The 121,896-nt window shown below is 39.1% G+C and overlaps 4 protein-coding genes and 3 long non-coding RNA genes across 10 annotated transcripts in view; 4 read left to right on the top strand and 3 right to left on the bottom strand.

Annotated features, from left to right (window-relative positions):
- Window positions 1-1,712: 1,712 nt before the first annotated feature.
- Window positions 1,713-4,055, top strand: LOC140691308 (uncharacterized). The gene is made up of 2 exons (XR_012066911.1): window positions 1,713-1,907; window positions 3,790-4,055. It is a non-coding gene; the product is annotated as an uncharacterized lncRNA (long non-coding RNA).
- Window positions 4,056-12,947: 8,892 nt separating this feature from the next.
- On the top strand, window positions 12,948-15,970 carry LOC140691307 (uncharacterized). Its single transcript, XR_012066910.1, has 3 exons — window positions 12,948-13,117; window positions 13,499-13,588; window positions 15,703-15,970. It is a non-coding gene; the product is annotated as an uncharacterized lncRNA (long non-coding RNA).
- A 9,426-nt stretch (window positions 15,971-25,396) lies between these two features.
- LOC102532087 (scavenger receptor cysteine-rich type 1 protein M130) lies at window positions 25,397-70,013 on the bottom strand. Of its 3 annotated transcripts, XM_072954625.1 has the most exons (19): window positions 68,443-70,013; window positions 55,526-55,575; window positions 48,690-48,776; window positions 47,575-47,607; window positions 47,287-47,471; window positions 44,386-44,706; window positions 42,412-42,732; window positions 41,580-41,900; window positions 34,652-34,966; window positions 34,239-34,553; window positions 33,776-33,868; window positions 33,380-33,694; window positions 31,925-32,245; window positions 30,911-31,219; window positions 30,516-30,551; window positions 30,205-30,312; window positions 28,891-28,983; window positions 27,937-27,989; window positions 25,397-25,601 (listed from the first exon to the last, which is right to left on the bottom strand). In XM_072954625.1, the coding sequence occupies exons 1-18, from the start codon at window positions 68,530-68,532 to the stop codon at window positions 27,967-27,969; spliced, it is 3,336 nt and encodes a 1,111-aa protein (XP_072810726.1). In that variant the 5' UTR covers window positions 68,533-70,013; the 3' UTR covers window positions 25,397-25,601; window positions 27,937-27,966. The 3 variants fall into 3 exon arrangements, with proteins under 3 accessions (XP_072810726.1, XP_072810727.1, XP_031526567.1); XM_072954626.1 differs by lacking the exons at window positions 55,526-55,575; window positions 68,443-70,013 and adding an exon at window positions 49,926-50,041; XM_031670707.2 differs by lacking the exons at window positions 55,526-55,575; window positions 68,443-70,013 and adding an exon at window positions 49,926-50,041 and having other exon boundaries at window positions 47,287-47,607.
- A 1,770-nt stretch (window positions 70,014-71,783) lies between these two features.
- On the top strand, window positions 71,784-73,116 carry LOC140691320 (uncharacterized). 2 transcript variants are annotated; one of them, XR_012066933.1, is made up of 2 exons: window positions 71,784-71,830; window positions 72,200-73,116. It is a non-coding gene; the product is annotated as an uncharacterized lncRNA (long non-coding RNA). The 2 variants fall into 2 exon arrangements; XR_012066932.1 differs by having other exon boundaries at window positions 71,797-71,830; window positions 72,048-73,116.
- Window positions 73,117-90,466: 17,350 nt separating this feature from the next.
- On the top strand, window positions 90,467-95,136 carry LOC102531850 (C-type lectin domain family 4 member E). The gene is made up of 6 exons (XM_006218400.4): window positions 90,467-90,637; window positions 91,469-91,561; window positions 92,170-92,259; window positions 93,247-93,398; window positions 94,016-94,131; window positions 94,937-95,136. Exons 1-6 carry the CDS (start codon window positions 90,601-90,603, stop codon window positions 95,085-95,087), a joined length of 639 nt encoding a protein of 212 aa, XP_006218462.2. The 5' UTR covers window positions 90,467-90,600; the 3' UTR covers window positions 95,088-95,136.
- Window positions 95,137-98,946: 3,810 nt separating this feature from the next.
- On the bottom strand, window positions 98,947-113,047 carry LOC102531595 (C-type lectin domain family 4 member D). Its single transcript, XM_072954778.1, has 7 exons — window positions 112,852-113,047; window positions 105,600-105,711; window positions 103,846-103,938; window positions 102,886-102,996; window positions 102,003-102,157; window positions 100,816-100,931; window positions 98,947-100,583 (listed from the first exon to the last, which is right to left on the bottom strand). Exons 2-7 carry the CDS (start codon window positions 105,625-105,627, stop codon window positions 100,427-100,429), a joined length of 660 nt encoding a protein of 219 aa, XP_072810879.1. The 5' UTR covers window positions 105,628-105,711; window positions 112,852-113,047; the 3' UTR covers window positions 98,947-100,426.
- Window positions 113,048-117,328: 4,281 nt separating this feature from the next.
- The window catches only part of NECAP1 (NECAP endocytosis associated 1), an 11,455-nt gene continuing 6,887 nt past the window's right edge, over window positions 117,329-121,896 (bottom strand). The window contains exons 5-8 of the mRNA XM_006218391.4: window positions 121,777-121,885; window positions 121,500-121,683; window positions 119,345-119,447; window positions 117,329-119,025 (exon numbers count right to left, since the gene is read on the bottom strand). Coding sequence (XP_006218453.1) covers window positions 118,977-119,025; window positions 119,345-119,447; window positions 121,500-121,683; window positions 121,777-121,885 — 445 coding nt within the window. The 3' untranslated portion in view covers window positions 117,329-118,976. The remainder of the gene's footprint in view (window positions 119,026-119,344; window positions 119,448-121,499; window positions 121,684-121,776; window positions 121,886-121,896) is intronic.

The raw sequence follows: 121,896 nt of genomic DNA, 5'->3' as shown, positions 1-121,896 counted from the left end.
AGTTCTTGGTCCTCACTTTGGCGCATCATAGGAAGATGAATTGGAGGGTTTGGTTCGGGGTTTGCTACTGTGTGCATTTCTGTAAGCTCTACAGAGTGATGCTGATACCTTGAAGTATGGGTCATCCAAAAAAGGACTGAACACAGTTCGTTTCGATTACACAGCCCATGCCACTTTCCAGGATGTGTTCATACAAATCAGTGGCTATCTGAAGGCATTGTTCGTCTTTTTTGTACTTTCTATCATGTCTCTGTTCTGGTTGCCTGGGGAGGCTGCCTTTGGCCTAGGACATGGGAGCACCTGGCTGGTCAAGGTGCAGAGCAGGTGCAGAGATGGTCCCCACCACAGGCCCAGAGCTTGCAGTCACTGCAAGAACACAAGGGAAAAGAGGATGCTGGAGTGAAGTGCCCTGGTGAGTAGAGAGGTCTGGGCTCTGGACTGAAACTCTGTAAAGGAGAATTTGTTTTGGGATCTTTGAGGATAAGCTATGTACTAGGTTGAATAGTGTCCCTCCCCCTAAGTTCATGTCCAGCCAGAGCTTCAGAATGTGACCTTATTTAGAAATAGTGTCTTTGTAGATGTAATCAGTTTAAGATGAGGTCTCACTGGATTAGGGTGGTCCTTAATACAAAGACTAGCATCCTTCTAAAAAAAGAGACATTTAAACGCAGACATAGAGAGAATATCATGTGAAAACAGGAGACACAAGGACAACACTTTGTGATGATGGAGGCAGAGACTGGAGTGATGTACCTACAAGCCAAGGAATGCCAAGGATTGCTGACAATCACCAGAGGCTGGGAAGAGGCAAGAAAAGATCCTCCCCAAAAGCCTCCAGAGGTAGCAGGGACCTGCTGACACCTTGACTTTGGATTTCTAGCCTCCAGAACTATGAGGGAATACATGTCTGTTTGAAGTTACTTAGTTTGTGTTAATTTGTTATGGTAGCCTTAGGAAACAGGGCAGCAATGCAAAAAAAAAAAAGTTTTTTCAAGAAGTGCTTCCACAGACCATACGTGTTCTCACACCAGGAGAGGCTCTGGCCGGAGTTGTTGGATTTCTCTAGACACTTTTGGGAGGGGCCCTAGGGCCTCCCAGGAATAAAGGGTGAGGGAGTCAGGGGGCATATCCTGGTGGTGTTCGGACAACCCTAGGTTCTTTCTTTGCTGTCCAGTTGATGGGGAAGTTTTGTGTCATATTTAAACAGGTATGGTGTTCCATTCCTTCTGTCTTATATGGCAGGAGAGATAGTCTTTCTGGTGCCCACCGTTCAGACAGGACTGGATGTGCACTGAGGGGATGTTCAGAAAAGGATCAGGAGCCTTTCTTGGGACATTTTTCTCCACTTCGGCTGACTTGGGGCAGAAGAGTTGGGGACACAGACCACTCTGCCATGCATGTAGGTACTTTTGCCTTTGGGGACAGTCTCATCCTGAACAGGATGCTCTGAGCCTTCTCTCTCCCTGCTCTAATGTGGGCCGGCTTATCCCTGCAAAGGGGGCTGGATGTGATGCTTCTGAACCATGATTCCATGACCGTTGTGAATCTCCCTGATATTCCCTAGTATTCTCCTCTGTAACTTCTCAGACTGGTATAAGATGGCACTGAGATCTCCAAAGGAAAGAGACCAGGTCAGTCCCTGCCAGGCTCTCACAATCTCCCATTCTGTCTTAAGCTGTGACCTCATCACTCTGGGCACTCAGCAGGTGACAGTAAGGGGCAGGATCCCCCCATGTCCTTTCCCACCCTGAGGATATGTTTTTTTTTAGGAGACCATTCAGGCTCCCACACTGGCCCTGGGATCATCTTTGTGACAGTCATCCTTGGTTGCACCCTGGCACTCTGCATCTTTCTTTTTTTCATTTTCCTGGCGATAAAGCAGTGCAGAAAGAAAACAAAGTGTGAAGGTAGGCTCCAAAATGGAGATGAGGATGAGGAGAGCTGTGGGCAATGGATGAGGAGGGACACACTGTGATGTGGGATACTGAATATGCACCTTGTCCTTATTACTTTTTTCTGGAAAATGATACCTGTGCTTCTTTGGATTCTTAAGTCTCTGTGATCTTGAACTAGGAGTGCTAAGGAAACATGGCATCATACAGAACAGCAGTAAGTTTAGCATCAGTTATAGAGACACAAGTTAGGACTGGGCCTGGAATTCTGGGTTGAAGGATAAGACATGAAGAAGTTAGTGGTTCTGATGAGCTGAGAGCAGCCCCAGACTTCAAAGGTGGCTCCATGTGCAGGTGTTTCAAGATGAGTTTCTGACTCAGAACCTTGGTATCAATCTTGTCCGCATGTAAATACTGTCTGTGTGAGGTTGTACACGAGGATATCGATGAGGAATGTGAGACTTGGGAGGAGAGACAGCTGGAGTCAGGTGGATGTCCCTCACCCTCCCAAGCGTGCTCTTTGGAACATACACTATCACCTGGAGTGATTCACAGCATCTGTGGGCACAGCGTCTACACATGGCTTCCCTGAGTCCCACCTCAGAACCTTTTGATAGTTTTGGAATAAGAGGGTCTGCATTTTATTTTGCACCAGGCCCCACCCCCTCACAACCCGCCGCCAAATTCTGTTGTCCAGAAAAGATTCCCTTAGGGACAAGTAAAAGGGAAGCCTGACATCTTACATAGTCTTACTTTCTCAGAAGATGCCTTTGAGCCCCTAACTGTCAATCTTTCCTGTAGAGACAAGATGTGGGTTGGCCCGTATTTCTTAATTATGACTAGAATTGGCTTCCCAAGTCATTTCAGTTATTTCCATATATCTTTAGGGAGGATGGGAATAGATCAGACTTCATAGCAGGTACCTTCCTGCCGTTACAGCCATGAGTGTATTGTTTGATGCTGTGACATATTTTCTCAATCACAACAATCACATAGATTATCTAAAGATTTCTTTCGGTTAATTCAAAATGCGACCAAGTGAGAGATACAGTTAAAATGGCAAAGCATAGATATTAAGACACATTGTGATACTCCATAGCTACTAAAATGTTAAGGTTACTCTAATAAGTGTGCTTTCATGGAGGCAAACTTTGGGTAAAAGGTGAGACTCACTCCATATTTCCTTAAGATCCATGGCAGGACTGATTTCATAACTTTCAGGGTCCAATGTAAAATGAGAATGTGGGATTCCTTGTTGAAAAATTATTTAGAGGTTGAAGATGGTGACAGCAGAACTTTAAACCAAGCACAGGGCTCTGCTGAGCGTAAGTTGCATGTTCACAAAGCTGGCTATGACCCACAGAATTTCAGAGCTGGAGGGCCCAATAAACCATCTTTATCATGGCTGTGGGAGGGCAGTGGGGTCCCTTGGGAGGAGAGAAACCAAAGCAGCTGAAGCCTTGGAGGACTTTGAGAAAAGGCCGGGATTATCCTTGCAGACATTTGGGAAATCAGGATCTGGTCCCTAAGTGTCCTTATGGAATAGATGGTAATGAAGTTGTACCTTCCTATCACCAAATTCCTCTGATTTAGTCCAGTCTTACTGGGAAAAGTCAGATGCTCACAATTCCTTTCTCTGGTTTCATGTACCTACTGTTTGTATAGATGTCATAGAAGTTTTTAGACTCTGTTACAGGTACTTCCTAGACGGTGATCTGAGATCAAAAGTTTGTATCTAATATGCTTTTCCTGGTGTGCTTTATTTCGGGCAGAAATGTTTTCAATCTGAGTCTCCAGGAATGCTGTTTTCACCTGGCCCATGACTCTGATGCCTCTAGAGGGCTCTGTTTAGTCTCCAAGTCATAATCATAATGAGGCCCTAAATTTGCTGTTGCAGGTTGGTTTTCACATTCCTCCAGGAAAGAAGATCTGGAAAAGGAGAAGCTCTTGACTGAAGAATATGAGCTTGGATGTGAGGATGCTGAGCTTGGAGGCAGTGGAATTTCAACTGAAGAAGAAATATGCGCCTATTGAAACTCCTATTGCATTTTAGTCCAGACTAGAGGCTCAGAAAATGTCGCTGTCTATGTCCAGAAAGAATAATGCTGATTTGTGTTCCATTTTCACATAGATTGTTCAATAATAAATATTTTGGTCCTTTCAGAGCAGTTCTGTGTTATTGAGAAAGTTTTATGAACATCTAGAGACTTTTGACACAAACTGCTTTTACAGTATTCATACCCTAGCCACTTAGATCCAAACATATATTTTCTTCTCCAGAGTGAAACCCTAGTTAAGTGATCAATGGTCAGACTGGGGAGAGAAGCTGAATCCAGATCCAGAGTTGAGGTCTGTCTTCTCCCAAGATGACCTCATAGTAAGAACACTTGAATATTCTAGGAATGTTCTATCCTAATTACATTGTCTTTTCTTGCATAATTTTGGCCCCTCCCCCTAGAGTCTGGGATTTGATTTCATGGAGGTAGATGTAGGTGCAGCAGAACTTTCCTAGCGAAAATCAATCTAAAAACTTCTCAGAGGCATAACTGGAATAGGAAAGTACAGAAGCAGAATGTTTTTTCTGTCAACTTTGTAACTTTGGTTGTGAAGATTCTTTACCTTCAACTTATTTTCAAACCCAGTTCTGTCTTCTCATGACTGAGCTACTGGGTATAGTGCGTAATGTGTGCTAGTGGTTAATTTAAATGAAGATTATTTCTTATATCTTCATGTGCAGTGACATTTTAAAAAGTAAATCAATTCAAGTTACCCCATAGTATCATCAGATTTTAGTTGGGAAAACAAATTTTGGTTCCCTGTTCTCACTTCCTGTGGTTATAGAAGGTCAGAAGCTATGTTGCCTCCTGGCAAACAAGAGGAGTGCTGGTTGCTGGGTGAGGGTCAAGGTTAGAGATGATTCACTAGGAGTTGGACCATTCTTGTTCCTCAGCATGCCATAGCCATGGTGAATGTGGACAGTCTTCTCAGCTCGCAGCCTACGAGATACTGGTGCATGGTATCTTGGAAAATAGTTCTATTATAAGCAGTTATACACTCTCTCTAAAATTATCCTCTAGTCTACTATCTCTGAATTACTTGTTTTGAAGAAATAAACCCCATAGATTCAAGCTAGGAGTCAAATGATAAACCCTTACAAGAAAAAAGTGCCTGCTTTCACCCCCAAATCCCATCCTAATGTGTACCTATTAGTAGAAAGGGAAGAGAATGAGGTCCTTAAGATCTTACCGATTGCGTTACAATCAATAGGGTTACATATTACACAGAGCAGGGTCACACTTGCTAATCTTCTGAGCTTCCTGGGAAAATCATTGGAGTACACACATCTGCTGGGGACACATACAACATCGACATATAACACGCCCAAGTTCTCAGATCCTTTGGCTAATAAGAAATGGAATGGTTTGAATCGTCAGCTTTGTATACTATCCCTGGTATATCTAATAGACCTTGGATGTGTTCGGGCCATCGTACTTCTAACTACTACTTCCTGAAAGAGTGTTTTGAATTCCCAAGCTCTTTTCTCCCCCGATGCCTCCTATTTTCTCTCCGCCCCATTTCGGCTAATGTGTGGACATTTTGCCACTGCTTCCTTTTTCAAAACATTCCCATCAAAAGCTTATTTTATGCAGCGAATATTTACTGAAGTTTAGTGTTAAAGTGGGGAGAAGAAGGGGTACAGCCTGGTGCAAGATGTAAGTAATTAGCAGACTTGACCTAATCTTTTATTTTTTTTTTCTTTTCAAATTTTAATTTATTTTTTTTGTTGAGTTATAGTCAGTTTACAATGTTGTGCAATTTCTGGTGTACAGCACAATTTTTCAGTCATGCATGAATATACATATATTCATTTTCATGTTCTTTTTCACCGTGAGCCACTACAAGATCTTGAATATACCTCCCCGTGCTCTACAGAATGAACTTGTTTGTCTAGATGTGACCTAATCTTAGGATCCCACTATTGTTCTCTCCCACCAGCTCTGCCCAAGAGAATTTCTGTTGGTTTCTCTTTTTGTTTTTCATCCTGTCAACAACACCTAGTACACGCTCTCCTGTCTCTCTACTGACCTTTCTTAATTTCTTTTTCTAACAAGTTTGCAATACCTCCCATAAATGCTCCTGAAATTGACCCTCTGCCTCCGGTATAGGGAGGGACTGGGAGGCAAAAACCAACAAAACATCCTTCCTCCAACAAAGACGAGGTAGAAGAATTTTGACCACTTCATATCACATGTTTGATTTGTCGTCAGGAAATCAGAGAGAAGGTCTATCTTTTTAGCAGCCCCTGCCTGGCCAGCTCTTTGTTCCCCGACTCTCACATTTGAGGTATCTTTGTGCACAAGCTGATCCCACTAAACAGAATTTGCACATTCTGCCTATTCGGCGATGAGGGCAGCCCTGTGCTTTGTTTCTGGCAGGGACTGCCTACATTTTTGTATAGGAACAGGGCAGAATTTCAGCATATACACGTTAGTCATTAGTAGGTACACACAGGAACCCCTTGTCCACACAACAGACATGCTATAAGGAATATAAAGTCAATGATAATACTTGGGCATTGGCCGACCTCCTGTAATAAAATACACACATAGAGTGTTAACTTTTGCTATTACCCACAGCCCTCCCCCTTCTCCTGAATGCACAAGCAACGGCTGCTATTTCTTTGATATGGCAGAATTTTCCTTCCTGTCACATACCACTGTGGTTATAATCGCAAATGGGCTTAATGATGAACAGGAAAACACCCTGCACCTTTAGTAATATCTGATTAACTGTAATGTAGGAGGCCTTGCTGATCTCTGCTCGGCAGAAATCTGTGGTGTACGTTGTCTATCTTAACACTGCTCTGCAAGATCCGTGGTATCTACAGACTCTCCTAAACTGACAGCTTCACCATTGATCAATCAGAGAGATAAAGGGGTGATTATAATTTTATAAATGTGAACTTCATGTATTACTGATCATGTGTTCTGTAGTTTGGCTCAGCAAAGACATACATTTGTATCGTGTTCTGAAAATATTTCTTCTTTAGTGGGATAATTGCTTTTGTATGCCATGAAACCCTACTCCTGCCAAAATGCTGAACAAACAGGGGCTGCCAATTCCTAGAATCAATTCTGGAAAAATAACAGAGATAAAAGGGAAATAAGTGTCCAGAGAATCAACCACGTCAGAGTGAGACCATCCCCTGCGTACGCGAAACCTGACTGAACTGGTGAGTAGAAAGAGGAGGACCCGGCAGAGGCTGGGGAGCGGCTGCGGCCTGGGAGGCGAGCTGCAGGGGAGAAAGCGAACGTGTGGCCCAGAGGCAAGCTCTGATCTTGCATTTCCCCCTATTCATTTTATCACTTGTTTTATAAACACAGAGACCTGGGGCAGCAGCCTAAGTTACTCACTGGGTCCATGACTAATATCAGGCAACTGCAAAAGTTCCACTAAGCTGGGAAGTTGAAGAAAACAATTAAGAAATCAACAGTCGGATGCATGTGGATGAAGAACAAGGCGAACTGGAACATCATTTTGAGGAATTTTCCACGAAGGCAAGAGAAAAGAATAAGAACGTGGAAAATACAAGCAACATGTAAGGGATCTAGAGGACAGGAGAGAAGCACCAGCACATGCTAAGCAGGGGTCTTAGAAGGAAAGGAACAGAAAACTAGAGAGAGGAAAGGAGTTGAAGAACAATAGATAAAATTTCACAGAATTAAAAACAAAAAACGTAAGGTCTCATATTGGAAGGATTTGCAGAATGTCAGTGAAGTAAGGAAAAACATTCACACCCAGATAAACGACAAAGAAATTTTAAAAATATCAAAGTAAAATCTCCAAGAAAAAAAGAGCACATGATATACCAAGAAACAAAAATGAAGTTGACTTTCAACTCATCGGGAGCAACACTACTTATAAGAAGACAATCAAATAGTGTCTTTAAAAGAACAAGAACATTGAACTTGGAATTTTGTGTATGGCAGAAGTATCATTCCTAAGTGAGAGAGAAATATGTAGGGCCCACAACTTTGTAAAATATATATATGTGTAATTCTGTTACTGACAGAAGAAGAAACAGTGAAATTGAATTTGACAATAAACGTGATGGAATTGAAGTGCTGTTCGAAGACAAATCTTCTCAGTAGAATTCAGGTGTAGATTTTATTGGTAAGTTTCATCAAACTCTCAAACAATAACTACTATTTAAATAAAAAAAAGCAGCAGAAAATAGAGGCAAAAACCCCAGATCATTTAACAAGCCTAGTATAATATTAATTTCACTTTTTTATGGAGTTACAACTTACATAGAGTAAATTTGACAAATATTGAGTGTACAAGTACAGAACGGATACACAACGGTATACCCATATATGTGTTTGCTAGGTAAAGGGTATTTTCTGTGTCAGAGAAGGCACTCTCAGGCCCGCCCTCCCTGCCCCCTGCTGTACTGACCTCTTATCATCACAGATTAGCTCTTCCTGTTTTTGAGCTGTTTGAACAGTGAGAATTCTTTTCTGCTCAGCTTCTTTTACAAAATAGTATGTCTGTGAAATTCCAATATGTTACTACATGTAGCAGTATTTTTTTAAATGCTGTCTAATATTCGAATGCAAGTCTGTATCACAGCTCATTTATTTGCTCTACTGCATTTTGGACATTAAATTATTTCTAGTTTTTGGCTATAATAAATAGAGCTGATGTGAGAGATGGACCATAGGAAAGAAAAAAAACTTTATCTACCAAAACAACTATATAACATATTCATATCAGCCAACTTTTACCCACAATTGATGAAAGCTTTTCTTAGGAATATACTCAGAAGAGGAGCAGCTGGGTTATAGGGGATATTATATGTATGTAGATCTTAACAAGCCATTTTTTAAGGTTTACGAATTTCTGCACCTACTGGCATGCTATTGTTCGGTCATTTATGGTCATTTATGTTCATTCTATTGGAAATATGTTCTCCTACAAGTGTCCAACTAATCTTCAATAAGGGTTCCATGAACAAGCCATTAGAAAACAATGGTCTCTTCAATAAATGGTAAAACATGATATTCACAAGCAAATGAATAAAACAGGACCCCATGACATACCCCTAGATTTAAATTAACTAGAAATGGATTAAAGGCTTAAAGGGAAGACCTGAAACTGTAAAAAATCCTTGAGGAAAACATACTAAAAATGCTCCTAGACATTGGTCTTGACACCAATTTTTGAATGTGAAACCAAAAACATAGACAATAAAAAGCAAAAATAAACAAGTAGACTACACAACACTAAAAGTGTCCCTGCACAGCAGAGGGAACAATCAACAAAATGCAAAGGCAGGGGAGGGTATAGCTCAAGCAGTAGAGCGCATGCTTAGCATGCACGGGGTCTTGGGTTCAATCCCCAGCGCTACCCCTAAAATTAAATGAATAAATGAACCTAATTATACCCCTCCCTCAAAAAAAACCTAAATAAATAAATAAGTTACTCTTTAAAAAAAATGCAAAGGCAACCTACGGAGTGGGAGAAAATATTTGCAAGCCATCTGTCTGATAAGGGGTTAATACCCGAATTCTATAAGGGAGCTCATACAATTTAATAGCAAAAAATATCCGATTAAGAAAATGGGCAAAGGATTTGAATGGTCATTTCTCCAAAGAAGACATACGATGGCCAAGAGGTACATGAAAAGATACTATCACTAGAATCATCAGGCAGATGCAAATCAAAACCACAATGAGATATCCTCTCACACCTGTTACAGTGGCTATTACCAAACAGACAAGAGGCAAGTTTTAGCAAGGCTGAGGAGAACAGGGGGCCCTTGTGCACTGTTGGTGGGAACGTTACATTGGTGTAGCCACTATGGAAACAGTGTGGAGGTTTGTGGGTTCTGCTCGTTGTGGGTTTTGTCCAGCAAAAGTCCCACCGCGGAAGAATGAAATTACTCAAGGCTTTATTAAGTCAAGAGAGTGAGGGGGAGCCGGAGACCACCCCCTCAACTCCTCCAAAGCTCTTGTATTTATTGAGAATAGTCAAACAAAGAATCAAAGTGAAATACATCATAGGAATGAGTAAGGGGCATGGTATACGTGCAGGGATGCAGGTCAGCAGTTTCAGTTCATGAAAAACAGAAACATTATAATCTTAATTTATACTTAGAGAGAAGGTTACAATACTGGTAGTACAAAAGGTTATTTTAAGCCCCAAATAATCATGAGCAAGGTTACAGTGTTCTGAACAATTGATAATGAAAACCCAGACCACCACAGAGTCTCCATACAATGATCAGAAATCATCTAAGCACGCGAAGCAGCCCCGCTGTTCCCAGCTAAGGGCTAAGCCACTGTCTTCTGTAAGCAGGAGCAGCCTACACTATGCACCTGCACCTGGTAAGCGAAGCATGTCCTGCCGGTTAGGGCGAGGGACGAGTCATGGTTTCCCATGAGCATAAGCAGCCCTGAATCTATGACTTCGAACTAAGCAAAGCAAGCAAAGCTTGTCTCTGCTTTTTACGGCAAGGAGACAGGTTGTAGCAGATTCCTGCTAGCAAAGCAGCTTCAACGCAATTAAGCTAAGTTCCGTAGAGAAGGTGGTGACTGGTAATGAGAGTTTAGTCTTTTGAGCTTTTGGACATTTTGCTTTGAAGTAGCAGTATAAAGACAAATATAGAAAGCATGGGTTTTGATTATACATTGTTTATATGTTTACATAAAGGTGAGAATATAATTTGGTAAAGCAATCATTACAATATCAAAATTTGTTAACCCAAGTGTGTGCTCCCATAGAGGTTCCTCGAAAAATTAAAAACAAAACCACCATATGATCCAGCAATTCAACTTCCAACCCAAAGGAAATGAAATCAGTATCTCAAAGAGATGTCTTCACTCTTATGTTCATTGCAGCAGTAGTCACAGTGGCCAAGAAATGGAATCTACAATTTAAGTGTTCATTGATAAATAAAATGTGGTTTGAATATATATATTATATATATATATATAATAGAATATTATTTAGCCATAAAAAATGGAATCTCTGCCATTTGTGACAACATGGATGGAACCTGAAGGCACTATGGTAAACGAAATAAGCCAGACAGCTAGCGGCAAATACCTTGTGATATTTTTTACGTGTGGGATCTAAAAAAAAATGGAACTCTTAAAAATAGAGTAAATGGTAGTTCTCAGGAGCTGGGACAGTGGAGGAATGGGGAAGTGTTGGTCAGAGGGCACGAACGCCCAGCTGCAAGATGAGTAAGTTCTGGGAATCTAATGCCAGCATGATGACTATAGTTACCAATACTATACTACGTGCTTGAAAACTGCCAACACAGCAGATCTTAAATGTTCTCAACACAAGGAGAAATAAGAGGTGATTATATGAGGTGATGGAGGTGTTTACTAATTTATTGTAATCATTTCACACTATATACTTGTATCAAATCATCATGTTGTATATCTTAAACTTACACAATGCTATATGTCAATCATATCTCAACAAATCTGGGGAAAATCTAAAGAAAGTAAAATTTAAAGAGACTCCAATGAACCATTTTTTAGTGCCATACTGTTTTCTTATACTACTTCAACATCTTTGTCCCCCAGTTTTTCTCCTTTGTTTACTTACATTAATTTTGAATCATTTAATGAACCATCAGATTTAAAACCCTCTGTTTGTTAAAAAAAAAATAAAGGTAAATACTATATGTTTTAAAACCTCCCCACTCATGATTATTTTAATTATATTTTCCTTATTTTTTCCTATACAAGGGGTTATAAACAGACTTTATATGAAAAAAAAGAATATAAAATTGAACGGATTTCTACATAAGAAGGAAAAAGCTTTATTGGGAGGAGAAAGGTGTGCCTGAGTTAATGAGTATTGTTTTGGCCTAAAACGTGAACCTTTCTGTGTGAAGATATCAACACAAAACAAAACAACACAACACAAAACAAAACAACAGTCATGATTTTATTCTGGTGTGGTTATTAGCAATGATAAAAGTGAAATAGCATGAACATTTTTGTTTGTTTGTTTCAGCTTTTAAACATTAATTCTTATCTTGGCAAGTTTAAAAAAATAGGTTGAAAAAGTTTAATATCTGAGACTCGATCAAAAATGAAGCTAATAAAGGCACTTAGACATCTGGGTTTCCTGTTTACATCCCTCAGAAACAGGAAGTCATCTTGACCTCAGTAGATAATTTTATTTCAGCTCCATTCGCTTATAATTTTTCCTCTCTAACGTTCCATAAGAACCCCCTGATTTTCACAATCCACAGTGACCCTGGCCTTTTCTGTCTGGAATTTAATTTCCGCAACTGGATGAGACGCTCCCACAGAGCAATATTTAAACCTCATATTTCTTGTCCAGCCGAGCACTGGACACATTTTTTCTCTTAGGCAGGGTCGTGGTGTCAGTGATTGCTCTGCGGTTTTGAGTGAGGAGTAGGGGGTTTGTGCACCTTGAGAGGAAACACACACTCATGGCAGATAGAGATGAAGTGCAAAGGATCATAAAGATGGTATGTAAAATGTTTTGGAAGCTGACAAAGACCACGGAACTACATTAGCATTTTGTCAATGGGTCTGCACTGGTCGGTCACCTCCTAGAAGGCTGAGCTCAGACCAGAAATTGAGATCATTATGTGCACTGGGGAGCGGTGCTGGGACAGAGTATTCCCTGTGGCAAAGAAAATCTGTCCTTTGTTTTGGGTCCTTCAACTTAGACAGCATTCTGTTGAAAACGGCTGGCTGCAGGGCTGTGAAGTCTAGAGAAATAGTTTCTTCATTATGTGAATGAATATGGTTCCAATGCAGTGAGATACACACTCTGAATACATGTAGTAAAATCCACCCCGTTGCCAGTCTGACCTGATCATCTAGTGTCTGGGCTCAATGGAGCTGTGGCAGAGGTGAAGCTCCCTGAGAGTACCTGTTTTCATCCAGCATTTATAGAACGAGCCTTGGCCAATCCCCATCCAGAGCTTCATCACTCCCATTGTGCCTGAAGCTGTGACTTCATCGCCCTGGTCACCTAGAAGGTGAGCGAGCTGGGGCAGAGAATTCCGTGTCCTCAGATCTCGATGGCGGAAGCTGACCTGGGGGCCAATCTGTTCCCAAACGTTGTTCCTTGGCTCTATGTCCTGTATGCTATGTTCTTTGTATTTTTTCTCTTTGTCATGTTTTCGCCCTTTCTATCTGACACAGACCAACATATAAAGAAATGTAAGTGCCATGGTGGGCTTTGGGGTGCGGGTGAACTATAATGAGGGAATGTGTGTATGGCGGGAGGAGAAAGTATACATCATAATGCGGGGAACATGAAGAAAAATGTCTACTCTTCTCTGATCTCCAAGATCTCAATGACCCAAGACTAAAAGTCTTAAAAATCATAATCTTAGACATGACAGAAGTACCTGGGGAGCACAGGTCAGGACTGGGCTAGGAAGTCCGTTCCTGGTATATCCGTGGAGTGCGAGGAAGTGTCTGGGGCCCTGCCGGAGCTTACATCATGCTGAGGCATCAGGGCATAAGGGATCTTGGGGAGCCTGCGGGAATGAAGGAGTTTCCAGATGATGGGCTCTGACCCAGGGTGTTTTGCCTTAGTCTTGCTCAGATGCTGGTACCCTCTGCATAATGCTGTCCGCAAGGATAAAGAAAACAGTGACATAAAGATGGGTCATCTAGGAAGGCCAGGTGAGTATTCTTTGCCCTTCACCTTTGGGTTCATGTGGCCATAAGCCAGTACCTCTAGTTACTCCCATGAGAACCCCAAAGTCAAATCTGTTCTCAGACAGCCCCCTCATGTTCCTTTAGCCTAAGGCCTCTGAGTCTTCCCTTCAGGGAAAACATTTTTTAAGCATCAGTTTGGCTCTCATTAACTCCTCACTAACTTCATAATGAGCACCAGTGTGCTGTCTAGGGCTACGTGTAGGTGGACAAGATTCTCTCTTCTCATCTGTGCTTGTGATGTTCCTCTCTTTATCGAGGCTCCCTCTCAAGTGACTCAGTGACTAAGCTACCTTTTTTTTTTTAATGCCAGACAATGAAACACAAAGTGCCCCTTCTCCAGGCACTTGCTGTAAGGTTGCCTCTGTGATAGGGCTAAGTGATGAGACCATTGTACAAACAGCCTGGGGAGACTGAAAGTCCTTTTTTTTAGGGAACATTCTGACCACCTGTTGACCGTAATTCCTACGGATTGTGTCTGTGAGGTGACTTGCCTCTCCAGGCAAGGGCAGCCCTTTTTTGTGTTGTTCTGTGGCAACCTTGTGACATCACAGGGAGGGGACACGCTGGATTCTTGGGTTCTCTGAGTGCATCACATCACTCCCTCAGTATGAACGTTACACGGTACTCTGACCAGGGTTCCCTCACACAAAACTGAAGAGCCTGGTCTGTAAAATGTTACTGAGTTGCTCTGAGGGAAAATAAAGTAGATCATGGTTTAATTGTAGACAACCACAAATGTCTAGCCCAACACTGCCACTATATACATAAGACTATATAATACTTTTATTAGTTGAAAAAGCTAAGTGAATTGCCCCAAATTTCACGTGAAGTCACTGTAACGCTCAGTCATCTGTACAGATGTCTCCACTTCCCTAGCGCATGCTCTGCTTCACCTCTGCCACTGCTCTAGAGTGAGGCAAATGCAGGCTGTAAAAATTTCTACAATCTGAGACCCTCGTTTGCCCTTAGGAGTCCAAAGTCAGAACGTGGTACCCCAAGTGACGATCTCAGAGGAGTCATATGAGTGGCCTTGTCTGCAGTCGTTCCTTTTCCAGCGATGAGTGAAGGGGTATCTCCTTCGTGGAGGGGTAAAGAGGCACAGGCTTGTCACCGGGAGTTCTCTAAGTGACCACGGGAAGTACAGCTGTCCTTTCTGAGACCTGAGAACCTAAGTGGGCCCCCCTCTCTCTCACACCCCCATCTTGCCCTTTGCACGGCAGTTCTGTCAGTTCTCCGTGTCCTCACAGAGGCTGGGTGAACCTCGGGGTTCTGTGGTCACACCGCCCTCCCGCCCCGGTTCTCAGTCGTGCTGTGCTACCATGACCGTGTTTCTCAGATGTGAGTGCTAGTCCCACGGGCCGTCAGGTTGTTTTCGCACTATCTCTGCAGGTAAACCAAAGTGTGGTGAGTCAGGTGAAAAGCCAAAATGTGAATATTTTTGTGACATTTCCTGCCTTGTGATGACCGTTGCCCCCAATACAGCAGATTGACCTTCCTTACAGATACATAAAGTCTTGGGTGAGATGAGGAGAGCATTTTCCCAGATTTCTTTAGAAACTCACAGAACCTTAGAGAGAGAAGCATTAGAGCTAATGTAGGAAGTATGAGCTATAATATCATTAATTAGCAGATGAGAAAGTTATCATTTTCTTTTTGCTGTGTAAGGTGAAAGTTATGGGCCTTTTGGAAAGGACTTTTTTATAACTCACGTAAGAACTCGCATTATATAAACAACTATTACAAAGTTTGGGATTCTCTGCATAGCTATTTGGGGAACCAGGACAACATCACAGAGAAGGTCAGTCTGTCACCGAGGAATGACGATTTTGGAGCTGTGATTTTCTTCCTTCCATGTCTTGTATATTCACCTTGAGAAGTAATAATCTCTTACGACAAGTATTTCCCAGACTATGGGACAAGACTCATATAGTCCTGTCCTAAAGGGATTGCTCTGAACGTTTTATGATGAACAGAAATTTTTATACCCTGCATCTCTTCCATTGTTTTTGCTCTCTAAAATGGGTGTTGTCATTCTTCTGGGTCACAGGTAGAACCAAGCAATTTTCTTCTTGTTTCAGAATGTCCCCTGGAGCCACCCAGGAGAGAAGTTCTCAGAGGAGACAGAGATGGGATGCGAAAAGATCCCCCACTATTCGTGAGGGTGGCAAGAGAGCCCGGGGAGTATGACGCTGAGATGTGTTCCCCTGGACCATCAGTTTGAGAGTGGCTGAGACTGCAATGAGCCCGTGACGTCACATCCCAAATGGGAGGGGGCTTCTAAGACTCTCATTATCTGTGTTTATACTGAAAAAAAAAGATAATAAATATTTTGAGACTCTCAGAAAAGTTCTGTCTACTAGGAATTTTTTGTTGAACTTGGAGTTTCTTACACTCAACTACTTTTAGTCAATCCAAATCTCAAGCAAATTTCCTATTTTCAGGTGGAATCCTAGGTGAGTGACTTATTCTCCTAAAGCAGCCTATGTAGTCGTTCTTACGGTGGGGGAGAAGCTCATGGTCCCTGTAAGACGAAGCAGTCACTTAATCCAGGATCACAGCTGAGACTTTCTCTCTCTCCCTAAGGTGATCACAGAGCAAACTCATCTGAAGACCTCAAAAATGTTCCGTCCAGATTGCATGGTTTTCTTACATCAGTTTCATCTCCTCTCCCACCTGAGAGTGGACTATGGAGATAAATGCGTAGAGACGCATGGGGAAGGAATTGCTATAGATTTTTTTTCTACCCAAAACTTCATGGCCCCCAAACATTTTTTATTATCAGGTGAAACTAATCTTTATCTCTCCACTCCCACATCAGGTTTTCTCTTCATGTAAATTCTTGTACCTTATTCTCTCTCATCTTTACCTGTCACATTTACCTGCTTACCCCTCTGTTCACCTCTCTTAACCAAGTGCAATATATTTGTCCTCACGGGTCACTAAGGCGTCTACCTGGAACCTCCTCCAGTTGGAGAAGTAGGTAAGGAACTGGAGGGGGGTTGGGAGGAGGGAGAGGAAGAGAGAGAAGGAGGAAGGGAAGGAGGAAGGGTAAGACTGGAGAAGGAGAAAGAAAAAGAGGAAGGAGTTGGGGGAAGGGAAGGAGGGGAGGACAGAGGAGGACGGGAAAAGAGGAGAAAGATACTTGGGCTGGAGACGTGGAATAAGTCGTTTTGAAATGAAAGAAACGATCAGTAGAAAATTCTGGTGCTACCTCTCAGAATAGTTAGGGGAGGAGTTTCTGCATTGGATGAAAAGTTAAAATGGTCTGGAAAAGTCTTTTTGTTGCCTAATAATGATAATAATTCGTGACAAAGAACTGTTGAAGTCCCGATTCATTTCGGTGCTTGTAAAACCATATGGACGTCTACTAAGAAGATACTCAAAATGTCCGCAGGATATCGGTCCTTTCTGTCTGCACCTGTTTCTTTGGGGGAGGGGGTGTCACTTTGGTGTTTGTATATAATTTTTCTCTTCATAGGCGCTCTTGCAGTTTCTGGGGACACACTTCTTCTTTTTTATTTTTATTCTCTTTTTCGTATGTTATTTATTACATCTTATTGATTCTTTTTTTTAATATCCTGATTGCTTTAAAATGTTTTAAATAATGTTGTTGTTTTCTTCATCTCTGAGCTTGTGCATGTCTCTTCTATTTCTGTTTCTGGTATTTCTTACCGAGTGTAATTTCTTTCACTTTCTTTGTTTCTTTGTTTCTTTCTTCCTTACACACCTGCCAAACAGATTTCTTACAAATGTTGCCTCATTCACTACTTTGGAATGAGAGGATACAACTCTAAAGCCCTGTTGCCCTGCTCCCCGAAACGTAATTCTTCTAAAGGTTAAGTTATTTCAAGGAGACCCAGGACTCTAAAATCAGACATCAGACAGAAAGCCCTGTAGGTATTTAAAGCAGGAAGCGGTTTACAACAGGAAATCATGTGCTTACAAAATCCTCATCAGGAAGTTTCAAAAACCCCAGGAAACCACTTCTAAAGGATGCTGCAACACCAAGGCTAACAATTTTCAGGCAAGTGCAGAGGCCCCTGCAAAACTCTATCTCCCTTAATAGGAGAACCTGTCGCTGGTGGAACTTAGCTCAGATTCCCCCGTAAGGGCTTGTGGGAAATGTAGTTCTCAGTCTCCCAGCCCCTACCATTCAGGAAGCGCGCACAAGGAGGCAGGAAGGATGAGGAACTGACAAGAGGAAATGCAGCTCAGTTGCCTCTCTAGTGCAAAGGGGAGCTCTCGGTTTACCTTCAGCAGAAAACCTGGCGACCCCAACCCAGGATTCCTTTAGCTACTTCTATTTCTTTTCTCCGCAGGTTTCTTCAGGGTGCTGGGTCAGCAGGGCCAAACCCTGGCCACGTACTATACTGAGAGTCCGTCCTTTAAGAAATGAATTCCAAGTATGGAAATCCTCTCCCTCATCTTTCCCCACTGTCTCCAGAGCCGCAGCTGAGGGCCGAGGGAGCACATTATGCTGATATTCACAGAAACTCCTCTGCCTAATAGTCTGTTTAGTTCAGAAAGCAGCATCATATTGCACTCAGAAAATAAGCCGCTCCCTCCCCTGACGAATGTGACTGGAGAGATACTCCCGCAGTCAGCGGGACACACATTCCCAAGACGAGTAAGTTCACCAAGACGCGGGATTCTGGAACTTCGACGGCAGGATCTGGACGTTCTGTTCAGGAACACTTGATCTTTCTTCATCTTCCAGCTAAATGTCTTTCTCTCTAAATAAAATTGGCTCTAAGTTTGCAGAGTCCAAGGAAACAGGCCATGGCCTTTGTCTGTGGATATGATTCCAAAGTGAAAACACACTCATTCTGGACACATGTGTGTGAGTCTTCCCTCTTCCTGGTCAAGGTTAGACAAGCTAGTGTTTCGGGGGTCCTGGAGGCTTTTGTAGGGAAGAAACTATCTGATTTTGGTCAGTGTTTCCTTTATGGCACACGTAAGGCTTGGCCAGCTCCCACTGAGATATTCGTCTCTCCCATTGTTTCTATGACTTCATCATCCTGATCGTGTAGAAGGTGACAGAGCTGGGACAGAGAATTCCTTTATCCTTATTGGCATCTTCATGTTTGAGTTTGAATCAGACACCAAGGTACACCCGAGTGTGGCTTTGGGGCTGTCTGTCCTACTTGCAATGACCATCCTTATCATTGCATTTTTCTCAGTCTGCCCCTTCTTCAGGGAGGTTGATGAACACATAAAGAAATATCTCAATGTGGAGCCTAGAAAATGTATATATGGAAGGAAGAGAAGGGATCTATTAATGTATAAGGTACTAGGAAAATATGTTCCTTGCTACCTGATCTGGGAAAACAATTCCTCTTCTCTGGGCTTTAAAGGACTTTAAATGACCCTGGGCCAAGAGTTTTTAAAAATTATATTTCCGGGTATGATGGAAATACCTGGGGAACACGGGTGAGGACAGGCCTGGGAAGTCTGTTCCTGGTATGCCTGTGAGCATGAGGAAGAATTCAGGGCCCTGCCTGAGCTGAGATTAATGCCCAGGCGCAGGGATATGGGAGACCCTGTAGATCCTGGGCACCTGGGAAAGGGTTTCCAAACATTTGTCTCTGACCCAGGGAACTTAGTCTTAGTCATTCTCAGATACAGATATGCCCTGCATAATGCTGTGGATAAGGGTAAAGATGACGATATTATAAAAAAACGGGCCATCTGGGAAGGCCAGCTGGTGTTCCTTGTCCTTCACCTCTGGTTAAAGCTGGCAGCTCTGTTGGGTCCACAGTCCGTGCCCCATATGATCTGAGACAACACGCACCAATGTGGTTTCAGTGAGGCAGCCCCACACGTTCTGCACATGATCTTCCCTTCCTCTCAGCTGAGCCTCTGAGCCTTCTCTCTGGGGAGAACATTTATCAAACTGAGTTTTCATTCTGGAAAATTTTCTCCTTTTTCTCTATTTCTGTGATGTTTCTGGTGGTTTTAATACTAAACCACCACGATGCCTAATCCAACACACCACTATATAAATGAGAATATATAATGTACTAAGTGAATTGCCCCAAATTTCACGTGAAGTCACTGTAACACTCAGTCATCTGTACAGATGTCTCCACTTCCCTAATCCATGTTCTGCTTCACCTCTGCCACTGTTCTTGAGTGAGGCAAATGCAGACGAAAAATTTCTACAATCTGAGACCCTCGTTTGCCCTTAGGAGTCCAAAGTCAGAACGCAGTACCCCAAGTGACGATCTCAAAGGAGTCAAATGAGTGTCCTTGTCTGCAGTCGTTCCTTTTCCAGCGATGAGTGAAGGGGTATCTCTTTCATGGAGGGGTAAAGAGACACAGGCTTGTCACCGGGGGTTCTCTAAGTGACCACGGAAAGTACAGCTGTCTTTTCTGAGACATGAGAACTTGAGTGGGCCACTATCTCTCTCACACACCCACTTTGCCCTTTTCAAGGCATTTCTGTCATTTCTCTGTGTCCTCACAGAGGCTGGGCAAATCTCGGGTTCTGTGGTTACACCACCCTCCCGCCCCGGTTCTCAGAAACTGCTGCACACTTGTTGTGCTACCATGACCATGTTTCTCAAATTTGAATGTCAGTTCCTCGGACTGACATGATTGTGTGTGTGTGTGTGTGCGGGCGCGCACGCTCCCTCTAGGTATGACGAAGTGCAGGGAATCAATTTAGAGGCTAAAATATTGGCACACTTGTGACATGTTGGGCTTACAGTGATCTTCGACACTATTAATTTAGTTGAAGACCTTCCTGACAAATAAGTAGTTTCAGTGAGTTAGGTATCACCTGTGAGGAGGCAGCTACTGCAAATTTTCTTGTTGATACATAGAAATTTAGAGCTGGAAGGAAATGTAGAAAATATACAATTTCAGTTACAGATTAGAATATTCTCTTTTCCTCTTAGCTGTGAGATGAGACGTGTGGTTTTGCCGACTTTAATTCTTGGAGCTCAATAATCGCTCTCATATGGGGATAAACTAATCACACTGGAATTACCTACATGGAAATTTTGGCAGATCAGGGCAGGGCCACAGAGAAAGGCTTCATCTGTCATTCTGGAATGAGGGACCTGGAGCTCTGCTTTTTTTAATTCCTTCCGTTCCTTGAGAAGCCTGATATATTTATGAAAACTCAGAAATTTGCATTGGTACAATACTATTAACTAAATTGCAGATCTGTTTTAGATTTTCTTTGTTTTTTCCACTAATATCTTTTTTTCTGTTCCGTAATCCAATCTAAGATGTCACATTGCATTTAGTCACCATATTTCCTTAGACTCCTCCAATCTGTGACAATTTCTAGATCTGTCATTATCTGTTATAACTTTATTTTGCAAAAAGCTCAGCAATTTGGGTTTCTTTGCTGTTTTCAAGTGAGGATGGGTTTTGAGGAAGAACACCACCGCTGAGGTGACGTTTTCCTTTCATTGAGTCACAGCAGTGGGCGCAGGATTTCAAAATGACGTTACTGGTTCTGCTGACTTTGAACAGTTGGTACAGATAGTGTTTGCCAGGTTTCTCCATGCTTTCCATTTTTTCCTTCATCGTTTTTTTCTTTTTTTTTTAACCCAAATAAGGACTTATTATGTTAATTTTTTAGAGGTGATTGCATTCTTCATTAATTAAAGGATAATCATTTTACAGATTGCATCTAGTTTTTTTTCATCTAATGAATATTCATTTCCTTGAATTCTTGAATGACCCCTGCTATGCCTGGATTCTTCGTCTCATCTCATTTTAATCCACCTTTTCCACATCTATAGATCTTTATCAAGTACATCTTAAAGGATGGAGCCAGGGCATGAATTAAATATTATAAATGTAATGCCAGTTAACTAAGAATGAATAGAGACTGAGAACAAATTACTTTCCTAGAAATGATAATAAACTGTTGACTCACTTAGCTTGTTGCCAACTAAACCACCCAAGTCATTTTCACGTACAATTTCAACGGTCCAGATTAAACGAAACCAAGATCTGCGGTTAACTGACGCTTTTAGGATCTCAGCTCTGTTACTTATTAGCTTTGTTCCTTAAGGATAGGGCTTCTCCCCCATAAAATGGGGCACATGGAAACTTTCATACAGTGTATTGACGAGACTGAATAAGACTGGCACAGTGTTAGCAGCAAATGGATAGTTAACTGAGTAACTAACCAGGTTTGACATTCATACTCTCAAAAGCTGACTGGACGTACAGCCACTTGCACATGTTATATTTTTTTCCTTCCTGGGCCCTGGGCCCTGGGCCCTAGATACACAGTTACAGGTAGGAAACGGGGTTGCTACCGGAATCAGTGATCTGACAGTAGACATCCATTTTCTTCCAGGAGTTGAGAAATTCCCTTCAAAGGGGCAAAATTATGGAAATCCCCATTATCCGCCCTAATCAGCCAGAGGAACAGCCCCCAGGGGCCCTCCCAGAGACCACCGCAAACCCCTGCAGAAAACATGCACCCATCTTGTACTCTCATGGGCCTCTCTCAACAACACAGAACTCTATAAGTAAATGGAATGAGTGGAAGGGGACAAAACTGCAAGAACATTTTCTCTATGATATTCATAATTTTGACATGAAATAATTTTTTTAGAAAACATGAAATATCTAGGAAAATGATAATTTGTGTCAGAAATATGAAATACAGTTTATCTACAATATTATTAACCTTAATTAATTAACTTTATTAAAACTTAATTAATTAACTGCAATGTACACTCATAAGGTTTCACTTAAATCTATTTGAGTATTTCTAGTTGAAGGAAATGTACGCAGATAAAATTTTGCATTACAAGTGAATATATGATGTAATAAAAATGTTAAAGGACTGTGTACATAATAACCTGTAGCATAGTATAAAACTAATTTTTAAAAAATATTTTGTATTCATATGATTATGTATCAGAAGTTGGTATTTTGAATTCTTAGGTATGTTTTCTCTGTGAGTTAATATTATGTATGTTTTCTTTATTTTGCTTAATTCTTTTTAATTTTCGCATTTTGCAAATTTTTAACTTTTTCTAATTGCAAAAGACACTATGTTTAAAAATCTGTAAGTTTTCTATGAGACTTCCAACATTACATTTACATGTTCTATTGAACTCAGAGTCGCTATCTTGGGTAGTGAGTGGGAGAAAGGAGGGGTGAGGGAGTGTAAGCCCCAAGCTAGTCATTCTGAAGAACTCACTGAAGCAGCTAGAGAAAAAAACCAGAAATTCAGGAGCAGGATGTAAATGACACAGTGGGTAAAAGATTCTAATAAGGGCAGCATCTTCCAAAATCTGTAGAAACAGAATATAACAAGATGGAATTCCATGCCCTTATGAGAAATGTTAGATGACGTCAGTGATTTAAACCTATAATAGTGCAGAAGCAAAGCAGTAAGAGAATTATTCCTCCATCTGTCAAGGAAAATGCACAAAACTTCTCTTATCCCAGGAAAATGTTACAGGATTAGATCCTGTTACATGTGAGAATTAAATTTAAATGATGTGAAACATTTACTATGCTACCTGGCATTTGGTAATAACAAAAGTGAGTTTCTCATTTATACCTTATTTTCATTTTCACAACTTCATGTCCTTGTACGACTTCTAATCTCCAGTCTTTACCATATATTTTTATTTTTATTAACGATTTTCCCTTTTTTGGGGGGGGGATTTGAATTCTGCCTCCAATATTGCTGGCACTCTAAGCTCCATGAAACTTCCAGTATTTTTTATATTTCTAATTTCCTCCCTGTTTCTGTCCCTGATGCATAATATTTATGTCTATCTGTTAACATACATACTCCTACCATGCCCGCTCTCTCTCGAATGACAGGGCAAAATAAAAACAAACCCTTACCCATATGCCAAGAGTTTTGATGTAACATTATCATGAGACTATCTCTTCCTGAATCTTAAGAAATAATTCCTGGGCCCTTTTCTATATGCCCCCAGAGATGTACTTATAATGTGGAAACAGGTTTGTTCCTTAGAAATAAGACCAGGAAACTGAGTTACTGGCACTTGAAAGCAGAAGTCATTATAAACGCTGAAGCTGTTTTTTCTTTGCTACTTCCTTATCATATTAGGATGCTGGACACCAGAGGAAGTTAAAGAATCTGCCTGAAAACTCCAGCCGAACAAGAGGAAGTCTAAACTGCCACCCCAAACTTTCCAAAAGGTTCACATCTTACATTAAGAGATGTATACGGATTTAACTCAAAAGGTAAAATAACGTCACCAGGTTTGTTTACTTTAGCACGTATATTACAACAGCCTATGTTAAAGGGATCAGAGGGAAATTACATTGCTCAAAGCTGGATTTTCTGTGAAAGTTTTGCTGGTGTCACCATGAGAACAGAAAAACACATGTTTGAAAATATTCTATAATCTGTGAAACTGTTTCAAATGGAGTCCTTGGAAAATTAATTTTTAAGGCTAATAATAATAAATAATAAAAATAAATAATAAAACATCTATTTAAAATGATATAAAAGATTTGGTGGAAAACCAGAAATGGCTTTTCAGCTCACAGTGACTGTCTTCTGTTCTAAGGCACCTGTACATCCGTCCTCCCCTGGTTCTTTGGGAAAGTTTCTTTCTCTCCTTCATGTTTGATATGTTAATGATTAGAGCTGGGGTCTTCTTACAAGCCCGCATCTCCCTGATTACAGTGACTGATCCAAGGAAAAGTCACCAAGCCCTTCAGACTGCTCATCAGGTTGTTTCAGACCACACTTCCACGCGGAGTAGGCTGATGAATAAAAATGAAGCTACATACAGAAATTAAAATAAGACATACTTTAGAATGTGTTCCTAACCAAGATTTTTACTTTCTTAAATCTGAGGACCATGATTCTAAGTGAAGTGGGCAGGAAAGAGAAAGAAAAATGCCATATGACATAATTTATATGAGGAATCTAAAAAAATAGTAACAATAATAATAAGGACATACATGAACTAATTATTATTTTGATTTCTTGAATATGTATGAGCACATGTGACTGTCCTTTATGGTTGGACTACCACATTCTGTTGATTCTTATTTTGTAGTTGGCTTTATTCCTATGTAAGTTTAAAAAGCTAAAGATCTATCTGTTCTTAGAAACAATAATTAGCCCATATATATAAACTAAAAAAAGTGCAGTATGCTGTATATATGCGTTTATATGCAATATAATGTGTATGTGCAGTCCAACTGTAATAATTCTACCTAATAAAACTGAAAAAGGAAAAAATTGAGATATAATTAACATATAACATTATATTAATTTCAGGTGTACAACATAATTATTCCATATTTGTAAACACTGAACAATATGAAAATGATCACTACAATAGTCCTTTATATAACATCCATCATAGTTACAAATTTTCTTTTCTTGTGATGAGAACTTTTAACATCCACTATTCTAGTAACTCTCAGATGTGCAGTACCTTATTATTAACCATAGTTATTAGATCCCCAAGTTTGCATCTTCTGATCTCCACCCATTTCACCAAACCCCCTCACTCCCCACCTCTGGCAACATCAATCGTCTGTATCTATGAGCTTGGTTTTTGCCTTGTTCTGTTTTATATGCTACATATACAGGATTATACGGAAAAAAACTAAAGGAAAAATAAATTTAATTTGATTATAAGAAAAAAATTATTATTACCAAACTAGAAAAAGATATATGCAAATGAAAACTCTGTCAAATGAAAAGACTTCATATTATATTTATGAAATCCTAAACAAGTCAGAAAACCCATTCAGAAATTCATAAAACCAAGAACAGGGAGTTAAGATAAATTCAAATCAGCAATATTCCTTTTTATTTAATACCCTTGAAAGTCATACACAACTTTTAGTAGTCACATTTACCAATTTAATTTTTAGAAATTCAGCAGCAGTCTTTGGAACACTAGGAGACAAAGGACTGTGTTGTAATCTTCAGTGTACGAGGTGGATTCTTGATCATTCAGTCGTTCAGGTCTTCCTCAAGGGAACGTCAAGGCTGAACGAAAGACGTAAACAGAAAAAATGTTATTTCCTCTTCATATGAACATACATAGAAGAATTACATGATAATGTGATACAATGTATTATATTACATTCTCTCTCTCACAGAAACACATATGCCCACACATACTCTCACTCACTCACATATATTAAAAAGCATACTACTGCTCCGAACAGAAAATTTAAATGCAACAATTTTCAGACCTCAGTGTACCTAAGAATTATTTCTATCCCAGAGAATTACAGTGCAGAAATGCCATTTTTAAAAGCACACCCATGTGATTCTGAAGCAGTGATTCAGTGGTGATTACTCTTTAAGGAAAAAGTAGTTTAATCAATATTTATTACATCAGAATAATATTTGTATGTTTGAGATTATCCATCAAAACTCATTCAAAGTCCTCAGTGTACAATGTTAGGATTTTCAAAATACTTCTTTACATGTATACATATGTGTAATTTTGTAGATGTAATCATTATGTTTACTTATATTCAGTAATGTAACACATAAATAGAATGTATTATTGCACTTTTGTGACTTTTCCTTTTTTAATTGGCTGCACCATAATCTTTCCAGCCACTACCCCACTGATTGGCATTCTCTTTGTTTCCAGCTTTGGGGCACTATTAACAAGGCTGCAAAAGGGAATCCTTGTATGTTTCTTCTTACATACTAATTTCTTTCTCTGTATGGAAGAAATTTTAAAGGGTAAGTAGAATTGTTGAGTCAAAGGATCCATGAGGCATTTTTTTAAAAAATTAATGGAAGTTTCCAGATTGCTTTCACCAAAGGCTACCACACCTCTCATTTCCAGCAGCAGTGTTTGAAATCACATTTTTCTCTGTGTCCCCACCAACAATAAATATTGGTGCTGTTTTAAATTTCTGTTGGTCTAATTTGTATAAAGCAATATCTCATTGTTAATCTCACTTTGAATTGCCCAGACATACTACTTGAGAATTTTAAAAATATTTATTAGTCATTTAAAATTCATTTTGTGTGGATTGGCTTTTTGTGACTTTGCCTAGTTATTTATTAGATGTTGTCTTTCTCTTAATAATTGGCTTATATATTAATATTGGTATATATATATATGTATACAACATGTATATATAATTTATATACACATATTAACACTTTTTTAGCTATATACAATTTACAACAGTTCTAAGTGTACATGTATATATATATATGATATTAACACTCTACATTTATATACTTTTAAGAATTCCAACTTTTATCCTTTGTCTCAATCTATATTTCTCATATAACATATACAATATTTCTACCAAAAAACATACTTTTGTCATATATCATTTCTAATGTATAGTCCTCCCAAAATTGTTTTTTAAAAGAACCAGGAAAATGTACCCACTAACTTGCTTCCCCTTCTTTTCTTTTTGGTGTATAACTTAACAAATTTCTTGCCTTATTCACTTTTTTTCTTTTGTTACACTTTCCTCATGAAAGCAAATTATAAAATGAAAATCTGATTGTGTCTTGTCCCAAATTAATCTTCTAAAGCATCCCCCCAACTGTCCCTAGAATACAATATGAACATGAGATACAGCAGATAAGACCACTCATTATTGGGCTCCACACCACCTTTTCAGCCTAGATTCTCACCATTTCTCTCTCTCTGCAGAGTCTCCATACTTCCCCCCCACAGGCTGTGAAATCTTCCAGTAAGCAATCATGCCTTTTCAACCTCTCTTATCTCTGTATCTTCAGTGCTCAAGTTGCCACTGGTTACCATAAATATTTTCAGTATATGTTTCTGAGGGAAGAACTTCTTACCGTTCCCCAAAGGTGTGGCTCTTTCCTGTGCCACATTTTGTATACGCCGCGTCCTTTCCTTACAATGATCTATCTCGCAGTCATCTGACGTTTAACTTGAACGTCACATTTTTTGCACAATCTCCCTGAAGTGTCTTAGGCCAGCTCTCCATATTCCTGCACTATTGCATTCTGTCTCTACCATAGCATGCATCACACAGCTGTGGGTGTGTCCTGCCTCTTTCCTGAAATGACTCCTACAGTGCTTTAGAAGATTTATTCATATTTATTTACCCATCTTCTCCTTAGCTCTATGAGGTAGCACTGTGATTGCTTAGAAAATACTTATGCAACTCAGAGATGGATAAGAAATATTTATAAAAAGTTATTGCATATTCTGAGTGTGGATATACATACACACACAAATATATACATATATGGAAATATATGTGCATGTACGTCCTTTCTTTTTTTTCTAATACCAGAGGAGTTCTCAATTTCCACAAGAACTGTAACTGTTTTGAGCAATGATGAATCAGTTCTCCTCACTCACCTCACTGCATTGTAGTTCCCATTTTCCTTTTCATTGTAACTCTGAATGGTCTCCTTTTTCATCCAGAAATAGGGAGAGATTTAGACACAGAAATTAGTCTGGCATCATTAAAACCACCTGACTCATCGGAATTTTCTAAAAGGAAGAAAATAATTACTGGGAAAGAAATCAGACCTTCCCTCAAATGCCTTCGAAGCGCTTTGAACATTCAGAAACACTGTTTGCAATCAGGAAGGCAAACAGTGTGGTTTAAGAGGCACAGAAAGTCTTTCCCATGCCTTATAAATGTTTTCCTGACTTCCTTTTGGCAAATACCAAATCCCTTGGCTTGAAGAAGTGAGGCAGGCCCCCCTCAGAAGGAACACTGAGAAGGCACTGAGCCTTCGTACAGGAAGTGGATATTGGGGTATTTTTTCCAACCCAGCAGAGTTATTCTGCCCAGAGGCAAAATTGGTGCTAAAAAGAAGTCAGTGGACAAAGAAAGAAACATTATATAAAGAGAAATCAGGCTAGTCCTTTGAGTAAGGATGGCTTCCGATGGGATAAAGACATAGAAAGTTTAAGCTTTTAGAAAAAAAATCAAATTAGAGAAAGGAAATTAGCAGGAAGTGGGAATGAAAGAAACTGTGAAAGAGATATGAAAAGTCAAATTACCTTTTAGAAGATTAATTTCTGTTTTAGTAAAATTAGGTCCAAGCCTTAATATTCTACTACATGGCTCCCCTGTCAGAAATAATCATGGGCGTCTTAGACAGAGGTCTCCCCGTGACTGCAGTTTTTATGTTCTCCAAGAATAATTTTTGGTTCATTCTTGCCTATCTTTCTTACATGCATCACAAGCCTCCTATTACGTTTGAGATTTCTTCCCACTGCTGTGCAAAGTCAAGTGTCTCAGCCTCACTTGCAGCACATGTCTGAACCCCAGGACTACAGACCCTCGAAGAATCCACAGACCTGGGGAACATAGGTCCAGATCATCTGCCTTCAGGCAAGAATTCATCTCCCGGTATTGAATCTGGTGGACAGAATTCTCTCCTCTTGCAGAAACTGCCAACAGAAGTCGTAGGTTAGGGGTCAGCCGATCATAATAAAACGTGCCCTCCTCATGTGCACTTCTTCCACACCTAGTCATGATTCATGCCTCTGTCTTGTTTCCATCCCACTCTGCTACCAAGCTTTTCCCTCAACACCACAAACTCAAGTGCAATGAGATGAGGCTAAAACTCTCCCATTGCTGTTGTCTAACAGCCCCGTTTCTTCCTCCAAGGCAGCCAGCAGTCCTTTGTACTTCACTAGAGATCTGTCTAAAATCTGTCCTTTCCCGTCCATTCTCACTATAAAGTCCTTTTCATCTTTCACCTCAGCTATTTCATAATGCTGTCCTTCTCAGTAATGTGGTTCTCTTCCAGCGGCTCAGACATCCTGTTGCCAAACAGAACTTTCTAAGAGACTGCCTGCCTGTTTCACCCCACTCCATCCTACCCTTTAAAGCCTGTCACCCTTCTTCCCATGCAATACAGAATTTCATTACTTGTTTCTTCCTCTTCTCCAGCCTTATCAGAAGCTTCTCTCCTTGAACTCAACTTTTACTCCCCTCTCAGAACAACATGTGTGCCCTCTTCGATGTGTCTCTACACTTGTACGTATTTGTCTCTTTCCCTGAAATGCACCTGACCCAGTTCTTTGAACTCTATCTTCAAAATGTGTCTCAAAACCTCCTGGAAGTTTCCAGTACACCCCTTCCCTTTCAATTAATTACTTTATTCTCTGTTCCCCTTTTGGTCCTTATTCATCTTAACGTATAATAATACGTTGAAATTTATTTGTTTATATGTATTCCACTAGACTTGAAATTCTACAAAAACAAAAACACTTGATCATCCACATCTGAAACATCTTCAGAACCTAGCACATTGCCTGACAGAACAGTAAAATTAGTAATAAGTATATAGTAAGAGAAAATAAATGTTTGGGCAATAAATGATTCATCCTGAACCATATAAGCATACTCATTCCACACTATTAATTCTATAATGTCCCAGGTAAACATGTAGATAGAATGTAGGAATTATCAATACAACCAGTGCCCCTTTTCTTCTCCGAATTCTTGTTCCCTCTTTTGGGGAACCTGCTTAAACCCCCTCTGGGTTCCCTTTTTCTGTCCAATTGGTACTTGGATCTAATAAATTTTTTTGTTTTTTTGTTTTATTAACCCAAGAAACTTCTTATCCCCTGGGAACATTCGAGGGATCGTAACGTGGCTCAGACCTGTAAGCCGCTGTCTCTGTCTTCGCTTCTGAGTCCACAAGAGGAGTGCGATGAGAAAGGCCACCAGAATGACCCCGAGGATCCCAAGTGCAACAAAGGATGAGTGACCTGAGCACAGGTAAACATCACAAGAGGTGATAATGTCTTAGCTGAAAGGCCTGGTTCCCCAGTTACTATCCCTCTTTTAGGTCAGATACAGGATCGTTGAAGAAATTTCAAATTATCAGAAATTCTGACCCAAAGTGTCTTAACAAGAGAGATTCTAAATAATGCAGACAACTGGTTCCATGCTCACAGCCCCCTTGATATACCTGTGGCTTTTAGGGGTCCTTTGTTCTCTGCAACTTCTGTAGGAGAAAAGAAGAGGAGAGACTCAGTTCTGGGTGTAACATATGGAACAAATATCTCTATTTCCTGTCTGAGCCTCTAACACTTCTCAACCAAGTGAACTACTTCCCACCCAAAACTGGAGGCCCCTAGTTCTTCCTCCCTCTGCACAAGGATACGTGTGAGTTACATGCTCTTCCTCGGTGAAGGCCAATGTGCAATAAGACGAGTTTTCATCACTCCTTGGACGGAAACATCATGATTCTCTCTCCACCAAATCCCTGGGTTGGTACTTCCAGTCCTTCCACAGTGCACTTCAGCACCCACCCTCTCTTTGCTGTCAGAGATAAAAGGCTCCGTCCACACTCCGGGCACTCACCTGAGCACCTCACAGAAGCATCCTCCTTGTGCCCGCAGTCACTGTGCCCCCAGGATCTGGCAGGACAGTCCCACAAGGAGGACTCGTTTCCCTTGCACTCCACTTCGTTGAGCCATATGGGCCCGGTCCCCTGGCCAAACGCCGCCTCTTTTCCGGCCTCCAAAGCTAAGCCACAGCCCAGCTGGCGACACACCACTTGAGCATCTTCAAGGTCCCAGGAGTCATCACACACCGTCCCCCAGGAGCCTCCGTGCCAGATCTCCACACGTCCAGAACAGTTAGTGCTTCCTTCTTGAAGTCTTATTTTGTCTGAAAAATCAGAGACAGTGAGAAGATAAAACTTCCCAAGAGGTCACAGGGGAAAAGAGAGAATGGAAACTCTTTTTTAAAACCTCTATTTTAAAACTTTGCTATTTAAGGCACATTTTAAAATGTTACATTTTTACAAAATTCGGCTTTTATGATAGCACATGTCCTTCCAGCAAACTGGATGCATTTCACCCTGGACATAAGAAAGTTAGTGTGACTTAGGAAATGTCAAGCGGAGAAAGTTAATGTTGTAAATGTATAATGTTAAATTCTTTCAAACATAAAAAAGCTTGGGAGATTGCCAGGTAGACAGAAATCTTCTCCCAGTTTAAGAAGGTGTAGATTGGGGAAAATAATTCAGGATTGATCTTTCTGACTGCTTCACTCCTTATATTAATGTAACGAGATAGCATTTGAAAGAAAAATGGGACAATTCAACAGGCAAATACTGAGTTACGTAATTCTCTGCTCCTCATCTGTTCACAGAGAAGGCAACTGAATTGAAAACTCTCCAGAGGACCATCGGAGTCTGATAGCCTTTGGGAAGATGATCAATGAACCTGAATACCTACAGGCCAAATTAAATAAAACCATTTACACCATCCAGGTAGAACAGAGATTAACCAGAGGCTACTCATTCTTGCTTAGTTAGATCAGGAGACAAGCTACAGAATGGAATTCTCATCTATAGCAACAAATACTCACTGGCGCATGTGATCCAGGTCTCCTCTGAGGGGCTGGCCAGTCTCCGCTGCCATGGAGATGACGGGCACTGCCATAATGTGTCAGGTCCTTTCGGGCACTGAACATTGTCCACCCACATGTGCCTGGTCGTCCTCTTGTCTAAAGATGCAGGGCTGATGTTCCCTTTGTCCGCACAGCCCAGCTGCCTGCATACCACCCCCACCGTGGTCGCAGACATGTTACTCTTGCCAACGCTGCCCCAAGCTCCATTGTAAAAGACTTCCAGGCGCCCTGCACAGGTCTCTCTGCTGGTTTCGCTGATCAGCCTCAGAGACATGAACTCTGGGGTGAAACAGAGAGTTAGCAATTTCACATCTTCTCTGAAGATTCAGAGGACTCTCTCCCTTTACTCTGATGTGAGAATAGCTTTTAAAATAGGTACAATATGTCGATTATTAGTAATTCTTTAGTAACTTCTGGATGACTCGGTAGATTCTATCAAAATGTAGTATTTGCTCTATAAATACTTTCTGGTTTTCTAGTTTTGGGTTTTGTCCTTGAGGACTTTTTAAAAATGCCACCAGTGATTCTAAGTTGACTTCTGAATCTCAAAGGATCAGCGCCTTTTATCAATTACATGGTTTGGATTTTTCTCTCTAAATTACTGTAATTTTAGGCTCAAAACCCTAGTCTGTTCTCTTTGGGGGGCAATTTTCCCTGATAGTTAAAATTTAATGAGATAGACAAGAAAGCCAACGTTTGGTGTGCATCCCCATAACGTGAAATACTGCCCTTTCTGACACTTCAGTTTTGATGCGTATGTCCTCAACCAGGTTTATGTCATTAAATGTGAGTAATATGAAAATCACTTCTGGCATAGAGATTTTCTCACTTCCCTAAGTCATAGAGCTGTTTTTCTCAATATATTACAACTGAGTACATTTTTTTATGTCATAATACTTTCTAAAATTTACCACGTTTACAACACAAGAGCAGTGTCCTGTTATGGTAATTGTTGCTCCTATAACAAGTCAGTCAGTCTCATTTGTCTGTCACAAAATATGACCTGGCGTGCTGACTATCTTTTTCTCTGTAGAATATAGCACCAAGTGTATTTCTTCTTGTCTTTTTTTAACTCACTTCGTTATTAATACAGTGATCACCGAGTGGTGCACTGAATCCTTACCCAGTGTCCAGCCCCATACATATTTATAAAGAAACTTCACATTGCCAGCTTTGCTGTCATTTTCATGACATGCAGACTGACTTATGAATTCTTCTCTTGCTGGCATTATACTACCTTGCATATGAGGTAGCGCTAATTCATCAGACCTACACCTTCTGGGAGCCTGAATCTCACAGCAGTTCCCTCTGGACCTGTACTTCAGGGAAGCTGCTCAGAGTGATAGCCCTCACTTTGCCCCACCTCAGTTCCTTCTTGCATAATTGTAACCTGAGGTTACGTGCAGGACTTACCCGAGCAGATAACGCCCGCATCCTCCTTGTGCCTGCAGTTGTGCCGCCCCCAGCCATGTGAATGGCATTGCCATATATGAGATTCTTTTCCATTGCAGGTCATCTCATCCAGCCAGATAGGCCCAGTTCCTTCCCCAAAATGGGCAGAACCAGTGGCATTAATGGCCACTCCACAGCCCAGCTGTCTGCACACCACGTGGGCATCACTCAGGTCCCAGCTGTCATCACAGATGGTGCCCCAGGAGCCCTCATGATAGACCTCTACTCTCCCTGCACAACGGCCACCTCCGTTTACCAGGCGAAGCTGACCGCTCACTGCAAAGAGAAAAGAAAATATTAGTAAAATGCACTTCTGAGGATTGAGATCATTTTCATAGGTTGGTCACTGATTCTTACCGATGCAGGCAACACCTCTCTCTTCTGAAACAGGAGAGCTTGTTGGACTCGAGGATGATGAATTGCATGGGGATAGTGTCTGACTCTGGTTTCCTGCAACATCAAACCACTTAGTCGCAGAAGGTACAAATAGCTGGAGTGAGGAGGGGAGGTCAGTTACAGTGTTAGATAGATGAGCTCAGGACAATCATAGCTTTAGAGAAAGGTGGATGCGTCAGCCAAGCTGGGAATGAATCAGGAACTCTGAGAAGGCACATGGTAAGCACTAAATAACCACCAGGTCTGTGAAAATTAAGTTTACTTTCCCTCTAAAAAGACAAATGAAGTTTAACTCTGGCACACTTCTCATGATCCCTCACAGTGGGTCATTCCCTTTTAGTTCTGTTCTTTGCTAGAAGTCCACCCACTCGTAGGGCACACCACCAGGGGGGATGTTCATCGAGGCTGCCCTTTATTCTCTCACCTGAACAGATTACAGAAGCTACTTGCTCTGCAGAACATAACGATGCACCAAGAGCAGTTATGGGACAGTCTCCTAAGTGCTGCTCAGTCCCAGTGCAGTGAAACTTGTGCCTCCACACCTGCCCACTTCCTTTCCCGAAAGCTGCTCCTCCTGGGGTAGAAAGGGCAACTCCACATTTAAGCTGCTGGCACAAAACGTGGGCATCTTCCATGTCCCAGTGAGAGTTGCACAGGGAGCCCCAGGTCCCAAGAAAGTTGAGCTCCACTCTTCCTTCACATAAGGACTTGCCATTCACCAAGCGGACTTCTGTGTATCCTAAAAGGAGACAGGAACTTTAAAAAGATGTCTGTGACTACCTAACCCTACCCTCTTCACAGGACGGGAACAAGCTGAACACGTTCTCCAGGTCTCACTTGAGCAGACCACTCCAACGTCCCTGCTGTGGCTGCAAGTGCCATCTGGGCGGGGTGCTACCGGGCACAGTGAAAGATGGGACTCCTGTCCCTCACACTGGAATTCTTCAGCCCAGATCTGTCCACTTCCTTCTCCAAAGTGAGCTCCCCCCAGGATGGAGACGACCGTGCCGCACTGTAATTCCCTGCACAGCACGCTGGCCGCTTCCAGAGAGAAGTCGGAATCACAGACGGAGCCCCAGGTGTCGCCATGTTTCACTTCCACACGACCAGAGCAGGGAATGTCCCCTCCAACCAGTCTGGGTTCCCTGTGGGCTGAAAAATAACATTTCAGTGAGAGAGAACATGATTCCAAGATTTTCCTTCAAGAAGGGAGTGAGGAAGGAAGTGGAAAGCGAGAAAGGGAGGCTATCCATTCCTCTTGGCTGTTCTGCCTAGAGTTGGGCATGGCGAATTCTAGACACACACCCCTCCCCCTCACTGGCCCACTCCACCTGAGAGAATTCTGGAAATCTGCCTCCTGGAACCAATGATTCCTACAGCACGATTACTCTTTCCTTTCAGTATTGTGCCTGCATTATTCACCACTTTAGAGACCACAGAAAACATGTGTCCATTCTCTCGACCTTTCAGCCCTATACTCAGAACTCCACCCACTGCAGTCCGGGGTCTGCCTCAATCATTTCAAATGGTTTTTCATAAAAAAAATGTAATATGCTTTCTGTTTCCAAAATGAATGGGAGACCTCTTCTTTCCCTTGGTATCTGTCACACTTGATACATGAGACATTCCTTTCTTCTGTTTTCACCTCCTTCCTACAGTGCTTTATCAAAACCTTTCATGTATTCCTTGACCAAGGTTCTATTCTCAACTTTCTTGTCTTCTGAAAGACATTTTCTCTTAACTGCCATAATACATTTCGTCTACACATTTCTCTTTAGACCTATATTCAAAAACAGATCAACTTTGACATCTAGAACTTAATGTGTTCAAAACTGAATGACAAGCCACTGAATCCTTTACTCAATTAATGATATCCAGGGCCAAATTAGAATTGCCTAAAACTTGAACCATAAATAATGGTAATAATAATGATAGTAGTGAATATTGAGTATCTACTATATGTATATATATATACACACACACATATATATTTGGCATTTTAGTAAGTATTTAACAAACATTATTTCATCTTTACAATTGCTATATGGTATAATTATTAATAACATCACAAATTTACAGACAAGGAAACTAAAACACAGAGAGGTGTAGTAATTTGCTAAGGTCACACAGAGATTAGTGAAGGGCCAGAATTTGAAGCCAGACTATATGCTACAGAGCCTATAATCTTGACCCTCACAATATACTACATGTGTGGCAGTCACCAATATCTGTCAGCCTTCCAACATATTTTTTCTCCATGTTTATTGCCTCAGCCTTTATTTCATGAATCTGCTCATGACACATTAGTTTGTACCACAGACTGGCTTCCTTAAACCATTTAAGTTTAGGTATGTGGTTAGAATGTTGGAAATTTACCACTTTAAGAGATTTTTTTTCCTGCTAAACTAATGAGTGCATTTTAACATAAAAGCCATTAATTGAATTTTTGTGCCTAAATTAACTCCTTTAATCAATAACTTAAGCTTTCCCCTGGGGTCAGTAACTGAATCTGTATTCATTTCTTTCTGTAGAAGTGGAGAAATGAAGAACAAATATCAGAAGTAATTAATTAAAGTGACTTCCTTTTGTTTAATAATAGATAAAATATACAGTATAGTTTAAAGAAGCATTAATACATCTTCATCATTTATTCCTTTCCAGACTCTGAAAAAGGATAGATCATTCTAGTCTCAAAATTATTTCTCAGACTTTTGTAAAATACAGCACAACTCAAATGAAGCATTTCTTAGGTTCAGATGTCCCCTCCAGCATGGACACACTTAGCACAAACAAAATGTCTGGGATTCAAAGCAATTTTGTGACCAAAGCTTGTTAGACCTCTTTGTGGCTGGTTTGTCTAAACTACGCATCAGAGATAAATTGCTGCTTTATCTTTCTAGTCTTTCTGCTTTACCGAGTCCTTCTGGCCCTTTTCAGCCATAAAAACTCATGCTGTATCAGAGTCTAAGAATTTAAACAGATTATGGAATTTGTAGTTTCAATTTTGCAGGCAGAAAGATAGTATTTCCATAATCTGTTTTCTTGGAAATCTTCCAAAAGTATCAAGTTTATCAAGAAATAAAATTATAAACGGTTCTAGAAAAATAAGGAGAGAGCTAAAATCAAGGCCCCACAATAGGTAGAAGAGTTTCCAAAAGCTATAGAAACATAACAGGGGAGTTTACAAAAGGAAGCAAAGTGCATGTATAGCAAAAACAAACACAAATATAATTTTGTAAAGAAAGGGGCTCATCTTAAGTTGTAAACTTACATGCAGCTTAATAGAATCCTAAATAATTCAGCGTGAGTTACCATAAATGAAACACTCTGGTAATAAAACCTAAATTTTGAATGTAGTTAATGAGAATTCATGAGCAGCCTACACTAATCACTCAGGTATTGTAGGCTGGAAAGCTAATGAGTCTTGTGATCCGTGGTAAGATATTTAGAGAAATGCCACCTTGAAAAGAAAAGCATGCACTCACTAAAGTTGAAACTTGGAGAACATATTGGGAAAAATATTTTTTTTGAAGTATGCTTTTATAAAAGTAAAAAAAGAAGAAAAATCAGAATGTTGACATGGCATGAATCCTCCTTGTCACTTTTAACACTTATCAAGAGAGAAATGAACTGACTAGAAATAGCCAGACTGCAAGAAGAAATGGGAGGGAAAATACCACTTGTGAGGGAGGCATCCTCTGCCTGCAGCTACTATATGTGGTTAATTGACAGTCCTGTAATTTGGAACTTGCAAGATTGGAAAAACAAACCCCTAAATATCCTGCCCTTTAAACTGAGGTGGTGATGAAACTGTGGACTTAGCAGAAAATAAAGCTGATGCTCTGCATGCAAAGACAATGAGCCTTCTAGCAAAGACAGGATGTAAGTTTTGCCCTTCCTCCCAAACCCAAGGTTTCAAATGACCTGAGGGCTGTGGTCAATAAATTAAGAGGAAGGCCCTCGTCCCATGGATAAATCAAAGTGTCTTTTATTTGACTGTGGTTACTTTCACATGGCATTGGCTTCCTAAATTTGGAGAGAATTGTTTTGCTGAATTTGTGAGGCCGACTGACATCAGTGATTACTCAACTTTAAAGCAATCTGAGGATCCCTAAATCAGTATCAGCAGAAAGTGGGTTGTGAAAGGTGTGCAGCCCTCAAATAAACATACTTTCCAAATCGAACTCAGAATCGACTATGAGAACAACGCACGAGGAATACTGCCCCGAGAACCGCGCTGGGCCCGTGAAGGGCAGCACACAGAGGCCACCTTCTCAGAGGACAGAACCTGGCCTATGAGGTTGCCTCCCCACACACTCCCTCACTTACAGGGGGGATAGGATTTCTTGTCCAGTAGGATTTGATCACTGCTAGAGAAGAAAAACTCTAGGTGTTTCTTGGTGACCACAGAGTGACCAAAACAGCCTTAAACTGCTTAGCTATTCGACTTATTTTAAAAGAGAAAAAAGTAAACTTTTTCTTTAGTCACCCACCCATTTGGTTTTCTTTTAGATGCAGCTGAACTTCATACTAACTAATATAAAATACAATTAATAGGAAAATTTACAAAACTTTCTAAATTTAGAAGGGAATTATCAGACATACAAATATGCTTACACATTCCAAAACACACACAAAGTCCCCATAAAGGTCATATAGTGAAATATGGTTTTAGTCATAGCATATTACATAATGACAATAAGTATTATGTATGTATATAATATGATAACATAACAATGTATAATATGACCAAGTTAAGGCCAAATACATCTGTCACCTCAAAAATGTAACTTAATCAGAGTTCTTTTAATAATAAATCCCAGTTCTATTATGAGTAAAAGTGTGCACCTAGAACAAAATTATTCACAAGGGTTGAAAGTAAGAAAATAGAAAATAAATAAAGCAACACATGTGATATTAACATCAGACAAACTTGATTCCAAAATCATTCAACCATAAAAAGATGGAAATTTTGTAATACTAAAAAGAACAATTCACAATGACAATCTAACAGTCATAGGAAGATTCTACGCCCAGATTCACAGAGTATCAATTCATCCATTATGTGATATAGCTACTGAGACACTCAGTGGGAAACCTATAAACTCAAATATTTATATTAATAAAGAGGAATAAATCAAGATTAAACATGTAGAGACCTAGTTATAGGGTAGAATCTTTTATGTGCTGCATATCCACTTACCAATGGCTTCACCCCAGACACATACTAAACTACGTATGCTCCTAGGTGGATTCCCTTAAGCATCCAACTCAAAAAGTTAAGAGAGAAAGAGAAACCAAACTTCAGGAAATCCGAAGTGAATTAATAGAAAGAAAAACAAATTTAATGAATTAGAAAACAAAGGTAGCATTTTGGGCCAGGTAGGTAATTAGGTATTTATTTATTTGTTTGTTTGTTTATTTTAATGGAGGCACTGGGGTTTGAACCCAGGACCTGGTGCATGCTAAGCACATGCTCTACCACTGAGTTATATCCTCCCCCCAAGAAAACAAAGGTACTATTAATTTTTAAAACCCAGCTGTGAGGTCTTTAAAAAAAAGCTAAGGCAGTAGATAATTCTATCTAATACAATAAATTTAAAGCATAAATAAATGCACATAATAATATATGAAGAGAAAAGAAAAGTCATGGATAAGAAGACATTTATCTGTCTGTCTATCTATATAACTTTTCATCCAAAAGCAGAATAATTAACATTCTTTTCACATACACATGGAATGTTCTCCAGGATAGGTCACATGCTAGGCTCCAAAACAAGCCTTGGTAGATTTAATAAAACTGAAATCATATCAAGCATCTTTTCTCACAACACCATGAGACTAGAAGTCAACTGCAAGAAAAAAACTACAAAAAAAACCCCACGAACATGGAGAAGCTAAACAACATGCTCTTAAAGAATCAATGGATCACTGAAGAAGTCAAAGAGGAAATTTGAAAACATCTAGAAACAAATGAAAACAAAAACATAACAACCCAAAATCTGTGGGATACAGTTCTAAGAGGGAAGTTTATAGAAATACAAGCCTACCTCAGGAAGCAAGAATAAACAACCTAACTTACACTTAAAGGAACTGGAAAAAGAACAAACAAATCCCAAAGTTACTGGGAAGAAAGAAATCATAGAAATCCGAGCAGAAGTAAATGAAATACTGACTTAAAAATAGAAAAGTTGAATGAGACTAAAAGCTGGTTCTTTCAAAATATAAACAAAATTGACAAACCTTTAGACAGACTCATCAAGGAAAAATAACAGAGGACCTAAAGTAATAAAATCAGAAATGAAAAAGGAGATGTTACAATTGCTACCACAGAAATAGAAAGATGCATAAAAGATTACTATGAACAATTACATACAAAAAAAATGAACCTAGAAGAAATGGACAAATTCCTAAAACATACAATCTTCCAAGACTGAACCAGAAAGAAAGAGAAAATATGAACAGATCAATTACAAGGAATGGAATTGAATCAATAATAATAAATAGAAAACTCCCAAGGAACAGAAGTCCAAGACCAGCCAGCATTATTCATAACAGCCAAGAAATGGAAGCAACGTAAGTGCCCATCGACTGATAAATGGATAAAGAAGGTGTGGTATATACATGGGCTATTACTCAGCCATTAAAAAAATGAAGTCTTGTCATTTGTGACAACATGGATGGATCTAGAGGCTATTGTGCTGAGTAAAATAAGTCAGGCAAAGAAGGTAAATATTATGTGATTTCACTTATATGTGGAATCAAAAAACCAAAGCAAATGAGCAAACATGAAACAGAAACGGAGTTATAAACACCAAGAACAAAGAGGAGTTTGCCAGAGGGGAGGGGGTTGGGGGAGGAAATAAATAAGTGAAGGAATTAAACTTCCCACTGCAAAATAAACGAGTCACAGGTATGAAAGGTACAGTGTGGAGAATATAGCCAATAACTGTGTGATATCTCTACATACTGTAACTAGACTTACCGTGGTGATCAGTTTGAAATATGCAGAAATAGTGAAACACTATGTTGTGTAACAGAAACTAACATAGTATTTTAGGTCAACTATACTTTAAAGACAAACAAACAAGATCATAGGAAAAGACCAGATCTGTGGGTATCAGAGACCAGGAGGCAGAGGAGGAATTGGATGAAGGCAGTCAAAAGGCAATAACTTCCAGTTATAAGATGAATATGTATGTACCAGGGGTGTAATGTACAAGATGATAAATATAATTAACACTGCTAAATGTTATATATGAAAGCTGTTGAGAGAGTAGATCAGAGTTCTCATCACAAGAAAGAAATTTTTTGTTTTCTATCTCTTAAATTTTTTACCTATATGAGATGATAGGGGGAAAATGTTTAGAAAAAAGAAAATTATTTCATAGTAAGATAGAGGGAGTCTAAGTTTCAATCATGCTAGTTTATCCAACATAGTTATGTTTTAAAATCATTTGATGACATTCTGATGAAAGACATATTTAAGTTCTACCTTAAAATTTTTAATCCTCCTTAATCTTTGACACATTTATGGATTTAAAAATTACTCAAACGCTAAAGTGAGCAAACAATAAACAATTGGGTCTAAGATTCAAAATGAATTATACATTTCTCTGAGACACTCACAATGGAATAGATATTTTCTGGCTTCTTGGGAGAGATCTAGTCATAGTGACCAATGAATCTTGTCAGTCTCAAGGATGTTACTGGAAATTTACACGCCTGGAATTCAACTTCTTAACACATTGACTGCAAGTCTTACCTGAGCAGGTAACTTTGGCTTCTTCATAGTGTTCACAACTAAGTCCACCCCACTGCCAGTTCTTGCAGTCCCAAAGAGAAGTTTCGTTTCCATTACAGCTGCTTAAAAACAGCCACGTGTTTGTTTCCTTAATTTTGGAATAAGCTTGATAGGATGTTTTGAGTGCAGATCCACATCCCAGCTGCCTACAAACCACATCAGCCTCTTTCAGTCCCCAGGTTCTGTCACACACTTTCCCTATCAGTTTCTGAATTTCCACCTCCACTGTCCCAGCACAGCGGCTGCCTCCACCTGTGAGTCTCAGTTCCAGATCTGACCCATCTGCAAAAGAAACATAGACTCAGGCCATAGATACACAGGCAGGTTAGCCCAGAGGGTACTTTCTTGATCTTGCTCCTTCTCAGATACTGAGACATTGGAAATTACGGCTTACCCATCTCTGCTTTTTTTAAGAGCCAGTAGAGACCATGAATTTGCTTAGAAATGGGATTTTAGTTTCAGGAGTTAATGAAAATTGTCAAAGGTGGAAAAATATGAGCAAATCAGATATAAAGTAAAGACATGTAACATTTTGTCTTTTGGAGCTCCAGGTAGATTTAGAATTCAAAGTGTGATCCCTAACAGTAACCTGAAAAATTATTACAGAAAATAGAGTCAGACAACCCTTCCAACTAGTCAAATAAAGAATGTGTTAGAGATTTCTCACAAGTGTAAAAGAGTTCCCAACAAGGAACTGATTAGTTGTTTCTCCCTCACACATCTCACACCTATTTCTCTTCCTAAACAACATAGGCCCTTCCTTCTCTTTTTGTTGTGTGTTGTTTTAACTTACCAGAACAAGTCACACCAGCATCTTCATTATGATTGCAATAATGCTTCCCCCATTCGTGGTGTTTGCAGTGCCAGAGAGCAGACTCATGTCCTTCGCAGGAAACACTGTCAAGCCAAATGTGTCCAGTTCCCTCACTGGCGTTAACTCGACCAATGGCAGTGATGGCAGTCGGACATCCCAGTTGCTTACATGCCACAGCAGCATCGTCACTATCCCAGCCATCATCACACACTGTCCCCCATTCTCCTTGGAATCTCACTTCCAATCTTCCTGAACATTTGTTGACTCCATCTGTCACTCTCAGGTTCAGGTCTGCTCCCTCTGTAAGAGGGACACAAAACAAGTCAGCGATAAAGAAACAAGAATAAGATCAATCGTTAAAGCCGGAGGGAGGAGTGGATTCAGGCAAGAAGACAGGACTTTTCAGTATGAAAAGCATGCATTATAGGAAGAGATCCTAACAGGATCTCCAGGGACTGAAATTTATCTGGAGATTTGCTTGTTGGACCTCGAAAAGATTTTTTTTGTTGAAATTGTTTGGTTTTACTCCTGTTGAATATGTATTTGCATGTGTTTAGGTGCATGTGGTTAGCTACACAGTCCAGTTTGCCTCAACCCTCACTTTTCTCTGGGACTGCATTACCTATTAGACTAGCTGGTTTTTATTATATGCCTGTGTTATCTGCCTTTCTGACCACATCTGTAGTTTAAAAGTAAAGCAAAGAGAGAAGGGACCTCACCATTACTACTCTCACCTTCCCCCCAGTCAATACTCCTCAAAGAACAGAACTTGATTGTGGGTAATATCCTGTAACAAATAAACTGCTTTTTTGCCTCTGGCGATTTTAGTGTTTGTGGTCACAATACTGTTTACTGTGATTCCTCAGCACATATAAAACACACTGAGAAGAAATGCGCTGATTGGGGACCTAGAAAGATTCTGATGGGTAAAAGAAAATGAAGGGGACATACTGTGTTTTTCCTGCCCCTAATCCCTTTCACTTTCTTCAGCTAATGAAATCCATCTTTTCTGTAGGAATCCCATTCTTTGTGGTTCAGACTATAGATGGTCATGTTGGTCAACAAGAAAAAAGCCAGTCCGAGAAATAGGAAAAGAGCCTGAACCCTGATGACATGAACTGATGAATCCAATCATGCACAAAGCCAACCATACTGCCTGGATTTCCCAGTTTTGGGTCAGCATTCTCTTATTTTAAATTTCATTTGAATTGAGTTTTTTTTTTTTCATTGGAAAAAAAAAAAGATACCTAGTGAATACAGGGATGTTTTTACTCTAGTTACAGTTTCCTTAATGTTCCCTGGGGCTCAGGACTTACTAGGTCTTCTTCAAACCGGGAACTCAAGTGAGAAAAGGGGAGTGACATCCCTGCACACACAAAGCCACGTCCCTGTCCCATAATCAACCATGGAACATGAAACTCTCTAGGCAGACACAGTATCTGCTCATAACATAGGACGAGCATAAATGAAATTTTAAGAGGAAACCAATTTTCTACATCATTTGATTCTGTGAATTTGAACCAATAGTTTGGGAAAGAGTGGGTCAATGTGACTAAAGAGGAGACTTTTGTAGGGTAGACAATGCTAAGGAGGATGATTTGCTTCTGAAACACCCAGAAAGCAGAATTTGCTAGTTAAGCTATTTTTTTCTTTTCCTTTCTGTGTTTTGGAGGGCTGGGGGAAGTGGATGCACTCTGAACACTTCCTTCTATCCTCATGACTTGGCTCTCAGTTTCACTCCTCATCCTCCCCTCCTAAACTATTCATTCCAATTTCAGTTCAGGTGAAAATGCCACAGGTGTCAGAGCCGCAACTTGAAGTTAGGGAATAATCAGGTGATAAAAGAAGCAGAGTTTGTTATGTTTTAAATCTAAGAGTTCAGGCTCTTAAGTTTTTTACCGCTTTTCTTTTGTCCTCTCATGGAGAGGAGAACAACCCAGGACCCGTCCTTACCTAAGCAAATCACTCCAACGTCCTCAGCATGATCGCAGTTATGCTTTCCCCATCCTGAATGTTTGCAGTTCCAGAGAGCTGACTCATTTCCATTGCATACAAGATCATCAAACCAGATTGGTCCAGAACCTTCTCCAAAATTAGCTGAACCAGAGAAACTGACAGCACCTCCACACTGAAGCTGTTTACAAACCACAGCAGCATGATTCACGCTGAAGTCATCATCGCACACTGTTCCCCACTGTCCTTGGAATTTGACCTCTAGTCTTCCTAAACACCGGTTTCCTGCGTTCACCAGCCTCATCTCCAAGTCAGATCCATCTAGAGCAAAGACCAGAATTCAGAAGTGATTTTAGAAAGTAAGAGTCCTCTAAACACTTGAGATTTGAAGCTGTCCTTCAAAATGACGCCCATGTTCACATAATGGAGAATTTATTTTAATCTTTTAAAAACTAGCTAATGATTAGGACTTTCATCTATTTCTACTTACCAAAAAAAAAATCTTTCACAGATTAAAATTTACTTTGTGTTTTGTTTTGTTTCCTTCTATTATTAAGACATAATAAACACGTTTATGTAGAAACAGATAAATATGACTCAAAGTATTTGCTTTAAAAACTAGAAAAAAATAAAATGTGTTTTTACAACAAAGTAGTAAAAATGACAAGCCAGTCATTTGTTGAACAGTTAAAATTTTTATTTTAGTCTTTATTACAAACAGCTTACAGAATAATTGTCTGAAGTTGAATTTGAAATGAAAAAACAAGAAAAAGCAAAAAGTAAAAATGCATAAGCATGCATAATAGTTTGCACAAGCACCTTATCTGTGGTATACCAAGACATTAAAAGCTGAGGAAAAATTAATCAAAATAATTCATTTCTTACCAAAATTCCTTTCTGAATCAAAGCATTTTTTTTTTCTATTCCCAAAGCAGCTGCTCCCATTTTTAGCAAAGAACAGCTTTTTCATAAAGAAAATTCTCTGTATACACTATCCTTAGATTTTCTATAAGGACTAGAATATCTGAGAAAAAGAGATTTGGGGTGAAATGTTGGGACTTATGAAAAACAAAAACTGTGGCTGACCAAAATTTTGCAAAGTTCTTTTTTGAAGAAGTAATTCAATTTTAAAAGCTCTGAGCTCCAGGCAAAGACCTCCACTCCAGATTTTTGATTATGGGCAATTAATAACAGTAATAGTAAAAGCTCATGATCATAATGTGCATATGCTGTTCCATTTTCTTTAGACTTCACAATGACATTAAGCATTGTATGTTATTACCACTACCCCTATTTCACAGATAAGCAAACTGAGGTTAAATAATTGGCCCAGGGTCAAACACCTAGAAATTAGAAGAGAAAGAATGTAAACCAAACCAAAACCAAAACCAAACAGCCCTAGCACCAGAGTCTAGCCCCTTTACTATTATGGATATGATAACAGTATAATTTCCCAAGAGGTAGGTGCTCTGAGGATACAGCTTTGATCGGGGTGAAGAATCTCAGAAATTCGGACTCTGAAACCTCATGAAACTCGTGAGTCCTTGAGCGATTGCACCCCTTTCTATTATTAGGCATCAGCTGGAGTTTTAAGTGTGTAAACTTCAAAAACCAAGTTTGATTCACTTCTTTCTTATTTAAAGGATCCTTATGTAAAGGTAAGAAAAACCAAACACAAGAGTTAAAAGTACTACACTGATGTCTTAGCTTAAACAGTCAACTCTATAGACAGCAATAATTATAGCACAGTAAATAATTATAGGCAAGATTTATTGTGATTTTTAACTTTGCTGTAGATGCTTGATGTAGATGGTACGTTGTTACTTCTTATCTTTCCCTACAACATGATTAACAATAAAAGAGAAGAGAAAGAAGGAGGAACAGACAGGAGGAAGAGAAGGAAGAAGAAAGAGAAATGAGCTGACTAAGTAATGAGAAGCTGTGAGCCATGAGGAAACTACCATTCAATTTTTAACACCTGTTACACGCCGGACAGGGTACCAGTCGCTTTTCATGTGTTATATTGTTGAGCTGTCAGAAAGTGAAGTTTAGAAAGATTTAACAACTTGCTCCAAATAATAACATTAATGAGCAGCTGAGCTGGAATTCAATTTATCATTGTTCTAGATACCAGCCTGTGTTGCTCCTGTTACACCACAACGCCTGGGTGGAGACTAGTCTTTGTAAAATCAGTCCTATGGAGGAGACAGATGGTCTCTAACAGAAAGGCTGGGAGGTGAGAGGGTTGTGTAACATTCAATGACATGAAGAAAGAGTTCTGAATTGGGATCAGAAACATGACCTTGGGATTTGTCAGCAGAAAGGTCTGACACATAACTTTATGAGTGATTGTACGGTCAAGTGAGGCGAAACTTATGAAATGTTTTAAAAATTAAAACTACCATGTAAATGAAACGAATAGCATTGTACAACAGAGAAAGCAGTTATACTGTGCAAAACATCCTTCCTCCAACAAAGAAGGATGAGTGCCAGGAATATTTATTTCTTGATTTAGTAATCTGATTAACAGTTAATGGGCAAAAGAGTCATGATTTATGAGCCAATCCATGAAAGCAGCATATTACTGGGAAAGGGGACAAGGAACTAACTTAAATACCATGATTTTTTTCATGTAAAAGTTGAAGGTTATAGTAGGATTATTTACTGTAAAATTGAAGCAAGTCACTTCCTCATTGGTTGTAGTATTGAGAATCTCTTGATTTTTTTTTTTTCAAATACAGGCTTTATCATGTGTTTTCTGATCTTTTAGCAATGGATTGGGTAATTTTATACATGGACTAGCTTGCTTACAGAAAACTGGCTTCTCTTCAGTTTTAACCCATCTACATATTTTTTCCCACAGAGCATTGCATCTGCAGCTTTAACTCATGCAAGTCTTACCTGAGCAGGTGACTCCAGCATCCTGTTGGTGAGTACAGTTATGCTTTCCCCATCCACCGTGTTTGCAGTCCCAGATCGCTGACTCATTCCCTCGACAGGAAACATGATCCATCCAAATGCGTCCAGAGCCCGCACTGGAATTAGTCCATCCAGCAGCTTTGATAGCAGTAGGACATCCCAGCTGCCTACAAATAACGGAGACCGCAGCCATGTCCCAGCCGTTGTTACACACCGTCCCCCACTCCTCCTGGACTTTCACCTCCACTCTCCCCGAGCAGTTGTTCTCACCAGCCGTTAGCCTCAGCTCTTTGTCTGTTCCTCCTGCAGCAACAGGTAAAGAGAGCAGGTGGTCAAGACCCAAAAAGCAGGTAGAGAATTATTATCCTTTAGACCGCTCATCTCTTTTTTCAAAGCTGGATTTGAGAAACTTTTCTGGACCAATTCATGGTACGATAGGAGAATGCTATTTCACAGGGATTCAAAACCAAATGTCAGTGTCACAGCCTTCAAATCAAGCAACGACATGAAACCAGCAAAAGCTAAGTAATCCAACACTATGTGATATCTTTATTTTATGACTGATATCCTTTATAATGTCTACATATATAATCCCCATGGACAGTTCACTATAAAAATAAGATGTTACAAAATTGTATAGGGGTGAGCTATGTAAGTTTCTCCAAAATCCTAAAATCAGTAGAAATAAGGCTGATGGCGAGGATGAAAAGACCAGTTATAAGGACTTTAACACCTACTTCACACATATATGCATGAAAAATACCATCTATTTACACATATACGTGTAGATACCATAAATTTTTAAAATACTAGTTGAAATCTGACTGAAACTTATCTACTCAAATAAAATTGAAATGGAGATATTTTCCTATTATTTTCTACCATAAAATAATCCCATCCTCCTCACCCCAACTCCTCCCAACAGTGTCGGCTCCTGCCTTGTGATTATTTTAGGCAACACAGGAATCTGTGGTCCCTCTGCTATTTACCTGGCCTCCCTGAATACATTTTTAGATAGATTTTGGGCATTTGAATTTTTAAAGTGTTCCTAAAATTCCCTCACCCCAGCAATTCTGAGGTTTCTTCCCCTTTGTACTCCTTTACTTCCCTATTTTTCAGTTAGACATTATTTCAAATCTTTAGTAAAATGCGGGGGTTTTTTCCTGTGAGAGTTTATTTTATTTTTTTTGAAACCTGTGCTAATATTTTGTTCACGTTGAGGGGGTCACATAGTTAGGCTCCTATCACGTGCTTTTAATATCTGATCTGTTGAAACCACAAAGCATGTTTTTAGAAGCTGTTCAGCCTTCAGGAGAATTATTTGCTTTTCAGGGGTTCTTGTCACATTGGGCTAAGGTTGCAAGTAAATTTGACAAAGTACTCACCAAGGGAACTGCTGATCAAGCAGGCACTGAGAACTGAGACCACAGCAACAGTGAAGGGACCTAAGTGGACAGAGCATCTTCTTAAGTCTGTGAAAAGAAGAAAGAGGGCCAAAATATAGTCTTCCCAAAAAACAGGCTTTCAGAGGTTGGAGATGACCAAAGAAGTTCAAACCAGGACCGAAAACTCTTCCTTCTAAACGGCAAGGCAGGTGGGAAAAAGTTGCACCCAGGATCATATAGCCTCAGGGAAACAGCTTTGAAAATGTTCATGTTTATAGGCAACCTAGGAGTGAGGAATTAGAAGAAAACTGGGGATGGAAGAAGAATTGCAAGATGAGACCTTAAAATCTGGAAAATTGAAAGACACCAATGAAACTTAGAAGCAGGCAGTCCTCCCTTCAGGCACAGGGTGATATTTAACCATTGATACCCTTATCTCCAAGACTGCCTGATCCACATTGTTGGATGGCAAGTTTCACAGGGAGTGAATCATATCTATCATGTTCACCCTGGTTTCACCAGTACCTGGCACCACCAATACCTGGCTCAGAGCCTGCTGAATAGTAGTTGAACAACACATTGGAGGAATAAATGACAAAGTTTGTATTTGAAAACTCCAAATTTTGGAACTTATCTCCAAATAGAGCATGAAATGCTAAGGCTATCACTCTCATTTCTCCTTCTTCCTATAACCCAACAGTAATTTAAAGATAAAAACGCCACAGTAGTCACTCCTTTGGGATAAGTCACTGAACTGTGCACTTATGACCTATACTTTCATGTGATAGGTTCTACTTCAGTTTAAAGGCTTGGGGAAAAAAATAAGAATGCTAAATGAGTTTAACACATCCATATAAATCATGAAGCAGATTCTGACACTCAAAGAGTTACACTAAATTTCCTCCAGGGAATCAATTTTCAAGCAATATTCATTCCTACATGTTCCATCTATTCTAACGACTATTAGTTTCATACCCAATACAGTTCACTTAGTTTTAGTTCTTTACTTAATTTCACCTCTGCAGTTTTACAAAATTGATGCCAAATCTAGTCCTTATCTCACGTCTTCCATTTTGAATCTACGCAGATAAAAGGTATCAATTGCCCTAGTCTTATTGCCTTTTTCCCATTCCTCGCTTTCCTGATCCCAGTGACTACTATATCAGATTCACTGACTGTCAGAACATTTCTTTAGTCCATTAAAGGATAAATGTAGAATAAATGAGAAGCTTTTACCAGCAGATCCAGAGTTTTCATGTAGCATCATTCTGAGTTTGTTCATTCCAAGGATTTGTGCCTCTTAAATCTTCTTGTACTAGTCCCTGGAAATGCTCTCCTTAAGAAGAGGATCACTAAGAAAAATCATTTCACTTCCACAAAAAAAAAAAACAAAAAAAAAAAAACAGAAAGGCTACATAAAGGAGGTGGAGTTAACCAAAAAAGGGAAGTAATTAAAAGAGTGAGATTCCCTTTCATGCTCATGTCTTCTTCAATATGAGACAACCAAAGAAAATTGAGAAACATTCAATACAGATTTACAAAAATTAAGGGGAAGTATTAACTTATATACTGTTGTTGAGTTAAATATTTTAAATTTCTGCACTTTGTTTTGGAGTAATATATTAGAAGCAAAAAATAGAAACTGTTATGTAGTTAAATTATGTCAAAAAATAAAGGTAAAATAGGCAAAACATAATTAAATCATTAATGCTTGATGGTCATAGCCACTTTAAATATTATTTCCATCATCAAATGCACCTAATGAATAATTTTGTGCAGATTGTCTATAGACAGCACTTGCATTTCTTTTCTAATGGGATGAAGAGCAGCAATGAAATTAGCCATGATTATTACAAATTCTACAAATGGTGAAATACAAATTTACAACACAAAATTTTGACTCGAGTTAACTTAAGTTCAAGTAAGAGAAACACATATAATAGCAATAATGAACACAGGTTCAAAGCACAGTGTGAAAAATGAAGAAAAAAAAGTAGTCATGTTGACTAGAAGTCAGAAATGAACAGTCCAAAACCTCTTTTCTGTGAGAAGATGCTTAAATTGTGTCCTAAATTACAAGAAGGATTTTGCTAAAAAGAAAAAAGAGGAAGGGATTTAAGGTATAAGAAACCAAAAAATTGAAATGAAAAGAAATAAAGACATTGTTCACTTTTAAAAGCTGAAATAATTTATCACCAGTAGACCGACACTGTAAGAAATGTTAATGGAAGTCTCAGGCAGAAGAAAAATGGTACTAGATAAAAAAATATGGCTCAACATAAGGAATGCAGAGCAGCAGAAATGGTAACTACATAGGTAAATATGTGATTTTTATCATTATTTAAGTATTTTTAAAATAATTGTTTAAACAAGAATAATAGCTACGCAGTGTGACGTTTATAACACGTAAAAGGAAAATGTATGACAATAATAACACAGAAGATGAGAAGACAAATGGAAGAATATTATTATAAATTTCACATACTATATGTAAAGTGGTAAAATATTATTTGAAGGTAGACTATGATGAGCTAAAGTTGTATACAATAAACCTAAAGCAGTCACTAAGGTAACAAAACAGAGAGTTATAGCTAATAAGCCAATAAAACAGGTAAAGTGGAATCATAAAATATTCAATTAATCCAAAAGAAGCCATAAAAGAGAGGGAAAATGAATAAAAGTAGATGGGACAAATAGAAAACAAAATGCAAGTTAACAGACCCAACTGTACTTTTGATCACAGTAAATGTAAATCATCTGAGCACACCCACTTAAGAGACAGAAATTGGCAAAATGGATTAAAAAGCAAAATTCAACTAAATGATGCCTAAATAATCTAAATACAAAAAATACAGGATAAAAGCAAAAGGTTAGAAAAAAGAAAACAAGCAAAAGGTTAGAAAAAGACATGCCACGCTAGCACCAATTAAAGCAAACCCAGGATAGCTATGTTAAAATCATCAAAAGTAGATTTCAGAGCTAAAAAAAGATCTAGAAATAAAGAATCGATTCCTAATGGTAAATGGTACATTTGTCAATCCCAAATGTGTGTGAAATTAACACCAGAGCTTCGAAAACCATGAAGCAGAAATTTATAAAACTGCAGGGAGAAATAGCAAATCCACAGTTATAATAGAAGACTTCAGTCTCTCTCTTGATAATTGGTAAAACAAATAAGCAGAAAATCATTAAGAATGTAGTAGAATTGAACAACACGATCAATCAACTTAACCTGATCAACATTTACAGAACACTTCATCCTGTGGCAACAGAACATGCATTCTCTTCAAGTGCACACAGAGCGTTTCCTAAGATGGGTAATATTTTTGAACATATATAAATTCTCAACAAATTAAAGTAATTCAAATCGTATAAAATATCTTCTCTGATCACAATGGAATGAAATTAGAAATCAATAACAGTATCTCTAGAAAACCTCAAATATTTGGAAACTAAAACAGCTTACTTTCAATAATTCAATGGTCAAAGAACTGGGAATGTTAAGGATCTAACACTCTCATGCAGCCTTATGGGAATATAAATGATGTGACTCCTCGCAAAAACAACTTGGCAATTTTTTTAAACATTAGACAAACTTCTAAGGTTTTACATAAGAAAAATGGTAATGTAGGTCCATTTAGTGACTTGTGCATGAATGTTTATGCCAGTTATATTTGTAATGGGCAGAAACTAGAAACAAACCAAACGTCCTTCAACTGGCAAATGGGTGAAGAAGCAGTGGGACTACTTCCCAGCATTTCAAAGGAATGGACAGTTGACACATGTTACAAGAAGAATGAATCTTATACTTTACGGTGCTATTTATAGAAAATTCTGGAAAATACAAACTAATCTATTATGACTGGAAAGAGTGCTCGCTTAGGGATAGATTAGGAAGGGTAGAAAGGAAGGATTACAGCAGGGGATAAAAATGATGAAACTTTTGGAGGGCAATTGATATGTTCACTGTCTTGATTGTGTTGGTGGTTTCACAGGTAAACACATATATCAAAACTAAAAAATTAAACACTTTACGTATGTGCAGCTTAGTGTATATCAATTATACTTCAGTAAAGCTGTTTAGAAAATCTTAGTGAGCAAATATTGATGGAGAATAGAGGAAAGGAAGGCCTTTAGCATTAGCCCCACCTTTCAAGTTTACAGCAATACACGGTGCAGAGCAAATCCTCCAATGCAAGTCAGGTTTAGGGAAAACTGAAAATGTGAAAAAATTTGAGTGGACCTGGGATTTAGAAGATAATTTGGTAGGAATCTGTGATATTTTTATATGTGCCTGGCAAATGGAAGAAGGAAGAGGAACAGAGAAGGAGGTGGCATCAGATTTTGGAACTCATTCTGGATTTTGGAACAGATGTTGAGTTTGTTAACAAAGTCACTTTTATCCATATTCTCATTGTATTCCTTCTGTAAATGAAGTCATTAGCTTTGTTAGAATCATCTAGTGTATTTATAATGAAATTAATTTCTTTATTGCGATTTTTAAAATCTCTGCATATGAATCTCAGATTTATAGTATTTTTATACAAATCATGGAACAAACCAATGCCTTACTCAGCCTTCCACCACCCAACTATTGAGAATATCCGTGTTCCAAATTTGCCTACCCTACAGTCTCTTTGTAATGCTGAGCAAGCTCACGTTCAACTTTTTCTTTTTTTTAGGTTCTGCCAATCACTGAATAAATGATTCATTAACTGTCTAGTCTTATGTTGCAGTTTATGGAGAATGACCATTTGGACCTAATTAGCCTTTATAATAGAGTGCCAGGACTCCTTTGGCCTCAAACTCTTCCACTATTATTTTTCATCTTCTCTGGAAAGTTCTTTGGCCCTTGTATTTGTTTTTTTCCTCAAAACCCCAGAGTGCGGTGTCTTCTGACTCCTTTATGCTCTTCACCTTAATTAACTCAATATTGTCCTTTTTCTCAGATTATTTTCCCAAATATTCTAGCATGTTGAGTATAAACTGAAGCTACACATTTGCAAACACATCATTTACAATGAACATACAAAATGTGGATGTTGGCATAACGTGACACACACTTGTTGCATATATATGGTTTCTTGCAAGCTGCTTATTGACTAATAGTTGGCTTTGATTCCAGCATACCCCGATTTCCCCCCCAATTCTAGTAATTGGACTTCTGCTTTGTCTGTGCCATATGTTAGTCTCTGTCACGTACCAATTTCAGTAATTTGTTCCATAAGATCTACTTATGCTTCTCTTTCTTGATTTCCTCTCCAAACCTGTGAGTGCTTCAAGACTGGGGGTCTTGCCTTCTAACCGATATTTATGAGATAGAAGCAAGAGATTGTCTTCATACTGTTTCATCACCAGTGAGAGACTGGATATTCCACTTGCTATGGCCAACCTACCTAATATCACAATTTTATGGTTTACCACTGGCCTAGATTATTCCCATATTGAGTATAAATTGTTTTTCTCTACTGAGTAACATTATGGATGTCCCTACATGTTTATGGTCCCCCTGGGAATTATCATTTGCTTAGCCTTCCATTTGCTCTTGAGTTAGTCAAACACAACTGCCCTCCACATACACAACAGCTATTGAATAAATGTCATCGATAATCCCACACTGACCTTTCTCCTTGTTCTCAAGCTTTTCTTGCTCCTTCTCCATATTTCCTGTAATTTAAGATGTGGAGTCTAAATCTGGACTCTGATTTATTCCTGGTAGCTGAGATTTCATGTTAGTAGTTGACATCCTCAGCATTTGCTATTTGAGTTTCCCAATGTTCTTTAGGATAGGCTCGCAACTCCAGCTTTTACCTTTTAAGAGTTCTTTGTGAGATGTAAGTTTGGGAGTATGTAGAGGGCTATTGAAGACATAGGAATCAAAGAGATCACTTACCATGAGAGCTTGGTTAATGAGAAGCATTCCAAGAAACTCCAGTATGGAATGGTTCAGTAGAGTGGGGAAAGTTTTCAAAAAGAAAGACAGGAGAAATGCTCAGATATATATGAGAAAATCTTGGCGAGTAAAACACTATATTCAAGAGAATAAAATATTAGAAACAAATCAAGAGAATAGTCCTTATGTCGAATAATGTTAGAATGTCAAATAAAATGAGGGCTGGAAAGAGGTTTTTTCATTTGTGATATAGAGGTTAATAATGAATTTAGTGAGAAGAGTTTCAGTGAAATGATTTGCGTGTGTGAAATATGAAAAAGTGACATAACACGAATTGTGGTAGCATGAGTCAAATGACAGAACTGAGGCCCCAGGTGAGGATTGAGATCATTTAAAATGGTTTCTGTCTTCTCAGTTGTGACTTTTTTTTTTCCAACACTAATCACAACCAGGGGAGATAAATGAGAGCAGAACAAAATCCAAACACAAGGTGTCTCTGGGTCACCCACTCAGCACTTCCCTATCATTGTGTAACAATTCATCGTTCTTACTAATTTCAAAAGCAGTTACACTGCAATCCCACCAAGAAAGGGCTACTTCCCATTCTTGCCATTCCACTTTGTTTTTTGGGTTTTTTTGTAACCAGACCATTGTGTAAATGACTTCTTCCAGCCCCTGTAAAAACGTTCTAAAGAAATGTTCTAGGACACATGTTCTCTTACTGTTAATCGGCCACTGCAATTTCCAGGAACAGAGGCAGTAACAGTTTGACGGAAAGGAGGGTTAAGGTTTAGTGGCTTTAGAAAAAGGAATAATGTGTATCTTGAAAAACTGTCAAAACGTTCAACTTGTGTTGTCTTAGAAATTAAAGACAGGAGAGATAACTTCTAACTTAGGTTGACACCAGACAAGCGGAGAAAAAACAGCAATGTAGAGCCCCTACCTGGTTGTAGTTATTTCAGTCATCTGTTGCCATAGCTCCAAGGGGACCATCTGGAAACAAGAAAGGAGATATGGATTTAACCAGTGCCCTTTTCTAAGAAGTAAACGGAGTCACCATGGACTTGAGTTTGAATTCTGGACCTTCTAGGCTAAGCTGATAAGAGGAGGAAGGAGAGTATTGCTATTCCGCTATAGTACTTGAAAGATCATTCAAGTTACTTGCGTCCTGAAAGAAAACAAAAACAACAAACAAAAAACAAACCAACAACAACAAACCCTCCTTTTAAATCTACATGCAGATCTGAGGTTTACAGCTAGCTCCTCATCAGCCTCGATCTTAGTTCTCAGCATGTGAGAGACACTGTATTTTAGAATCTTTTGCCTGTTTACTTTTATTTTTCCTTTAGAAAAACAGTTCCACAGATTTTTACTTGCTTTTTTTCTTATTTCACTCCTTTTCAAAAGTGGTCAAATGAAACATGAATGTTTACCTTCTAGTCACTTTTTATAAAGCGTTTCCTACAAATTACTTTATGACTATGTAAAAATAAATTTCAACACTTTTTACTAGAATTACTTTCAGATGTTGAAAATTTCAGCTTTGGGTGAGAAAATAGCTATGAAATGTAATCATCTGATTAAATGACTAGTTGAAATATGTATCAAATTTTACCTTGTCCTACATAAGAGTAAAAAAAATATATACGTATAGAAAGGAACTTGACCTAAGGAAAAACCGTACTTGAATTATGAACTATTATGGTGAAAAAACTTAATGAGATGATTCTTAGGTGAAAATGCAAATATAATATCACAGAGTAATAACATATGAGCTTGTTAGTATCTGTTAATAATCTAGCAGTAATTTCTTTACCAAATAAATAGGTAATAGCATGAGGAACTCCCAGGGACGATAAAGAAAAGCATAGTTCTAAAAAAGGCAATATTTGGGAATGAAATACGAGGTAAAACTGTGTTCTTAAAGTTCATAAGGAAAATTGCAAACGATAGAAAAATATCAGTAGACGGGTAGAATATGAACCCCCAAATAAAATGATCAAAACCAAAATTTAATTTTACAAAACAATTCACAGAATAAAGCTAAAAACCACTCCAATGCAAGTGGTGGTTCTGAGCCTGGCACCTACTACTAGGCACTGAATGAAAATACGTTTACTGAGTAAGTAAATAAAAGAATACACTGTAGTTTCAAAATAATTTTTTGAAGATTTTTTTATACCGTCTCTCATTTGAGTCTTGTTTTAAGACAATGTCTGAATACATCATGGAGAAAATTTTCATTTGATGGATCTGTTAGTCCGTTCGTTATGTAATTTAGTGAGTGCAACTCAGTGTATGCCAGAATCTGTCATACGTGCAGGAAATAAAGTAAGTATGGTCCTTGTCCTCAAAGAACTTAGTATCTAATTTGGGGCTTGGACAATGACAAAGAAAAAGTCATAAGAAACCATTAAAAAAAAGAGAGAGAGAGACTCTATTAACTCTGCTCTTGGTGCCCTACTTGGAAGTTCAAAACAAATTCCAGCCCAACAATGTAAGATAACCCTATTTTAAATAATTACCTGAGTACATAAGTAATAAAATGAAAGAAAAATGGAAAGAATAAGTTTAGTTTGCTCTAGATGTGTTGGCTGTCTCAGCTGGATCATTTCATGGCCAACATTGTGATGCACACAATAATAAATTCAATTTTTAATCCCTTTTAAATCCAGGCATATATGATTTAAAGTTCAAAGAATAGAAAGGCAGGATATAAAAGCAGGTCATTTAAAAATTAGATCCAATAAAGAGCAAAAGAATCAGAATGATTGATGGGGCGGGGAGTGGGGAATGGCAGGCAGACCGAATAAGACAGACTTGGGACATAGGACAGAGCAAGTGTTCCCTTGAGTATCAAAAACAGAAACATAGGCTATAGGGCAGGAATAGAACTTATTCTTCCTATTTAATCCCAAAAGTGGTGTGTGGCCTTTGTGATCGTCCTTGTAAAATTGCTTTATATTTTGTCAGCATAGAGATGAATGTTTTCACAAATTGATTCTTCTAGGAGGAGTGTAATGTTCTTCCCTTTTTGAAAGCAGCTGCTTGCAAAAACCAGGAACATCATACCCAGTTACTTACTGAAAACCTCAGCCTTTTACATCCAGAAGAAGGGTACAAAATGTGCACAGCACACACTTCCCCCCGTGTTTACTCTTAAACCCGTAAGCCCAAGATATTTAAGAATTCACTCATAGGCACAGATCCTAAGGAAACAAGTGGACAAGTATGTAAATATAAATATGCAGTTATTTAGACTGATGATAATTTTGAAACAAGCATGTGTCTAGCAAAAGGAGACAACTGTCCACAAAATTTAGAGAATCCATTAATGGAATAAGATGTAGCTGTTAAAAATAATAATGTCACTTTCTATGGACTGACTGGGAAAATCTATGCTATTTTATAAGTGAGAGAGCAGGATACAGAATATTATAACACAACATGATTACATTTTACAAATATCTGTAAATATTTGTATTTGTACACATACATCTATAAATATATTTAAAATTCTGAGGTGATCAATCAAAAATTGAATTGCATTTATTTTATAACTGATCTATGCTATTTATTTTATTTTTATCATAAAAGTAAAGGAGTATTTTTAATTACATCATGTGGTTCCCTGACTACTGTAACGTATTTATGTGATTATTTAGGGAATAATTATTTAACACCCAGTAGATGCTAGTATCTGGGATAGACGGTGTGAACTCATAGATAAATAAGCATCACAAACAAGAAAATCAACAGCTATAGCAGAGAGTGACATAGGTTTTGATGACAGTGTACACGGATACTTTGAGAGCATGGATAAGCGTCTTGCAGCTGGACATAAAGGGGGTCCAGAAAGCTCTGCCCTGGGCTAAATCTGAAACTACATCAATAGTAGTCATTCAGATGAATGAGGAACTATTTCCATCGTAGACATAATTTGTGCAAAATCTTTGAGGCATGTGAAGGAGTTTAGTCAGGGCAAAACTTATATACAGAAGACAGAATGATAACTCAGAGAGAGCACGAAGATCAGTATGGAAAGCAGGCTGTGTACCCCAGGTAGGCACAAAATCTCCACATCTCTAAAGTCAACTTTCCTCTTAATACTCAAACATCTACAATTTGAGCATTTCCCTGGTGGTCTGCAAAGAATTCAGTCCCTGTACTTAAGATTTCTGAAGCTCTCTGAAAACTTAAAATTGAATATCAGATAGTGCCTGCCCCTGTATCCATGAACCTTGCCCTGTCGCCAGGGTTCCTCTGACGTTCTGTCGTGTTTCTGGAACTTGTTTCTATTCAAATCAAAGAACTCTCTCTAACATTACTTCTTTACTGGGTCCCGGGTCTTCTAAGTGAAAGAAAAATAAAAATAGTAATAATCCATCATCATTTAGCCAAATGATAATCTTAACACCCAATGAAGGTAATTATTTTGCTTTATTTGCAGAGATTTTCCTCCTAGTTTTAGCTGTCTTTAGCTTTCACAATCAGAGGATAATTTAAAAAATTTTTTTGAAGATTTAATTTTTTTGGAGGGGGGGTAAGTAGGTTTATTTATTTATGTTTAGAGGAGGTACTGGGAATTGAACCTGGGACCTTGGGAATGCTAAGCATGCACTCTACCACTTGAGCTATACCTTCCTCCCAGAGGATAATTAATGGATTTTTCTAAATAAATGAGCTCCTAAAGATGACTTCTGCAATTCCTAGAATATGGAAGTAACTGTAAACAGCTTTTAAATCAGCAATTTTTGCTGTATTTACTGTACAAGTTATTCAAGAAAGAAATATTAAGGGTGAGTTAAAGCAGGGGCAGTGCACACTGAGAGGAGACTGTTGCTAACAGATATTAGAATAAAGAAGACAGCAGAGTTGGTTTATGGGTGAGGTGGCGTGGATGACTTCTAGGTTTTCTGCTGAGCAACTGGGTCAGAGGGGAAGAAAGTTCGAGGGATCTTCGATACGACTGTAATTATTCGTGCATGAATATCTTCAGAGTATGAATAGAAAAGAGAAGAATCATTCGTATAGGTCATGGCCTGTCAGTCAACGCAATTTACAAATACACAGAGAAACAAGTGCCTAAATGGTAACACCAAAGGTCAGTTGATAAGAAGTGAAAATGTGATGAGTAGGTTAAAAAGACTTTTTATTGATCAAAAATAATTTATTGTAATTATTTGGTGACAGTTTTTATGATCAAGATAAATGACATCCGTTATGTGGACCATCAAATCAGGAACCTGACTTAGATGCTAGGGAAGAAATTGTTAGAGAACCAGTATTAACAGCCGCTTAAGAAACGTGCCAAGAGGGACTGAATGGAGTATTTCTGGGGACTGATTCTAATTCAGATTCAAACACAGCTCTAATTCTTTATGCACAGCCAACTCCAAAAAGAAAATAAAGATGGCAATCTGAAGTAGCCATTAAAATTTTTAAATGGAATTTTTCCTAACCAAAGTATTACATTCAAGAGGTAAATAGGGAAAATCCATGGATTACCAATACTTTTTCTAGGTTTTCACTGTCACATTAAAGGCATTTGATGGCAACACCACCAACTTTCAGTTCTTCTGACCAAAACTCTTGGAGTCATCATTGATTCCTCTATTTCTCCCACATCTTATATCCAATTCTTTAGAAAATCCTATTTGCCTCACTTGCAATGCAAGTAATCAGATTCATAACCACCTAATGCCTAGAATCCTGCCTTAGCCCCCTAATTTTCTTTACCCCTCCAAAGTATCTGTTCTTAGCAAGATAACTAGCGTAAATCTTTTAAGTTTGAACTCAGATTGTGTCATAAATTCATTCAAAAATCTCCAGAGGCTCTCCATCTCACTCAGAGTAAAAGCTGAACTACTTAAAACGGTCTAAAGGGAAGTAACCAGCTCCCACCACCGCCGCTCTCCTTCCCTCTCTGCGTCTACTTTGACTCTTTCCCTACTCATTAATCTTCACCCGTACTGGCCATCCTGCTCTTCCTCAAGCACGCTGAGCATAGTCCTGCCTTGGGACCATTGTACCAGCTGTTTCCTTTGTCTTGAACACTAATTCCCTCCTGCTCTTCAAACCTCCACCCAGTCAGCTTCTCAGCGACTCTCCATAATTATTTTTAAAATAATTTCCTATCCTTATATTTCTACTTTTACATTCACTTTTCTTTTTGTCTATATAATTTTCGCCTTCCGACATACGGTATAATTTACTTACTTATTTGTTTGGCCTGCTTTTTCCTGGGTGACAGTATCTCCTCGTCCCCACTTGCTGCATCTGAATATTGCCCCGTAACGGGGACGGAATTTGTCCTCTGATACATGCCAAGCACCTAGAAAACTACTTGGTACATTTTCTGAGCAGACTAATAAGATTCAATTTAACTTTTTCGACAAGTGCCATATATTCTAATTAGTATAGTTCATAATGGTCTGGTCATTTACTGAACAACTGATGCTGTTCATCGTCATGAACACTCAGTTAGGGGGTGATGGGGAGAGCCATGCAACACTACACCTTACCCCACTTTTTGGAACATCATTGGTTTATTCGCATCATTAGTACTACCCCTCGGGACCTTCTTTCAAAAGTATTCATCTAGAGACATCATCACTAGTTGAGATATTTTAAGCCCTGCTCCCTTACAGGAATTATACTCTACATAGTTAAACATTTCACTAATGGATAAAATGTGAATTAAATAAAGAATTATTTCTATTAGGATGGAGCATCTTGGAGAAATAAATGAATAAAAGATTATTATTGGATTAAATGTGAATAAGAATTGAAACAGATTAACAAAACAAAAAAAAAGCCTAAAAATCTATAGAGACCCCATATACAGATTGTTTGAAAAATGTGTTTAAGCTCCGACTCTATTTGAAAGAATCTAAAGCTGGTAATTTTAGACAATGCTTTATAGATATAAGATTATTCAGGAATAAAGGGGCATTTGCAGCCACATGGATGCTCCTGGAGAATGTCATTCTAAGTGAAGTAAGCCAGAAAGAGAAAGAAAAATACCATATGAGTTCACTCATACATGGAATCTAAAAAAGAACAAAAACAAAAACAAACAAAGCATAAATACAAAACAGAAATAGACTCACAGACATAGAATAGAAACTTGTGGTTGCCAAGGGGGCGGGGAGTGGGAAGAGATAGACTGGGATTTCAAAATTGTAGAATAGATAAACAAGATTATACTGTATAGCACAAGGAAATAAATACAAGATCTTATGGGAGCTCACAGAGAAAAAAAATGTGACAATGAATATATATATGTTCATGTATAACTGAAAAATTGTGCTCTACACTGGAATTTGACACAACATTGTAAAATGATTATAAATCAATAAAAAATGTTAAAAAAAAAAAAAAAAAGAATAAAGGGGCAGAACTCTAGTCAGTGAAATCAATCAAAAAGGAATAGCCTTGGCCCTATGTCCAAAAAAAAAACAGTGGAGAATGAATGTACATTTACACGTTTTTAAGTAGGTCTATATGTTCTCACACATTTTATTTTCTCAATCATCTGAAAGTTGAGTTGAAAACACGATGTTCATTTTCTCCTAAATAGCTCTGTAGAACAGAGAAGTGTTTCCCACTTTTTGTGTGTTTTCTAAAAAAATGCCATTCTCTTTCACAATCACAGCAAGATTGTGAAAACCAGGAGAGATTTACAAAATCGGGAGGTTAACATGAGTACGATACTCACTGAACCTGCAAACCTTAATCATCTTTTGCTGATTTCCTCAGTAATACCTTCTGTATTGAGAGAAAATCCTAGAACATGGGCTGCTTTGATCCCTTGGTGAAGTGATGTCTACCAGGTCTCTCCACTGTAAGATTTTTCCTTTTGTACTTAAGTAATTTGTAAAAAGATACTTTGAGAATGTGTAAATATTCCCTTCTCCCCCTCCAGCTATCACCTGGTCTACTATCCAATATTTTAATTACTTGCCATGTCATTTTAGCCTGCTTTAATCTGAAATAGCTCCTCCGTCTTCTTTTGCCTTTGAATGTATTATTTTTGACTAGTGTATGACAGTTATTTTGTAAAAGTTTTTTCTGATTTTATAATAATTAACATTCAATTATGATTCATGCTACCTTTTTAAAAAGTTCAATCCATTTAATTGGCTTTTTTGATAAAATTGTACCTTTTGTGTTTAATAATTATTTACCAACATTTCATTGTGATTATGATCATTTTATTACGATTGACTGTGCACCAATAAAATTTTTAATAATAACAAATCTAGAAGAATTAGAGTTAGGCATTTAAAAAATTCTTCTCCACGTATTATACCAGGGACAAAGGATGTCAATTTGTTCCACTGTTGATAAGGTTAACATTGATCCTTTGGTTAAAGTGTCTGTGTATTCTGGGATTGAATACTATTCTGGAAGGTAGATTTCTCACTATGGGAGAAGAGAGTTACAAATATGGAATGAGAGCAATTAAAGTGAACCGTGGAATATTGTGTTGGATTTGGAGGTATCAGTATGTATTCATAGTTTTTGATAGATAGAGACATTGAGACATAGATGTGTGTATGAGAACATATGTGTGTGAATGTGTGTTTGTGTGTAAGTAGCTTCTACTGATTTGAGAGCCTAAAAGCGATGACACCCCAGAAGCAGTAAACTCATTTAGTGCTGAGATCTTGGTTTCTAAATAACTTTCTCCACAGAAAGAATTAATAATAGCAATCATAAATTTTTGGATAGTTGTAAAATATATATTATGTTAGGTGAATAAGAAATACGTACCTTTACTAAGAAAATACAACCTTTGTCAGAATTTATTTGCAGGCATATGTAAGATAATACTAGTAGTGAATTAGACTGAGCTCACATTTATTGCCTAACTATTGCAGTTTATGGAGAATGACCATGTAGACCTAATTAGCCTTCATGATAAAGTGCCAGGACTCCTTTGGTTTTAAATTCTTCAACTATTATTTTTCACCTTCTCTGGAAAGTTCTTTGGCCCTTATATCTGGTTTTTCCCTCAAAACCCCAGAGTGCAATGTCTTCTGACTCCTTTATGCTCTTCACCTTAATTAACTCAATATTGTCCTTTTTCTCAGATTATTTTCCCAAATATTCTAGCACATTGAGTATTAATTGAAGCTACACATTTGCAAACTCATCATTTACAATGAATAAAGTGTGAATGTTGGCATAACGTGACACACACTTGTTGCGTACACGTGGTTTCTTGCAAGCTGCTTATTGACTAATAGTTGGCTTTGATTCCAGCATACCCCGATTTCCCCCCCAATTCTAGTAATTGGACTTCTGCTTTGTCTGTGCTGTGTGATAGTCTCTGTCATGTACAAATTTCAGTCATTTTTTTCCATAAGATCTACTTATGCTTCTCCTACTCTCTCAATTTCCTCTTCAAACCTATGAGTGCTTCAAGACTGGGGCTCTTGCCTTCCATGGATATTTATGAGACAGGAGCAAGAGATTGTCTTTGTACTGTTACATCACCAGTGAGAGACTGGATATCTTTCGTCTCTCCTCCAACAACTGCTATGGCCAACCTACCTAATATCACAATTTTATGGTTTACCACTGGCCTAGATTACTCCCATACTGAGTATAAATTGTTTTTCTCTACCGAGTAACATTATGGATGTCCCTACATGTTTATGGTCCCCCTAGGAATTATCGTTTGCTTAGCCTTCCATTTGCTCTTGAGTTAGTCAAACACAACTGCCCTCCACATACACAACAGCTATTGAACAAATGTCATCGATAATCCCACGCTGACCTTTCTCCTTGTTCTCAGGCTTTTCTTGCTCCTTCTCCACATTTCCTGTAACTTAAGATGTGGAGTCTAAATCTGGACTCTGATCTATTCCTGGTAGCTGAGACTTCATGTTAGAAGTTGACATCCTCAGCCTTTGCTATTTTGAGTTTCCCAATGTTCTTTAGGATAGGCTCGCAACTCCAGCTTTTACCCTTTAAGAGTTCTATGTGAGAAAGCAGTTTGTGTTCCTTTCACCCAACTGAACTCAATATAATATGGTTTCTACTCCATATATTATATTTTTGCATTTAATTAACAATGACACCTGGTGGTGTCTGAGAGACCTAGAAAACACATGCATAAACACCACACCTCCTTGGTCTCAGGGTGTTAGGACTGCCCAGATCTATCCAGAGCTTATAAGTACATTTCCAGTTTCACAAGTTACCAAGAACCTATTAGAATAAAATAAGAGTCTTAAACAATGTGTCTAAGATCAAACACCTTGATTTATATTAGGATGACATAATCAGCCCCCTTTTCTCCTAATAATGTTTCTGTTATTTGTCTGGTGATGGGAGGTGAAATGAACTAGGAATAGAGAGAGGATTTAATAAAATGTGGATAATGGCCGAAGGGTTTTACTTGCATGAACATTTGCCAAGATCCACTGTTCAGATCTGAACTTCAGCTGAAATGAAGTTAGTTGCATCAGGAACCATCTTTCTTAGTACTTTGATGCTTATAACAACTGACCAGCAGTAGAAAATGAATTGGGATGTGGCTGCATCCCTGTGGATGATGAGAATGCATCGTAGTTTTCTAAGTATCCTATAAGCTGAATACGTCAAAAAGCAGACAGATGCTTAGGGTGGCCTTCAATTCTGAGGGAGAAAAGAGGTAACCTACACGCTAAAGGAATAAAAATGACCTTGGCCTCAAACTGACTTTCTGCCACAGGTGGCAATGGATACAGAATAATGGATTGTTGAAAGAAAATGTTATGTCCCCCTAATTCTACTCCATCAGCTCATCAACTGTCTTTCTGTCACATGCGAGGACAGCAGAATGTTTTAGAACAAGTACATTCACACACAATGTCCAAAGTTATTTCAGAAAGAAGAAATGTAAGTGACTAATCAAGAAAGATACGGGAAAGCAGAACAAGGAACAGAGCAAGGGAAGAGAGAAGAAAATGTGTGTCAGCAGCACTGTTGGGTAAGCCGGTCTGGAATCAGCAAAACCAAGCGTGGGAGGAAATGCTGAGTTTATTATCTGTGGTTGAATTTTTTACCTCTTGCCATGCTCCTCTTCCTTCCCCAGTCCTCCTTCCCCGGCTACTGTCTCTAGGGTTAGCAAGGGAAGGAGAAAGTAAGCGTGAAGAGGAAGTAAACGTGGAAGGATTGAGGAAATGTAGTCAATGCGAGGGCTATGACCTCTTCCTAAAGAGGGAAAGGAGGCAAAAACATGCAGCTCTGAACTACTGCGATTAAAATGAGGGTTGTTACGTGTTCAGGGAGGCTCTGTGATTCGAAGGTCTACGGCTTGGGATTAAAGGATGTCAGTTTTTGCTTTTAAGATTATATTATGGAATACTATTTAGCTGACGTGATTTAAAAGTTACAGGTCTTTAGACATGGGAGATAGAAAAGGGATGATAGCAAGGGCTGTGTGGGGACATAGGGCCAGACAGGACCTTCAGGTTGTCCCAAGATCTGAAGACAGTTTGGTGCTCTTCCATGTACATAATTCAAAGTAAAAATATATTAGACTTTCAAACACGAGTAAGGAAGTTCAACAAAATTCTGGGTAATTTCCCAACAATTCCTCTTTCAGTGGTTTGTTTTTACTTAAAATATGGAAGAGTTCCCTTCAATTGCATTTGAATGCAATAATTTGATGGCACCCTAAGTGCAGGCTTAGTCTCTCTGTTACCTAAACATTTCCTGGGATTGTAATCTAAAAACGTGTGCGGGTGTGTGTGGTGTGTGTGGTGTGTGTGTGGTGTGTGTGGGTGTGTGCGCATCTGTATGACTCGTCCTTGATTTCTATCAGTGAAATTCACACATCCCTTTTTAGCAACCTCTGTGGCTTCACAACTTTTCTTTCTTCAGGATTTCCTTGTCCATTTCCCCAGGCACTCCCTTATGTTTCCCTTTTGTGTTCCCATTTGACTCACCCTGTCCCCTTACAGGTCTCCCATCTGCTCTCTTTCAAATAAGTCACACTCCTATTAGTCTATGACACATTTTGAATTTATTCTTTACATCTTGTTTACCTCTTTCTTCACTGTTCTAGACCTACAAAATCCTGATTTACTGGTGAAGGTAACTTGTTTCCTGTCATCTTTTGAGACACAGACTGTTCCATATCTGTGTCTCAATGAGAGAGGTGACAACGAGTTGTCCTCGTCCTATGTTTGTGCTCCTTCAAATTATCCCTGGCTTCTAGAAATGCTCTTTAGGTTAAATGAGGTCATGATTATAAAATGCCTGCTACACTGTCTGAGACAGATTAGACCAGCATTAAAATGTGACTTCTGGTTTTTTGCCATGGGAGCAAGCTGGCAGAGACGGAGCTGAATATGAGTGTTTTATACCATTAATCCTCACCCCAATTTTGTTTTATTCCAGCTCCACACATTGGGTTTGAGGATCTATGTTCACACCATAAGAAAGAAAGAATGCTAATTGCCTAAGGGAACTGTTCAAATATAACTTTTGCAACATCAATAATGAATAAAATATATACTCTGAAAATTTAAGAAATTTGAGTATTTGTTTCTTCTCTTTCCTCCCACTTTGTTGCATATTTGGTTTCTGAAATAAAGAATTTAGAATCATGCTATTATTATTGCTATAATAAGCACTAATTTTTCTTTAGGTTTTCCACTTCTCTTTCAAGAACTCCTTTTCTATACTCCTTTAGTTTTATAGCTGTGGTTAAAACACTTAGCCTTAATTCCCATGTTTAATTGGTTTTATTGCTCATCATCTCTTTAATATTTTTTTTATATTCTTATAATTTTTTTCCTTTTTCTTTTGTTGTGATAAAATATGCATAACACAAGGTTTACCATTTTAATGATTCTTTTGTTGGAGTGGGGGAGTTAATTAGGTTTATTTATTTATTTTTAGGGGATTGAACATGGGGATTGAACCCAGGACCCCTCCTGCATGCTAAGCATGTGCTCTACCACTTGATCTGTATCCTTCTCCCTCAATGATTTTTAAAGTGTACAATTTGCTGGCATTAAGTACATTCACAGTGTTATGTAACAATCACTACTACCTATTTCAAAAATTTATTCATCTTTCCAGACAGAAACTCTGTACTCTTTAGCAATGGCTCCCCAGTACCCCCTGGCTCCAGCCCCTTATAATCTTTATTCTACTTCCATATCTATAGATTTGCCTAGTCTAGGTACCTCATATAAGTGGTCCATTTATGTCTAGCTTATTTCTCTTAGCATGATGTTTTCAAGGTTCATCCATGTTATAGCATGTATCACAACTTCATTCATTTTTATGGCTGAATAATATTCCATTATATTTATATGCTACTTATTTGGAAATACTGCTTTTTTTTTTACTTTAGTATTTGGTAGAACAAAGTATGTATTCGACTTTATTTTTATTTTCTTAATTTTTAAATTTATTTGATTTATGTTTGTATTGAGGTAATGCTGGTTTATAACATTATAAATTTCATGTGTACAATATTATAATTCAACTTCTGTGTACACTACAGTGTGCTCACCACCAAGTTTAATTTCCCTACATCACTATGCAGTTGATTCCCTTACCCATTTTGCCCTCACCTTATTCCCTTTTCCTCTGGTAACAATCTGTTCTCTGTGTCTATGTGTTTCTTTTTGTTTTGTTTGTTTTGTTTTGTTTTTATATTCCACATATGAGTGAAATCATGTGGTATTTGTTTTTCTCCATCTGACTTACTTTACTTCGTATAATATCCTCAGGGTCCATCCATGTTGTCACAAATGGAAAGATTTCATCTTTTTTAAGCCTGCATAGTATTCCATTGTGTGTATATATCACATCTTCTTTATCCATTCATGCATCTTTGTCTCTTACCTTTTTGGCTTGAAGATTGTTTTGTCCAATGTAAGTATGGCTACACCCACTTTCTTTTGCTTGCCACTTTTTTGGGGTGTTATCTTCCATCTCTTCACTTTGAGCTTTTGTTAATCTTTAGAGCTGAGATGAGTCTCCTGGGGGCAGCATATAGTTGCATCTTGTTTTTTAATCTACCTCACTACTCGGTGTCTTTCAGTTGGTGAACTCAGTCCATTTAGAGACTGATTATTGATAAATGAGGACTTAGCACTGCCGTTTTACCTTTTGTCTCTGTTGCTCTATGTGTCTATTGTTTCTTTTTCCTTGTGCTTCTGTCTGCCTTTTCATTTTGGTGGTTTTCTATGATGTGTTTCTCCACTTCCTCTTTTTTTATGTTTTATGTTTCTCCTCCAGATTTTTTTTTGTGGTTATCATGTGGTTTATTTAAATGTCTCATAGATAAAATAGTCCTTTTTCTGCCGATAGCATCTTATCTTCATTTGCCTATACAGGTTCCATCCTTTTATTCTCCCCCTTCTATGTTTTTGTTGCCACGAATTATCTGATTTATGTTGAGTTTGCTATGATATTAAAGTAGCTACATTTACGTTCGATGCTCTTTTTCCTTTAACCTTTATGATAAATTATTTAACAATGTATTCTGATATAGAATTGCCATTTTTGGATTCTGTCTGTCTCTTTATTACCTTACTCAAAGTTTTATGTACTTTTTCTTTCAGGTGGAAGATCTCCTTTCAACTCTTCTTGTAAGGCAGGTCTAGTGGTGTTGAACTCCCTCAGCTTTTGTTTGCGTGGGAAAGTCTTTATTTCTGCTTCATATGTAAATGATAATTGCTGGATAGGGTACTCTTGGCTGACAGTTTTTATCTTTCAATATTTTGAGTAGCCACTCCACTCTTTTCTGGTCTGTAGAGTTTCTGCTGAGAAAACTACTGATAGCTTGATAGGGATATCTTCACAAGTCACTGTCTTTTTTCCCCCCAGTTGTCTTTTAAATTTTTTCTGTATTGTTGACTTTTGACAGTTTTAACATAATGGCGGAGGTCTTTCTGCATAGAGATGATTAGGCGGTGTATTAACTTTGTCAACTTGTGTATCTAGTTCTCTCCTCAGCTTTGGGAAGTTCTGAGCTATTCTTTAAATAAAGTCTGTATTCCCTTCTCCCTCTCTTCTCCTTCTGGGATACCCATTATCAACACGTTGCCTTTTGTAATGCAGGTGGATAGATCTGATAGACTTCCTTCATTTTATAGTTCTCTCTCTACTTCTGTCTGAATCATTTCTAGATTTCCATCTTCAAGCTCACTAATTCTCTCTTCCATTAGGTCTGCTCAATGTCCAGTGCTCTCTAACGCATTCTTCGCCTCATTCATTGAGTTCTTTAGCTCCAGAATTTGTTTGGTTCTTTTTTTAGTTTCAATCCCTTTGACAAAGTATTCTCCCTGTTTACTAATTTTATTCCTGAGTTCATTGAGCTGCCTTTTTGGGCTTTCCTGTAACTCACTGAATTTCTTCACAATTTTGAATTCTCTATCAGTTACATTACAATATTCCATGACTTTAAGTTTGGTTTCTGGAGAACTGTCATTTTCTTTTTGTGATACTGTGCTACCACGGTTTTTCATGGTGCTTGGTACTATTTCTCTGATGGAGCATTTGAAGTAGCAAACATCTTTCTTATTTACGTAAAGTTTTATTTATTTTGTTTCTAACAATTCAGCGGGCTGGTAACTAGAGGCTTTTGTTCTGTTCTTCAGTAGGTGGCGCTATAGCACAAGGTTTTGGTTTTCTTTTACCTGGGCTGCCATTATTTGAGAATTGGCAGTTTTTAACCTCCACTGCCTCTGCCAGAGATCTCTCCAGCACCCTCTTCGTCACTACTTGTGCCTCTGGGGTTGCTGATGCCTTTCTGCTGCCAGTGTCACTGCTCTGGCATCACCTCCAAGAGCACCAGAATGGTGGGAGCCTTTGCGACATCCAGGGTCACCTGGGTTGCTGCATCACCTCCATTGTGGAGGAGGCAGAGAGTAGTGGGGGGAGCCAGCGTTTTGGGTGCCTCTTCTGTATCCAGGGTTGTTGGGTTCACAGGCATTGCCATCACAGGCAGGGAAGCCAGAGTTGTGGATGCCACTCCGGCTAGAAGGACTGTGATTTTAGGGGGTTTTTTGTTTGTTTGTTTTTAGTTTTTAATTATCAGCTTTGACATAACTTTATCTAAACTTAATATAAAGCCATCATATCCTCTCATTCATATTTTACTTCAGTAAAAAATAAGAATAATAAAAAAAGAAAAAAAGAAACACAACCAATATTTTGTAACATAGTTGACAAAAATACATGAATCAACCCTTCTTGTGTGTGCCTGTGACTCTCCTTTTACAAACAAACAAAACCCTCTTCAGACTCTGTTGGAATCTTCATAGAGAAAGTTGATGCAAGTCTGCCACTTCTCTGTGTTAAATGAGAGGGTATTTTCAGAGCGCTCCAAGGCAAAGATTAAGCATAATGTATTCTAGAGGCTTGGCTTTCCAGTAACTGTGATCCCAAGGGTGAAGGGGGCAACTTTCTGTCTGTGTGGCTTGTCTCTCAGATTCCAAAGATCTGAAGAGGAGTGTTTATGGTTGTCTTTCCCAGAAGCAGATGTTGAGACAGAGTTGGGGGTACAAAATATTTCTTAGAGATTAATACTTTTGAAAGGCAGCAGCAGGGCAGGGCTGTGGGAGAACAGGATAGAATAAAGGAAGAGGTTGAACTATGATGCAGGTCACCAAAAGTCTCGGCCATCTTGGTAGGAAAGGCTGGAGCAAATGCTGACTGTCAGAGCAGTGTAATAATAAGACGTTCTGACAATGTCATTGCAATTCATAGGAGGGAAAGTGAATTACGGAAATGACAGAGGTCATAAAAAATTTATTTTAATAAGTACTCTTCACACCATCAGATCTGTAATTAGAAGCAAGAACTGCCTCATTCATTTTTCTAAACACAGAGCTGTGTTTGATGCTCAAAATAGCTGTGAATCAGTGAAAATTTCAAATTAGCAGGAGAATGTGATGGAAATAAGAGATTTAAGCTGTTGTCCCAATAGAAGACAATTATATACTCATCCATCCGTCTTGACTGATTAATCAGAAACAGGTTTTTGTTTTTTTAATTAATTTTTTTTTTTAAGAAACAGGTTTTGAAACCGATGATGGGCCTTGGAAAAGCTGGCTTCAAGAAGGGCCTAAAATGACACTCGTCAGTTCAGTTAACCCATCTCAAACAGATACATCTCAGGGAAAAGTGGTGAAGACTTACCTTTAAGCACTCATATCCCCATTCCTGTGGGAGTTCTATGACAGTTGGAACTGTACTGTTGGCTGGAGTGGGCTGATTTACACAGGTTGGTATATAGATCATAAAACAAAGCAAATGACACAAGAGTTTGTGATGAGAGCAAACAGGATAAAGAACTACGCAGAGGGCTCGATAAACTGGGGGAAGCGGTTGGGGAGCCAAATAGGGTGAGGGAGAGAGACTGATAACGAAAAATTAGAAGAAGGAGTTAGTAAATGAAAGAGTAACAAATAGTATTAAGTGGGTGTATTTCTTTTGCACAGTCTCCTAAATTTCTTCGGAGTTCCCTTCTCACCTAAGACGACTGAGTTCCTTCCCAGCAAGCACCTGTTAGAAGAACAGCAGAGACTGTGTAAATGGGATAAAATATTGTCCATTCTTTCCTCCCGATGCTACCTTGCTTTTGTCTTCCTAGATTTCAAGATGTCTAACAATAAAGTATTTGCTGCTGTGACACCCACCATACTGCTGCTGAGCAAAGACCCCACAGACTTCTACATAGGGCGACCTCTGTGGTTCAGCGTTAGCTTCGTTTATATTTCAGTTGTGTACATAGTGCAAATGACTTGGCTTGATCTGGCGAAAGACTTCCAGTGCCATGGGAATATCTCTAAATCCTGTGTAGCCGAGTGCTATGAGAGCCACTTCACTAAGCCTGTCCTAGGCGTTTGGTACTTGGTTGGCTTTGCCTTTTCCTCCGTCTTCTTTGTGATGGAGTTTTTTGTTTCGCAGAGTGTGCATAAGCAAATCAAGATGCTAAAGAAGCAACCTTTACAAGAGAACTCCAGTGACACAGACAAAAATGCAGACCATGTTAAAATAAAAGAAGATGAGATTTTTTACTTATCCAAGGAAAAACATCTGTTGGCAATGTATCTTGTCTACTTTTTCGTACAGTTGTCTATACAGGTGATCTTCTTAGTCATTCTTATTCACTGTCACCTACCACTCATTAAAAAATCCATTTGGTGCAGTACCCACCTGTGTCACGGACCTTATACATGCGTGGTTATGGGGACGCAGGAAAAGATAATGTCCATCATACTTCTGGCTACAGTCTCAGTGGTTATCATGACTTTCTGTCTTATGTTCTTCATGTACACCATTAATGCATATGTAACTCTGTCTAAGACATACAGAGTCTGCATAAAATTCTGATAGTAGCCCTGATGATCAACACTGGTTATGAGATAAGGAATGGAGGCCATAGAAGCCTAGAGTGGTCTTGTATTGAAGCAGTACACATTTTAGCCTTATGTTATGTTCCCAGAACATGGGGACATAGATAACCTATATCTTAGAAAAATAAAATTTGGAAGTGTGACAAGCCTGCTTTTTTCTCATATGGGTAATCATTTTATTTTCCTAAAGAAAAAAAAAAAAGAAGCAGTTTTCAGAATATGTCTAAGTAAGGAATCTGAGGGCACTACACCCTCCAGTTTTGATATCCCATCATAATGAAATTTTAAGAACTATTATTTTCCATTTACTTGATTCATAACTTAGGATTAAAGTTAAGAGAATTTACATAATGAGAATTTTAGAGGGAGGGACACAGTGGGAAATAACAGTTGATCAAACATTATAGCTTCTTTAATGTATTCGTATAGTAGCTGCTACAACTTACAATGTTCTTAAAATAATCTCTTCTAAAGTTTCCTTAATACTTAAGTGAACCTCAATGCAGATGTTTCAAAGAAAGCAAATGTCAAATACTTAGTATAAGTAGAGAAGATAAATGAATTAGAAAAACTGGAAATAGTATGTTCTTAGAGCTTCAGAGGAAATGACTGAGTTTCAGATACGCATTGAGAACGGGGAAAGGAAGAAAACAAAAGTAGCAAATACATTTCTGTAACTGAACTATATTTCCCTTGACACTTTATTTCGTTATTAGCAACTTCTATCTTAGTTTCAGCAGGCTGACATCATACATGTGCAGGTGATTAAAATTTGAGAAGCAAATTCTTCATAAAACAATTGAAGATTCTTACACTGGTGGAAGACTTGAACTGTAAATCCAGTCTCAGCTGTGATCAGTGGGGTATGAATATATCTGGGGACCAGGGAATTATCATATGGATTTTCAAAGAGCAAGAGAAGGGGTTCCTTATGAATAAAGGTGGCTCGTCGTAGAATAAACAGCAACTGAGAACATGAGATCAGAGAGTATTGTACGGACATGTATTCACAGAGTCAGGCATTGACAGGGAGTACTTGAATGGCAGCCTGAGACTCCTTGGTAACGTATGGAGTTGTTTTGAACTCTGTCCAGAGTCAACAAAGTGAACTGGCAGGATTCCCTTCTGGTGATGGGTCCGCTCTCCCCGCAAGCTCCTCCTCTCATGGCAGCTATGGATTATGCTTCAGATGATCCCAAGTGCCTCTAACTAGGGACACAGCAATAGAAGATGCAGACTCAATGATCTCCATGGTCTGTTTCAGAAATATCTAAATCATATCTTCTCAGTTGAAATTAAATATCTATCATGTTATGAACTTGCCATATGTAGGTAAATTCTCCTCAGGTCTAACATCTGCGAAATGTTCCCCATCACCACTCTCACTCCTTATTATCACACAATTATATCTCACTTAGATGTCAATGGCTGTTGCCTAACACTGACTTACCCACCCCCCCCCAATCCTCCACACTGTTGCCACAGGTTTTCTGTGGCAAACCTTGTTTCGCCACGTCCGGGCTTTGGTTCCTCATTTTTCCAAGAAACTGTTTTAGTGTTATGTACAAAACCCTACTAACCTAAGTCCCTGTTTAGCAATCCAGTCTCATTTTTGACCATGATCTCTCAGTACATCACACTTCATGCTCCACCCAACTGCTAGACTTTTTTTTTAATGAAGTATAGTTGATTTACAATATATTAGCTTTAGGTGTACAGCATAGTGATTCAGTATTTTTATAGATTATAGATTATACCCCATTTACTCCAAATACTCCAAATCTGTTATAGATTATAAAGTTATTATAGATTATATTCCATTTACTCGAATAATCCAAAGACTGCCATAATTTGGATTCTGGCTTTGCCAATCAACAGCTGAGTAAGCTAAGCAAGCAAGCTAAACAAGTGCTCTCAACCTCGGTACCCTTGTTTGCACAGAAAAAAAAAACATAATAAAAATGTATTATTTACAAAGTTGATTTGAGGATTACGTAAAATACTAATTCCACTACACGAGGCACTTAAAATAGACTCATAAAAGCAAAGACTACAATATAAGTTGTCAGGGGCTGGAGAGTGGGAGAAATGGGGAGTTGTTGTTCGATGGGTGTCAAGTTTCAGTCATGCCGCATGAACAAATTCCAGAGGTCTGCTGTGCCACAGCAACGGCGTAGTGAACGATACAGCACTGTGCACGTCACAGTTTGTTAAGAAGGTAGATGTCACGTTAAATGCTCTGGCCACACAGACACAGAGCCAGGAACACAAGGAAACTCTGGGCAGTGCTAGACGTGTCTGTTACCTTGACTGTGGCAATAGCATCATAGGTGTTTGCATTATGTCCAGACTCATCAAATTGTACCCAGTAAATATGTGCAGTTCTGTTATATCAAATATACCTCAGTGAAGCTGTTAAAGGTTTTTAAAGAAAATGTGTAAATGGTGCGGCTATGGTGGGAAGAACGTCTAGCCATCTAGAGTTCTCTGTTCTAGCTGCCTCTAGACCACAAATTAAATATGTGATTAGGTAAATTTCTTATTCTCTCTGTTTCTTTGTTTATAAAATGATGGGATTAGATCAGATTAGCAAAAAATACTTATTACTAATCTGAAATTCCAATGTTTTGAGTACATGGCACTCAGCTTTGTAAGAGTTTTAAAAGGCCGGAAACTCTCGACAGAACTGTGTGTATCCTAATTACCAACCCGATAAATTATCTTGAAATATCTGGACCTGCATTTATTACACACTGAAAAATATAAGTTAGAAATATTTGGGCTATATTGACAACTAAAATTAAATTATTGGATCTCTGAGTCATTATAAATGATATAAGATCAGAATCTAACTTCATGTTTATCAGACACAATATTTTGGAAGGTGCAGTGTCCTCTTAGCAGGTGGGAAATCAGGCTAATCTTCAGGTGGTCAATGACACAGACAGCATTATAAACCTAGGACGTCCCAGCTCTTGCATTCCTGGGAAGGATTGCCTCTAGACATTTACAGGATCAAAAATTTCTCCCTCAATCAACATGTCAGAGTAAATTACATCCTACCATTAAAAATCACTTCTTTGGGCCTTAAAGACATCTCCTAAATATAATAGCAGAATATATAAAAGGAAAATCATTGTTAATTTCTAACAAAGCTGTGCATCGTATGAAGTTATGGAAGAAGAGTTAGGGAGGACAATGTTGCATAATTACAAGAACAGATTTATCTTAAGGTGGGCTAACTGTGGAGTTCCACTAGAGGGGCTGGAGGGGGGCTGGCAAAGAATGGGCATAGTATGGTTGAGGGAACTGGGCGAAGCATCAGATGTGGACCAGCAGAACAGTGATGGGGAGCAGGTGCTGCTGTCACAAACTTTAGCAACTTTATGATTGTGCTGAGCAACACAGGTCTCCTGATACCATATTGAGACCAGATGTCAAACCAGGCATCTCCTAAAGGGGATTTTGCTTTTATTGTTATTATGAAAAGTTTGAGTCCATTCATTAGCATTGGCGTCACCTCTCTCCTCTTTCACTATCAACCAGAAATTATAGTCCTTGAGAAGTTAATGGCCTCTGGTTCCACACCTGCCTCCAATTAGTCCGGAAGTAATAGGTGAAAAATATGTTTGGACTTAATGCAAACCTCCAGGGGTATGCTGACGTCCTCATTAAGCCTAAGACTTCAGAAGAGTTCTGAGCTGTACTCTCCTTTGGATTGTCAACAAAACCAAGGCCCCTGGCAATTCAGATTATGGCCTGGCTCAAGAGGCCAAGTAAGTTAGGAAAGTTTAAAAAAAAAAAAAAAGTAAAAAGTAACTCTGGCAAGTTCCTGCAAACAAGATAGCCCTGATGGCTCACTGATGTAACAAACTAGGCTCAATTAAGAGCAGTAAAAATAAAAATCAAACTAAAGATTTCCCAGGATATTTTATTCCTAAAAGTCTTCATAACAGACTTTTAAAAAAGATAACTTGAGACTTATTTTTAAAATGTGAAAATAGCCCAGCGTTCCATATACCTTTACCCAGCTTCTCCTAATGTTAATATCTTATATAACCATAAAATATTTACCAAAAGTAAGAAATTATAGTACATAATATGGTACATAATAGTACTGGTACAATACTATTAACTAAATACAGAACTGATTCAAATTTCACCAGATATTCCATCATTTCTCTGCTTCAGGATCCAATCTAAGATTGCATCTTGGACTTAGTTTTGTCCTGCCTCCTTAGTTCCTTCCAAACTGAAACAGGTCCTCAGTTCTTCCTTGCCTTTCTGACTTGTCACTTTTGACAGGTGTTCATCAGTTACTTTGTAGAGTGTGCCCCAGTGTGAGTTTCCTGATGGTTTCTCATGATAAGTTTGAAGTGATGCGCAGTAGGGAGGATGCGCAGTGAGAAGGATGCACAGGGGGGAGGCTGCGCAGTGGGGAGGCTGCGCAGTGAGGAGGCTGCGCAGTGGGGAGGATACACAGTGGGGAGGCTGCGCAGTGGGGAAGCTGCGCAGTGAGGAGGCTGCGCGGGGGGGGGATGCACAGGGGGGAGGATGTGCAGTGGCAAGGCAGTGGAGAGGATGCGCAAGCTGGTGTGGTTCTCCTCAGGGCACCGCATCCACGGGCAGTTGATGTCGATACATATTACTCAGTGATACCAACCTTGATCACTCTGCTACGGCCGTGATAGTCTTTTTATCATAAATTTTAGAGGTGAGGAAACAGGCTTAATGAAAAAAACAAGCTAGATTACACAGCCAAAGTTCAGGGTCTGACTCCAAAGTTCGTGGACTTTCGAAAATTCACCACATCGTTCCTCTTTAGTGGAACTATAGTGAAATCTCCATCTTTGTCGTTGTTGTTTATTTGTGCTTCTCTGCTGAGATTTCCTAGGTGAGGATAACAGACTAAAACTGTTGCCCATTATGTGTCACGGTGTTCTTTCAGAGCTCTAGAAAAAAAGTGAATATAATTCATATAAAAATGTTAGGAAGTTAAACTTTTTGGTCTCCTGGTGAGAAGAGGATTTAAAAAACATCAGTGTCCTGTCCTTTCTCCTGAGCCAGATACCTGTTTTCTGAAGGTCCTGAACAAATGTAATTTTGTATATTGGGAAGGAAGAAAAAAAGCACCGATGCTGTGAATGTAGCTATTAATGTTTTTCATCACAGAGAGATCTGGACATACACCAGCTGATAAACAAAATTAAACAGTTTTGAAGGAAATTTTCTCCAGAAAGTCAGTAAAAGTGATCTTGAGACAGTGACTGTGTTAGTCTCAAAAACTGGAAAAATGAGAATCTATCTTTCTCCCTCTAGCTCACTCCCATTTCTCTTCCATCAGTTCTACACCTGAGATACTCAATCACTGCACATGTCCTTGGAAGTGTATCACATGGGATAGACTTCATCTTCTATTAAAAAGAGCTCTAGTAAATGGGATTAAAATGTTATCCAAATAATTAACCAAACATTTTATATAGTAAATATAAAACTGTTTTCAGTTAACTTGTATCTGTTTTTATATTTATCCATAGTCAGAATATAATTCCTGCATTGGGATAAATGAATATATGAGTCTGCTATTAGTATATACCATCTCACACTAAGCGCCCGGGTTTTTCTCTTGTTTGTACAGAACTATCCATGAATCACGGAGCTATTCTATGCTTTATAGGAAAAAATCCTGAGTCATCTCTCTTTCGGGTGTCCCAGTGGAGAGTACTTGAAACTACAGAGGGTATCAGAGAGAGTGTGGCTTATTCTTTAAGCCACAGATATTTTTCAAGTTAATATATCAGAGTGATCATGACCCCTGAGACCAGAACACTACTTGGGTTCAAATCCTGGCTTTTCAATACACTCGTTGTGTGGCCGTAACTAAACAATTAGTCTTTCTGTGCGATGGTCTCCTTGTTTGTAAAACTGAGACAACAATGATACCTACCTCATCTGCAGGATGGGTATAACAATGGTAAGCACCTCAAGCGTTGTAATGAAGATTAAATGAGGAAATAATTGTAAAACACAAGTACAATTTGTGTAGAACAGATGTACACAGAGTAACCGTGAGTCCTAGTTCGCCTTAGACACTCTTGATGCCAATTGTCCTTTCATAATTATTAATAGAACCTCCCTTTTAGCCTAAAAACAGTCCCAGTTTGCAATACAAATTACATAGTCATCCTAGTTACAAAGCATATGGTAAATACCCTATACCTGTTAGTTACTGACGTAATTTTGTTCTATGACCATTAGTTGTTATCATAACTTTGTTCTAAGCATTAGGAATACAGCAATAAGCAACAGTGACAAAAAAAGGAAAAAAAAGAGTAACCTTTGACCTTGTGGAATTTGTATCCTAGTTGGGAGAGAGAACAAAAAATCAGAATCGGTTAGTAAAATATATACGAGATGGTGATAAGTATTAGGGAGTACGGTGACAGCTTAACTCCCAGGCCTTCTATCCTATCTTCTCAAAGGTATCAGTAGAATCTTCAAGTTTGTCTGAATAAAGCAATAGTAACTATAAATGGATTAAAGACTTAAATGGAAGGCCAGATATCATAAAACTCCTAGAAGAAAACGTAGGAAGAAAGCTCCTGGATATGGGTCTTGGCAGTGACTTCTTGGATAGGGCACCTAAAACACTAGCAACAAAATAAATAAAAAAGTGTCTGTGCAGCAAAAGAAACTTTCAACAAAGTGAAAAGGCAACCCAAAGAATGGGGAAATATTCGCAAATGATATATCCGATAAAGGAGTAATAGCCAAAATATGCAAGGGACTCATACAACTCAACAGCAAAAAAACAAAAACAAAAAATAGAAGCGACAACAACAAAAATGATCCAATTTAAAAATGGGCATTCCTCCAAGGAAGATACGTGAATGACCAACAGGTACGTGAAAAGGTGCTCAGCATCACTAATCAGAAGGGAAAGGCAAGTCAAAACCACAATGAGATAACACCTCACTCCTGGTAGAATGGCTACTATCAAAAAGACAAGAAATAACCAGTGCTGATGAGGATATGGATAAGAAGGAATCTTTGCGGATAACTGATGGGACTGTAATGGTACAGACATATTGTACCATATTGATACAGCCACCATGGAAAACAGTATGGAGTTTCTTCAAAAAAATTAAAAACAGAACCACCATATGACCCAGCGATTCCATTTCTGGGTATCCATCCAAAAGGAAGTGGAAACATTAACTTGAAAAGATGGCATCATTTACAATAGTCAATCCATGGAAACAACCTAAGTATCCATTAACAATGACTGGACAAAGAACGTGCACAGTATATTAGGTGAGGGTGGACTGATCCAACATTAGCTTGTAAATGGATACTTTGTCTGCTTAGGTAGTTTTATCCTTAATCAATAACTGACAGGTTTTAAATAAAATGACTGGGTATGGAGTCTGACCTCATCTGTATCCCTAATAAACCACAGCAAGATGGAGAGAGCAAATTATTTATTACTCTTAGCCAACTCCTTTGCCATCACCTCTATATTTGTCACCAGTGTTGGATCTTGATGGCATAATTATTATTTTACCTTCTCACAGCAACAATATAACACACCAAGTTTTCACTAAAGGCAGGCTAGGACAGAGTTCAAGGTCTCCTGCCCTGAATCTGGGCAGTTCCAACTAACTCTATGATATATGCCAAATCATTTTAGTTCTTTAAGCTTCAATATTTTAATCTGTAAAATACGACTAGTAATACTTTCCAAAAACCAAGTATCTACTCAAATATTCGGTCACTTTCATATGTACGTCTGGCTAGTGACAAGGCTTGCAAAAGAAGTTAGTTCTCGTTGCTTTTCTTCATTTATATACTGTTTCTTTCAGCTAAGTTTATGAAAAAGATAAAGTGGATTTTTTATACTTTATTTGTGTGCTACCACATATTTTAAATTTTACTTTCCTTCCTTCCTCTGATCATCTAAATTCACATTTTGCCAGAGAGTCTCAAGATCCTAGAGATACTTCCTTTTTAAAATTTAGATTATGAGCTCTCATGAGTGGACAGCTCAAAAGTGCAAGAAAAATCTATGTGTTGTATCTTGTAAATGAAACACTCTGTTGTGTTTCCCACAGGAAGACCTAAACCCCAGGACCGGTCTCTTTGTTCCTGTCTCCTTAGCGTAACAGATCATATCCCAGGACCTAGAATTACAGTGGTTTGCAGAAGGAACTATAATTAGAAGTTGCAATAACGATGGTGTTTCACAGGAAAGGATGGTGCATGTGAGGCATGATTCATATTCACCCAATTTTCTGTCCTTTACTCAGTGGGAAATCTCTTTAGAAGCAGACATGTCAACGGGTTTCTAAGAGTCAGCTCACAGCCAGCGCAGGGCACTTGGGGAGAGGGCAAACAGCATGTGCGAGAGGAGCAGACTTCAACAAAAAGAACATGAATGAAAAGGGAGAGTGTAGAGCTCAGTGGTAGAGCACACACTTAGCACGCACAGGGTCCTGGGTTCAATCCCCAGTGCCTCCGCTAAAAATAAATCAATAAACCTAATTTCCTTCCCCTGCCAAAAGTAAAAATAAAAAAGATATCCTTTAAAAAGAAAATGAGTTGGGAGGGAGGGTGTAGCTCAGCGGTAGGACACGTGCCTAACATGCACAAAGTCCTGGGTTCAATCCCCAGCACCTCCATTAAAAAATAAGCGAATAAATAAATAAACACCTAATTACCTCCTCCCCCAAAATAAAAAAAGTAATAAAGTTTTTTTAAATGAAAAGAATATGAGTTAGTAGGTGCCCAAGCAAGCTTCAGTGGAAAAACTTTGATTTCCTACCAACCTATCAGCATGACTGACGTCCCTACAACTTCTTGGATTAGTGCTTTGAGGGCCTGTCCTAAGCTGGATGTGGGTACCTCTGTGTCTGTCACAGAGAACATCTCAGCTTAGTCTGTGGACACAGCCTGGAAGGAACAGAAACATACAGTCGATTATTCTGATTTAAAGGCTTAATTTAATTTAGTTTAATTTCATATAAAGGCTTCCTTTTGTGGGTTCTGATTTAAAGTAATGTAGAGACTGGGGCGTGGGGTGTCGCTTCAAAAGACAGGGCCTGCATGTCCACGAGGCATTAGAAGGTATAGAACAGAAAACAGGTAAACAAGAACTTCACACTGTAGAGCGCAGGGAACTATACTCAGTTCCTTGTTGTAACTTATGGTGAAAAAGAATATGAAAACGAATATATGTACGTGCATGTATGACTGAAGCGTTGTGCTGTACACCAGAAATTAACATACCATTGCAAACTGACTCTACTTCAATAAAAATGTATATTAAAAAAAAGAAAGAAAAAGAAAGGTATAGAACAGAAATAAAGTTTCCAGCCAGGGCTGGGAAAACGCTTGCTAATAATCAGAAAGGCAACCATGACAGTGATGATTCTGCTGAAACAAACTTTAGCAACTTCATAATTATGCCTAAGGATACGCCTCCTCTGAGAATATTCTCGAGCACTTTGCTGAAAACGGATGCAGGAGCTGGTACTTCCCACAGGGCCTGTGACTTCCACTGTTATTAATGAAAACTTTTAACCACTTAGTTAACTTTACTCTTTTTTTTTTTATTCTTTCGCTTTCAGACAAAAATTACAGTCATTAAAAAGTTTCTGCCCTGTGGGTCTGCACCTGCCTTCAGTTACAATAGAGACAGTGGATAAAAATATGTTTGGAAGATTCCAAACCTCTAAAGGGAGGCCACTGCTGATGGCAAGTAGGAGGCCAGGGGAGAGATGTGACTGGGAATTTGGATTTCTTCCGGCAAGCTTCAACACGCTTGAAGTTTCAGATTGCTGCTTGGCAGCCAATGCTGAGTGAAGTCAAAAAAGGTCACAAAGTACAATTTAAAGGCGAGCAACTTTGAATCGCCAATCCAAAGTCATCATGTAGTAAATTCAGTCAAACCATGGACAATCCAATAGGACAATGAAAAAAAAAGTAGGCAAATACTTTTTAGACTAAATGGTTCAGCCTGATTGATTGGTAAATTTACTCCCAACAGAAAAATATTCTAGGTACTATTTCTGTTGAAGCACAAGTTAATTGTGAAACAATTCTCTCTCTCTGAACAAGAGCAAAACTATAACGAGATAACTCACCTTCTCCCAACCCCACAAAATATAAGTTTGAGGAAGAGCCTATTGGTTGAGATTGTTGATTTGTTTAACCCCAAATTAGTAAAAACAAACAAACAGAAAAAAAAATCCAAAAACCCTCTCTAGGCAAAACCAGGCCCAAAGAGAAACGTGTTTAGACATTATTACCGAGCAAGAACTAACTACAATTTCGCAGCACAATATACAATTGCTGTTGTATTGTTACTGTTAACGCACCAGGTATGTGCTTAGCTCAGTGGTGTCACTCAGGAATTCCTGGTAGACATACATTCTCTGTGGCCAAATGACTAAAATTTCACTATTAGAAAACCAACTTTATGACAGAATTAAATGTCTTTGGAAAGGTATCCATTTCCATTATGAAAGAAGTTGTCAGGGCATCACAAAATAACTGGCATCTCGAAAAATAGATGAGAGGGACTAAAAGGAGAGAAAAAAGGAGAGAGTTCACCCATGTCACAACTTGTCCTGAGTCTTTGAAATAATCTGTGGACAAAGGAACAAATCATTCTATTATGAGGATCTGAGAATACCACGCCCACGCCCACGGATATCATACCATATTCTCGCATTTTAGACGGTAAAAAAAATTCTGGTAAAATAAAACATTCTTCTTTAAAGGAGTCTTTTCATAAGAAGTTAGTAGCATTAATTATGATGATGAAGGGAAAATAGAAAAACAGAGAATTGGTGGAAAGATTTGCTATTTATCCTCTCCTCATCATTTCCTTTATTCTGTTCAATTCCATAGCATTCAACGTTCTTAAAACATCAGTTGGCACAAGGCAGCCATTCACTAAATCCATTGGAGTCCAAATTATCTGAAGTTTAGCTAGAACAGTGTTAGAGGCTCACCTGTCCGTTTCCTCAATAACCATCAAAACTACCTTACAAATTGATAAGGAAGCCATTGTGATTCCCATTTTGTAAAAAATAAAAAAGATTATATGAAGTTGAAAATGTTGAAGCAAAGTTAAGAATTACTTTGGTCTCTGACATTCAGATTTCCTAGTTCCTGTCTCCTTAAACTGGTAGGACGCGCAGCCCGACAGGACAGCAGTGGAGGGGGAGGGGGGAATGGAGCTGTTTCAGGGCAGCCCGAGGCCTTGGTCCCTGTGGGAAACCAGACGTCCACTAGAGGGCACTGCAACCCTGTAATGCTTGGCTTCGCTGGTCCCATCACGTGGGTTCCCGTGCAGGACAGTCATAGGGAAATTCACTGTGGCAGGAAGGCTCACCTAACCAAGAAAATCTACAAAGTGGAGCTGATAGCCTCCTGCATTAAGCAGCCAGATTCAGATTTTGGTGTCACTTAACCAGAGGCGGGGGAGGGGAGCACACTTTACCGTCAGGGAGATTAATTTTCTAAATGTTGCCGTGCTGTTTTGTAAGGTCCCCCAAACAAGGATTTTGTTGGGAACCTGTTTTTCTGTTAACTCTCAGTGTGACACTAAAATCATTGTGAACAGGAGCACAGGTGTCCCCCGGTAGAGGGCTGCCAGATTTAGCAAATAAAAATGCACGACAGCCAGTTCCACTGTTTATGTGAAATTCAAAATTAACTGGGTATCCTGTATGCTGTCTGGTAACCCCGCCCTCACGTCACCCTTTGTAGCGCTGCCTTGATTAGAGCAAGGAGCTGAGAAACGAAGAAAAGGGAAACCACTTCCTGCTGCCAGACACTAGCTAACCACTTCGGGATGGAAAAGTAGAGCCTTGAAGAATCAAGTCTCCAATTGACATGAATGATCAGTACGCGTTAACTATGAGCACCTAAATGAGGTTGTGTTCTTAGACAATAAACGTGATAAATCTGACAAAAAGGAAAAGCTGCCTGGCTAGTTTCCCCAAGCGTCGTATACCACTCCACTAAAATACCTATGTAATCTACACAGGCATTCAGAATTTCGGCATTTATTGGGCAACAATTATAAACAAGTCAGCGTGATCCATGTGAGCAAACAGCAGTGAACAAATGGACCCTGTCCTGTACTCATACAGCGGTATAGAGACCGAAGAGTATGTCCTAAGGACATACTGATCTAGCCGAAGGCTATGAAACTCATGTAGCAGACGAGAGGTAAATAGATAAAAAGGAAACTAAAAAAAAAAGAATAGATAAAATTCAACCATGCTACAATAACTAAAAATTAAGATCAACAAAACAGACTGTGAGAACCAGGGAAATCTCTAAAAATTAATACAAAACTTGGTTGAGAAATAAGCTTTTAGCCATTTGCATATATGGCTGTCTCCTAAAAGATCAAATGACTTTTAAAAAGGCGGATGGAATATTTACATATCCCTCTCTGTTCAGACCCCTTCTTATATATGAGGGATGGGTACCATATGGCCAGTTGGACAACCCCAACCTTGTAAATGCTCAAGCCAAAGGGCTGGACTGTTGGAGTTCTCCTTAGCTCCTTTCTTTCCTTGATAATTCATACCTATTCATCAGTAGTCCTACTGGTTTAGCCTTCAAAATACATCTGGCATTTTAAAATTTCTTACTGCCTTCTACTCTGCCACCTGGCCTGATAAGGCCTCATCTGTAATATGGATCATTACAGTAAACGTATAAATGACTTCCGCAATTTGGTTTATTTTCCCCCAATGCAGCAGCTAGAGTGATCTTGTTAAAAGGTAAAAAAAAAAAAAAAAACTACATTGGGACACTGCTCTATGCAAAACCTCCAGTGGTTTCCCACCTAAGTCAGAGCGAAAGCCAGAGTCTCAAATACAGTCGACAAAGCTTTCTGAGATGTTGCGCTTCGTTACTTCCTGGACCTCAGCAGCGGCTGCTCTGCCCCTCCCTGCTCCGCCCCTCCCTCCTCCACTTGCTGCCTGTTCCTCTGGCTGCTGCTCAGACCTGCCGGTCTGCTTCTGACCTGGGGCTTTGTGTTCCCTCTGCCTCTTCTGTCGAGTTGATGATCTCTTTCTCAGTAAGACTTTCCTTGACCGCCCTATTTAAAATTTCACCTCCCTTCCGAGTAGAGATTTCCTATTTCCTTTCCTGCTGTATTTTTTCTCTATAGTATTTATCATCGCCTAAGATACTCTGTAGTTTACTTAAATTCTTTGTGGTGTTACCCATTGTTTCTCCACCCACTCGAAAATATCTGCCATGAAGGTAGGGGTTTTTGTCTGCTTTGTTACGTCAGTATTCCTGCCACCTAGAATAACACCTGGATCAATAAGTGTTTGTTGAATGAATAAAGGATAACTCTCAACTTCATGGGTCCCTTCACATATCCCCAGACTTGTGAGTGGTCTGCTGTCTCTCCCTTTGTACAATATAGGAATAACTGCCATGTCTCATTCTCATCAGTAATTAAAAAGTCCCTTCCAACATTCTACAGTCCGTGATTGCCCCTCTATATGTGGTTTTGGACTAGTTTGTGGTTAGGACATGTTGCTTTGTTTTAGGAGAGATGTTAGCATTTTCATTCAAACGTTGATCCATAAGAAATTCACAGTCAAAGTAAGAATATGGCAAGAGGGACACAAAGTCTTGATCTCGTCAGCTAAAATTGGAGGAAACAGTTTGAAGAGCAAAGGAAACGTACCCTAAAACAGAAAAGAAAAAAAAAAGTTTTCTCTTTTTTTTTAACTTAATGTGGGATACAGGTGATGAAAGGTACCGTATGAAAAGTTCTTAGAATTAATAAAATAAAAGCTTCTATTCGACCACTAAATAAATAAATAAAGCCAAAGACAACAAACTGGGAGAAATATTTGCCACATGTATGAATAATATATGGATAATTCCTAAGTATGTAAAGTACTTTTACAAATCAGTAAGGAACAGATGAAATATACCCTCCCCAAAATTATCTGCAATTATGAACAGTTTCTAAGAAAATAAAGATAAACAAATTAAACTAAAAGATCTTTTTTGTTTCGTTTTCAGTTTATTTTCGTTTTTATTTTGGTGGGGGGAGATAATTAGGTTTACTTTTTTTTTTTTAGAGGAGGCACTGGGGATTGAACCCAGGACCTCATGCATGCTAAGCATACACTCAACTGCTTGAGCTATACCTTCCCCCCTTAAACTAAAAGATTAACGTCATTTGTAGTTAATGAAATGAAAAAACCAAAGGTTTGAGATAGCATTTTCTGCCTCTCAGACTGGATATTTTAAATGTTGATAGTGCCCAGTGTTGGTAAGGATTTAGAGAAACTTGCATGTTGTTTACCATTAGGTGAGCATGTAATTTGGTATAAAAGTCTTAAATGACAATGTATTGTTATCTACTATAAATTTTAAAAATGCATACTTTTGCATAAGGCGAGCCTCCTGTTAGCAATTTAACTGGGGACTAAAATTAAACAAGCATACAAAGGTAGGGAATGTGCCTGTGGCTCTAGGCTACCTTGTCAGCCAGAATCTGCATTTTAACAAAGACCTCAGCGTGTGGAAGGCTAAGTAGCTGGATGTCTGCCTGTAGGTCATTTTTGGACCCCCTTGACATGTGTGTCATTATTGCTCATGTAATCACACAGGTAATCGTCTTATTTAATCAATATCAATAATACAGACTTAGCATTTGTTTGGATTTATTGTTAATATTTGTGTCTTTGTTTAAATATAACCAAGTATTTGACCTATAAATTGAATCAAAAAATCTCTTTATGTGATTTCTATATTGAAACTCCTTGCAGTGTGATGAAATATAAATCTACATATATTGTCAAGAATAAAAATGCTACCAAAAAAAGAATAAAATACTACAATAATGCTTTTGGAAAAGCTGTTAAATTTATATACAGAGTCAAATATCAAGAACTTTATTTAAAAATTGTATAACTAATATTAAGTAGTAGTTATTATAAAAGTTATTTTAAAATTATAAAATTAATAGGGAAATTTATAGTAGGTACAAATATTTAAAAAGTGAAATATCTAGATAGCTTTAATAAAATCATCCATAAAAATTTAGATATATAGTTAACACACATTTATAAAATTTGAATACAAATGTAATAGAAATTAATTATATCATCATTCTCATCTTTGCAGAATACCTTTGTTAGACATCAGAATCTTTAAAAATAAAATAAATCATTTTTGTTGCTTAATTTCCATTTAGGTTATAAATCTTTTAAGATGAATTCTATCTGGGAATTTTTCACATCTTACAAAGATAAATTCACAGCAGAGTATCCATTTTGCCACCTCAAAATTTCATTAAGGGAGAAAAATTCCAGAATCTTGTTCAACAAAATTCATGAAAAATCATATTTGTTACAGTAAGTATGCTTGGCTGTTGTTAAAGAGTATGAATAAGAAAGGATTAAAGAAAAGTGAAATATCCAAACATATCTGGTTCTCTGCTCTCCCACAATGAAAAGTGTTTGTCTCACATGGAAAAGTTGCGGCATAGTGACCACAAGAAAGTACCGCCTGCTCTGACAAGTAACTAATGTTCCCACCCTGTAATGTCCCTGCGTTACGTTTACCTAATAAGGTTTCAATATTAAGTCATAATGAAAATAATTGCTTTCAGATGACATTTTAGATTTATTTTATATCCCAGAATGTTACTTTCTGAAGGCTCAAGCCAAACATTGATGTTAACCCTTGGCTGTGTATCACTGAGCCAAAAAGTGTGCACCTGCATCATTTGTTAGAGGGAGAATAAACTAGAAATTATTTGAATATCCTTCAGAAGCACCTGGTCTATAAACTATGAAAGAACTTAAACAGCAGAATTAGGAAGATGTCCAAATACACTGATGAATATAAAAGTAAATCTCAAAACACAGAAGCATGCATGGTATGATCTTATTTGGATAAAAGTGAATGAACAATATACTACAGAAATTACACTATATATAAACTTTTAAAAAGTCTCTCAAAGTATATACAAGAAACCATCAGCTGTGACTGACTTCAGAAGAGTGCACTGAGGGTCGATGGGCGGTCTTTTACGTGTCATATTTTTCTCATATTGTAAACCATAAAACCATTACTTTTATAGTTTGGGAAAAAGTGATAAAACGAAGAATAAAATCATACACATATTTTGGCTGGAAACATGACTATTAATTATTACTATCTAATTATATATTTGTTAAATTATTAATGCAAATTTGTTTATTAATATTGATTCCTGCTGATTGATCATAATTAATAAATAATTGACTGTAGTCACTATGATTCCTTATATAATAATTCATATAATTAATTCACCCACTAAGTAATTTCTTTCTTTTTACTGGTCAAAAGCCATTAAATATGTATATTTTATGTTTATAATATAAGTGTGTATAATTTTTAATCATTCTTTAATAAACCTATGTAACTATTAAATGGAGAATGCAGAGGGAATTGAAACAATAAAAAGTCCCTTTGAGAACAGGGATACACTGAAACAATAAAAAGTCCCTTAAGAACAGAGATATTTTCTAACACATGAGAAGTCTATGACTCACTGTGGGTGGGAATTACGAGAAGATATATGTATATATACTTACATATATAAAACTAATGTGAACTTAAGTCAGCTGGGACCAGCTGATTTTATTCTTAAGTATTTGATAGTAACGGGACATTACTATATCCAACTAGCCTGGAAAAGATTTATATTCTAATGTCTAATTGAAATTGCTTCTTCTAACATTCAAATTCACTTCCTCCATTAGAAGAAATAGGCTCCAATATAAAATAAAGATCCCGAAATAATTCAGAACAATGGAATTAAACCACCCGCTGAGCCTCTGAAGCTTCAGAAGCGTTATGATGTGAGAGACTGAGCTGAGGCCCACAGTGTGTAGTCACACTGCATGAGGCTGGGCATGAGGTGGACCGATAAAACAGCCTAGTGGTCAGCACTTGATGAAAGACATATAAATCCACGTAGACTGTTCAAGAGCTGCAAATGAAAGGGGAAGAAAAAACATAAACGACAAAAAGAAATTCACATTGCTGGGGTATAAATTCATACACAGTGTGCCCGGCTCTGTGCTAAGTGTTGTGAAGACTTGGAGTTTGTCTCCTCTTAAGTTGACGAATGTGTCGTAGTAAAGATCAAAGTCACTTTGGGAGTGCAAGGTGGGCTCCACAAGTGTTAAGGAAAAAATCAGGCATCAGTTAGGCCTGGACGAAAGCACCAAAATAAAACAACATTTTTAAGCCCATCATAGCTCCCCAAGGTCAGCTTGGTTTGTGGAAGCTTACCATTTCATCATTTCCCCATTTTGTTGTTTCGTGGAGTGAGGAGATGGACTTGTTGCCCAGTAAACTCCCTCGTCCTCCTTATGCAAGAAAGGAAATTCTGATTAAACACACAGCCACAGAACAAGTTAATTTTCTCCTGTCTTAGGGTTGAGCTTCCTAAAACACAGATGAAGTGTTCAACTTTCAGATTCATTTTCTTTGAATCTTGTCAACAAAACACTCTCGGACTCAGAAACTGAGGAGAGAAAGACAGGAGAGACACAGAGGAGGAAGGAGAGAGAAAGAGAAAGAAAGAATGAACTCGTCCAAATCATCAGCATCCCAACGCACAGGTAAACTTTGCAACTATCCCTTTTCTTTCAAGGATCCTTTTTTTGGAAGGGATGATGGATATGCTGAGGACAGGACAAGAGAAAAGTAAAGCAGGAGCAACAGAGACAGAGAATGAAAGCAAGGAAAATAAGAGAATGGTTAGAAGACTAAGTGAAACATAGGAGGGGTTGCTGGAGATTGAGTTCAGGGAGAGCTACCTGACTGCTGTTTCTACCCTTTGTATAGTTTATTGTGTCCCACTGGGCAAGTCACCTCACATCTCTGGAACTTGCTCTCCTCGTCTGTAAAATGCATATTAGAAGGGAGCAAGAGAGGAGCTTCTAGATGGTTAATGTTTTATCTGATTGATTTACGAAGGGCTTGGAAGAGGAGACACTGAAAAGAGGAGAACAGGAGACAGGCAAGAAAAGCAGGGAAGAGGGAGATGGAGAAAGGGAGAGAGAAAGATAGGGAAAGATGGGAGGAAAAAATCTGAGAGGGTTAGAAAGGAAGAACTGCACATTTGCCCGTGTTCATGAGTCAGAGTCTTAAGAGCAGGGATGGATTATTTGAGCGGTTCTAAAAGTGTGATCCCCAGACCAGCGGCATCTGCAGCTCCTGGGGACTTGTTGGCTCCATACCAGCTCTACTGAATATTTAAGTCTGGACGTGAGACCCCATGACCTGTGTTTCAGCAAACCTTCCAAATGATTCTGATGCATGCCGAAGTTTGAGAATTACTCAATATAGACAAAGGGAGTAGAAGGAAACCAGCAAGGTTGAATACGAATTTCTTACATCTCTTTTGTATCTTCCTAGGGAAGACTGACCATGTTTGTGTCTTTCTGCAGAGAATGGATGCTTCTCTTCCCGGGTGTTCTTATGGACTGTTGCTGGGGTCTCCATCCTACTGCTCAGTGTCTGTTTTATCGCCAGATGTGTTGGTGAGTTCTGAAGGTCAAATTCAGTCTCCCTGGTGAATATTAGGAGTAAATTCTTCCTTGTTGCCTATGGGTTCCCTCCTCCCACAAAGGGTATTTCTGTTTCACTTTTCCCCTTATTTATCTCCAGGTTATTCCTCAAGCCAGAAACTCCAACTAGCACAAAGCTGTTACCAAATTTCAATGACCTGAGACACATTTTTCATGGTACACATCTTCCACCTCCTTAGTGGCCCTGAGTCCTCTGCCTTTGTAGCCCTATCATTAGTGTAACCTTCTGTATGACATCTTAGCCAGGGACACAACAAATCACTTTTTGGAAGGAAGGGTTGGGAGGTTAGACTTGGCATAAGAGAGACTGCAAACACATTTGTTTTCTTTGGGCCTCTGGGCCTGAAATAAAGTATATTCATTTTCATAAATCAGGAAAACCATGAAGTGTGAATTCCCTCTTCCTTCTTTGGGTAAGTAAATCTCATCTCCTCTCCAAGCTGGAGGAAAAGTAGACAGTAAGAAAATATAATTATTAGTACATTTGTTATGGCAACAAAAATGATAAAATGTGTTTTTTTCAAGAGAAATGAACACTAACTGTGCTCCTTTCCTTACAGTGACGTATCACATCTTTCAACTTTGTGATGGGAAAAAGGTCCAGCCGCGTGAGGATTTAATGGAGCTCTCCTGCTATAATGATGGATCAAGTATAATAGCCCTCAAGTTTGGACATCAAAATTTACATATCAACGTTTTCTGGTTTCTAGATTGATTTGGGGGATAAGTAAAGTAATCAGATTAGGTTCTGTTTTTCAAAAGCAAAATACAAAATCTTGCCTGTACTGTCAGAGAATAATGAGGAGTTGGGAAGAGGACAGGATTAGAACTTTGGAAAGTCAGTTAGCATTGGGACAGGAATTCTTGGGGACATTATAGCAAACTTTTAGAATAAATTTGAGTTATATGTCTGAACAATAAATCTAGAAGAGGAAGCTGTCATTCCCAGCGGTACCCTTTTTCTTTTCACTCATCACCTGCTTCCAAAATGAGCTTGGAAAAAAAAAGCACAGAGGAGGAAATTTGGAAATACCTCAGAAGCATACCCCTAAACTCTTCCACGTAGTCTTGTTCCAAGCCTTACAAAATGCCCCATGAGACTGGAGTATGACTTCCTTCTCCGGGCTATAATGTCCTCACCATTAAGTTAAGAGAGATTGGACAATTTATTTTTAAGAAACTTCAAAGGCTTAAATGCTATCATTCTAAGAACTTGATCCCATCTGGACAAGCAGTTTGGAGATTCTGTTGAGGGTACATTGATAGGCCAACACGAGAGATGGTTACTTACAGGTCACTCAGATAAAATGCATAAACTTCTCTGACCTTGGCAGTCTGTGAACAGATAATAGGGTTCCATACCAATAGCATAACCGAGGCAGATTGTATGTATGGTTGTGTTTGGCACTGACATCTGGAAAATAAGGATTATGTCTCAAAAAAAAAAAAAAGAAAATTGCTGTCTGTGCTTGTTGACATAGGACTTAACTACAAGTCTTAGACGGTGAGCTATGGGGCATGAATGAGGGGTTCCAAGACTTCTGACTGTAAATGATGAGCTTTATTGGCCCCGAAGAAGGCTTCTGTTGTCTTACCCAGTTCTTGTGGGGCTCTCACGGAAACTTCTCTCCTTCCAGGTTCACTGAAGAAGTGCTGTCCATTGAACTGGGTGCATTTTCAGTCTAGCTGTTACTTCTTTTCTACTGACACCATGACCTGGACAGCAAGTTTAAAAAACTGCTCCAGCATGGGGAGTCATCTGGTGGTTATCAACTCGCTAGAGGAGCAGGTAATGAGAGTACAGCTTCCTCCAGTGTCCGTCACAGGAGCCATCTTGTTTTCCATTCACGTGTCCAGTATTGGGCATACAATTACTATGTGTTAAAAAAAATTTACTGAAATACATGCTGGTCTTACTATTTCTGTAAGTCAATACCAACTTTAATATATTTTCACTACTAGAAGAAACTAAAAAAATGAAATTCCCACATTCAGCTCATTTATTAGTAAGCCTGGAAAAAAAGAGGGCTGGGACTTCATTTTAGAATGACCATTATGTTTATGAACATGTCATATGAAAGACAGTGAGCAAAAATTGTCTATTTTCTTTAAGTTCTGATTTATAAAGTTTTGTGTTGCCAATAACAGTAGATAAACTTTGAATGAGTTATTGAGAACCTCCTTCTCTGCTGATGGTTCTTTTTCATTGGTTTAATTTTAGGGTACATATGTTTTAGCACAATAAACAAATCAGGAGATAATCTTCCATGATCTTACAATTTCAGGCCCATTTTTCTATCATCTCTGGTCCAGATCCTACCTTCTCTCTTTTAATAACAATTACCTTCAACATTTGTTCAGCACTGGAATAATGGATCTCCTAATTTTTGTATGTATCTTCCATAGGAATTCCTTTTCCTTACAAAACCTAAAAAGAAAGAGTTTTATATTGGACTGACGGACCAGGTGACCGAGGGTCAGTGGCAGTGGGTAGATGGTACACCTTTCACAAAGGATCTCAGGTAATTTCCTTCTTGTAGGAGAACTGTAACATTGCCCCAAATCCTAAAGTTAGCCTGCGGTTGACGGGAGTTCTCGGAACAGCCTTCATTCCAGGAGGTATGTTCATGCCCACCCATGGTGATACTAGTTGCAAGAAGGGAAAGAGCTGATGAGGAAGAGGGAAAAGAGAGGCCTCAGGGTCTGCTTCCCCCATTTCCTGGAACTCCCTCAAGAATGAATGGGAAATAACAGACGAAAACGAGAAGGGGCTTGGAACTGAACACTAATTCACTGGAAATGCAGGAGAGGCAAAGGGTGCGATGCAGGGTCTTATGCCCCCAAACTGTAGTAAATGAGACAAAAGCAGTGACTTGAGAAAGATAAGAGATTCTTACGGTGTAAAAGTAGGAGGCTCTGATCCTTTAAAGAGTTGTTTCACTCCAGCACTGTAACACCACTGACGTACGCACCTCAGTTAAGGCAAACTCTGTAGAATAAAGGGGGCCAAATGTCGTAGGAGATATGAGTGTGAAGGAAAGAAATCCATCAGGATACCAGTCTGTCCCATAACATATCATTCTGGGTCTAAAGCCACGAGGGACCGATTCAGAGTACAAAGTCAAAAAGACCCAGATCAGCTTCGTTACTCACAAACTCTATGACATAGAGAAACTGGTTAGCTCCTCAGAGATTCCTTTTCTTCATCAATAAAGAGGAGATTATATTACCTACCTCACAAACTGTTGTGACGTTAAATAACACAAATGGGATTTGGCTCGTAAATGGGTCCCTTCACCTCCTGTAAATCTCCCGTGTCTCTTTCAGCTTCTGGGACATAGGGGAGCCCAACAACATAGCTACAGTGGAGGACTGTGCCACCATAAGAGACTCTTCAAACCCGAAGCAAAGTTGGAATGACGTAACCTGTTTCTTCAGTATGTACTGGATTTGTGAAATGCCAGAAAGAAATAATTGAACAAAGAAAAATCTCCAACACAGAAGGCATAACTTAAATATTTAACTGAGAATCGTTATGAACTATGTAACAAGAGCGTAAACAAACAGCTGCACAGCTCCAATATGAGAAAAGCGTGCATTGCACTTTATAAGGACATCATTAAGTATTTGTTGCCTTGCTATCAATAAAAATGAGTAGTTTTGAATGAAATATAATTCATGATACTGACTGAAGTGCGTTGTTCTCTACATCAGTCTTGGGGTTTCTCAGAATTTACCAAGTTTCTCTGGCAATGCTGTGAGAAGAAAGGAATGTCTTTTGGTACTTTTGCTTCATTTGCGAGTATTCATACGAAAATACAGGGACATTGAACAAGTACAGAATCCAGCCAAGAAGAGAATTTTGGAAAGTGCCTTTAAACAATCACCTGAATTTGGGCTCTGTCAATTTGTCTTCTTTCTAGTTCTGAAAATTCTGTCTTCTCTTCTTGATTTCATACTGTCTTTTACCCCCTACTCAAGAGTATATCCTCAATATGTTCTCCTGCACAATGAGTAGGAAACACTGTCAAGTCATGAAACTTATTCCTGCTCAAGAGACTAGGGTGGACTTCCTGGCCAAAGGCATTTACTGCCCCTTCTTAGAAAGGCGATGCTAACAATCAGCTCCAAAGAGACTGTCCTCCAGTCCTCTCGTCCCAGAAACTCACCTTCCTCTCTGTTCCCTTCCGCTGGCTAACTGGGTCTCACCTGAATTTATATCTATTGCTCAGCCAGAGCCAGAGTCCAACAATCAAATTATTCTAAGAGAATATTCAACTTGACACTTACCTGTCTCAAGCCTGCCCACTTACTGCATGATAGTCTATCAGTACCAATAAGTTTATTCAAGAATATGTAAGTAACACAGCAGATTTTATAACCATGTTTCTTGCACACAGTCCCAAAACGAGACCCTCAAAATTCATACGTTGGAATTAACACGTAATCACTGAATGGGAAAATTCAACAGAACAAGTGCATATGTTAGCTTTCTTTACAAACATTTATTTCTCTTAGTCAAAAGTGACAATCTGTGGTTTTGAAGTCAATATGCCTTTAAAAACAAGTCATTCAACCTGAAAGTAATTCAATAAATATATCTTCTATTTATATAAATTATATATTTCTATATTAAATAAATTATATATTTCTAATTTCTTTTTTCATATTGTAAACATCAATTTAGGGAACATTGAAAACATGATAAATTTTTTTATTCATTGTTGTTACACTTCAGTTGGCTATAATTATTTTAAATTTTATTTCAATATTGAAAGACATAAAAATATTAATGTGTGCTATTTCCCCATTTACTTAGGATTTAGGTTATACAACCAACTTTGTCTTCAAAGTTTGGCAAGGAAAGAAACAATTGTTAAGGGTTTAGTGGTTAGAGTAAAGGTCATTGGAACCTAGATTATTTATCTGGAAAATTCTTCTTTAAGAAGCAGAGCATCCAGTTGAAACTTTTAAAATATAACATTTTATAAATAGGGCTACACAAATACGTAAGAACCAGAAAACCCAGAACATTACAAAAAATAAAAGAATAATTAATCATTCATATTCCCAAGACCGTATTCCTCAAATAAACCACTGTTAAGATTTATTTTGGCCCCTAATTTTTTTTTATTGTTAACTTTTTAAAAATTGAAGTACAGTTGATCTACAATGCTAATGTCTACTGTACAGCATAGTAATTCAGTTATACATATATATATTCCTTTTTCGTATTCTTTTTCATTATAAGCTATTACAAGGTGTTGAATATAGTCCCCTGTGCTATACAGTGGGACTTTATTGTTTATCTATTTTATCTACAGTAGTATATAGTACTATATACTTTATACATAGTAGCTTTCTATCTTGTAATAGTAGTACAGTATAGTAGCTAAACCCAAACTCCCAATTTATCCCATCACCCACCTCCTGTCCCCCCTGGGAACCATAAATTTGTTTCCTATGTCTGTGAGTCTATTTGTTTTGTAAATAAGTTCTTTTGTCTCATTTCTTTAGATTCCACATGTAAGTGATATCATACGGCATTTTTCTTTCTCCTTCTGTCTTACTTCACTTAAAATGATGATCTCCAGGTCCATCCATGTTGCTGCAAATGGCATTATTTCATTCTTTTTTATGGCTGAGTAATATTCCATTGTATACACAAACCACAACCTCTGTGTCCAGTCATCTGTCGATGGACATTTAGGTTGCTTCCATGTCTGGCTGTTGTAAATAGTGCTGCGATGAACATTGGGATGCGTGTACCTTTTCAAATTAGAGTTTTCTCTGGATATATGCCCAGAAGTGGGATTGCTGGATCATATAGTAAGTCTGTTTTTAGTTTTTTGAGGAATCTCCCTACTGTTTTCCATAATGGCTGCACCAAATTGCAATCCCACCAACAGCATAGGAGGGTTGATTTTCTCCACACCCTCTCCAGCATTTAACCTTTGTGGATTTTTTTTTTAATGATGGCCATTCTGACTGGTGTGAGGTGATAGACACGTCAATGTAGTTTTGATTTGCATTTCTCTGATAATTAGTGATACTGAGCATTTTTTCAGGTGTCTGTTCGCTGTTTGTATGTCTCCATTGGAGAAATATTTGTTTAGGTCTTCTGCCCTTCCTTGATTGGGTTGTTTGTTTGTTTGTTTGTTTGTTTTTGCTATTGAATTGTATGAGGTGTTTGTATATTCTGGAAATTAAGACTTTGTCAGTCACATCACTTGCAAATATTTTCTCCATTCCATAGGTTGTCTTTTCATTTTGTTTATAGTTTCCTTTGCTGCACAAAAACTTATACATTTAATTAGGCGTCACTTGTTTATTCTGGCTCACATTTGTTTATTTGTATTACATTTCTTTTGGGTAGGTGTGGTCTACAAATAGTGACGGTTTGGGTTTTTTCTTTCCAGTTCTTCTGATTATTCTAAGCTAGCTGGGACTACCAATATACTGCTACATAGACGCGGCTACAGTGAGCATCCTTGCTTTGCTCTGGACTTTAAAGAAAACACTTCTGGTGATTTACCATTAAGTTTTTAATGGTTGCTGTAGGTGTGGGGTGGACCCTCTGCAGAAAATTCCTTTTACTCCTTGTTTGTTAAATGTTTTACACTAATTTATTGATTTTATTAAGTGATGCTTAAGCATCTCTTTCTAAATGTTAATATGATTAATTAATCAATAAACTCACATACTATGTGCATACATGTACATTGCTTAAAAAACCAAAATCTTCTACAAGGGTTATAACTGGAAATAGCTATTTTTGGCTAACTCCTGATGCCCGTGTCCAAGAGGCAACCATACTCAACTCTTCAGATGTTTCTTCTGTTGAGTTCCATGTTTCTAAACAGTGTAGGTTCTACTTCTATCTAATAGTTTCCAAATACAGTTTATACTAAAATGTTTTTTTCCATTTTAGATAATTTGATAATTTCTCCATGGTCATAAAAAACAAGAATCTCCCTCTCTCTCTCTCTCACTCGTAAAATTCTCATCCCTCTGACGGGAAGGTATATAGCTCAGTGGTAGAGCACATGCTTAGCATGCATGAGGTCCTGGGTTTGACCCCCAGTCCCTCCATTAAAGGCACTTGGTGCTACTTCAGCTGTCGTAAAGAAACTGGAAGAATGGTAGAGGTGCCATGAGAGTTGAGAATAGACTGAAAAGGAGCAAGGGTGGACGCAGGGAGACCAGCCAGAAGGCTGTTGCAATAATGCAGGTAGGAGAGATGGTAGTTTGGTCTGTGGCGGTAGCCACTGGAGGGAATGAAAAATGGTCAACATTGGGAGAAATAGGCTAGAAGTATGGATGTAGACACAGGTGTATAAAGTCACAAAGAGGCCACATTTTATTGACAACTGAACCTTTACCTAAATACAGTTTATACAAACTAAAAATGGGTAATATTAGCTATACAAAGCCTACTATCATTTACATAAATTTATTTCAACAAGTTTTATAGATTTGTGCTGTGTAATTTATGGCAAACACAAAGTCACTTGGTACTGCTTTAAATACATACACACACACACACAACCAATCAAACGTTAATATTCCAAACTCAGAAAATCACTAATTTATAAAAAATCAGTATTGTTTTTTGAAGACAGTGGTAAGGAAGTTAGGTTAAAAAGTTGTCACTCGCAATTTTTTTTAGCTTAGATGCAGGAAACATCAGCAAACTGAAAATTTTAAGAAAGAACCACCATATTTTGTTGATGTTGGATGTGACTGCATCACAATTAACACCACATACATCACAAAAGCATAACTTCAGTTTGTGAAAAGGACTTCCTTGCTAGTTTAAACCATAGCTTTATAGCTCTAAAGAAACATGCTAACAATTCACCTAAATGGGTTGAAATTTTTTTTTCTGATTCCAATTAAAAGTATAGAAACACTAATATGATGTTACATGAATAAATAAGAGCTATTATCTATCTATTGGCCAAGAGGCCATGTCACCCCCAGTGACTTTCCCCTAATGTCAAAGTGAATACATTTCACCTGCTATGCAAGATACATCTAAGCCATAATCCTGTTTCTATCATGAACTAGCTGAGAGAAGGAGAGCCCTTTGGCTTCCCAAGGGTTTCATTCCCTCAGCTATACAACAGGAGGAGCTACGGTGGCCTGTAAGGAACTTTTCCACTCAAAAGGAAATTGTCAGCTTGAGACCCCCTGCTCTGGGAAGACATTTAGAGTAGAATAAGAGGTACATTTTTTGAAAGGCAAATAGATTTTGTTTTTTACCTGAGCCATACCATAATTCCAACTATACTATCCTGCTGTTCCGAAAGTATTTTGCTCATGGGTTGTCAATCTAATGACTGATACTACTAAAAAGTCTGAAATGAAGCATCAAACAATAAAAATGTTTAAAACCTTTAAAGGGTTTGTGATATTTGGGTTTAAAAAAAAAACGGTACACCACTACCACTTGAAATAGTCCACCTTTGAATTTTAAGAGCAGAGAACGGGGGCAGAGGAAACAATGACTTGGCGACTGCACCATTCAAACCCTCTTAGGTACGTAATCATTGCACGCCAATTGAAAAGTAAATACCTTGAAATACTCTCAAGAAAGCAAAGTTGATAAAACTGATCCTTGTAGAAAAAAATGATCTAAAAAATGATTACTTACACAAAAACACATTATCTTGAATGAATTAAACAAAAATAAATACGGCCATCACGGCTGCAAATGTTCTATGACCCAGAATGTTGTCTCCGTTCCAGTGACACACGAACATCCTGCCCTAGACTAACTGGTTCTTCTTTCCTGTCCTCATCACAAGGACTCCTTCACAGGTTTCTAGCTGAATCCTTTCCAGGTATCTTGCAAATCCTACTTGTCTCAACGTTACAAGCAACAACTTTCCAGGCCCATTTGTCTTGGTCATTAACAAGGACAACACAGTCTTCTCTCTGAGAGTTGCTGGGTTCACCTTCATGCCAGAATCTGGAATGAAAAAAATTGTGTGTGTGTGTGTAAAACAGGGCAGAGGGCAAAGCAAGGAAAGTGCTCCTGGGGAACAGTTTCGAGCTGCATCCTGGTGTGGCGGCCACTCAGCACACAGTGCTCTGTTCTGAGCAGGCTTCCTTATGTGGGTGTGCTCCCCCCAGGATGAATTCCCCTTGCTGTCTTCTCACCTTTGCCTATAAAGCTCCTTCACCCCAGTCTGTATACTCACACCATCTGTGGGTTGAACGGTGTCTTGTCCACCCAATGCCACTGGCCTTCAAGGTTCTCATCTGTGAGTCCCAGGAAATAGGAAAACCGTTTATCCAAAAACTGAGTAATAAAGTTCTGTATAAAAATGTGAATTATTATAAGTATATTTGTATTTACCACGGGAAAGCTGTTATGTTAGAAAAAGAGGAAAGAGATCAAATAAATTACTCGTTAAGCACCAGTGCGTTGGCACCAGGTCTGTTTTCAAATCTGCTTCTGACATTCATCGTGTACTATTAATCAGTGCTTTAATTTCACCAAACCCCAGTTTTCTCAGCTCCAAAAGGGACAACGCCACAGCTTCACAGAATTGCTGTGCAAGATTGAGCTCAGCTTTCAAGTCACTTAGCCCAGTGCTTAACAGGGTTGGATTTTTAGGAACTTTTGTTTTTAAAATTGCCTTCATTAACCGTGTATTTCATTAAATTCTTTTTTATTCAAAGAGTTGGTGAACCTGTAGGTCACAAAGCCATGAACACGGAATCCAGGAAACCCTGCTAACCAAGAAAGGAGTGAAATCTGAGTCCTGGCACGGACATGGAAATATATTACATGAGGAAATAAGTTTCAGTTCAGAATTGAATTTACCTTGCGATTTTTTTTTTAGAATGACAACCATACACTTGAATTATTTTTCCTGTGTTTTATCCTGAGAAGCCATATCAGTCCTGATGAATCATTCATTTATTTACTTACCACTGAACATTTATTAAGATCTATGCAGTGTGTCTAGCACCGTGCAGGCCATTGGAGATGCAAAGATGAGTGAGGTGTGGCTCCAGCCCTCCACAGAGGAGGAGTCGTTGGAAGAGCTGGAGTAGCGAAAGGACGATTGCACACGCTGGAGCAAGGGCCACGCTCCCACGATGCACAGAGCACCCCGGGAGGGGCTCCAAATTAGAACAGGGCGGATGGGGTAGGGAGGATGGTCGGGTAGTTTTCCGGAGGAAATAACACATGAATCTAATCATGGAAGACCAGAATAGGTTGGCCATAAGAAGAGAAGTGAGAGAGGAAGGAAGGTCTTTCCAGGTGGATGGAATAGATGAAGCAAAGGCACACAGGCACAGCAGAGCAGAGAAATTCCTCCTTCTCTGCAAAGAGATTCAAACCAGCAGAGAAACTGATGTGCGCCTCCCAGCAGACCTGCTCAGCTTCTGTGCTGATGGTGGCCAGGTGAGCCCCCAACCCTATACAGTTCCTTTCGCTCTGAGCCCATGTCTTGTTGTCGGTAAGTGGAACGTAGCAGCTGGACTGGAAGGCTCGCCAGCCAGCAGGGCAGCAATGCCAGGCTCCCTCTCCTGTGAGAATCGAAATAAAAATAGTTGCACAGGAGCACATCATCTGTAGCACATTGCATAACTATTCCACTGCCTCACGTCCGATTAACATTTATGAGGATAAAACCAGGATTACTGAAATCACTCTGCCCACCCTTAAAAAATCCCGAAAATTACATTTCTGAATATCTTCTAGACAAAAGTATCTGAATCACATAGCGACTGTGAGAAAATTACAGGCTGTTCTCTCAGAAGGCATGGTCATTTTTCAGTCCTTACATCCATTTACAATCACATTTAAAGTGTTTCCATAATAAAGCCTCTTGCAGGACATCTTGTCTGACGGAGGCAAAGAACCTGCTAAAACTCTCGTGCACTTCCCCTCATTCTCCCAAACGAGCCTTTACAAACTCCAGAATAATAAAGGAGATACAGACATTTTGGCAAAGCTATACATTCTCAGAGGAAACAGTCCTTATGCTATATCTGACTGAAAAGAAAATGGAATTGATGCTATGTTTCTGATGCCAAAAAGGGCCCGTAAATGTGTTCTGTTCTCCAGTTAATCATTCCACTGATTATACCACGAGGAAGAATTCTGTCTCAATTTACTGGTGTTCACTCTCATGCCAGATTCTCATCTTACGTTATTTTAATCTCTCGGGCTTATTAACAAATTATTTTAAATCAGATTATGAATGTGAATGGAAATGGAAATAAGAAAGAAACTCTCTTTTGCTCCTTGTTACCTGTAACTTTCAGTGCTGATTTCCCTGCGACACATGTCAGCCTTGGGTAGCACTTTGGTGGCTTGAACACCCCCGAGACTCTCTCACAGCGTAGAATGTTGTGATAAGTCACTGTCGAGGAGGAAGAAAACTTAATTTTTTTTCCCTATAAAATGACTCAATTAGGGAAACGGGGCCAACTGTTCTAAACTTGCTCTTGCCCTAGTAAAGCCCCCACGTTCTCTGTTCTTCCCTCGCAGCTCCTTTGTCCCCATTCCAGATGTATTGGTTGAGAGGAATTGTTGAAGATTAATATTTTTCACATCACATGGTCCATTCTGTGCTTTGTGGGGGTAGTTTTGCAAACCTTCATGTGCGTGTGCTTTTAAGCATCTTTTCCCATCAGAATTTGTGTTAGAGTGGAGATTTTTGGCGAATACTGGGATAGTCTTGCAAAGTTCTATGAGCCTGACACATTTATTTATCTTTTAAATATTTTTACTTTGGAATATAACCAAATCTAAAGAAGTGAAAAACATAAGTGTACAGTTTATCAAGTTATTGTAAAGCGAGTATTCCGGGTAAAAATGATGGGCTCAGGAAACACAGTGTTGCCAACACCCCAGGTGGCTGTCGGAGCCCAAACGCAACTCCCGCCCTTTCTCTTAAAGGCAACCATGCCATGGCTTTTAAAGTCCTTTGTGCTCTGCTTCACTTTTACCACTTAATAACGGTCACCAACCTTCACATGTATTGAAAAGGGTCTAAATTCCATCTTTCATTGCCTGATACAAAGCAGCATCATAAAAGAACAGAAGGTCAAGCATGTAGCTCTGAATTTTAAATCCAAGACCCTGAATTTTAAATCATTACAGATTGATATGTGGGAGAAAATCAAGATAACAAAAGATTCAGAGCAACTTTATAAAAGTTGCTCGGGTAAATAATTCAAGGAGAGTTCCACTTTTGCTAATAACTTACCCACACAATTTGCAATAAAACAGGCACTTAGAAGTGAGATGAGAACAGTAGCCATGGCCCAAGGGATCAGCCGGGGGTGCTGGCCGCCTCCTCCTGTACAAAAACAAGAGAACTAGCCTGTCTCGTTCTTAGCTACCAGAACCAGGGAAGTAAATTCTACCAAGGAGCAAACTAAGGATGGATTGTCCAAAATATTTCAGATCTGGAGGAGAGCTTAAAGATTTTTCCTAAATAAATCAATTTCAGAGCTCACCGATGAATAAGGAAGAAATAAGAAGAACGTAAACAACTTTTTTGATTTTTTGAATAAGGACAGGCTTTTTATAACCAAGACTCAAAACCCCCAATCACAAAATATTGATAATTTGGGGACATAGAAATCAAAACTTCCAAATAACACAAATAATGTTAAAACACAAGGAATATATGAAAGAAAAATCTTGTCACAATATTAATATCCAGACTGTATAAAGAATTTCAAAAAACAATTTGAAAACTGAGCAAAACATTTGAGCAGGAAATTTGCTGAAAATCTAACTTGCTGAAATTATTTTAAAAATCCATTAAACAAACAAACAAGAAGCGTGCTCAGAGAAATGTAAACCAAAATATTATTATGGTATGATTTTTCATATATCAGAATTTTTAAAGTAAATTGAAAATACATAGTATTGGTGAGACAGAGGGAAACACTCAGTAAGGAAATAAATGTCACTGCTGAATAGTAAATTAGAAAGCTTTTTAGACAGATCAAGTTAGAAGCACTTATCAATTTTTTTTTAAAGTACTGCATTTGTTTTATTCTTTTTTTTTGGTTTTTGTTTTTATTTTGGGGTTTTTTCGGGGGGTAATTATGTTTTTATTCATTTATTTCTGGTGGAAGTACTGGAAATTGAACCCAGTGCTAGGCACACACCCTTCCACTGAGCTATACTCTCCCCCCAGTTATCAAATTTTAAATGCATTACACTTGCCATAATTTCAATTCTAGATATCCACCCTATAGAAATAACTTATTTATAAAAAGAATATTCATTGCAGTAATTTTGGAAATAGAAAAAAATCCCTGGAATCTAATAGTTGGATACGTACCATCAAGAACAGAGATTCTAAATTATGGTGAATCCACATGATGCAAGTCTATACAGCAATTAAGATAATCAACTATATGTGTATGTACTGGCAAAAAAAAATCTCCAAGCATATTGTTACACAAAAAGGTGGTTTTCAGCACCATTGTACATCATGATGTCAATGAAATTTGGGTGGCGTAATGCGATGAAGTGAAACATTAATTTTTAAATTACATATTTCTGCATTCATTCTATATATTTCTCAAAGCTATTTTTTAATGTTCTTGTAATACAAATTCATTTGTATCACTTAAGTAAAACATAAACGAAGATGAAGTAAGAGCCTCAGACACACTGCTGCCTCAGCCAATGTGTTTTCTGTATCTTTCTTCTCCCTCTTCCCTTAAAAAGAATCTTCCCAACTTTCTTTTTTTTCATCTTATTTTTACAGACGTTCTCTCCTCTCTTGCCCCAATTTACATTTCATAAACAAGTTACTGGTACTCCAAATGAATGAATCTAAGTCCTTCCTCTTTACCAAAATCATTTTCACATCCCTCAACCTCTTTTTCCCCATCATCTTCAATCTTCACAACTACAACTGTCATCAATTCATATTTTAAAATATTTGTCATAATCAAGTATGCCCTCGTTAAACTTGAAAGGGGAAAAAGTACTCACGATTATTTTGTGGTTCTTCTTGCCCCATTGTGTGCTAAATCTCTTATGGTCCAGTAGTTGGGAGAACCAGTAGCCTGAGCAGCTGTTTATATTTTTTCCACAGGGTATATTTCTGTGAATAAAACATACATACATTTAGAAATTCTTGAGGTTGAACATTAACCTTACCTATTCTGGTAAGACTAGAACGTTCCCGTATAAAAGACAACTGAAAAGAAGAAGTCTTTTCAAAGACTGAGGTTTCCTTTGATTCACTCTGGTTTGGAGCAAAGGAAAAGGGAAATTGAGAAAGCAACACTCAGAAACAGTAGAAATTTTCACAAGTACGTTGAGGTAACCAGACCAATGTGTCATGTAAAATTTCTTAATTTGTTTTTAGTCGTTCAAACAAAAAATTTAGCAGTGCCCTAAAAGAATAATAATTGAATCCAATAAAAAACAGAATTTTCCTCAAGGTTTTCTTTTCCTGAATATTATATTTTCTTCTTTTTTTTTTCTATAATGGAGGCATTAGGGATTGAACATAGGACGTCATGCATAATAAGCATGCACTCTACCACTGAGCTGTACCCTCCCCTGAGAACTGAATTTTCAAAGGCAGTTACGTTCTTAAGGTAAACCTGCCCTAGAAAGTTCTCGGAACTGAATAAGTTGTATGAAAAATGACAAAAGACAATGTGAGCAATAAGCAAAAGCTTTAAATCTACACAGCAATGTTTGTAAAGACACAGAACTTTTGTTGAGGAGTTGAGGAAAAGGTGGTGGAGCTGTTGCTTAAATCCCCAAATCTTCCGATGGGAGAAAATAAACTTGTTAAGGCAAAGGAAGAGGGAATGTGAAGTTGCCCCAGTCCAGGTTGCCAGCATCTCCTGGAAGGAGCTTGCGCACACATCTGGCTCCCTGATTTTCGTGGCTGCCATCCAAAGGATACAACCTTTGACTGCTCGTCTCTAGTGGTCACCGAGGTTTGCATTTATGGGTCCCTCAGGACTGCAGCAGACAAAGAAAGAGTTCTCAATCAACTGTGCGCTACTCCCCACCCCACCAAAGCCAACACAGAAGCAAGAGACAGAAATGCTTATCTCCCATTCCTTCCCAGAAAGAGGCCTATTGGCAAACTTTAAGAGCTGCTGCCTGAGGGTCAGGCTTTTAATTGAGCACACATCTGGGACAGACTTCTATCCTCCTCAGAGCCCAGGGAGACCAGCAGGTGCCATCTGAGTCACCACTGTCTTTCTAGAACAAGCTTGAACACACATCTGGCACCAAGACTTTATCACTTCACCCACGGGATACACTCCTCTATTGCCTGGCTTTGGTGGCCAGTGGAGCTTGAGGTCAAGGACTGTAGCAAACAGTGAAACACTTCTTAACCAGCTATCCCCCCGGGGCTCAGCACAGAACACCCCTCTCACCCCATACACAAAACCAAACTCAAAATAGTTTAAAGGCTTAAGCATAAGACAAGACACTATAAACCTTTTAGGAGAAAATATAGGTAAAACATTTTCTGACAAAAATCTTAGCAATGTTCTCCTAGGGCAGTCTACCCAGGCAACAGAAATAAAAGCAAAAATAAACAAATGGGACCTAATTAAACTTGTAAGCAGGTTTGCATAGCAAAGGAAACCAAGACAAAAACGAAAAGACAACCTACAGAATGGGAGAAAATATTTGCAAATGATATGACTGACAAAGGCTTAATTTCCAGAATATATAAACAGCTCATACAACTTAAAAACAAAAAAATAAACAACCCAATCCAAAAATGGACAGAAGACCTAAACAAGTAATTCACCAATGAAGACATACAAATGGCCAATAGGTATATGAAAAAATGCTATATATCACTGACTATCAGAGAAACACAAATCAAAACTACAGTGAAGTGTCACCTCACACCAGTCAGAATGGCCAGAAAAGTCCACAAGTGATAGATGTTGGAGAGGGTGTGGAGAAAAGGGAACCCTCCTACACTGTTGTTGGGATTGCAGTTTGGTGCTGACGTTATGGAAAACAATACGAAGGTTCCTTAAAAAGCTGAAAATAGACTTACCATATGATCCAGCATATATCCAGAGAGAACTCTAATTTGACAAGATACATGCACCCCAATGTTCATAGCAACACTATATACAATAGCCAAGACATGGAAACATCCCAAATGTCCATCGACAGATGACTGGATAAAGAAGTTGTGGTATATATATACAATGGAATGCTCCTCAGCCATAAAAAAAAGAATAAAATAATGCTATTTGCAGCAACATGGATGGACCTAGAGATCGTCATTCTAAGTGAAGTAAGCCAAAAAGAGAAAGACAAATATCATATGATATCACTTATATGTGGAATCTAGAAAAAAAAAAAAAGACACAAAAGAACTTATTTGTAAAACAAACAGACTCACAGACATAGAAAACAAACTTACGGTTCCCAGGGGGGAAAGACGTAGTGGACGGATAAATTGGGAGATCGAGATTTGCAGATACTAACTACTATATATGAAATAGATAAATAATACGTTTATATTGTATAGCACAGAGAGCTATATTCATTATCTTGTAACCTATAATGAAAAAGAATATGAAAACGAATATATGTATGTAGATGTATGACTGAAACATTATATTGTACACCAGAAATTGACACAACACAGTAAACTGACTATACTTCAATTTAAAAAAAAGAAAAATTTTAAAAATGTGTATATATAATGGAATACTACTAAGATGTAAAAAATGAAATCTTGCCATTTGTGACAACACTGATGGATCTTGAGGTGTCACGCTAAATGAAGTAAGTGAAATGGAGAGAGACAAATACTGTATGATTTCACTCATATGTTAAACAAAGAAAGAAACCAAACCAAACAAAAACAAACACATAGATACAGAAAAGAGGGTAGTGGTTACCAGAGGGGAAGGGTAAAATAGGTAAGGGGGGTCATCTTTATGTTACCGGCTGGAAACTAAACTTTTAGTGGTGAGGATGCTGTAGTGTATACAGAAGTTGAAATATAATGTTGTACATGTGAAACTTACATAATGCCATAAATAAATGATATCTCAATCTTTTTAAAAATTAATAAAATTTTAACATTTGGAAAAGAATGTGGTATTAATTGCGCACCTAAGTTTGTATACAGAATTATACCTACTGTAATAACAACAAAAAGACAACAGTATTAAAAAAAAACAAAAAAGATCTAAACCAGGAGAGCCAGGAAGGGACGTCCATAGATGAGCTCTGCAAACAGGTGCAGAGAACCATGAGTCCAGTACCGAGGAGCAGAGGAAGGCTCTGAGAAAACCAGATTAAAACTGAGCATCATGTAATAGACAGGCTAATTGGAAGAGCTGAAAAACAAGAGTTTAACAGAAACAAATTATCCAAGAAAAAGGAATTAGCAATACCAGGAAAAGAAGCTATATGAATAAGTAGAGTCCGATTCAGGAAGCAAATCAAAATGTGGCTTTAGTTAAACTAACTTCTGGAATCTAAGCAAACAGACTCCATTTGACCTTAGTGATAGGAGCCATCTCTTTTAAACAAATCAGAATTGAGACATGGGACCCAGAGAAGCAAACATAATCTTAGCCCATCCTTTGACCCAAGAGACTCATGATCATCTAGAAGTTTTTGCCTTGAGTCAGCCTCTGTACAAAACACAGGAACTCATAAAGGTTAACAAACTTGACGAGGTAAAATCAAAAGTGTGGCTGACAAAAGGTACGAAGTACAAGTGAAAAGAAAGGTGAGGGGAGTGTAGGAGCAACCATTTTCATTTCAGTAGAGATACAACACAAAAAATAAATGAACAAAAATATTATTTAGAGGTACAAAAGTAACCAATCAATTAATAACTAAAGGTAATAATAATAATCACCATTTAATTATCAAAATGTGAAAGAAGGTGAAAATAGAAAATGAAAAAGAATTAGGGGAGCAAGGAGTACCAGATTATAATATTCAGAAATGGAGATACTAGTGTTATTTAGATTCATGGGGGGAGGGGAGGAATCACCAGAAAGTAAAAAACAAAAGACAAAAAAAAAAAACAAACAAAACAAAAAACCCACAGCTAAAACAATTCACCTCTGCACGATAGGACTATAGGGCTAGGGTAGGGAAGGATGGTGTGAGAGACCTGCTTTCCATCATGAACACTTTTGCACTATTTGAATCGTCATCCTGTGCATATTTTGACAATAGGCCTTTATGATTTCAGAGTTTGCATTCTTCCTATTGTTCCACACTACCCAAACTGGCAAGAGTACATAAGTCAGTACTAGAAATTAAAGGATTACAATGGCAAAAGCTAACCTCTCTTTTGAGAGCATTATAGCACAGGAATGAGAATGAGGAATCAATTATACAATGTCCAGAAAGCACGTCTAACATAGCCATGATTGAAAATATTATCAGTCTCTGAGGAAATCAAAATCCGGAGTCAGCAGGACTCAGCAGGACTCAGCCAGAGAATGTTCAAGCCACTGGTCATATTTGAAATCAGACAAGTAATAATACTGAGAGTCTTGATAACATGTTTTCAGGTACAGAGAACAGCCAAAGGAGGGGATTGGAAAGGAGAAGACTGAGTGCCAATTGAGCAGTTTCCAGCACAGGATCTAAAACTCAACGAGAAACCAGAGCCAGACTTAAGGGCAGAAAAACTGGGCCAGAACCCTAATCACATGAAACGGATGAAAATGGGTATATTGGTGTGAGGGGGGAGTGTATTATGAAGACAGGGTAAAGAACTTCAAAATTCATAGACATGGCAAATAACTTGTGCTGGAGATACCAAGTCTTTGAGCAGCAAAATTCATTTCAGCCCTACAAATTAGAGGAGCGGATGTCCTGTATGACTGCTCAGGTCAACACAAAAACTAAGCAAGACTGAGTTTGCAGGAGGTCGACATTGGTAAACACAGTGGGAAAAGGCTAGAGAAAGGAGTGGATGACAAGAATGGGTGCTTCATAGACCGATCCCTAACAAGAAGTTCTTACAGGTTGAGTTGGACTCATTATGCAGATCTTTCACTGGACCTTTAGGTGTCTGCCACACCCGCCACTCCTGACACTGTACGTCAACACTTGAAATTTATCCCTAAGCACAATTCTGTTCTTTCTTCGCCCCATCCTCAATGAGGGGGTCATAAAAATAAAATTAGGCAAATTATTTTAAGAAACTTTGAAAGCTATCATTGGCCATTCCGGTGTACGCTGTGCTGTAGGAACAGTCACCATCATTGATGTTATTACCGTGCAGGAAAATAGTTTCTTTTGCACAAATGTTCTTATACTGAAGTCACGCAAATGAGACCAAAATGCCTCTAATAGTAGTGCCAGCAGGATCACAGAAGTTATTTGGAAGTAAAAAACCAACCAAGAGTAATGTTTGAAGTTCATGAACTGAAGCAATGCAATAAGACTTCAGATAAACAGGTCAAAGAAATTAGTTCAATGACTCATGAGTAAAGATTGAGAGTTTTCAAAGAAACACAGTGAAAACGAATATATATATGAAGCATAATTTAATCTTTCTGATGATTCAGAAGGCACCACAAGATCATATTGTGCCATTTTCCTCAAGCTGTGTTGAAGTGCCCATAACAGAATTCTGGTTAGTGAAATTTTGGACCAAGGAAAGTGTCATATTTTATGTACATAGCATCAAATAACTACAGATACAATATGGGGATTTTGATGTATATATTTTTCTAAAGGGCATAATTTATAAAATCCTAAGAAAACAAAAAATTAAAATTACAAAATGAGTATTTTTAGCACATTTAGTAACACCTAGTTCTTTTAAACCATCATTTCTTTTTTGATGACCAAATTATATTTGACCATAATTAAAGAGCATATAAATGTAAAATAATTCATTAAAAGACCATAGTTACAACAGAACTCTTACATTAAATGAAGAAAGATGAGTCACACACACGTTGGATGGCACTAAGAGTTTTTCATGTGCCCTTGAAATTAATGAAGAAGATAGACTGTATTAATAGTTTCCAAAGTTGGAAATACTTCAAGGATTGATCAAAAAATGAAATACTTTATTTTTTCAAAAGGACACATACACAAAGATTTAGACTGCTACAGAGAGCTTGGTGGGAAGCATAAAAAATCCCGTTAGTTAAAAAAGAGTTCACGGAAGTAACCCAAGCAATACACCTGGGAGAATATGAGTACCAGCTGATGCCAGCGATGACCTCGGCGCATTATAAGAAAAAACCTCGAAAGCAGTGATAGCTCACATTTGTTGACATGCCAGGCACTGTTCTAATACCAAACAGAAATTAACTTGTATGATCTTCACAAAATGAAGTATGTACTATTATTTCCCCACTTTTACAAGTAACATATCCAAGTCTTTGAAAAGGTAAAAATTTGCCTGAGCTCCCACGGAGGGTACGCTAGGACTGGAATTCAGGTCTAGAGAGCGCGGCGGGGAAGCCGTTCTGTTAACCACTGGATTATAGTTCCTCTGAGAAAAGAAGGGCATTTCATCAGATAAGAAGCCCCTAATAAACACCAACTGACAGAGGAGCGAAAAGCACAGATTCACAGGGAGTAAGAACACACCTGGGGGGGGGGGGGGGTAGCCCAGCGGTAGAGCGTGTGCTTAGCACGCATAGAGGTCCTGGGTTCAATCCCCAGTACCTCCATTAAAGAAAGAAAAAGAAAGAAAGAAATACAAATTAATGAATAAATAAGGAAAGCAAGTTGGGAAAAAAACAAACAAACGAACGTTTCTAGTATGGAAGTTATGACTGGACTACACTAAAAAAAGCATCTGCAAGAGGCAGGAAAATGAAAGATGCACACCAGCTACAGTAGTGATGAAACCGGTGTAGACAAACAGGATGACAACCACGGCAACAATCCAGCGACTCAGGGAGGACCCACAGCTTCTCCTTTTGGTGGAGCAAGTAAAGAACTCAGATTTGTGGCAATATGCTCGTCGGAGGGCAGAAAACCCAAGTAAACCGGAAGTGCCCACAGGTGAGCACGTCCAGCCCAACAGCAAAGGTCTGCCCTTCTCCCCGGAGTGCTGCTGTGGCTCCCTGGACGCTAGGCTGTGGTCAAGGACAGTAGCCAAAGGACTCTTTCCACGTGGGCAGATAACACCCAGACTTCCAGGCTACTGACTGATCACCTACGGAAGGTGATATCCTTAGGAAACTGGGATCGGACGCTCAATCTGTGTTTCTTTTACAGTCAAAGGCATACTTACCTTTCCTTTTAAGGGTACGGCTGTCCACTTAAGTCACAACATGTTTAGATTCCATTCTAATCCTTCTCAGGTTGTCAATCTCATACTTCTTGTTTTCTCTGTAGCCTGTGTCTTAAGTCTTTTCATTGGCCAATAATAAAAATAAGCCTACTAAAATCTCCTAAAGAAAAAAGAAATTTATAAGAAAGCTGAATCTCCTTCAACCCCAACTCTCTGAAGATCACCTGTTTGTTCTATGACTCTGTTTCTGTTTTGTTACATTTCTTCTTTTTTTTTACAAAATAGAATTACTTGTGAGAGTATCAATTACCTTTTGCTAACCATCTCAAATCCTGGTAGCTTAAGACAACCACCATTTGTGGAATTTATTTAGCTCAAATTCCTGAGAGTTTGGCAAGTTAGGCTGTGCTCAGCTGGATAGTTCTGGTTTGAGTCAGGTGTGGCTGATTTCAGCTCATGTCTCTATGGTCAGATGCCAGATTGACACGCACGCAGCTAAGATGACCCCAACTGGGACAGCGGACGTCGGCTCCGTGTGGCCTCCATCCTCCAGCAGGGGTCCAGGAGAAGCTAGAGGGCAAGTCCAGTGCACACGCATGTTTCAGACATGGGCTTGCTTCACATTAGGTTGTCTTTCATTGGTCAAAGCATTTCTCATTGTCAAGCCCAGGGTCAGTGTAGAAGCTACAAATTCTACAAGAAGGTGTGGACAATCAGAGTTATTGCTGCAATCAGTTTCTCGGAGAGTTGAGTAAATCTGGAACGCAAGGCAAAGCACCCATTCTCAGTGGGGTTTCTCCTGGCTTGATGCTCCGAGAAGTGCCCTGTGCTGAGATGGCAATAGTGACAGACCCTGAGACCCTTACCACCCCCTGTTCCAGGAGAGCAAGAAAGGGACTTAGAAATGCTTCCTGATAGGAGGTACCGAGGACACTGAGATGATCAAAAAGAGGTGTCAGTGGTCTAGCTTGTGAGAGACACCTCAGTTAAAGAGGAAGGAACATATCCAGAAGGGATGAGATAGAATCACTGAATGGAGACGAGAGGGCGCTGTGTGCGGGCCCATCATAACCCGGAGCAGGGGCCGGGACTGCGCGCACAGAGAGCACACAACACAGACACCAGGTGCTCCCAAGAGGCAGAAGCCCACGAAGTGTGGCAGGCAAGCAGACGGGGCAGCATCAGCAGCCCTGACAGGCCCTCGGGCTGGCATTCCAGAGGCTGGACTTGACAGCCAGTTATTGGAAAAGACTGGTGTTTATTGAAAAGAACTAAGAAAACCAACTGCCATATTGTTCTTCCTCTGACCCTGCTCTTAAAAAGAGGGATAAGTTGATATCAGTTATTGGAAGAATCAAAACTGTTCTGTTTTTCCATTGCTGGTTTATGATGCCTCCATTAAACTCCCACAAAGAATAATAATCAAGACTTCCATAATTTTCAGTTCTAAACCTTCTGGGATTATTTGAATTTTAAATTGCTCTAATTACTTTGATAAGCTTTAGAGAGTAATGGTTAAAAATATAATGAACAAACAGACTTCCCTGATGCAAAACTGTTCTCTGATTCATTCTTTACTGAGGATAACATTCACCCAGAGGCTCTGCTCCAGGAAGGAAGAAACAGGCTGACAATCTCAGAAGAATGGACAGACCCTCCGGAGTTCCTCCTGAAGATCCATGGAAGTTAAGATGAATGGCGCTCCCTGTAAAACGCCCTGATTGTTATCACCTTTTCTGTTCCGTCCAGTTTTTCTATAAAACCTCTCAAGACCCCAATCCTAAAATGGGCTCACAGTCTCTAAGGCATTAGCCTGCTGTGACTCCCTTTGCCAGGCAAGGCAATAAAGCTGCTCTTTTCTTTCCTCCCCTCCCCCCACAAAATATATATATAATGAACAGATTTACAGACTCTATAGGCAAAAAAAAAAAAGTGACAATAAAGGGCAGAGAGGTGGGAACCAGACGACATCAACTTCATGGGCAAAAAGAAAAAAAAAAGAAAGAAACACAAAAGGAGGAATACAAAGGGTAAATTTTTTGTATGCAATCAAAGTTAAAGTGTTATCAGCACACAGTACTGTGATAGAGATAGGTAGGTAGAAAGGGAAGGAGGGCTTCTCAGCTTATTTTATTCTCACAATTACTCTATAAAGTAGAAACTCTGATCTTCATTTTGCAATGCGAGGAATCTGAGGCAAACGAAAGTTACGTCGTCCAAGGTCAAAAAGCCAATAAGTGGCAGAGCAAAATTTGTGCCTCTCCAGCCGGGAAAGCTGAGCGGTATTTCCTAGGCTGCGCTGGAGTTGCGGGGGAGCCCGCCCTCTAGTGGTCCCATGCGGCTATGCAGCCAGATAAAGCATTCACCAGAAACTGATTCAATGACCTTCTTTTCTTCCTTTCATAGGTGCAGCACTAGAGCACACATAGTAAGAAAAAAGAGAACTGTGAAAAGCAAGCAAAAACATCCATAGGGGGTGTTAGTGCATTATTGTGTTTAACTTACGGGGTGACAGTAATCTTAGCTTGACAAGAGGTCTCAGTGGATAAATTTTACTCCTGACTCAGAGGTAGGCAATTCGAGTATACTAGAGCTTTTTACAAAACATGCCACCCCCCGTATCTTGATAACTTTCAAAAAGGGGCCGAAAATGACAATTCTTGCAAAATTCTGAAGTAAATGCCATGTGGTTTCAACCACGGTTGCTGTGAAAACCGTAAGAAGCCTACCCATTCCCCAGGCTTCGGGGACCTGCGAGTAAATGTAATTCTCCCTTTTCCCTTTCCTTCTCAAAAGAGCATGTGGCTACTGGGGAGCTCCCAAGGATGAGGTCTCCAGTCACAGACCGTATGTATTTTCCTCATGTACAGTTAAGAGGCAGCAACAGAAATGACTATAAAAAAAGAAAAAAGAAAAGGAAAAACTAAAACATAACCAGAGTGCACTGTAATCTTAGCCAGTTGTGATCATCACAGTGAGATAGTAAGCTACCAAATTTATCAGCCGCTGCACTCCATGGTGCCCCGTTTTCCTTTTCTCAGGCCATAGGGTCTATGGACCAAAGTAAAATTTGTCTTCATCACTCCTCTCTTGGTCTCGAATGTTCACTGACTCTGGAGTATATAAATGAGACCTTCTGCAGCAATGACAAAGCATATGAGGAGTACTTCCGCCCTGCAGCTAGGAACAACCAAAACGAGGCTGAGTAATAAAAGGAAAACACCCAGCTTACTCATTTCCAGTCTCTCTCCGCTGAAATCATTGTTAATTCAACCAGTATTTAAGGAGCACCTACCATCTAGAAAGGTACACGGGAAGTATTGTTGAGTAGGTAAAAATGAAGACGTGGTCCTTGTATCAAAGAGCTTACAAACTACTAAGCAAGGGAATTTCAACAGCAACCCACACAAAACAAGGAGACCATCTCTCAGACTGCGGGCATCGCAGCACTTAAGCTAGCTTTCCCGGAGTGGGGGAGTTTCAATGAGCCGGGACAGAAGGGAAGGCATTCTAGGCAGAGGGAACTGCAAGCATCCAGTGCCCACGGCGCTGGCAGCACCTGAAGAATGACCAGCACCCTAGTGCGCTGGAGCCTACTGAGTGAAGGGGGAAACTGAGAGTTGAGGATGAAATGGTACTTTGGACTTTAATCTGCAAGCAAAGGAAGATCATGAGACAATCAGTGGGGAAGGAAGGGGCGTGAGCAGGGCTTGGTTTCAGGGAGATTATTCTGGTGGCAACACACAAGCTGAATCGGGCAGCTAGAGGAAGCCGACTATCTGGCTCATCAGGCCGGAGGCGAGAGGGGGAGTAAGGGCTCACGTTACAGCCGTGAAGAAGGCAGGTGTCAGAGCCTCACTGAGGGGGCTGAGCTGGGAAAATCACTGTTTGCATTTTCCACCAAACAAAACCTGAGGTCGAGGATACGCTCCAGTCGGTGACAGTGCCTCACAACCTCAGGTCCCGGGTCGGGAAGCCATCCAAGTCCTTCCCCGGGAGGGCCAAGGGGGAAGTTAGACTCTGGAGACAGCAGTACATGGTACTTTAAATTCAAACAAACAAACATACATCGTTCTGATACATCTCCGTGACAATCACTGAATGAGAATCCTGAGATCCTTCTGGCTTCCAAAGCCCACGCCTCCCACTTTAGTTCCACCTCGTGCACTGTTCCCCTCATGTACGCTGAGCAGGGTAGTAGGACGTGAGAGGCGGCCTAGATTGTGAAGATAATTTGAAGCAAATGAAATTAACTGTACCAGCAAATGAATAATAAATACAAGTGCTCTCCACAAGGAGCACTCTGCGGGCCCAGAACCATGAGCACAGAGGTCTGACCTCTTAAAAGCTCTATTTCTTAAAACAGAGTAATAGATACAAAATGTCCTTTTATTGCCTACTGGCCCATCTCTATCGGGTCAATTAAATCCTTAAAAAAAGGTAATGAAACAGGTAAATTAAAAGATAAAAGAGACACTACCTTTTTTCATATTTTTAATTACCATTATTGCACCAATACAGCATACGCTTTATATACATATATCTTAAACTTCATTTTCAGTTTTTCAGCAATTCAAATACATAATATATTATCATCTTGAGAATACAAAGAACACAACATAGAGGAAGGCTGAGAAAATAGGTTCCCAGTAGTTAGTCACTAGTGATTCTACAGACTTTCCTTTTAGTGTTTTCTATTGGAATTTTTAAATGTCCTGCCATGGCTCTGTAAGAATAGAGCTGCCTGGAACGGGAAGCAACGGAAAAAAGAAAAATGGACCCAAAGTTAAAAAGAGTCAAGAAGGAAATCCAAGAGCGAGAGAATCTATTTTGAAACTAAACGTAAGGACTCCCTTCAGCCAGGGTGTACACATCCAAACACGAGCTAAGGGAAGAAATGGTGTCTTCCCATTTTACCCTCAAAATTCCCCATTAACAAACAAGATAGATGGTGCCCATTCACCTAGGAACGGGAACTCCTTCACAGCACTGTAAAAGGAATGGTGGGATGGGGGAAGGGAAAGTGGTGGGAGAGCAACTTGCCTCTGAGATGCCCTGGGTGTCAAAGCCATCATTTCGGTAAAACTTATCACAGCCAAAGCCATGGCTCTTCAGCTCCCTTCAGAAGTGACAATACATGTCATAGCAGCTTTCCACTGAGGAGCTAGTGGACTGAAAAAATAAACGTCCATGGAAAGGGGCCAGATACTCAGGCAGCAAGGCAATGTGGGTACCGAACAAGAGTTAAGTGCTTTCAACCTCTCTGCTCTACAAATCAGGTTAAAAATCCTAAACCCTTCAATGTTAGGTCAGATGATGCGGCTGTTACAACGTAACGCCGTGCTCCAAATGCAGCCGCCGGACGGAGTTGCAAGACTGTAAATGCTTCTCTGAATGTAACTGGGAAAACACAGACCCTCGAAGCCCCATCATCCGAGACCCCCGCTGATCAAAGATGGTGCATTATGCAGCAAACACAACCCTCTTATCGTAGGAAGAGACATGTAAGCACACGAGGGCAACGGGGCTGCACCCGCACCGGACGCTCCCCGAAGAGGATGAGCCTGAGGGTCGCCATACGGCAGAGACCCAGGAAACGGGTCTTTGTTCATCCCCGCCCCTATCAAAATTCTCAGGCTGTAAACACTGAGGTCTGTCCATGTTTAGAGTCTTGGGTTAATGGAAAAGAAGGTCTCAAGGTGTTTGTCTCCCCTGAAATCGCTAAACAGGGCTTCACAAAGAGGCACACAGGGTCATGAGATGATTCTGAAAATCAGGTAATGAATTTAAAGATGGAGAAGAATGTTACAGATGTTAGAGGTCATTCCCCCTCAAAGAGACCCTGGCCCTCCGAGCCCTGCGGTCAGCCACAAGCGCGATAAGACCTGCTCTTCCCCCGCCTTGACAGTGAGCAGGAGGTAAGAAATGCTTTCTCGGCTGTACAGCGGAGGATGATTGTAAGGGAGGGACACAAACCGGCCTGAACGCAATGGAGCAGCTGTGACAAAGATTGTCCAGTAATTTTGGCTCTGGGGAGGGAAGGGGTTCCTAACTTCCCTCACAGATTGGCGCCCTCAGGTCATCTCTGTTCTTCAAGTCTGTCCTTAATGTCCTGTGGCTGCTTTTCAGAACTGGACCCAGTTGGATGGCTGTGGCGCCTGGCTTGGAACAGAGCTGCAAGGCAGGAGAACAGAGAGAAGGCCAAAGGCGTATCAGGACAGGAACGCTGTTCCTTCAGGTTTGCGGGAAATCTCTGTTCAGAATCCCTGAAACTACACCTCACAGCAGCTGCTCACCCGGGCCTGAGACACCCATCAGGCTTCTCCCTGCAGCCTGCTGATCCCCCGGCGCTCCTCCACCTCCTCACCCAGGATTCCTACCGAAGGCTCCAAATGCCCTGCGAGTGCTCTGCTTCCCCATGCCAGAGATTGCACCTGGCCGCACGCAGACCCCGTTCGTGGCTGGGAGCAGGCTGGCTCCCCTGTGCTAATACCTGGGTGCGGTGCTGAAGTCCCCCCACAGGTCGCTGCTTGCGGAAACTGGAGCTGCTGCTGGTGCTGTGACGGGAGCAGGAGAATCCAAGTCTAAAAGGATATCTGAACACGAGGTGAGAAAAGGAAAAAGAAAAGGGGAAACATTACAAAAATTCTAGAAATGAAAACTTACATTCACACAAAAATCTGTACATAAATGTTCACAGCAGCTTTATCTATAATAGCCAAGAACTAGAAACACCCCAGACATTCTTCCACGGGGGATGACTGAAGGCACCGCGGTACACCCACGCGTGGAGCAGCACTCAGCAGTCAACGGGAGCGAGCTGCTGATACACACAACTCGAGAGTCTCAAGGGACTCAGGCTGTGGAAAAAGTCAACCCCAGAGGTTATGCGCCGCGTGACTTCATTTACAGAACAGCCCTGAAGGGACAAAATTAGAGATGGGGAACAGACTAGTGACTGAGCAGCAAGGGTTAGGGACTGGGGGTGGGGGGACGGGGCTGGGGAGGTATGGTTACAAAAAGGTGACCAGGGACCCTTGCAGTGGTGGAGCTGTTCAGCATCCTCACCAAGGGGACAGGGGCGGATCCAGGAACCCACACACGACAGAACTGCAGAGAACAGCAGCTGACCCTTGAACGACACGGGTTTGAACTGTGGGGGTCCGCTATATATGGGTTTTTTCCGGTAAACACGCAGTACAGTATGGCATGATCTGTGGCTGGCTGACCCTGCAGATGTCAGCTGTGAAGTCAGACACAGATTTTCGACTGCACGGTGGGGGTCAGTGCGCCTAAACCCTGCGTTGTTCGAGGGTCAGCTGTAAATACACATACACACAAATGAGAATACACAGAGATGACGAAATCTAAGTGAGACCAGTGAACGGTATCAGTGTCAGTTTCCTAGCAGGGCTATTCGATCACAGTTTTGCAAAATGGTCCCACTGAGGGTAACGAGGTAAAAGGTACGTGGGATTTCTTTGTACTATTTTTTTTTACAACTGCATGTGAATCTACAATTACCTCAAAATAAAAGGTTTAATTAAAAAAATGTAAATAAATAAATCTTAGATATGCTCCTCAGTGCCTTCTGGCAGCACTTACAAAAGAAGTAGACTGTAACCACTTACAGCTCAAAAATTCCAGAAAGAGAAAGCTGGCTCTCAGCCATCAATTATAAATGACTAATGATATAATTTAAACCTTAAGTTACATTAAATTAAATTATAGTTAATTAATTAAAGATAAAAGGCAAAACTCCTAGATTCTAACGCTTGATTCTCTAATCTTAGGAAAATTCCCTCCCAAGTCCTAGGTTTGCATTCTTTAAGTGGAAATAACTTTATCTATTCTTTTATCCCCCCAGACAGTAAGGAAAAATGAAAATGTTCTCGTAAATCAGATGCTGTCTCACTTCCTCTCGACTGCCCCTGGGGAGAAATGGGAAGGATGAAGAAACAACACGTGCTGAATGGCTTCTGCCTCACAAGCCCTGTGCTCGGTGCCGTCACCTCATTCCACCCTCACGGTCCTGGGGTGGTTTTACGTCTCCTGCTTGCAGGCAAGGATGTGGAGACTCACAGATCTTAAACGATGTTACCAAACACATTCAGACATAAAGTAGCAGCACCAGGACCACAATCTTGGTCCGCCTGACTCTCAGGCCTCCTAGCATTTCAGCAAGGCACACAAAGGACACAGCCTTCTTACTAACTACCCAATTCCTGCCAGAGAACCCACCAGGAACCACGACTCTCGGCTCCCTAGGAAAGCTTTAACCCCTCGCTAGAGGCTGCCAAAATCACCTGTCAGGACAAAGTGCCCATTTATAGCAAAACCACAACACTTTCCTTGGCAAATGGGTGCTACCCAATTAAAACCCAAGATATGATTTCTCAAAGTTAAAGCACTAGAGAGGAGGGAGGGCCTAGCTCAGTGGTAGAGACAAGATCCTGGGTTCAATCCCCAGTACCTCCATAGACAAACAGAGAGAGAGAGAGACAGACAGTCAAGATAAATAGTTAAATAGACAGATAAACAGTTAGAAAAATAAATAAATAGATAAATAAGTAAATACTTAATTACCAACCCCCCAAAAAACAAAATGAAAAATGGTAAAGTTTTTAAAAAGCCCTGGAGAGACTCACCTGCATCGCTACCTCCATGAGTAGATTTCGGAATGGGTGGTGGAGTCACATGATTGCTGATAGCAACTGAGGACGACGGTGGGGGAATGGTGACTCTGCCTCCTGGTGGGGGCGGCAGTAAGCTTAGACCCCCGGTCCCTGAAGTCTTGGGCTTAGAAGCACCTCCTTTCTTGGTTGTAATGTTCTACAAAAGAAAAAAAGGAGGAGAGTGAGAGAAAGCAAAAGAGAAGTCATCGGCTTACGGAAATACAAGGACAGGTGGGGGAACCACACTCACCCCGATACTCAACTTGATGGTCTGGCCTTCCTTGAAGCCCAGATCCAGCTTGGGACGAGCATCCATTTCCTGAGACTCTTTGGAAATCTCAGATTCCTGCTTTACCCACCTTCAGTAAAA

The sequence above is a fragment of the Vicugna pacos genome, chromosome 34 (genome assembly GCF_048564905.1).
Source record: "Vicugna pacos chromosome 34, VicPac4, whole genome shotgun sequence".
NCBI lineage: Eukaryota > Metazoa > Chordata > Mammalia > Artiodactyla > Camelidae > Vicugna > Vicugna pacos.
This window is presented reverse-complemented; position numbering and strand designations above follow the sequence as displayed.

What these genes read in the sequence shown, in the direction of transcription:
- LOC102531850 (XM_006218400.4), top strand. Translation starts at nt 90,601, where the DNA reads ATGAACTCGTCCAAATCATCAGCATCCCAACGCACAG. An exon ending in ATCAGCATCCCAACGCACAG is followed by an intron (nt 90,638 to 91,468) that starts GTAAACTTTGCA and finishes GTCTTTCTGCAG; the next exon opens with AGAATGGATGCTTCTCTTCC. An exon ending in CTGCTATAATGATGGATCAA is followed by an intron (nt 92,260 to 93,246) that starts GTATAATAGCCC and finishes CTCTCCTTCCAG; the next exon opens with GTTCACTGAAGAAGTGCTGT.
- LOC102531595 (XM_072954778.1), bottom strand. Translation starts at nt 105,627, where the DNA reads ATGGGGCAAGAAGAACCACAAAATAATC. An exon ending in AGAAGAACCACAAAATAATC is followed by an intron (nt 103,939 to 105,599) that starts GTGAGTACTTTT and finishes GTTTTTGTACAG; the next exon opens with GAGGAGGCGGCCAGCACCCC. An exon ending in TTTTATTGCAAATTGTGTGG is followed by an intron (nt 102,997 to 103,845) that starts GTAAGTTATTAG and finishes CCTCCTCGACAG; the next exon opens with TGACTTATCACAACATTCTA.
- LOC102532087 (XM_031670707.2), bottom strand. Translation starts at nt 49,971, where the DNA reads ATGAACAAACTCAGAATGATGCTACATGAAAACTCTGGATCTGCTG. An exon ending in CGTTGGAGTGATTTGCTTAG is followed by an intron (nt 42,733 to 44,385) that starts GTAAGGACGGGT and finishes TCCCTCTTACAG; the next exon opens with AGGGAGCAGACCTGAACCTG. An exon ending in AGCTTCTGTAATCTGTTCAG is followed by an intron (nt 33,869 to 34,238) that starts GTGAGAGAATAA and finishes TTGATGTTGCAG; the next exon opens with GAAACCAGAGTCAGACACTA.